General features: G+C 41.9%; 1 protein-coding gene, 1 non-coding gene and 1 pseudogene across 2 annotated transcripts; 1 reads left to right on the top strand and 2 right to left on the bottom strand.

The window, feature by feature from the left end:
• Positions 1-6,755: 6,755 nt before the first annotated feature.
• LOC101599753 lies at positions 6,756-11,198 on the bottom strand (annotated as a pseudogene).
• A 10,481-nt stretch (positions 11,199-21,679) lies between these two features.
• Ugcg (UDP-glucose ceramide glucosyltransferase) lies at positions 21,680-63,227 on the bottom strand. The gene is made up of 9 exons (XM_004657010.2): positions 63,076-63,227; positions 42,403-42,544; positions 35,590-35,692; positions 32,994-33,095; positions 30,230-30,342; positions 27,866-28,044; positions 25,276-25,362; positions 24,611-24,800; positions 21,680-24,185 (listed from the first exon to the last, which is right to left on the bottom strand). Exons 1-9 carry the CDS (start codon positions 63,171-63,173, stop codon positions 24,015-24,017), a joined length of 1,185 nt encoding a protein of 394 aa, XP_004657067.1. The 5' UTR covers positions 63,174-63,227; the 3' UTR covers positions 21,680-24,014.
• Positions 63,228-104,359: 41,132 nt separating this feature from the next.
• Positions 104,360-104,466, top strand: LOC123458089. Its single transcript, XR_006635388.1, has one exon. It is a non-coding gene; the product is annotated as a U6 spliceosomal RNA (small nuclear RNA).
• Positions 104,467-121,453: the final 16,987 nt, after the last annotated feature.

The following is a 121,453-nucleotide window of genomic DNA, read 5'->3' as shown; positions in this document are numbered from 1 at the left end:
TGAACACTAGACAATCTAGATAGGTCAAGCTATGATCTCCTTTATCAGGCAGAAAACTAAGAATATTGTCCCTGAGCTGTTTACCTCACATGATTGTATTTCACTTGCTCAGGAAGTTGGCCTAGGAGGGAGGAATAAATGCACCACCTCACTTGCCAGTAGATGACCATTCTTTGAGAAAGTACCCATGGGGTTCAGGAATAGAATAGGGTGACTTGCTTTAAGGTGCTGAAGTAAACTGAAGACAGGATGATACCCTACCTGGGTTGTTGGCCTCCTCCCAGGCCCATGATGTGATCCACAATGGTGCTCCATTCCTCACTTTCCTCTGTGACTACCAGTCACTCTGGCTACTTACTGGTTTTACTGGTCTTCCTGGTTTTTTTTTTTCCTGAAAGACTTACCAATTCAGATCTGTCCATTGCCGATGTCATCACTGTTGCATTCCTTGATCAAAATGTTCCTTGAGCCCGGCGTGGTGGCACATGCCTTTAATCCTAGCACTTGGGAGGCAGAGATAGGAGGATCACCATGAGTTTGAGGCCACCCTGAGACTCCATAGTGAATTCCAGGTCAGCCTGGGCTAGAGTGAGACCCTACCTTGAAAAACAAAACAAGCCTGGCATGGTGGCACATGCCTTTAATCCCAGCACTTGGGAGGCAGAGGTAGGAGGATCTCCATGAGTTCGAGGCCACCCTGAGACTACATAGCGAATTCCAGGATAGCCTGGGCTAGAGTGAGACCCTACCTCGAAAAACAAAAAAAAAAACAAAAAAGAAAAGAAAAACAAAACAAAACAAAAAGTTCCTTGATTAGTTATGAGGATCTTTGAACCATCAGATGGCCTAGTCATGGATATGAGGATCGAAGACAATCTAATGGGTCATTAGAGGTGTTAGTGAAAGATGCTAACCTATTTGTAACCCTTGCTTATAGGATTCACATGTTTGGGCTACAGAAGAAACACTCCTGCTGGTTCAGTACAAACACTTCAGCCCAAACTTTCATGGTTTGTCTCCTAATTCTTGCCGTCACCAGTAATTTCACCTATCTTTAAGGCTGGCTGCCTCAAGGTGGCCATGAGTCAGGACAGTATAACTTTCTCCTGTGAATATCAGCCCATTTTCTTCTTAAATTGTAAAATAAGTTCCTTGATCAAAGCCATTGGAATGCATGTGTGACCCCTTAAAGAAGCACAGAGGGTAGGGAGAGAGTAAAAGCCAGAAAGAAGGTCTCTTCCAGGGAACACTATCCTTTATAGTGGAGGATGTCTGTTGTCAATCATCTGCTTTCTGGTAGCTGATGGTCCCCTGTCCTGGATCATCCTCTCAGAAGCTCAGAAGCTCAGAAGGTAGGGAAGTGAGTGTTCAATCATGGCAACAGCTCCATCAGCCTCCTAAGAGGAATCATGAATTCCTAAGTTATGTAAAACTTCTCTCCTCTCTACCATGATGGTGAGGAGACAGGCAGTCCTCCACTTTCATATTTTGATAGCTTTTCAACAAACCAGACTTTTGTGTCATCAATTTACTGATTATTCCAACTCAAAAATCTGACCAAACTATTAGCCATTTTCCATGAAACTGTCCTGTACTTTTTCCATGAGTCTGTATACTGCAGTTGGCATCTGAGTTCATCTCTCTTTATAGGCAAAGCAGGTTCTACAATATTCCATGTCTGCCTACTGAGAGAGTTCCCTTTCCCACTATCTGTCAGGGCCATCATTATGGGAGCCTAGAATCTTTAGTGTTCCATTTCCTTCCAGCACCAGCACAATATACAGTGTGGCCCACTTTCGGCTGACTACTTATAAGGCGCTCCACAGGAGAGCATAGGCATGTATCAACACAGGAGGCAATGTGACGGAGTAAGCACACCAAGGTGCTACGGTGAATGCTTATGCAGTTTGCTTGTAACTCCTGGACGCTTTTATGGGATGCTACGATAATGGTTAAGCTTGATTATCATCTAGACTGGATTTGCAATCACTTAGGAGGCACAATTTTGGGTATGTCTTTGAAGGTATTTCCAAGAGGTTTAGCTGAAGAGGGAAGTCACACTCTAAATGTAATCGGATCCATCCCACAGGCTGGAATCTTAGAATAAAAAGGGAAAAAGAAAAAAGCCAGGTGAGTGCTAGCTTCCCCTTCTCTGCTTCCTGAATCATGAGATGTGAGCAAGCTTCCTTCCTCCGTGTTTCCACTACCATGATGGACTATGCATTCTCTTAAACCATAAGCCCAAAGAAATGATTCCTCTTCTGTGCTGTTTCCTGTCAGGTATCTGGTCACAAGTAAGATAAGTAACTAATGCCCTTCCCAGATGTGATTAACTTTATGGCTTAGTAGACAAGTAATGTCTGGTTCATAAAGGACAGTCCACTGCTTTTTTGTAACTATAGGCAAAATTTCAATTTCTATTCACCAGCAGTAAGTGAAAACTGCTTCTCAAAAGACCAGTTGTTTGCTGACTTTCCTCCAAAACCCCCAGGACTCAGCTGAGGGTTTCAGGGCCCCTCACCAGGGTGATTTTACACATTCTGAATCTGCGCGCGTGCACACACACACACACACACACGTTACACCACTGGTTCTGCATAAGTCCTGACTGCCAAGTGCTACAATCAGCTGTGGAATTTCTTCTTCCTTTGTGTCCTACTGTGGCCAAAGGGTAGTGGGGAGAAAGAAGCATCAAGATACACATATGAAAGAAACCAATGACTGAGGAGAAAAGCAACCTGGAACTCCCCACCCAGGACTACATGTGAAGGACAGAGCATGAGCAGTGCCCGGTGCGGGAGGAGTCACCGTGTAAATGATCCACACAGAGCCACAATGCTGGTGACCTGGCGCCCTGTGCGTCTAACCTTTCCCCGCTCTCCGGCCCATTTCCTTGCTCCGAGTGCTCTCTTTCTTAGTAAGTGACACGTGTTTCTACCACTATCCATGTCCCCCATCCAGTTCTTTGCTCCAAGACACAATAACCTGGAAATTCCAGAACGTGACTTCTGGACTCCAATATCCATCCAGATCTCCTGTCCTGAAAGTTTTGAGGTGATTAGTAAAATGGTCAAAACACCATATTTAAATGTAGTATACATTGTTTCCAACATCTGAGAAGGTCTACCAACAATATACTTTAGTGATAGAGATGGTAAGGTATTTCTTCCTTTGATGATGAAAACTCAACCCTTGAGAGAATCTTACTTGATCAGCAGATAGCCCCCTATAATTTCAGGAAACACATATCTACTTCTTCAAGCACATGTGTGTTGTCACTACGTGTATAAAGCATCCTGGATTCCCAGTCCTATTAGCTTGTTGTCAACACTGTCCTGGGCCAGCATCACATGCTGTGGAATAGGGAGAAAGACAAGTATGACCTAAGACATGGTTCAGCGCCAGAAGTGATAGCGTGTCCTGCCAGGAAAGTATAGTTCTGTCTGCAACTGGGAGTATGTTGCAGCCAATCCTGTCTTCTTATTTGACTAGACAAAACAATTACCACCATCATGGTTGAACACCAAATGCAATTTCCCCCAGTAAAAGGTCACATCTGGAGTAGCAGATACAATTTGAGTCACTAACTAATAAAGCTTGTATTAGGCTTGTATATTCTTTCTAGATCTGACAGCAATACAAACCAGAGTTCTAAAGTGATGCAAGAGGAGCCATAAGCCCAGCCCCTCCTAGCCATCTGTGCATTTCTGAGTCTCTTCCGGGAAGGCGGTGGCATTGCTTTTGGCTCACTCTCATGGAGGAAGGAGAGGTCTGAAACCACAGCCAGTGGTTGCATGTGGCCGGCTACTGAGCACTCAAAATCTGTTTATATTGTAAGTATAAAATACACACATATGGACTATGTAGAAATGAGCGCGTTGATTAGCTTTCTTCTGAATACATGTTGAAATGATACTATTTTGATTATGCCATGTTAATGTACTGTTATAATTAGTTTCTCTGCCAGGCGTGGTGGCTCATGCCTTTAATCCCAGCACTGGGAGGCAGAGGTAGGAGGATCACAGTGAGTTCAAGGCCACCCTGAGAATACAGAGTGAATTCCAGGTCAGCCTGAGCTAGAGTGAGACCCTATCTCGAAAAACCAAATATGTATGTGTGTGTGTGTGTGTATATATATATATATATATATATATATATATATATATATATATATATATATATTTCTCATGTTTCTTTTTCCTTTAAAAAATATGGCTATGGTTAGAGTAAATAGCTTCCCACCCATGATGAGGTAAGTAGCCCTAATTTAACTCAGTTGGTTAAAAAAAAAAAGGCATGAAAGAAAGATGGAGGAGAAGGGTATCAGTGAGAGAGGATAAAAGAAGGTGATGGGGGAATAAGATCAAAATACATTGTATGCATTTGTAAAAGTGTCAAAAATAAACAATTTTCCTCAATAAAAGTTTTTTTTAATACCTATTTGTTTATTTGACTGAGACAGAAGGGGCCCACCAGGGCCTCCTGCTGCTAGAAATGACCTTCAGACACATGCACTGCCTTTGCCTCTGGCTTTATGTGTATACTGAGAAATTATAAGCAAATGTCTTTAACCACTGAGCCATCTCTCTAGACCAAGTCTAATCTTTATTTACAGTTCTTTTTCCCTGGCCAAGTCCTCATTGTCCCACATATATTGTCTTTGATGATCAGAATGAGCAAAGGCATTAAAATTCTTTCATTTGTCTTAGCCTGCTTCTTGATTTAACCTTAGAGAATGTGCTGAGTTATAAGTTTTCTTGTTAAGTCTAGAGATCATCCAAGAAGGTGAGAATGTAGGTTACGGAAAGATGTGGCTTTCTCTTAGAAGGCAACTAATTCCCTCTAACAACTGTAAACTCTGTTGGAATAGGAGGAAAGGCTTTATTTGTGGCCTCAATGAGATTTGAGTACTCCAAGTCACATAAATTCCCCCCAAATTGATGCATGAGATCTATTTCTTTCTGATCAATGCCATACTTTTACAATAGGCCTGATGAAATTATACATTCAACTAAGATTTTAGCTCCATGTGCTAGAGGGTAGAGCTTTGAGTGTTAGGGAGGAGCAGGGAAAGTTAGGCTGGTGACAAGTTCAAGAGGGAGCAGGAGATCGGAACAGGAAGATCAAGTCTATAAGACTGACAGCCAGTCATACACAGCAAGGGCCGATGGGAGGGTGACCTCCCAAGGTCAAGTGAAAATAGAAAATCAGGCAGAATAGGCTGTGGTCCAGGCATGGACTTTTCTTAGGTGCTACCTGCTGGGACTTTGGGAGGTCAGATCCTCCCAAGGGAGGCCTAGGGTTGGTATGAAACAAGCAAGAGCTCCTACTGCAGTAAGTGTCAGAGCTTCCTTCCAGTCTGACTCAGTCAGTGACAGTGTTTTTTTTTATTTTATTTTATTTTATTTTATTTTATTTTATTTTATTTTATTTTATTTTATTTTATTTTATTTTATTTTTAAGACATTTGAAGTCACAGGGATGGGGATAAACAGAATTACTCCTTCTGATTAGATACCAGCCATTCTACTGGCCACTCTACCTTTGGGCTCATTCTTCGAATTCATTCTCCACAAAGCAGCCATGGAAATCAAACACAAAAACTTCAATGACTCCCAACTGCCTGTAAGTTAAAGACCAAATTCCTAAACTGGACTTTCAGGATTCAGTGTCTGCTGGCCCTGCCCATCTCTCTGTCCTCACCTCTTTGTCCCCTTCACTCCCCACACCCCATTCTCTGCTCAGTATCTTTCCAGTGACACTGACTCATAAGACAGCAGTCACAATGGGGAGAAGTTCTACTAGAAAATGCAGGGCCTTCCGTAGAGGTTGGATCCTGAGAAGGGGAAGGGTTCTGTTTGTCTTTCCTCTTACTAGGGGAGAAATTGTTCCTGTGTCCAGCTGAGCATTTGGGTGGGTTTCATAGCTACACAGTAGCTGTGTTTGCAATCTGTAGCTCTGTGGTTAATTCTTCCTGTTAAAATAAGAAGCACAGAAGTAGGATTATGGTTGAGGAAGGTGGGGGAAGAGAGAGAGAGGAACTACTGCCGGTAAAAAGACTTCAGTAAACCTCAGCAGAAAGACAGATAAACGATTATCAGAACAGCTGTGTGTGAAGTGCCATTGAAGTAGTTTTTTGTGATTTTTTTTGTTTGTTTGTTTGTTTGCTTGTTTTTGAGGTAGGGTCTTGCTCTAGCTCAGGCTGGCCTGGAACTATGTAGGCTCAGGGCGGCCTCGAACTCATGGCGACCCACCAACTTCTACTTCCTGAGTGCTGGGATTAAAGGCATGAGCCACCACTCCCAGCCCTGAAGTAGTTCTTGCCCAGTGCAGAAAGGTGCTGGGGCCCTTCCCTCCCAACCCATAATGCATTATGTATGTTCTGACTACTAATTTACACGTAGAAACTGAGTTACTTCAATGACTGTTTTAAGAGAACTCTGTACATTATATAAGTCTTCAGCGGGCTTTTTTTTTGTAAAGTTTATAAACATTTGGAATTTTATTTAAAAAAAAAAATCACAACCATCAGAGGCCCTCTTGGTTCTCCACAATGATACTGAGCATGCTCACAAGGGGTTCCCATTGTTAAAGTCTTAAACAACCATCTTTAAAAGAAGAAGAAGAAAAAAAAACTCAGCATACTACCATTTAACTTGTCTTAATGTTTCTTCACAAATGGTGAAAAATACTCAAGTACAGACAAGGAATAATCATAATGTTGTGGCCAACATTATAAATATGGAATTATAAATTTAAAACATTTTCTGATTTAAAAAATAAATCTGGTAGTCAATGCAGCTCTGCGGGGTCTCGGTGCTCCTGTGCTCGCCTTTATCCATTTTCCCAGGTCCTCCACGTCCGCCTCTTCTTCCTCCCATCTGTTCCATCAAAGGCCCAGGGGGCCCCCTGGACCACCTCATCTTCCGCCACCAAAGCCACCTCGGTCCATGCCATGGCCACCTCGGAACATTCCACCAGCACCTCCACAGTCCATGAGGCCACCTCGTCCTCCTCCATGCCACCAGGGCCACCTCTTTCACAATCACTGCCCAGAGGCGGGAAGGGTGGCGGGAGGAAGCCCTCAGGCTTGGGGGCCTTACACTGGTTGCATTCTGTTCTGCAGCGGCGTTCTGGTTTCCATAGCCCGGATTTGGACACTGCCAGTCTTCAGCTCTGTGCTGGACATTTCTTCCTCCAGAGGGGTTTCCTCAGGAACCCCGGGGCCTTCTTGGGGGAAAGCCACCTCTGTCTCCTCCACGACCTCCCATGCGACCCATGGGCCCCCCAGGACCTCCTGGGCTACCTGGACCTCCACGAAGTGGTGGTGGCATTCCTCTGCCCTCACACCTCGCATGCTATTCATTGGAGGCTTCTTCCGCGCAAGAGAGACTTTAAGTTTGCTTCCTTGAAAATCTTTCCCATTAAACCACTGCACAGCAGCCTTGGCAGTTGGTGGATCTTCATAGGACACCGTGGCATCACCTTTGGGCTTTCCTTTTTCCCTATCCAGGTAGATGTGGATCATGGGTTGTCCAGTTCTCTTGTTCATCATAACAACACCACACTGCTTAAAGAAGTCAGCCAGATCATCAAGAGTCACATTGTCATTTAATCCTTGTACATAAATTGCACTCTGTCAGAGTCTTCATCAGGATCTAATGGGAGGCCTAGATCAAGATCTGGCCCTTCATCCATGGGTCCACCAGGCTTACTGAATCCACCTTGCTCTCCAGCGCCCATTCCACCGCGTCCTCCTCCCCGCCACCTCTGCTCATGCCTCCACGATCAAATCCCCCTCTTCCCCTGCCCGGGTTATCAGGGCCACTCATGCTCCGGTTCTCTCCTGGTCCGGAAAATCCTCTAGCCTCCTGCCCATACACACCCATGCTACTGGGGTGGACCTGTCAGAATGAACTCTGCTGCCCTTAGCTGCTGCTCTGTTGGCTATATTGACTTGGAGCCTGGCCGTAGGATCCAGTCTGAGGGGGTAACTAGTGCGAGGCTGCTGCCGGTAGCTGCTTTGTTGACCATAGCTACTCTGTTGTCCATAGCTGCTTGGTTGCCCATAGGTGTTCTGCTGAGAGTAACTGCTCTGATCGTAACTAGTTGGCTGTGAAGGAATAGCTGGTAGAAGGATATGACGGAGGTGCAGTGACTGGCTGCATGGGGTAGCTCCCAGGTACCTGGGGATAACTGTAGTTACTCTGTCCATACCCTAGGCTGGGCTGGTTATAGCCCCCTGTGCTAGACTGAGGTTGACTAGTCTCAGCAGGCTTGTTACCATCCTGTGGTTTTGCAGGTGTGGTGGCTCTTGGCTGCTGCCCATAGGCTGGGTAAGCAGGCTGAGTACCATATGCAGACTGAGCTGCATAGGCTGTCCACCTCCTTGCATGGTATGATTTTTAAATATTTTTTAAATTTTTTATTTATTTATTTGAGAGTGACAGGCAGAGAGAGGGAGAGAGAATAGGCGCGCCAGGGCCTCCAGCCACTGCAAATGAACTCCAGACGCATGCGCTATCTTGTGCATCTGGCTACTGTGGGTCCTGGTGAATCGAGCCTCGAACCAGGGTCCTTAGGCTTCACAGGCAAGCGCTTAACTAAGAGCCATCTCTCCAGCCCTGTTTTGTTTTTGTTTTTCTAGGCAGGGTCTCACTCTAGCTCAGGCTACCCTGGAATTCACTATGTAGACTCAGGGTGGCCTCAAACTCACAGTGATCCTCCTACCTCTACCTCCCAGGTACTGGGATTAAAGGCATGTGCCACCACACCCAGGCTAGTCTTCAGTTTTAACTTGGACAGAATTTATTCTAGTTAAGCCATAACTGTTGATGTGTAAACTTGGTTTGATCAAAGAATCTTTTTTTTTAACCAAAACAAACTAAAAGACCCTCAACAAAGCTTGAAACCGTCATATCCACTTCTCTATTTTCTTCTTTCCTTTCTCTACTTCTAGATCTTGAGATAAATTTATAATCTTGGCTATCAAAAATTTCCCCCATAATATCTCAACTGATTGAACCTTCTTATTCTATGTCATCTAACATTTATATTGATTACTATAAGGCTCACAACTCACCACATTTAGAGAATGGGCACACCAGAGCCTCTAGCCACTGCACATGAATTACAGATGCATACACCACCATGTGCATCTGGCTTACATGGTACTGGAGAATTAAACCTGGGTCCTTAGGCTTCTCAGGCAAGCATCTTAACCATGAAGCCATCTCTCCAGCCCCACATTTTTTTTTAATCTTCCTTTCTGGTTAGGATTTTTGAGCTTATTTTCTCAGGTGCTTTCTTGACTAATTTCCTAAAACAGAGTAAATGGATAGTATACTTTCTGTCCCCAAATGCCTTCCTTTTGCCCTTCTAGAATAACTTTTTCTCTGCAAGTAAGACTTTTAGCACTAGAGATATGGTTTCGTTTGTAGAGTACTTGCCTAGCATGTGTAAAGGCCTGCCCTGGGTTCAATTCCCACCACCATGTAAACCAGGCAGTCAGTCTTCCTAAGGTGGAGGCAGGGGCATCAGAAGTTTAATGTCATCCTTGGGTGTTTTTCAAACTGGGCATGGTGGTGCATGCCTTTAATCCCAACACTTGGGAGACAGAGGTAGGAGGATCACTGTGAGTTCGAGGCCACCCTGAGACTACATAGTGAATCCCAGGTCAGCCTGGGCTAGAGTGAAACCTTACCTCAAAAAACAAAACAACATAAAAGTGTTTTTCAGATCATAATTTATTTTTCCTCAATAGCCTATAAACATCATTGCTAATAGCCTACTGATAAGCTAATGATCTTTTTTGGAGCGTAACTTGTTCTTTCTGATGAATGAATGACAAATTCACTCTTAGAAATTAAAAAAAAAAATTACCAAGACTGAGGTATACAAGTGGGTAATCCCAGCTACACGGGAAGTTAAGGCAGGAAGATAACAAGTTCAAGGTCAGCCTAGGCTTAAAATAAAAGTAAAAAAAAAAAAAAACACTGGAGGACTAGAGAGATGGCTCAGCAGTTAAAGGTGCTTGCTTGCAAAGCCTAGAGGCCTGGGTTCTATTCCCCAGTACCACATAAAGCCAGATGCACATGTTCCACATATATCCAGAGTTTGTTTCCAGCAGTAAGAGACCCTGGCAAGCCCACTCTCTCTCTCTCAAATATAAAAATAAAAATACTTTTGTAAAGGACTGGGGATAAAGCTTAATGGTTTAGCACCTGTACTCAGTCCCCAGTAACACACACACGCGCGCGCACATGCACACACAAAGCTAAGAAGTTTAAATAGACCTTTCTTTGTATGAGATTTTTCTTTACACTAAAACCACCTGCAGCTAAACCAACTATTTCTTTAATGTTCTTGCTATTCTTTTCATTCCAGAAATCCTAATATTAATCCACCTAGTGGATCATCTAGTGTCTAGTATGTGTAGATTTCTCCTAGTATTTCGTGTTTCCTTTCCTATGGGTTGTGGGGACACTGCCAAAGACTAAGTTTGTTCTCAGAAGCACTGATCATGCTCTTTAATTTTACAGTGCTTCTAAATTTAGACAATCATGCTTCTTCATTCCATAATTTCATTTCTTATGCTCAATTGTGTCTCCTTCAAAGTCCTCATTGTGTTTACCCCTCATTATGCTGGAAGTTCACCCTTGTTTCTCCCATTAATTCCACTTGTATGTTAGCCACATCCGCTGGTCATGAAATTTAGTCTCCTGAGGATTACATGTTCACTTTGTAATCTTTTGTCTCCATCTCGCTCTCCCTCTTCCTCCTCCTCCTTCTTTGGCCAGCTGCTGGACTCCCTTAAGCAGTGGAAGTGCTAGGCTGACTGCGACCAGAATACGAGCCAGCTGCAGCGATCAGATGGGGATCCAGGACTTCTCTGTTGAGGTTTTGGGGGGGTGGGGTAGGTGTCTGCTTTCAGATGCAAGGATACTAGTTTTTTTTCTTGTTGTTGTTGTTGCTAGTTCCACTGGCATCCAGGGAACCAACCAGATTTTCTAGAGCTAGACACAGCAAGGGGTGAGGCAGCTGGCCTTGGACCCTTATCCCCAGAGGCTGTGCAAAGAGCTCTGGGCAGAGTTGTTACTCTGAATTTGGTGGTTCCACTGTCCCAACTGTATGGCCCCGTGACTATCCCTGTGTAGTCCTACTGACATAAAGGTTGTCATGTTCCCAGAATTCCCCATGGCCCGCCAGTGTAAGCACTGCTGGCCTGAATCTGTGTGGGACTGTGTAGGATTTTATCTTCATTCCTTAGTTTTGCCATCTCTTTAAATACAGCAATGGGACTTTCCCCTGCATTCCCAGCCCATTGGGCTAACCCATGAAAACAAATCAAAAATGCCAAATTCCAGTCATCTTAAGGACAAAACTGAAGGTTGCAGTACCTAAGAAGAAATATTTCTGTGACCCTTTTAATTTTTCCTCTGCCTCTGCTTCCCCCATCTAGTACCACTTGTTGGCCAGTCCACAACTGCTACTCTATATGGCACGGCTTGCAGATCCCTGTGTGTTATGGGAACCTCTGGTGACTACATTTTTCCTGGACCACTTCACTTAGAGGCCAGCACAATACCATCCTAAGCTCTGAGCCTCGATTCTCTAGTTCCCTGTCTTTCCTCCTGTGTAGTAATATAACCCACACTGGACTTGAAGTTGCCATCCTCCTGCCTCAGCTTCCGGAGTGCTGGGATTATGTGCACCATCATGCCACTAGCTCACTGTTGTAAATGTGTATGAAATCCATCCTCCTGGTGATCCACCTCCACTGAGACGCTCTGAGACACTGAGGCCAGAATTGCCTGGGTTTCATTCTTAGGAAAGCCTACAGAGGTACAGATCCTTGTCGTCACTGCATGGGAAGGCACTGCTATTGGTATTCAAAATAATTATTCTCACATAGTTAGAAAACCATCAAACCTACAAAGTCAGGCAAAAAAAAAAAAAACTTTTCCCCCCTTTCACGTGACTAGTGCTAGAAAGAACTAGTTACCTCATGTTCAGTGCTGTGTCTGGAGAGAACACCTGAACATGGCCCTTCAGTGATAAAGAGCCAGTTGCTCATTAAGTGATTAACAGTTGGAAACATTCGAGCTAGGTAAATTCCTTGTGTGTAACCCTGGCATCCGAATCCAGGTGGAGTGCGCCATGATCCATTGCGGTTGCCTTCAGACATCATTTAGCTGTGTACAAACACAGAGCTGAACAGTGAGGTCTTGAAGCTTCTTTCCAGGCTTTGCAGGTCAATCCATTGGCACTACAATTCCGGAAAATATTTGAGACTGATGAGAACACTATTGATAATGGTTCAAACAAGTCATATTGATGTTCTGCTTGGACACTAGAATAACTCACTTTGAAGCGGCAAGTGTTGGGGATCAGTTCCCCTAGAAAAGATCAGGTAACCCCACTCATTCAGGTTGTAGACAGCTCTTTCTCAAGCTTTAAAGGAAAAAGGGCTACTGCCTACAGGGTAATCAAGCTTTCATTTTTAGTTAGTGACAAGGGCCTAGTACCACAGACCAGTATCACAGCAACAGGAAACTTCTCTAGAGAACATGACTTTCCATATGCATTATCTTTTTTTCAATAATTTTTATATAATTTATTTATTTATATTATTTTATCTTTTTGTTTTTTTGAGGTAGGGTCTCACTCTAGCCCAGGCTGACCTGGAATTCACTATGGAATCTCAGGGTGGCCTCAAACTCACGGCAATCCTTCTACCTCTGCCTCCCGAGTGCTGGGATTAAAGGAGTGCACTACCATGCCCGGCTTATATAATTTATTTTTATTTGAGAGAGAAAGAGGGAGAGAGAGAGAGGCAGATATATGTATAGAGAGTATGGGCATGCCAGGGCCTTCAGCCACTGTAAACGAACTCCAGAAGCATAAGTCACCTTGTGCATCTGGCTTATGTGGGACCTGGGTAATTGAACCTGGGTCCTTTAGCTGTGCAGGCAAGTGCTTTATCCACTAAGCCATCCCGCCAGCCCCCTTATGCACCATCTTTAATCTTCACAGCAACCCTGAGCTGGTGACACTGCCATCTACTGAGGTCCGCAGTTTGTCCAGGAAGCCAATAGTGATGCTGGAAAATGAGCTCAGGTCAGGTCAGTGTGCAGTCCGTACTCTTCACTGTTATTCGCTGCAGGGTAATATTAGTGATGCAGAACTGCTTGTCTTTATTTGTTCGCTAATTCATTCAGTCAAAAGGACTTCGTGTCAGGTTCTAAGTTTAGGTGCTTGGAACGGAAAATTAAGTAACTCACTGATCCTCTCACGACATTCTCAATCTAAGATGAACACAACAATGAGAGGGGTAATTAAAAATAATGAGTGTGTGAAGTGCGAGGCAGAAGCAAAGGGTGACGATGTGGAGGTGCAGACACTGGGTCTGCCCTCCTGAGGATGTTGGCAAAACCCTCAGGCAGGAGCTGGCATTCTGAGCTGAGTGTCAGGGGCAGAGCAGGGGTTAGTCAGAGGACCTGGTAGACACAGTGGACAAAGCATCATGCTTACCGAGATCAAAAGCAGGAAGAGCCAGGAAACTGCCCAAGAGGAACATTTAGAGTGGGTTAAGGAATGTGTAAGATTGAAGGAGTATGGCAGGACTTAACCTAAAATTGCCTTGTGATCATGGGAAAAGCTTAGCCACAGGCATGGGAGGAACGACCTGCCTGTGATTCTGTTCTCATTCAGACTGTAAGAGGTCTACCGTCGGTCACAACAGGGTTGCCAACTTCTACCCAGACACATCTGTGACCAGAAAAGAAAACATTCTAAGAGAATTATCAAAATACCACATGCATCTCTAAAGTAAACTGACTTTTGAAATGTAGAAAATATAAACTCATTATTATCAATCAGATATCATGGAAATTGTAGATGTATCAGGCCCAAATAAATTCTTTCAAATTTATGCAAATAAATTCGTTCAAACATTTAAGGAACAGAGAATAGCTAAGGGATTTTTTTTTCTATAACAAAGAAAACTGAAAATTGACCCAACTGACATTGCACACTTAGTATAATCAAGCTCTGGTGTATAGAAAATAGATCAGAAAATACTAGTAAAGAAAGTTCAGACGTACTGAAAATAATGGTACCAGAAACCAAGCACGCTTTATTTCAGAGCTACAAATAAAGTGAAAATAGTTACTTGGCAGGTGGAAGTGGTTTCTATGAAAAAAAAAAAAAAGAAAGAAAGAAAGAAAAGAAAAGAAAAGAAGTGAGGGAAATCACATTTGGGAAGACTGATCTTTGATCTGGACAACTTTGCATTACTTTCACAAATGCTGATTGATAATTTTCATGCCCTTCTTGTCTTGGGGAAATGTGACCCTAAATATAAAGGACTTGGGAGAGTGAAGGGTACTGTTTGGCCACATAGTTTGTTTTTATGGTTAAAATGAAAAAGATGTGGAATAAGCAATAAATCAGTTAGGAACTGGGGAGACCGAGCAGCAGGTAAGAGGCCTGCTGTGCCAGCATGAAGGCTTAAGGGGGCCTAAGACTGCCCCAGTTTGATTCCTCAGCACCTACATAAAAAAAACTGGGTGTGGCCATGCATACTTGTAACCCCAGTTCTGGGACTCAAGGCCAATCAGTCTGATTGGAAACATCAACTCCAGGTTCAGTGAGAGACTCTGCCTCAAGGAGCCAGTGGATTAACAAAAAGACATCTGATGTTCTCTTCTGGCCTCTTCATTTGTGTAAATAGGACACACACATCATACTATAGACACACATACACCAATAAAACAAAAATGAGCTGAGCAAAAAAAAATATTTTTTTTTTTTTTTTGGTTTTTCAAGGTAGGGTCTCACTGTAGCCCAGGCTGACCTGGAATTCACTATGTAGTCTCAGGGTGGACTCGAACTCATGGCAATCCTCCTATCTCTGCCTCCCGAGTGCTGGGATTAAAGGTGTGTGCCACCACGCCCGGCTATCTTGGTTTTTTTGAGGTAAAGTTTCACTCTACGCCAAGCTGACCTGGAATTCACTATGTAGTCACATGGTAGCCTTGAACTCATAATGATCCTCCTACCTCTGCCTCCAGAGTGCTGGGATTAAAGGCGTGTGCCATCACACTGGCTAGAAAATAATTTTTTTATTAAGAGGATGGTATTGTATATATGTAAGTAGAGCAAATTAATGGGGGAGAAAGGCCTAAGTGAGGACAGGGGAAGAAATTGAGTAAAGGAAAGGTGGAGGGAGGACTAATCACAATCTAAGAGGATATAAATAAGTCATATGGAAACCTACTTTTTTGGACATTGGCACACCCAGAAGCCATAGATGGTTACTAGAAAATTTTCAGTGCCAGGGATGGGATACCTTCCAGTGACTTGTTGGCCAGGGAGGTTGCTGATGCCCCCAACATTCTAGGCCATTGCTGAGGTCCTTGGTTTCCCACCAGGAATAGATGGTAAGACCCTATTGCTGGAGACTCCACATACTTGGACTGTAAGGTCACTGAGAAGTCCTGCTGGATCTGAGTTGATAACCTCCTCCATGTAGAACAGCTGGCAGAAAGCTGGAAAAATCTATGCTGCATGAGTTCCATGGGAGAGAGAGAAAACACTAGTGGAGATACTCAACAGTGGACACTGCAAGCCTTATATTTGGCCAGCCAGGCCAAATGAGTCAATGGGTGCAATAGTGGATGTCTGTTATGGGGGAAACCAACCAACTGCTCTCTAATTGGACTGGAGGCCCACTCCATGGGTGGGAATACATGCCTAATACTGAAAACCTATGGCAGAGGAAGTCATGAGCCCTAGGGGTATAACGTCTGCTGGTGTCTGGCTAAATGTATATACTATACTTCCCAAACTGCCCAGTAAGGGCTTCTCTTAATGTTCATATCCATATATTAATGCTACTCTCACTTTTGGTTAGAGAACCTTTTCTTTTCAGATGGCAATGACCTTGGGATGACTCCAAAGGCAACATGGTGCTGAGAAGTGACAGAGGAGTACTCAGCACTGCAATATCTCTATCACACTTTCCAAGGCTCAGGGTCCATTGTGGAAGAGGTGGCAGAGAGAATGTAAGAGTCAAAGGAAGGATAGGGCTCCTTACAATATGCTCCTCCAGACACAAAATGGCCTGGATATCCATGACCTCACAGTGCCTGACACTACCTACACAAGACCATCATAACAGGAGGAAAAGATGATGACATCAAAGTAAAAGAGAGACTGATTGAGAGGGGAAAGAGGTATGATGGAGAGTGGAGTTGCAAAGGGGAAAGTGAGGGGGGAGGGGAGTTACTATGATTTGTTGTTTATAATTATGGACAGACTCCATACAGACTGACAATATATTATGAGCATAATCTTCTCCAACCAACCTCCCTTTTCCCTCCCCCCCCCCACTGAATTTCTTCTTAGCAACCAGTCTCTCTCCTATTTTGATATCATCATCTCCCCTCTTATTACATATGTATTGTGTAGGTAGCATTAACCATTGTGAGATCATGAATATGAGGCAAGTTTGTGTCTGGAAGACAGTGAGGCCAGCACTTCTCCCCTTCTTTTGGCTCTTACATTCTTTCTGCCTCCTCTTCCGTGATGGTCCCTGAGCTTTGGAGGGTGTGATAGAGATGTTTCACTTAGTGCTGAACACCCCACTCTTTTCTGCACTTTGATGAGCTCTGAGAGAATTTTTTTCAGGAACCACTTATGTCATCATTTACATAAGATTAAAAAGCATGGAAGATCTGGGTTGACCCCCTCCCCCCACCTCAGACTTTCTATGTATGCCTCCACCCCATGAATGGGAGAATTACAAACATGCACTACCACATCTGGTTTATGGGGTGCTGGCAATGGGGCTCAGGGCTTTATACTTACTAGGCAAGTACTCTATCACCTGAACTACATCTCCAGGCCTTGTGGTTTTGTTTTATGAGACAAAGCTTTGTTGTGTAGACCAGGCTGGCTTTGAACTATTTGGCCTTGAACTATGTACCCTTGAGTTTGAGCTCTTCCTGCTTCATCCTTCCTGGTACTGGGATTACAGCAGTACATGTCCACCATTTTTGGCAAGAAGTAGAAGTAATTTCAATTATGTATGTGAAAATTAAGTCTTACCAGCCATTTAAAAATCGATTGATTTAAACAATGAGATCAGAAAGAAGTCAGAGGTTAAGCTTTAGGTTAATGTAGAGTCAAAGCAGGAAATAAAACAAGCAGCATAAACAAAAATGAGCAAAAAAGAGTAAAACAAAGGCTGGAGCCAGGTGTGGCGATGCACGCCTTTAATCCCAGCACACAAGAGGCAAAGGTAGGAGGATCATTGTGAGTTCAAGGCCACCCTGAGACTACGTAGTGAATTCCAGGTCAGCCTGGTCTAGAGTGAGACCCCACCTCGAAAAACCAAAGTGGGAAAAGGCAAGAAGCAGTGTTACTCCCACATGGATCCCTCACTCCCACTGACACAGTGAGACAACTCACTGCAGGCTGAGATCCAGCCATGCTGGGGTACTGCAAGGACTGCGCCTGCTCCAGAGTTCACTAGACGTGTCCGTCCTGCACTCCTCTTCAATCTCTTCACAAGGCACCTGTAGAAGCACTTCTTTTATTATTATCATTAACAGTAAGAACTGTCACCATGTGTTTTTATTTTTATTTTTTATTTACTTGACAGAGAGAGAGAGGGATAGAGGGAGGGGAGAGAGAGAGAAAGAGAAAAAATGGGTACGCCTGGGCCTCCAGCCACTGCAAACGAACTCCACACACATGCGCCACCTTGTGCATCTGGCTAATGTGGGTCCTGGGGAATCAAACCTGGGTCCTTTGGCTTTACAGGCAAACACCCTAACCGCTTAGCCATCCCTCCAGCCCTGTCACCATGTTTTATATAGCTCACTTAATGATCCCACAGTAGGAGAGGACTTCAATAGCCATCATTCTGTATGGCAATAAATTCAGACTCAAAAGGATTAAGGAAGCTGGCCAAAATTCCACAGCTACCAAGAAGTGCAGACTAACCCCAGGGTTGGCAGCCTGACTTGCTGAATGGGTTTCTCTCTTGGGGATCTCCAAGTAGGTCCCCATGATTCTGTGCTTAGCTGTCATCTGTCTATATTCCAGTTATCACCTTCATCATCTATAGTCATCAGCTCTATGGAAATGACTCCCAAGTATTTTTTCCAATTTCACCTCCATCTTTTTCTTTCTTTCGTCTTTATTTTATAAAATGACTTTTTAATTACTTTAATGTTTAAAAAATGGAAAATAAGAAATATATGGTGGATGATATTGTTTTGTAACATATTTCTTTTTATGGACAACTTCCATATTTGTAAACAATATCCCATGGTTAACTCCCTCCCTCTCCCCACTTTCCCTTTTAAAACTCCACCCTCCATCATATCCCTCCCCCTCTCAATCAATCTCTCTTTTATTTTGATGTCATCATCTTTTACCCCAATTATGATGGTCTTCTGTAGGTAAGCAGTGTCAGGCACTGTGAGGTCATGGATATTCCGACCATTTTGTGACTGGAGGAGCATGTTGTCAGGAGGCCTACCCTTCCTTTGGCTCTTACGTTCTTTCTGCCACCTCTTCTGCAATGGGCCCAGAGCCTTGGAAGGTGTGATAGACATATTGCAGTGCTGAGCACTCCTCTGTCACTGCCATCTGAAAAGGGAAGCTTCTCTAACCAAAAGTGAGAGTAGCATTCATGTGTGGGTATTGAACATTAAGAGTAGTGCTTACTAGGCAGTTTGGTGAGCATAGTACATACATTTGACCAGACAGCAGCAGCTGTTACACCCCTAGGGCTCATGATTACCCCTGTTGCAGGTTTTCAGTATCAGGGATATATTCCCTCCCATGGAGCGGGCTTCCAGTCCAATTAGAGAGCAGTTGGTTTCTCCCATAACAGACATACCACTATTGCACCTGTTGGCTCACTTGGCCTGGCTGGCCAAAGATTAGGCTTGCAGTGTCCACTGTTGAGCATCTCCACTGATGATTTCTCTCTCCCATTGAACTGCATGCAGTATGGCTTTTTCCAGCTTCCTGTCAGCTGGTCTACATGGAGGTTTTCAGCTCAGCTCCAGCAGGATTTCTGTGACCTTGCAGCCCAAGTACATGGAGTTTTCACCAACAGGGTCTTACCATCTGTTCCTGGTGAGAAACCAAAGGTCTCGGAAATGGCCTATAACGTTTTGGGGACATCAGTGACTGCCCCCCCCCCCACCTCCAACAAATCACTGGAAGGTATCCCATTCTTGGCACTGAAAATTTCCTAGTAACCATCTATGGCTCCTGAGTGTTCCATTATCCAAAACAATAGGTTTCCATATGACTTTATATCCTGTTAGATTTTGATTAGCCTTCCCTTAGGCCTTTTCACCCCCATTAATCTGTTCTTCTACTTAACACATATATAATACCATCCTATTAAGTCCCCCCCTCCCTTTCTATTCCCTTTTTATCTCTTTTCTAGCTTACTGGTCTAAGCTACTGAGTTTTCTTCCCACTCACACAGAAATTCAATTATTTGTAGCTAGGAACCACATATGAAAGAGAACATGTGACATTTGGCTTTCTGGGCCTTGGTTACCTCACTTAGTATAATACTTCCCAGATCCATCCATTTTCCTGCAAATTTCATAACCTCCTTTAACTTTACCACTGAGTAGAATTCCATTGTGTAAATGTGCCATATTGTCATTATCCATGCATCAGTTGAGGGTCATCTAGGCTGGGCTGGTTCCATTTCTAGCTATTGTGAATAGAGTGGCAACAAACATGGTTGAGCAAGCATCTCTAAGGTAGTGAGATGAGTTCTTCCTGTTTCTTTCTTCTTTTTTAAAATTATTTTATTTATTTGGGGGGGGAGCTAGACAGAGAGAAAACAGCACACCAGTCTCTCCAGCCACTGCAAATGAACGTCAGATGCATGCTTATATGGGTCCTGAGGAATCAAATCCGGGTCCTTTGGTTTTGCAGGTAAGCACCTTAACCTCTAAGCCATTTTGCCCCACCTTTTTCTTTTAGATAGAATATTGTTATGTAGCCTAGGTTGGACTCAAATACTTGCCTCTGCTTCCCAATGCTGGGAATATAGGCATGTGCCACCATGTGCATAACACATCACTTCTAACTATTCCTTTCTCATGTTCCAGCTGCAAAAGTCTTCTAGACTTTAATATCTTGCTTCATAGGGGAGGGTGATACAGAGATCCTCAGTACTTACAGAAACAAACAATATCCCTAACCTGAGCAAATTAGGTAATAGTTCATGTTATTAGTGTGGTTTTAAAGACTAATAGGCTTTAAAGTACCACATGAAATGAACCCAGATACCTAGATCAGCCAACATCTCATAGAAAGGGTAAAGACTTAGCACATTTTGGTTCTCATACAGCTTGCTCTGTATTTTAATTCCCAAAAGTTCTTTTAGAAGACCAAATTCAGGGGTTGGAGAGATGGCTCAGCAGTTAAAGGTGCTTGCTTACAAAGCTTGACATCCCAGGTTTGATTCCCCAGAATTCTGCATAAAGCCAGATGCACAAAGTGGCACATAAGTCTGGAGTTCATTTGTGGTGGCAACAGTCTCTGGGATGCGCATACGCTCTCAAGCAAGTAAGTAAATAAAATATAAGAGAACCAAATTCAAACTTGCAGAACAAGAATGTATGCTACCATAAAGCTAGTTTGAGGCAAAATGTTTGATAGATATTACGGATAGAGACTAGAAAATTTGTTTTATTAGGAAATGCTACAATAGATGTCAATTTTTATAGAAATTATTAACTAAATGCATGTCTAAATTATTAACTAAATACCTGTTTGCAAGGATAACTGCTAACCACTTTGTTGTTTCCTCCTCAACAAAACTGAAGTTGTCTATAAACTTGAAACAAGTATCAGCTCAAGAACCAAATCCTGCTAATACTTCAGAAGGTATTTGCTGTTTTCATTCATGAGAACACCCTCCTGTGGTATGCACTAATCTGTCAGCAAGATACAAGTGTCTCACCTTCAACCAGCATTAGTAACTCACCCTCTTGTTCAGCAGGCACTAATGCCTCACACTGGAGATTAGGATTCAATGCAAATTTTAGGGGCACCTTCCTTTTTCCATAGGATTTGCATTCCAGTACAAGCTCCTCTGCTCATGGACATGGCTTCTGACAAGAGGGTCCTGCTCTGGACAGTGTGGGAGCTCCAGTGCATTCGCTACCTCTCCCACGTGGCCTGAAGCTGTAATACCACACAAGGCCTTCCACGGATTGCTTTTCCACTGGAGTGGTAAAATCAAAAAGACCTGAGTTCTGGCAGCAAGCTGAGGGGAGAGTACCAAAAGGAACACTGAGTCTTTGCTGAACGTGATCAAGGGCCAGTAATTCTGGCAGCACAGCTTCAAGCAGAGCTCAGGCCCCACCCTGGATGATTAACCTAAATCTCTGAACGCAGGCAGGGCTCAGGCATCTGTGCTTTTAAGAAAGTTCCCCAGCTGATTCTAACATGCACCCAGTGCAGAAAATCTGACTCCAAACCAGCGTGTAGCCCCAGTAAGAGGAAGAACAGAGAATGAATGAGCACTGCACCTCTACTGACACATGTGATGGCTGAACATGTTAGATTACTTACAAAACTAACACAAAAACAAAGTCAGTAAGCAGAAACACTACTGCACATGTTTTGATTGTATTCAAATTTTATTTTTTGAACAAAAAACTTAAGACAATGATTTTTAAATAAAACGGTATATTCTAGACACTTAATTGTTTGTTTTAAAGACAGTTTATTACAAATTTGGACTCCTACAGTTCTGCTATGATGCTTTCTTTAACATTTTTACCATTTTATTTTTACTCCAAACTTGCTAAACAAAGAATCACTCACTGTCTGCTTGCGTGAAGTTTCACTTTAAGGAAGTACTTCACAACCACATAAAACACACACACAGAACAGTCATTTATTACATATTTACAGAACACAAGAAGTCTGTCCAGCCATTTTGGTTTTGTTATTTCTTTGCCCATACTGAGATCAGCAAAAAAAGCTAAATAATAAGCAAGATTTCACTTCAGCAGTGCAAAGGATGGCATCAACCAAACTTCATTAAACTAACCAACAAATTACAGACATGGTCAGCAAAATTAACTCACAAAAAAGTGATTGAAAAAAAAATAAACACATAGTGGGTCACAACTAGACTGGTTTTCACTGTGCAACTTTCCTTAGGGAACATTATCACCCATTTCACAGAAAGAAAGGAATATGCATCCAAGCCTTTGTTCATAAAGAAAATGCCCTTCAAACAAATTCATCATAAGGCAAGAGAGGAAGAGGAAGAGAGAAAGGAAGTCGTTTGGCCCAGAAAAAAACTTAAAATAAAACATGTATACATAGTATATTGCCATTTAAACCATGTATAGTCACTAGACAAATGAATTGGCTCAGTAAGGTGAAAAGTATTCTCTATAGGTAGGTAGTTATTGCTAATATGCTACACTTTGTGTGCTGACATGGAAACGATAGAGACAAAGGGTCTGAAAGCCACCGCACTGCCAGCATTAGCAGCAGACACTGTATGGACAACATGCCGCCCAGTTCTGAAGGAAGAAAGAAAAATACCTCTACAAAGAAAAGAGGGAAAGAAAGGCTTATGCACTGTCCCTTACATTTTTGCTTCTTGTTAAAAGTCCAGTTCACCACAAGTTAAGCACAACCTGACAAGCAAGTTTGGCTGCATGATGAGGAGAGAAGAGTGAAATAGAGCATGCACTTATAGCCAGTGCTGATCTAGTCTATTCTGTCATACAAACTGGAATACAAAAATCCAATTTAAATAAGACTAGACTACTACAGTAAAAAAAAAAAAAAAATACATATACACAGTAGACTGAGATTGATACTTACTGATTTTTTTAAGAGTAAAACTTATCCTATCCCCTCTTAATACTCTACTGCAATTTATTTATTGATGGCTAGAATATTTACTTACTTAAAAAAGATATTAAATACCTGTATCATGAAATTACATTCTTATTAACAATAAGACATACTGTGTAAGAAAATAGCTCATGTGTGAAATGTGTCTGAAATGCATTTTTCCTTACAACTATCAAAACATCCACTCACACTAAAACAAAATCATCCCCAATCCCCCCCTGAAAAAAAGTTAAGGAAAGATGGGGTAAGCTGGGCAAGGAGCAGGGAAGGAAAGATTTAGCTATACCAATTACAGCACAGTGATTAACAATGGTTCAAGACAGAACCAACAACAGTTGGTCAAGAAGTTGCCTTCAATTCATGGTTATAATTAAAAACCAAACTCAGCCACTTTTGGTTCATTGGAGTGAGACCAAAAAATATCTCACAGATTCATATAAATACTAGACTCCAGCTCTTTTATTATTATTTTTAAAGTTTTTCCATTTGTTTTTGCAAGGCCTAGCTACCATCTTACAATGTATATTTGCTCTGCAACAACTACAAGAGGTAGGCATAAAGCATGAAGAGGTTTCTCCGTCAGTACCTCACTGTGGGTCACTCACCCCTTCTCCATGGAAGGCCACAACCTTTTATTCTTTGCCAGACTCTCAAAAAGCTGCAGTTAACCCACTGTACATGTTCTAGAAGAGTGTACTCACAAGTAAGAAACTTTCCCGACTGAAGGATACTGTCATAGTGTTTGTTGCAGAGCATTCATATATATGTGTATATATATATTTATTTGTTTAAAAAATAAACAAACAATAACAACAAAATAACAAACCCAGGTTCCTAGAACCAAGTCTCTTGATTTTCTACTTCCACAAAATAAAGTGTACTATTTGGCCAAGACTACAGATGTATTTTGCTTTGTTTTTCCTTTTCACAGATGCACGTGCCATGCAAAATAAATTAAAGAACAATTACCAAAACATACATGTGATAAAACTACTGAAGGTAGATCTTTAAAAGCATTTATACAAACATAATTTATAATACTTCTTTTTCCTTTATATACAGTCGCAGAGCTGCAGTCATACATCCAGGATCTCCTCTGCTGTGCCTCCACAGCGCAACCTGTAGCGACCAGTTCTCCAGCTTATAGTAGGGTCCCATAACGCCGACAAAAAAATGTATATTGTCATGGATTCGCGGATGAACCAAGCGACAGCATAATCAAGTTTTGAAAAACACAGTGTGCCACCCTAGGAATTGAGGGGGGGGGGGAAGGCAGTTAATACGTGAAATTCCTGGATTTCACTCTTCTAGACACACCACTTAGAGCAACCCTTCCACAGGTGAGGGACTGCCATGCAGTACCATCAAAGAAAAAGCTGCTAGTACAAGCAGCATTAATGTAACTGCCACCTCAATGCAGCCTTCAGTCTGGATACATGCTTGTTTGTCTAACATCAGTTTTCTAGAGCTTTAATAAAAGTGACTATATAACCAACGGAAAGTTGCAAATCATGTTAAGTTTATGTCAACATTCTGTTAGGAAAAGTGGTATTTAAGGTGATATCAATTGAAGCTGAAAAATGGCTCAAATAGTTTTTCTTCAACCTTATCTAAATGAAAAGTTTTGGTTCCACCAAATGTCTGCTGACCTTTTTGGTGCCTATCCACATACCTGGACACCCCTGAGTTGAATGTAGTCAAATATAAACCATGCCAGGCAATGACACATGAAAAACACCATTATATCCCATCGAAATACATGGTGGGCTGCCCATCCGATAATTAAACTGGCAACAAAGCATTCTGAAATTGGCTCACAGATTATTGTAGCAGGAAGCATGTTAATTCGTAATTTGGTCCACCTGGAAAGATAAAAAAGATTTTTAAAAGACAATAATTTGGCAACAAGATTGACCAGTTTACCCCCGACCAAATGATCAACTTTGTAATTTAATCTAGATGGGCCCTCCTCTTTCAAGAGTTCTTTGTAAAATTTTCTTTTAATTTTATTTTTATGAATTCTCTATTTTATTTAGCATAATGAATAGCCCAAATTCTGAGAAGTACAGACCATAAATTTATTCAAAATGTAAAAGTTAAAAAAGAGACCATTATAAAAAATCAGTGTCAATGCCTTTCCTTGAATATTTCAGTATTATACAGCAAGGAAAATATATTTAGGTTTTCAATTTAAATCCAGAACATGAATTCTATTTTCTGGAAACAGATCAAATAAAATTTGACCATCAGCTATATATTTAAAATCATGTTCTACCATTAACAGTCACATAAACACACCCTTCTCATTTAAACAAAGTATAAAAACAGTTGGTTTACCTGATCATCCTGGATTGAAACTGAGAAATTGAGTATGAACCAGAGTTTTGCATGGCAACTTGAGTGGACATTGCAAACCTCCAACCTCTGAAAAGAAAGATAATTAATGAATATCTATGCTAATAAACACACTCAGGCCTGGCTGGATATGCATTCATTAATCACTATACAAGTACAGCAACTGCGGGTATTCAGGGTGAGCCTAGTCCTTAAAGTAATGAACTAATGCTGTGGATGCTTCTGAGAAATCATGTCAGCCTGAGAGTAGCCCCTATAAGCTAAAAGGAACCATAGCTTGTTTATGTCACACGCAGGGGCCAACATTTTGACACTGCAATATGCCACCTTTAAATCTATCCAGGGATACATATGGACATACCTACTCATGCTACTCAATGGAGAGGGCTCTACATTTAACAATTTTGTCTCCAGTCAGTATGACCCTTTTTGCCCCAAAAGGGTGTGTGTGTGTGTATGCACACACCTGTGTTCAACAAGAAAGCTAAGGTAGCACTCTACCTTATGAAAGACTTTAGTCGACCAAGAACCTCACAAATACCTTTAAGCAAGAGCCTTAAAAAATGATTTTGTTGTTTGTTTTTCAAGGTAGGGTCTCACTCTAGTCCAGGCTGACCTGAAATACAGTATGTAGTCTCAGAGTAGCCTTGAATTCATGGCAATCCTCTTACCTCTGCCTCCCGAGTTCTGGGATTAAAGGTGTGCACCACCATGCCACCACACCTGGCTATGCTTCATATTTTAACACTTTTTTTTTAAAGAGATACTATGCATGTGTGAGAGAGAACTGGTGCCAGGGCCTCAGCCACTGCAATCAAACTCCAGATGTTTGCACCACCATGTGGGCATGTGTGAACTTGCACTTGCCTCATTTTGGGTGTCTTGCTTATATGGGATCTGGAGAGAGATCAAACATGGGCCATCAGGCTTCACAGGCAAGTGCCATACCCACTGAGCCATCTCTCCAGACCAAAACCTCATTTTTTTTTTGATTTTTCGAGGTAGGGTCTCACTCTAGCCCAGGCTGACCTGGAATTCACTATGGAGTCTCAGGGTGGCCTCGAACTCATGGCAATCCTCCTACCTCTGCCTCCCGAGTGCTGGGATTAAAGGCGTGCGCCACCACGCCCAGCTCAAAACTTCATTTTTAGTAAGAGATCATATAAGGCATTGATTACCTTTAAATCCAAGTGTTTTGTCATACAAATCATTAGGAACCAATTTGATAAGAAATTTCAAAGTCTTAAATAATAGTTTAAAAAAATTCTACCTTGGGGCTAAGGAGCTGGCACAGAGGTTAATGGCACTTGATTACAAAGCTTGCTGGTCAGTGTTCAATTTCCCAATACCTAGGTAAAGCCAGATGTGCCAAGTGCTGCATGCATCTGGAGTTCATTTGCAGTTGCCAGAACCCCTGGTATTTCCATACTCAACTCTCCTCTCTGTTCATAAAAATTCTGAGATCTGGAGAGGTGACTTAGCAGTTAAGGCACTTACCTGCAAAGGCAAAGGACCCAGGCTCAATTCCCCAGGACCCACATAACCTAGACGCACAAGGTGGCACATGTGTCTGGAGTTTGTTTGCAGCACCTAGAGGCCCTGTTGCACCCATCTCCCCCCACCCTGTTCTCTGCTTCTCTTTCTCTCTCAAAATAAATTAAAAACAAACTACAAAAAAAATAAAATAAAATTATGGGCTCAGTGGTTAAAGGCACTTGCTTTCAAAGCCTGCTAGCTGAGGTTCTATCCCCAGTACCCATGTAAAACCAGATGCACAAAGTGGTGCATGTGTCTGGAGTCTGTTTGCAACATCAAGAGGGCCTGGCATGCCCACACTCACTCTCTCTGCTCAAAAATAAGTAAACAAATTCCAAACATTTTACCTACTAGCTTATGCTATACTAGTAGCTTTAATTCTTCTAAAACAATAGAAATTTATACTGACATTTATGGAAATGCGTGCTCACAGAAACTACCTGCTAGCCCACATTAAACTGTATAAAATTTGAATTAATATTTTGAATAAGGCATTGAATATTTAATGTGAACTACTTAGCCCAAATTAATAAATTTTGCTGGGTATGGTGGTGCATGCCTTTAATTTTAGCACTTGGGAGGCAGAGGTAAAAGGATCACTGTGAGCTCAAGGCCAGCCCGGAACTACAAAGCGAGTTCAGCCTGGGCTAGAATGAGACCCTTTCTCAAAAAAAAACAAAGCAAAACAAAACAAAAAATTACTAAATTTTGTACTATGGTAAGAAAAATCAAAAGGCTATAATGTGTGTTTGACCAAGAATAATACAACGAGCTGGAGAGATGGCTTAGCAGTTAAGGTATTTGCCTGAAAAGCCAGAGGATCCTCGTTTGACTCTCCAGGATCCACATAAGCCAGATGCACAAGGTGGCACATGCATCTGGAGTTCGTTTGTGGTGGCAGGAGGCCCATTCTCTCTCTACCTCTCTCTCTCAAATAAATAAATAAAACACAAAAATTTTTTTTTTGAAAAAATAATACATCAACACAAAGTTAGGTACAAAAAGTACTATGGATTAATCAATACGGTTTTCTTACCGGTCTGCTATTGCTTTAGCCATAAAGTAATCTTCAGCAATGTATTGAGCAAAAGCTATAAGACCTCCTGCTTGATCCAACACATCCTTCCTCATTAAACAAGACATTCCTGTCACACACTTGAAACCAGTCACATTGGCAGAGATGTAGGATCTTGGATGTGAAGTTCCAAAGTATACCTGCCACCCGCAAGCACAGACATACGATTAGTTTATATTACAAGTGTGATGTTCAAACACTTCCTAATGACTTTTGTCAAATATGATTATTGAAGGAATTCTTACATCAGCTACCTGAAAAAGTACACAATTGCCATTACTATTAAAGCATGCAGTTAATTTCTTAGGTTGACTACTCTTGTTATCATCGTTACAAAAAAAATATTTGTAGAGGAAAACCATAATTCTAGTCTCACATAAATACTATCTTCTCTAATAAGATTCAAAGTCTTACCCAAATAAAACTAATTTGGATACAAAATAAGAGGGAAAATATTAATTGGCACATAAAGTACCAACAAAAATTTAATGTATCCTGATTTTAAGATGTTTATGTAAGATGTTTATGTTTATGCTGTATGTGTGCGTATATATATGGATGTATGTATATACTAGCATGTATGCACATATAAACAGATCTCTTTTAGGTATGTCAATGTTTAGGAACATTCTAGTTCTATTCTTATTTTATTATTTATTTATTTATTTTTGTTTTTATGAGGTGGGGTCTCACTCTAGCTCAGGCTGACCTGGAATTCACTATCTAGTCTCAGAGTGGCCTCCAACTCATAGTAATCCTACTACCTCAGCTTCCTGAGGGTTAGGATTAAAGGTGTGATCCACCACACCCAGTGGATCATTCTATTTCTTAATGACTTCTCTGGCAATGTTTTATTGTTAGCTGCTTTCTGTCCCTTGAAGTCAGTGAGATTCTTTCCTCAGTTGTTTTTTCAATATACTATTAGGAAATAAGATAGATACTAAAAGCCTATCTTCCATATATTACTGTCCTTTCTCTAAATATACTTTGAAGTCATGAGATGCACAAGCTGATAAATTAATGGTAAAAGAAAGTCATCACTCTACTTATCAGCTATAGCTACAAAGCCTTGTTAGTTATTTATGCCTCTCATAAGCAGGCTCTTCCAACTAGTGAAATACAGAGCAATGGTCTTTCTCAGGATGAAGAACACAGATTTTTTTTTTTTTGTATACTTTTATTTACTTATTTGAAAGCGACAGAGAGAAAGAAAGAGGCAGAGAGAGAGAGAGAGAGAGAGAGAGAGAGAGAGAGGGAGAGGGAGAGGGAGAGGGAGAGGGAGAGGGAGAGGGAGAGGGAGAGGGAGAGGGAGAGAAGAGAGAATGGGCATGCCAGGGCCTCTGGCCACTGCAACGAACTCCAGATGCATGCGCCCCCTTGTGCATCTGGCTAACGTGGGTCCTGGAGAATTGAGCCTTGAACCGAGGTCCTTAGGCTTCACAGGCAAGCACTTAACCGCTAAACCATCTCTCCAGCCCAGAACACAGATTTTCATGAGACAACTAAGAATAGGATTCCTGCCACCCACCTACACTCAGACTCCATACTTTAGTAATGATGTCTGTGTGACTGAAATAAACTCAACTTCTAAGACCAGAAGCCTAAATCTTAACTGCTTAGGCAGTTTTTAAGTGAAGTCCTACGGCTAAGTAGGGCTAGCTGCCTTTACATGAGTACTGGGGAATCAAATCTGGGCCATTAGGCTTTGCAAAGCAAATGCCTTAACTGCTGAGCCATCTCTCCAGCTCCCAAATTTGAAAAGAAAAACAAAGGGATTTTGTAAGGACTTATATGAATAGCATTTTTAGTATAACTGAAAGACTTCACAATAGGTAAGGGTTTTTTTTTTCCAGTTTGAAAGAACATTATTATGTTCTTTTATGTAAGTCAGTATCTAAGATGAACTTCTCGTACTGAAGTGAGGATCGTGTGGAGAAAGAATACATTGTATAGAGCCAGGTGTGGTGGCGCACGCCTTTAATCCCAGCACTCAGGAGGCAGAGGTGGGAGGACTGCCATGAGTTGGAGGCCACAGTAAATTCTAGGTCAGCCTAGGCTAGAGTGAAACCCTACCTCAAAGACCCCCCCCCCAAAAAAAAAAAGAAAACCTGCCACTTCCTATGAAGAGCTATTCAGGGTGCCATCGGTTCAGCAGAAGTGACCCCAGGGACCAAGAAAACAGCTGCTCTCTGATAAGGGATTATGGTTCATAGCAGGCTCCCAGATGCATTTATTAACACAGTTAACTCCCAAGGAGCCAATCCCAATTCTCAGGACAATTGCAAGCTTCTAGGAGACCCGACTATCTCCACACATGATACTTACCTGTTCTAATGTGGCAGCAAAGCCCTGTCTGTCTGCTACATAAGGCAGCCCATGAACCAGGCCTACTTTTTCTGTCATTTGATTGACCATGTCAGTTAGTGTGTCTGGAATTACTAAAATTAAAAAGAAAAAAGAAAGGTGAGGGGACAGGGAGAGAAAATTACTTTTTAGTAAGACTTCTACTTATGCAAAACATACTTTATAGATTGTTATTGAATAATAATCAAAATAAACATTTGGATATAACGAGTTCAATCACTTTTCTGAGAAACAAAATTTCAAGGCATACTTTATGATAAGCTGACTTATGCTATACAATAGTGGCCCAGCATGGACTCCATAGGTTCCAGATGCAGCTTTTTGGCCCCATCTGAATGTTTGGAAAAACATTCTTACATTCTTCTATGTAAATTAATAGTCTCGAAGGAACCTCTAGAGCTGAAAGTGAGAACCTCAGGGAGAAAGTACACAATGTTCAGTTGGGGGTAGGCCATCAGCTGCGTTCATTCATTTCCCAGTGTGATCATCTCAGCAGGTAGTTACACCAGGGATCTAAGAACTTCCTCCCTAATGAAAACAGCTGCTCTCACCTTGGATACCCTGCACCTGAGCCTCCAAACTGGAAAAGGGACAATGTGTCCTACCGGAAAGGTTCAGGCCAAAGGTCAAAGGACCTCAGGCCTTGCTTCTCTACTCTTCAACCCTAGGAAGTGAGTGCACTGCCTCAGGAGGAACATGTGCCTCATCCCATTCACCAGCAAGAGGGATGGGGTGAGACCATACAAGCATGACAACCAAAAGTAACTTAGGACAGCAAACGTGGAGAATGAACATCCTACCTAGCGGTGAGCTGACAACTTTTAATGCTCCTCATTATGTTGTAGGAATACTACGAAGTGATTTCTCAATTGCCACTTTAGACTAACAGAAAATTAAAGCTCACTGTCCTATCTTCAAATAGCAAACATATCATTTTACATGACTCCATTTTTAAAAATATTTTTTCTAGTCTTTAAGAACTAAGCCTATGGAATAAAACAAAGTTGTACTGGTACCATAAATATTTACAGTCTAGCTGAGTCTGGTGGTGAAATGAAAGACTGCAATCCCAGTTACGTAAGAGTGTGGATCAAGAGGATCAAGTCCAACTCCTCCCAGGGCTAGAGTGAGCAAATGTGAGGGGGTGTGGGGGGGGGGATGGGAGGCTGTGACAATAGCCTAGTGGTTGAGCATTTGTTTCCTGTGTGTAAGGCCCTGCATGTAATCCCTAGTTCCTCAACACAAAACAAATCCAAAATAAAGCTTCTGCACACCTTTAATCCCAGCACTCCTTGGGAGGCTGAGGTAGAAGGATAGCTGTGAGTTTGAAGCCATGAAGTAAAGTTCCCTACCAGCCTGAGCTAGCTTGAGAACCAACCCCCCCCCAAAATAAAATAAAAAATAAATAAACCTTCACAACCTAGGTAGTGGTTATCAACCAGGGATGATAATTCTCCACAGTTGACACTTGGAAAAGTCTGGAGACTTTCTGGTTCTTCCATCTGAGAAAAGGGGCAGGGCACTAGTGGTATCCAGGCATGTATTTCTACAGGACAGCCTCGAAGACAAAGGTTTAACAGGTTTAAGTGTCCATGGTGTTGAGGCTGAGGAACTTACAGTAAGTAGAATACACAAGATACTATAGGGATCTTGCTGGGAAGGGTGGTGCAAATCTTTAATTCCAGTACTCAGGAGGGCTGCTGTGTGTTTGAGGCCAGCCTGGGCTACAGAGTAAGTTCTAGGTCAGCCTGGACTAGAGTAAGACCCTACCTCAGGGCAGAGCGGGGAGTAAGAAACTTATTTAAATGTTTAAAACTGTAGGTTATGGGTGGAGAGATGGCTTAGCAGTTAGGTGCTTGCCTATGAAGCCTAAGGACGCCGGTTTGAGGCTCAATTCCCCAGGACCCACATAAGCCAGATACAGAAGGGGGCGCATGCATCTGGAGTTTGTTTGCAGTGGCTGGAAGCCCTGGAGCACCCATTCTCCCTATCTATCTGCCTCTTTCTCTCTCTGTCACTCTCAAATAGATAATCTATCTGCCTCTTTCTCTCTTGGTCACTCTTAAATAAATAAAAATAAACAAAAATTAAAATATAAACAAATAAAAAAATCTGTAGGTTATAATTTCAGTATAGGAAAGACTTCTTGAACAAAGTGTATTACATACAACTGGAATCTCAGCACTCAGGAGGCAGAGGCCTCTAGAAGGACTGCCACAGGTTTAAGACCAGGTTGGTATACAAGCTGCAGGCCAGCAAGGGCTATATAGTGAAACCTTTTTCTCAGCCCCTTATCCCCAACAAAAAAATAACAAGAAAAGAGGCTTCTTGCTAAAATCATCTAAACAAAAAGACAAGTAAGTCTTCTAAAAGATGTATTTATTTTAGGAAACATGCTACTGGTGCCTAGCCTTTTGGGTGACATAGTGTTTTCTACTAGCCCAACAAATTGAAGAAAAAGTTAGTTGTCAAACAAACAAGAAAAATTGTATACAACAAAGGCTACAGATGGAATAATGGATTGTGACTTTTTTTGGCATTTTCTATTTAAATGAAAACATTGTAATAATACATTTATTAGTTAGGCTTATATAAAAAGACAAAATTTTAATGAGAGTTAACATTATCATGAAATAAGAAGTAAATTATTTTAGAAGATAAAAAAGATTGTTGTTTTTGGCATTTTATCATCACATGAAGTTTTGTAAAATATGAAAAATCTCACCTCTTATTCCACTGTCACATATCCATATAAGATCATATTTTGCAACTTCATATCCTGGCATCAAATTATTAATTTTAGGATTAATTCCAACCTTTTTGCCACCTAAAAACATAAGGTACAACAGTCAACTATTTATGTAATGTAGACAATACTTTCTACCACAAGATACATGTAGAGTGAGAATTGCAAAATTCTTTAGTATTTAATAATTTAAGCATAGATCTTTCCGATTTTTCAAAAACCATTTATTTATTTGAGAGTGTGTGAGTATGGGCATACAAAGGTCTCTTACCACTGCAAACAAACTCTAGATGCAGGCACATCTTTGTGCATGTAGCTTTATGTGAGTACTGGGGAACTGAACCTGAGCCATCAAGGTTTGTAAGCTTTGTTTCAATTTTTTACATTCATGATATATGGAGAAAAATATTCTCAAAAGGAGAATTATAGGCCTTGAGAAATGGCTCAAGGTTAAGGGGCTTGAATGCAAGCCTAATGTTAGACCCACATTTGATTCTCCAGTGCTCATGTAAAGCCAGATGCAAAGAGGCCCATGCATCTGGAGTTTGTGGTGGCTAGGGGCCCTGGCATGCACATTCATTCTCTCTCTTTCTTGGTCTCTAACTCTCTCTCCTGGAAAATAAATATAGGGGCTGGAGAAATTGCTCAGTGGTTAAAGTGCTTGCCTTAGGAAGCCTACAGAACCAGGGTCGACTCCCCAGAACCCACATAAATCAGACACATAAGGTGATGCATATGCACAGATGGTACACATGCTGGAGTAGTTGGAAGCCCTGGTGTGCCAGTTCTCTCTCTCTCTCTCAAAGAAATAAATAATAATAATTTTAAAAACTTTTTTAAAAAAGGAGGATTACATTTATCTTTGAAAACTCAGTTTCTGTTTTCGATTTCCTAAGTTCTTGGATGAGTATTCTGAATGAACGTTTAATGACAATGGCACAACATAATGCTATAACAATGTTATAAATGCTATTTGAAAAAGGCTGAGCAGGCTGGGCATGGTGACACATGCCTTGAATCCCAAAACTAGGGAGGCAGAGGTAGGAGGATCACTGTGAGTTCGAGGCCACCCTGAGACTCTGTAGTGAGTTCCAGGCCAGCCTGGGCTAGTGAAACCCTACCTTGAAAAACCAAAAAAAAAAAAAAAAAGCTGAGCAGATTTCTCACTAAATATGCAGCAATATATGTTAACTTAGCTTGAGCTAGCTATTCTACAACATATACATATTTCAAAATATCCTACTGTACAATACTATAAATACATATGAATTTTATCAATTTTTAAAAGCTATAGGACGTGTTTTCAAAGCCATAGCAGTTATAATAGCATATAGAAATTGACTTGGGGTAAAAGAGAGTTCACATCAGACCTGTTTGAAACAATTATGGGAAATATTCTATAAGTCTTTATTGTTGTTTTTGTTTTTTTTTTTTTTTTGATTTTTCGAGGTAGGGTCTCACTCTAGCCCAGGCTGACCTGGAATTCACTAAGGAGTCTCAGGGTGGCCTTGAACTCATGGTGATCCTCCTACCTCTGCCTCCCGAGTGCTGGGATTAAAGGCGTGTGCCACCACGCCTGGCTTTCTATAAGTCTTTAGAATGAACCTGCACACCTGCAAAAAATACTTTTTGCAATGTGATAAAAGTAAATTACTGTTTGCTTCCAATCAGGCAATGATATGTAGAAAGGCCACACATTAAAAAATATTGTAAGAGGCCTAGGGAGATGGCTTAAAGCACTTGCTTGTGAAGCTGGCCAGCCCAGGTTTGATTCTTCAGCACCCACGTAAAAGCCAGATGCCCAGTAGTGTAGCAAATGTCTATTGTTTGTTTGGAGCAGCAAGCACCCTGAGATGCCCATTCTCTTTCTCTCTCTCTCTCTCTCTCTATCTATCTATCTATCTCAATAAAATAAACATTAAGAGAAACAAAAAGAACACTCAGATCTGATTACTGAGTGAAATACAATTTTTATGTGTCATTTGATAATCAAAGATACATTAAAAACCTCAGTTAAATAATTTTCCTTGAATAGAAACATCTTTTCACATCAGAAAACATACTTAGAGCAAACATACTTATATACTTTTGAAAAAATATATTTTTAAATTTGAGAGAGTGAGAAAGAATGAGAATAAGCATGGGTGTGCCAGGACCTTTTGCTACTGCAAACAAACTCCAAATGCATGTGCCACTTAGTGTGTTTGACCTTACATGAGAACTGAAGAATCGAAACAGGGTTTACAGACTTTGTAAGCAATTGCCTTTAACTGCTGAGCCACTCCCCAGCCCCATGCATATATAATTTTTGTTTGTTTCTCAAGGTAGAGTCTCACTTTAGTTCAGGCTGACCTGGAATTCACTGCGTAGTCCCAGGGAGAACTTGAACTCGTGGTGATACTCTACCTCTGCCTCCCAAGTACCAGGATTAAAGGCATTGTGCACCACCACGCCTGGCTATGCTTATATAATTTTAATGGGTGCCTAATATCCTAATGTATAGTTAACTGTAGAAAAGATTACTGATACTTAATACTGCCAGAGCAAAATGGTTAGTATGGACTTTGTTACTTACCTATAAATAATCTAGCATCAACATTAGGGTATTTTCCAAGCAACTTCTTACACACATCAATAGCTGGATCATCATGATCTTGTACACAAAGTAGGACTTCATACTAGACAGGGAAGATAAATTAACTTGTAAAAAATTAATTAATTACTATTAGTACTTACAGATTAATCAAAATGCCTAAGAGAAACACATAATTGTATACATAAAGTGTAAAAGTAAAGTATTCAAAATGGATGCAAACACTTACGATGATAAGCACTGCAGAGAGGAAAGCGGGGGACTCTTCAGGCAGGGGGCCTGTTTACTATCATCAGAAAGACATTGGCAGAGCCTGAGGATGAAGTTTGCCATCCCCACACAGGCAAGGTCTAGTGGGTACCCAGATCTCAAGACTGACAGTGGTGGTTAACACTTAGGATTTACTAAATGCATGTAAGGTCCAAGGTGTCCAAGAGGAAAAAGCAACAGCCAAGACACGAAATCAGCACTGCATCTATGCACTAGTCTGTTAGTTCACGAGGATGCTGCTATTGGCTACAAATAAATCCCATTGACAGAAACATAAAGAACAAAATGGGACTAATTTGGTTTTTGTTTCTTTGCTGTATTCTTTTCTGAAATAAAAGACTGTGGCATAAACACTTACTGTCTTGAAAAACACGCTGGCCTTATAAGCACAAAAATACCCAATATTTTATTTTGCTCAGTACTATGTTTAGTCACATCTTACCACTTGAACGGCTGTGTCAAAATTACCCTAGGACATTTATTTTAAAAAGAGGATTAGGCCCTATTCTTAGACTTCTGAATCACAATCTCTGGGGGGGATTCTGATAGTCAGGTTTAGATAGTCTTCAGCTGAAATGCTAAGGTACCATTTAGCAAGCTACTAAATATTTAAAGTGTTTGCTTTCACATGCAATGATGCTACTCTATTATTTTGTGGGATAAGTATTCTAAGTAGTAATCTTTTTCAGAAGTGGTAATATATTTTTGCTGACTCAAAGACAAATTTCCTTCCAAATCCTCTTTATAAAACCAGTTGAACATTTTTAAGCACAGACAGGAAGTTTATTATGTCCAGAAAAATGACAAAACTATTATGCTAAAATAAAATAAAATAAAATAAAATAAAAGTAGGGCTAGGGAAATGGCCCAGTCAGTAAAAGTACTTGCCTTCAAAGAATGAGGACCTGAGTTTGATCCCCAAAGCCTATTTTAAAAAATAAAGAAAGAAAAGGAAAGCCAGGTATGATGATACATACTTGGAATCCCAGTGAAAAGGAGGGCAGAGACAGATGAATCCCTGGGGCCTGATGGCCAATCTAGTCTAACCTCACTGGCAAGTTCTAGGCCATCAAGAGTCCTCTGGCCCTTATAAACATATACACACACATGAACATGACCCTTCCTACAGAAATATGCACATATAAATAGTAAAAGTTAGAGGAAAAGGAGCTAAGAATTTAACATTTTAAGTGATCAATATGCAGGAAATGATCCAAGCAATGGGAAGGCCTATTTTATTTATTTTTATTGATACTCATACAGAAGTAAAAAATGGAAATAAAATATTTACAGTGCCTTATATCTTATCTCACCAAAAACTGCAATAAAGAAATTTGTGGCTGAGCACTAACATCAATAAAGGTTTATTTAGTCTATAAGGCAATACATTATTTCCAAATGAAAAAGTTCTTCAGTGATTAAGTTGATGATTAAAAATAACATATATTCTCCTCATATTTGCTATTTCTCATTATAAATTCTATCCCAAATTGCCACTCAAGAAGGATCAAAGATAGCTCTATAGTTAGCTGGTCTCCACAGACCAGAGTACAAAGGGTGCCATTCTTAACACACTCCTTCCAAAATGTTGAGTCTACGTTATACAGTGTCAGCAGTCTGTCTGTTCTCACTCTCAAAATGCTTAACTGAGCCACCAGAAGGCAGTGACCAACAGGCATGGCAGCACATGCCTTTAATCCCAGCACTCAGAGGCAGAGTAACAGGCTCTCTGTGAGTTTGAGGCCAGCCTAGGAACCAGAGTGAGACCCAGGTCAGCCTGGGCTAGTTAGACCCCTGGGAGTAGGGGCTGCTGACCTTAACAATGCCGATTTGAAAGGTTAGGAGACCTTCTACAGGGCAAGAATAATGAATGGCTTTTCTCCTCTAATAGATACTCAGCCAGCTTTACCTGAAAGAATTCCTTGTCTGTTTACAAACATTAGTTCCTAATAAATGGGATTTCAGGTATGAATGAATACAAGAAAATGTTTCTAAGGAATACAATTCAACAACAAATTAATAAAAAAAAAAAAAAAAACTAAATGTGGGTTGGAGAGATGGCTCAGTGGTTAAGGAGCTTGCCTGTGAAGCCTATGGACCCATGTTTGATTCTCTCTCTAGATCCCACATAAACCAGACACACAAAGGTGAGGCAAGCACAAGGTTGCACATGCCTACTAGGTGGCACAAGCATCTGGAGTTCAATTTCAGTGGCTAAGGCCCTGGTGTGCCAATTCTCTCTCTCACTAAAATTAAAAAAAAAACAAACAAACAGTAATTATAGGGAAATCTCCAGTGAAGATATTCAACAGTGGACACTGAAAGCCTTACATTTGGCTAGCCAGGCCAAATGAACCAACAGGTGCAATAGTGGCACATCTGTTATGGGGGAAACCAACCACACTCTAATTGGACTGGAGGCCTGCTTCACTGGAGGGAATAGATCACTGATACTGAAAACCTACAACAGGGGTAGTCACGAGCCCTAGGGGTATAACATCTATAACTGTCTGGTTAAATATATATACTATGCTCAGCAAACTGCCCATTAAGCACTTCTCTTGACATTCATACCCATATGTTAACGCTACTCTCATTTTTGGTAGAGAACCTTCACTTTCAGATGGCAGTGACCCTGGGATGACTCAGAACTCATCATGGTGCTGGGAAGAAGTGACAGAGGAATGCTTAGCACTGCAATACCTCCCAAGGCTCAGGGTCCATTGCGGAAGAGGCGCTAGAAAGAATGTAAGAGCCAAAGGAAGGGCAGGACTCCTTACAACGTGCTCCTCCAGACACAAAATGACCTGTATATCCATGACTTTACAGTGCCTGACACTACCTACACCAATATCATTATAATAGGAGGTAAAAGATGATGACATCAAAATAAAAGAGAGACTGATCGAGAGGGGAAGAGGATATGATGGAGAATAGTTTCAAAGGGAAAGTGGAGGGAGGGAAGGCATTACCATGGGATATTGTTTACAATCATGGAAGTTGTTAATAAAAAGTAAATAAATTAAAATAAAAAACAAAAAAACCCTTAATTATGCCTTTTTCCACAGCGAGATAAAATTTTGTAAAATACAGCAGTGAAAAACATACTCACCAGGTGTGGTGGCACACACCTTTAATCCCAGCACTGTAGAGGCAGAGGCAGAGGCAGGAGGATTGCCATGAGTTTGAGGCCAGCCTGAGACTACATAGTGAATACTAGGTCAGCCTGAGCTAGAGTGAAACACTACCACAAAAAAAGAAAAAGTACTCAATGGGGGGAAAAAAATCAATAAACTGGTAAATTGGTCCACACCAAAAATTTATGACAAAGATATGGTGTTAAGTACAGGTAGTTATCAATAAGAGAGGTATAGAGTTCACCTTTATTCAAGTTCATTCATTATTCATTATGCCCCTTAAACATAATTCTGAAATAAAAAGCAAACCCTTTAATTAGCAGAGGTCAAAGGAAGCTTAATTCACATTACCCAACACATGTGCAGACCCTGAAAACATTTTATTTGCTATGAATCTTTGTATAAAATAGTTAAATTCCTCCAAATGCAAGGCAATAACAAAATACAAGTTATTAAATGGGTTGAAGGCTTTCTTGGTTAACACAAAAGAACAACTTCTTAGGTATTTTTATATTCTCTAAAAGAATACACACACACACTTTCAAAAATACACCTTTAAAATATTAAAATATTTCAAGGAAGCATTACTGTATAAATCTTTAAGAGATAATAAATTCTATTACACATAAGCTGCACAGTTTTGATATGGATAACTAAACTATAGCTAGGGAGAAAATAACCCTCACTAAACCTTAAGTAAGATTGCTAGGCAAATAGCTAAGCAGAGTAACTTTTTTTCCTTCCCTGTTCAAAGAGCAAAAATGACTAAAAGACTGAGAACAAGATAGGTACTAATAACAGGAAAAAATTCCTAAACTAAGAATATTCAGCCCTTTGTATATGTAAGAACTTAATACCTGAAACTGCAATAATGATGTTCCCTTTTGCATTTATGAATAAATTTAAATATAGAAGAGATTTAAATGTACTAGTGTTAGAAAAATCTCACTGATTCAGCTCAACACACACCAGTAATACTAACTTTTATCTGTAGTATGGAGGACAAAATATCTGTTTAAATAGAATTTTGGGGGATGGCTCTGGGGATTGAAGCCAGAGCCTTGTGCATGCTGAGCATACATTACCACTGAGTTACACCCCAAGTCCTGATATAAATTTTACTATATAAACTATATTGGCATATCAAATAGAAATATCTTGAGCCATTATTCATAAGTAAGTTCTTTACATACATTTATGGAAAAATTTATGATACTGTTTGGATTACAACAGAATATAAATTCTAGACAGACTGTACTTAATACACTAATGCCTACAACAGTTGCTGGCACAAAGCAGGTGAGGGGTGAGTTTAAATTGATATATTTGCTATGGGTAGCTTCTTAATGAAAGAAAGATGACAGGAAGTAAGTGTCAGAAAATTTCTGATTTCATATATATGGTTTGTTTGTTTTTTGAGGTATGGTTACTATAGCCCAGGCTAACCTGGAATTCACTATGTAGTCTCAGGCTGGCCTTGAACAATCCTCCTACCTCTGCCTCCTAAGTACTGGGATTAAAGGCATGTGCCACCACGCCCAGCTGTTTGTTTTTTTCAGGTAGGGTCTTGCTGTAGCCCAGGCTGACCTGGAATTAGTCTCAGGGTGGCCTCAAACTTGTCTATCCTCCTACCACTGCCTCCCAAATGCTAGGCTAGAATGAGACCCTACCTAGAGAAAAAAAAACTTTAAAAAATAACTCAATGATAATCATGTCCCGTACTGAGGCTACCACATTTGTGCCTTCTCTGTTTTCAATGGTGCCATCAAGAAAAATAAGGCTAAGGGCTGGAGAAATGGCTTAGCGGTTAAGGCATTTGCCTGTGAAACTGAAGGTCCCAGGTTCAATTCTCCAGGACCCCACGTAAGCCAGATGCACAAGGGGCACATGCTTCTGGGGTTTGTTTGCAGTGGCTAGAGGCCCTGATGTGCCCATTCTTTCCCTGTCTCTCTCCTCTCTCTCTCCTTGCAAATAAATAAAATTAAAAAAAAAAAAAAGAAAAAGAAGGCTAAAAGGAAATAAAGCACGTGAAAACCAGTCACCGTGAAACATGTTTTGTGTGTTCCACCTTCTTCTGAGTAGATGGGCTACCATGTCCTAACAACATAGGAGAGAAGAATCTCCGAGTGGTAAAAATTACCTATGAAAAAATTAAGGCAACAAAGTAAAAGCTCAGGCAAATGAGTAGAGACCACCAGGGAAACTACTGAAAAGCAAGCAGGTTATCTATTATCTGGAGGTGGCCTTTCATAAGCAGTGTCTCAATTGGTGAGTTCTAAAAGCTGCAGAAAAGCTAAATACAAAAATCAAGGAACATTATACTAAGAAAAAACTTTAAAAAGAATATGTCTTCCGAAGGAAACTTGAAGTTCTCCAAACAAGGCAGTATAGAGTTTATGAAGGTACAGTGAGTGACAAGAGCAACACAATGAGAGGGGTTAAGATTCACAGTAATGAAGCAATTACTGATTTGTAACCAATTCTTTGTGAAGTCAGTTTCTTAAAAAAAAATTATTTATTGGAGAGAGAGAGAGAGAGGCAGACAGAGGGAGAGCAAGTATGGGCATGCTTGCCTCTAAGAACTCCAGAAACATGCGCATATGGTTTTATGTGGGTACTGGGGTACTGAATCCATTTCAGCAGGCTTTGCAATCAAGTGAGAAGAGCCAGTTTCTGAAGGGGATTCTCTGTTTAGTTCTGGCTGTCTTGCAGCACACAAAGTCAGACCACTGAACACTGTTTCCCATATGCTCTTTCTCTTTTTCACATATGGTTCTCATGGATTTGTATATTCAATCTTCTAGCACTTGACAATGTCTGAGTTCCAGGATGTTTATTTGGGGATTTGTACTTCAGATGGACACTAGTGATTAAGGAGAGACTTTATAGCCCTTTCCCAGCTCCATGGCTGTTCTGTGACTCATTACTACTAAAGCTTAAATGTTTTTGAAAGATTTTATTTATTCATTCATTAGAGGCAGAGAGAATGGGAGAGAGTGAGTGAGAATGGGTACACCAGGGCCTCTAGCCACTGCAAACAAACTTTAGACACATGCGCCACCATGTGCATCTGAGTTATGTGGGACATGGAGAATCTAACCAGAATCCTCTGGCTTTTCAGGCAAATACCTTTAATTGCTAAGCCATCTCTCCAGCTTCTTCTTGTTTTTTAAGGCAACATCTTATTCTAACCCAGGTTGGCCTTGAACTCACTCCTACCCCAGTCTTCCATGTACTGATGCCTGGCTTTAAAACTTGAGAGGTTGTTATCATGGTGAATTTTCAATACTTTTACCATATACAGTGTTGAAATTCTCAAGTGTTTATAAGGAGGAAAATGTAACCCCATGATCTGACTCATTGCTCATGAGAACCGCCCTATACTTACTTTGGGATAATCCAGTTCAAAGAATGTTTCCAAGTTGTTGATTAGGTTTGGATCCACCCCTTTCAGAGGCTTCAGGAGAGAGACACCTGGGAGCTTGCTATATGGCTGTTTGTCTGTTGCCTTCTTGTTGAGGTGTAATCGGCTGAAAAGCAAACAACATGCAAATTATTTTTAGAGAATACATTAGTGCCCAATCAAAACAAAGCCAAACTATTGAAATCACTAAATTCTATGTTGAGATTTTTGAAAGCTGACATCTTTCTTAAAAAGAAACCTGACAGCCAGGCATGGTGGCATATGCCTTTAATCCCAGCACTTGAGAGACAGAAGGAGGAGGATCGCTGTGAGCTCATTTGTGAGTTCGAGGCCACCCTGACACTACACATAGTGAATTCAGGTCAGCGTAGGCAAGAGTGACCCCCCCCCCCAAAAAAAAGGAACCCTGAGGGCTGGAGAGGTGGTTCCATGGTTAAGACACTTGTTTGCAAAGCCTAACAACCCATGTTTGATTCCCCAGTACCCCCATAAAGGCAGATGCTTCTGGAGTTAGTTTGCAGTGGCAGGAGGCCGTAGCATGCCCATCGCCCCCTTCTTTCTTTCTTTCCCTCCCTCCTAGTAAGTAATTTTTTTTTTTTTTAAAGGAGACCTGATGAGCTGGAGAGATGGCTTAGCAGTTAAGCGCTTGCCTGGGAGCCTAAGGGCCCTGGTTCGAATCTTGATTCCCCAGGACCCACATAAGCCAGATGCACAAGGTGGCTAGAGGTACTGGCACGCCCAGTCTCTCTCTATTTGCCTCTCTCTCTCTGTCACTCTCAAATAAATAAAAAAGGGAGACCTAAAAATGAAGAATGCAGATAGAATCAAATAAGCTTTCAATTTAGGAAAACCGGAACTAAGTAGAATAGCTGTTTCAATGAAGATGAGAATGTAGATGTACTCTTCCTGTTATTACTTGTTGCAATGCCTAACAATCATTCTGGAGGCATTCAACAAATACCTGACAAAGAAACAGACACATGACAGCATTTGCCCACATTACTGTCTTTCCTCTCAAGCTGCTTAAGTGGCCTAATAAGTATAAAAATAGGTAAAAATCCCTGTCTGTGTCACAGAAATATGGAAGCATAATAAGTAAGTTTTGAGAAAATTTTTTTGAGGTAAACCCAACAGACCAGCCTTTTTTAATGTAAGAGAGTGAGAGCGAGACAGCGAGAGAAAGAGAGAGAGCGCGCAAGAGAGAATTGGCACACCAGGGCCTCCACCACTGCAGTCGAACTCCTGATGTGTGCGCATGTGCAATCCTGTGTGCTTGCATCATATCATGCATCTGGCTTACATGGGACCTGGACAGTCAAACATGGATCCTTAGGCTTTGCAGGCAAGCACCTTGACCACTAAGCCTTCTCTCCAGCCTGAGAATTTTTTTTTTAAAGACAGCTTTTCTTTTCTTTTTAATTATTTGCAAGGAGAGGGGGAGAGAGAATGGGTCTCCTGCCAGTGCAAACAAACTCCAGACGCATGTACCAGTTTGTCCATCTGGCTTTATGTGGGTACTGGGGAATTGAACCCAGGCCTTAATTGCTGAGTCATCACTCCAGCCCAAGTTTTTAAAAATTTCTATAATAAACAGCTCAGATTCGTATAACGTTAAAGAAGCACCTAACAGCCTTCAGAGAAGCAAGAAAACAGTATAAGTAGAATGCCTAATATCTATAAGCTCAGCATGGCAAGGGTAGAGAAGGAAGAGACTGAAGGAAAGGAAGAAACTTCAATGATCAGACAAGTATCTATCAATGACAATGGACGGCACACTAACACTACCAGTTCAAAGAGAAGTTGGCCCAGGTTCTTGCCACTGGTTCATGCCAAGGGTGCTACAGCTCCTAATGAGGAAAGCCCTGCCAATAAGAGAAGAGAGAATGTGCCCCAGTTAACATCAGACTGTCAAAAGAAGAGAAGCATTCAGCAGGGTGCAGAGGGGTCGAAGGGACCACACTCAAGCCTGCTTTCTTCTTGTGAGCACACTGTAGATCCCAAGCAGTCAGCAGTAATTAGATTCTGGAACAATCATGGGTCCACCTGCAAGCAAGATGTTCTGAGACACATGTTTTCTCAAATTTTAACATCTCTGAATTCAATGGCATCTCAGACTACTGCCAGCCAGGTGGCAGTCCTGTGAAAACTAACCAAGGAGACCTACTGGCAACCAAAAAGGACATCTTCAATTTAAAGAACTGTGAGCGATGAATGACTTTTATCTGTTTGTTTGTTTGGTTTGGTTTCTCCAGGTAAGGTCACTCTAGCCCAGGCTGACCTGGAATTCACTATGTAGTCTCAGAGTGGCCTTGAACTCATGGCAATCCTCCTGATCTGCTGAGTGCTGCTACCAAAGGCATGTGCCACCATGCCCGGCTGATGAATGACTTTGGAAAGTATACCACTACCACGTGTGACCAGTTGGCTAACACTCTCTGCTAATGAAAGCAGGGTGTGCTATGACAAACACCTAATGTTTCAGGAATGGCAACAGAACCTTTACAGAAGAAAACATTACTGATAATAGAAAAATGAAAATCAGTAAAAAGCTTTAAAAAGGAGTGGTATTAATTTCTGGGCCACAACACCAAATGCCAGCAGATAATGGAACTATCGACAGCACTGATTCTCAGTGGACTGGCCTACCAGCAATGAAAAGGCCTTCAGAGAAAGCTTCTAAACTTAGAGTGATTTGCCATTGCCCAACACCCAAGCATGTGACCAATTTATTTTTACTGCCCTTTGCCAAAACACCAGCCCATAGCAGATTGGAAAACTTAAAAGAACTAATCCTGTGCCACAGATGTTTGATCTACAGAGTTTGCCTACGGGGTACACTTAAGCAAATTTTAACATACACACACACACACACACACACACACTCTCTCTCTCTCTCTCTCTCTCTCTCTCTCTCTCTCTCTCTCTCTCTCTTTCCCATTTCTAACAAAATAACAGATCAGATGTCTGGAGACACCCACTCAGTACAGGACATATGGATTTCTGGGGTTAAAAAAAAAAAAGACTGTGTAGCACACATTTAACTGCCTGAACCAATAACATGTTCACATGGCTGAAATTACTAAAAAAAGAAGAAGAAGAAGAGGCACTGTCACCCCTGACTCCATCTTTCCCATCCCAACCATTACTTCCTCTGACACATATACAGAGGATATGTGTATATACCTATGTATTATATATAGTTCATTCCTCCTTTATAATTCAAGTATACATAAAAAGCTTATTCTAGGGCTGGAGAGATGGCTTAGTGGTTAAGCGCTTGCCTGTGAAGCCTAAGGACCCCGGTTCGAGGTTCAACTCCCTAGGACCCATGTTAGCCAGATGCACAAGGGTGCGCATGCATCTGGAGTTCGTTTGCAGTGGCTGGAGGTCCTGGCGCACCCATTCTCTCTCTGCCGCTCTCAAATAAAAACAAACAAAAAAGCTTATTTTAAAATGATAGAACTTTTATTTTTATTTATTTCAGAGACAGAAGTAGAGAAAGAGAAAGTGAGATAATAGGCACACTGGGGCCTTCGGCAACTGCACATAATCTCCAGATGTGTGTCACCTTGTGCAACTGGTGGACATGGGTCCTGGGTCTCTGACTTTGCAGGCAAGTGTCTTAACCACTAAGCCATCTCTCCATCCCTAGAACTTTTAGAGAAAAATAATTTTCAAGCCTCCAAAGTCATAATAAGAAGGAGAAATCGCCTCAGTGAGTGCTGGAGCTTTGCCTGCCTTGGGACCACCTCATGGATCCAGGTGGTCTGGAGATAGAAACAACCCTGATATCAGAAAGAAGAAATCTGTCTGGGAGCCTTGTTTAAAAGGCTGGAATCCCTAAAAGGGAAGGCAGAAAACTCCTGGTCCTCAGTGGAATCTAGAGATAATAATTATCTCTGATTCAGTCCAGTGAGGGCCACAAGGAACAAAAGGAAAAAAAATCTTCCTGGAAACAGTATGCGTTAGGTCACAGGATGTAAACCCAAGAGAAGGAAGGAGAGACACCATCAATTCTGACCAGGAATAGAAGAGAGGATCCCACTGGTGTGCACAAATGAAAGTTATGCTCATTTGACATTAGAAACTCAGTAGACAGCAAGACCAAAGATGGCATATACCCAGTGTAAGAGAGGGCTGGAAGCTAGACTGGAGGAAACTACCAAGAATGAGTAACAGTGAGAAGGAAAGTAATGAAAGAATATGAGATGTGAACAATCTAGGATCTCAGTATTTTTAAAAAAATGGTCTGGAGAGGCAGCTTAGTTGGTACAGAGCTTGCCTCAGAAGCAACCTGAATCCAATCCCCAGAACCCACATAAAATGCCAAGTTGGCACCTGACTATACCCAGCACTGGGGAGACAGACAGAATCAGACCCCAAGAGCTCACCAACCGTGATTTACCTAATTGGTGAGCTCCATGCCAATGAGACTCTCTCAAAAAAAGGTAGATAAACTGTCCTAAAGATGACACCCGAGGTTGTCCTCTGGCCTCCTCATGCACCCCCCCCACACACACACGGACATGCATCAAAAACACACCACTCTCATGCAAAACAAAGTATTAGGCAATATTCCTAGACAAAATGGGTTTAATGATAAAATTTTTCATACATGTTTATCAGGCTCTTTGATCATATTCATTTCCTTATTATCCTCTCTTGTCCATACCCCCTCTTGCTTATTACTGTTTACCTTCCTCTTTCAAAACAGCCCCCTTTCTGCTTTTAATTATCTTTATTTATTTATTTATTTATTTTTGGTTTTTCATCTCACTCTAGCCCAGGCTGAACTGGAATTCAGTATGTAGTCTCAGGGTGGCCTCAAACTCATGGCAATCCTCCTGCCTTGGCCTCCTGAGTGCTGGGATTAAAGACATGTGCCACCATGCCTCGCTCTGATTTATTCTTTTTAGTCTGGATTCTATATTTGAGAGAAAATATGATGTGATGACTGTTGAGTCTTTGTTAACCTGATGAGCTCCAGTTTCATCTATATTCCTGCAATGACATAATTTCATTCTTTATGGCTGACTAAAATTTCACTGCATATATATGTAAACATGTGTAAGAAGATCTTATTTTCTTTATCTATTCATCTGTTGAACACCTAGGCAGACCCCATAACTTGGCTACTGCAAACGGTTACCTCAATAAATATCTGCATATCTGCTGCCTCCTGCTTTGATTCCTTCTGGTAAAAACCAAGGAGAGATATAATGGTTAATCTCAATTGCCATCTTGATTGGATTTAGACTCACCATGGATCTCTGGGCATGTCTGTAAGGGAGTTTCTAGATTAGTCTGATTGAGTGGGAAAACCCCATTCTAACCATGGAATGGACAGCACCATTCCATGGGCTGAGATTCTAGACTAAATAAAAGTAAGCACCAGCATTCGTCTCCGCTTTCTGCCTAAGGATATGATGTGACCAACTGCATAAAGCTCCTGAGGCCACCAGGATGGACTATATCCTCTCAAACTGAAAGCCTAATGTAACCCTTCCTCCCTTGAATTGCTTTTGGTTAGGTATTTGGTTACAGACTAGAGAAGAGTAACTAATACAAGTAGGGTAGTAAAATCATATGGTAGTTATTTTTTCTCTTTTTAAAGAAACCTCTAAATTAATGAAACCCTCGTAAGCCAGTGATTTTATTCATTTATTAGAGACAGAGAGAGACAGACAGACAATGTGTACACCAGGGCCTTCAGCTGCTGTAAACAAACTCTAGGTGCATGTGTCACCTTGTGCATCTGGCTTACATGGGTCCTGGGGAATCAAATCTGGGGTCTTTGCCTTCACAGGCAAATGCCTTAACTGCTAAGCCATCTCTCCAGCCCTAGCCAGTATTTTTTATTCTCATCTAGTGGGCCACTGCATGATTATTAAGTGCTAAGAAAGCATCTGCAAACTTTCATGTGAAGTGCTGACCAATAATTTCTAGACAAACCAGCCCACAATAACTCTACTGCTGTTGGAAAGCTTTTGGAAAAAAAATAAACAACAACAGCAGCAGCAGCAGCAGCAGCAGCAGCAGCAAGAGGGCTAGAAAGATGGCTTAGCAGTTAAGGTGCTTGCCTGCAAAGCCAAATGACCCAGGTTCAATTTCCCAGGACCCATATAAGCCAGATGCACAAGGTGGCACATGTGTCTGGAGTTCGTCTGCAGTGGCTGGATGCCCTGGTGTGCCCATTCTCTCTCGCTCTCTCTCCCCCTTGCTCCCTCCCCTCTCTCTCTCTCAAAATTAAAAAAAAAAAAATTTAAAAAGCAGCAAGAATATCCATTAAATCACCAAGCACACAAATTTAGCAAAATGCTGAGAATACAGCAGTACTGCTCATTTCTTTGTCATTCACTGATTAAACAACATATTCTGGGCTGGAGAGTTGGCTTAGCGGTTAAGCGCTTGCCTGTGAAGCCTCAGGACCCCGGTTCAAGGCTCGATTCCCTAGGACCCACGTTAGCCAGATGCACAAGGGGGTGCATGCATCTGGAGTTAGTTTGCAGTGGCTGAAGGCCCTGGCGCGCCCATTCCCCCCCCCCCACCTCTTTGTCTGTCGCTCTCAAATAAATAAATTAAAAAAAAAAACATATTCTGAGCCTCAAGTGTACTACAGACATTACCCTATGCACTAGAGATACAATGATGAACAAATTACCTATGCCAATGACTTGTGTAATGAGGGTACTTGTACAGATTCTCCTTATAAAACTCATAGATGTTGAAGAATGGGGAGACAGCTGTTAGTGAAGTGTTTGCCCTGCAAACGTAAGGACCAGAGTTTGATTCCCAGAACTCACATTAAAAAAAAAAAAAGGCCAGGTGTGGTAGTTGATGCTTGTATCCTAGCACTGGGGAGTCAAAGACAAATGGATTACTAGGACTTGCTAGGCAGCCAGTCTAGCCTTCTTGGTGAGCTTCAGGCCAAAGAAGAACTGGCCCTGCCTCAAAAAGATGATGTTATCTGGGCATGGTGGTACACACCTTTAATCCCAGCACTCGGGAGGCAGAGGCAGGAGGATCACTGTGAGTTGGAAGCTACCCTGAGACTAGAGAGTGAATTCCAGGTCAGCCTGGACTAGAGCAAGACCCTCCTCACTCAAAAAACAAAAATAAAAACAAAACGAAACAAAATATGATGTCATTCACAAAGATGGAATGGCCCCTGAGGTTGTCCTTTGGCCTCTATACATGTGCACATACAAAATTCACAGGTATCAAGAAAGTTATATTCTATGGGCTGGTGAGATGGCTCACTAGTTAAGGTAATTGCCTGCAAAGTCAAGGACCCAGGTTAAATTCCCTAGTACCCATGTAAACCAAATGCACAAGATGGTGCATACATCTGGGGTTCATCTGCAGTAGCTACAGGCCCTGGCCCACCCATTTTCTCTCCCCACCCCCCAGAAATAAATATAAATGAAAGAAAGTTATATTTGAGAGTAAGGGCACAGTAACTTTACCTGCCACACAGAGAAATAATTCTTTAGGCTATGACCAGTACACTGCAAACTAATCCACAGCTGTATTCTTTTTTTTTTTTTTTTTAGGTAGAGTCTCACTCTAGTTCAGGCTGATCTGGAATTCACTATGTAATCTCAGGGTGGTCTCAAACTCAGAGCGATCCTCCTACATCTGCCTCCCAAGTGCTGGGATTAAAGCTGTGTGTCACCGTGTTCGGCCCACAGCTGTATTGTTCATAATGGGGTCAACAGCCCATTTGCTTCATGGCTCAAAAGTGGTCACACTTAGGGGCAGGCAGAGTGAACCTGAGCCTTCAGTAGCAACACAGTACATAGGGATGCTCACAGCTTTTCTTTCTCACCCTACCTGACCCTTGGGCCAATGGCTTCCTTCCTGCCAAGGTTCTAGCACATCACCTTCTTATTCCAGGTTGACAGGGAATCCAGTTCTCTCTATTAGAAGCATGTGACTCGTATCCTTGGCCTCTGTCTCAGCAGGTGCTGAGTGTAAAGTGACACATATGCAACTCAAGGAATTTCCCAAGTCGAAACTCCCTATAACCTGTACCCAGCTCATTAAACAAAAGCATTTCCGGAAGTCCCTGCATGTCTCAATTCCCTTATCTGGCTTCTTGGGTTTAACATTGTTAGTGAGATTCACCCATGTTGTTTCATTTCATTATAGCTTACTCATTTTCATCATTACAGCATCTCTTGTCTTCATGTACCACACATTAGCTATCTACTAAGAAGTCTGGGACTATTACGAAATAGCATGAAGCCTCATCTGCCTTTACTCAAGTAGTAAAAATCCATCTTCCCCTGCCTCCAGGACTTCCAACTTTTGAACAAAATGAAAAAATGCAGACTACACCTGCCTTCTCACGAGAAAACAAAACAAGGCAGATCAAATACAGGAAAGGGCAGCTGAAAAGTCCTGGACATTTGACAATGGAGGACAGTGATTCCTGAAATAGCCAAACAACTGAGGCAAACACCATTGCCTGACCACATCCAGGCCACGGTGCAGGGAGAAGAACTGGGGTATGCACAGCAGACCCCTGTACTGGGAGAGACACTGAGTCTGGAACAATATCCAGCACCCAGCAAAGTGAAATTCAAAATGCCTCCAATTAAGAAAAAATGCCCAGGCATGCAAAGAACTGGGAAAATAGAACAAATAATATGGAGAAAAGTCAACACGTGGAAACCAACTGAAAATATCAAGTAGGATTAGAATCAGCAGACAAGACTGACTCACGGCTTTGCACTTCCTCCTCTTCTCTAGAGCGTAATGTGGCCTTTCCTTTCTTAGTTTCAGGCACACAAGTGTATGGTCACTAGCAGCAAGATTCCATGTGTTTACAAAAGCAGGTGGCTCTCACCTGGTTACAGGTCACCTCCTATTCAAAAAGTTTCCTCGCTGCCGGGCGTGGTGGCGCACGCCTTTAATCCTAGAACTCGGGAGGCAGAGGTAGGAGGACTGTGAGTTAGAGGCCACCCTGAGACTCCATAGTGAATTCCAGGTCAGCCTGGGCTACAGTGAGACCCTACCTCGAAAAACAAAACAAAACAAAAGTTTCCTCGGCCCTGCTCTGTCAATGTGGTGTGACAGGCTATCACCAAAGCCTTCTTCAAAGACCACCACCAAGGGGCGAGGAGGAAGCAGCTAACTTTTGCTAGGTGTTCCTTCAAGACCGTCACACTCCAGGTGTGGCCACTGACCCCATGAGAAAGCCAGTGTAAGCCCACCGGCCCTCCCACACAGTAACTCCAGCTAACTCATGAGCACACAACCCTCCTGTCTGCTGTAATCACTTCCTCAGGTTCCCAGACAAGGTTGAAAAGGCAACTGGCCCCTGAGCAACTGCCAGAAAGGCCAAAAGGAAACAACTTGGATTACTTCTGTATTAACAGAAGCTAAGAGAATGAAGTACAGGTCAGTGAAGAGGCAGGGGGAAATAGTCTAAGGATCTGGAAGAAAATAGAAACAAGACACTGAGTCCAAAAGTTTAGCAGAAGCAGCACAGGATAGTGAAGAGAAAATGGGAATTCGTGGGGCTTGGCTGACAATGATGGAAGAGGCTGGGATGCGTGGGGCTGTCCTCCAGGTGAAGGCTCAATTAACTACTGGTGCCATTCATAAAATCTGGACACAATGAGAGACAACAGCAAGTTAAGGGGTGACATTCTGAACACACTACCTTTATGAAAATTTACTTTTAAGATACCAAATCTCTGAGCCCAGGGGTTAGTGGTAGGTACAAGTTACTATGTAAAATGCCCAAAGGAAAGATCATAATTTAATGGACCACCTGGAGCTTAACTTGTTTTATTAATCAACTAATTATTTATGTCTGATAGATCTTACTATGGAGCCCAGGCTGGTTTCTAGCACAAAATCGCCCTGCCTCATCCCAGGCAGAGTTTACACGTGTGACCTCTGAGCACTCTGGGTGGTGATGGGGCAGCTGATGGAGCACAGGAGTAGATAAATACAGGTTAAAAAGTAAATTAAGAGGGGGCTGATGACATGACTTAGCAGTTAAGGCACTTGCCTGCAAAGCCTAAGGATCCAGGTTCAATTCCACAGTACCCATGTAAGCGAGATGCACAAGGTGGCGTACTCGTCTGGAGTTCATTTGCAATGGCTGGAGGCCTTGGGGCATCCATTCTCATAAAATAAGTAAATGAATAAAAGTATTTCTTTTAAAGTAAATAAGAGCAGGGCATGGTGTTGCACACCTTTGATCCCAGCACTCAGGAGGCAGAGATAGGAGGATCACTGTGAGTTTGAGGTCACCCTGAGACATAGTGAATTCCAGGTCAGCCTATGCTAGAGCAAGACCCTACCTCAAAAAAAACAAAATAACACGCCTTTAATCCCAGCACTTGGGAGGCCTGTGAGTTCAAGGCCACCCTGAGACTACATAGTGATTTCAGGTTGGCCTGGGCTAGAGTGAAACAAACTCAAAATAAATGGGAAGCAAGATATGAGAACAGAAAATGATATTTTCTGAAAACAGACAGCGAGGGAAAGGGCCCAAGATGGAATAGAAGGGCTTTCCTGGAGAGTTTTATAAGAATCTTTGAGTAATGGGTTAAAAGGAAAGAGACAATAATTAATGGCATGGGGTCCTCAGTGTGAAGCAGAATTCAAGCCATCCGCCAAGAATGCAGTGGGACCTTGAGGATTCAGACAGAAGAGACAATGGGTGACAGAACTAAATATGAGTGCTGAGGCTTAGCTGAGACCTGAGACCATGAATGTGCAGCAGTATAATCCACAGGGCAGGCAGTCACCCTTGGTGTGATTCTGAAAGTCGAGAAGCCACTGGATGGATTCAGGATAACCTGGCAGACTGATCTATGAGGCCATGCAAGGTGAGGCGAGGCAAAGGGCAAGGACAACTGTGGACTCGGCACTACAAGGAGATGTGGACGAAGCCAGGGGGTGGCAGGTGTGGATGCATCAGTGGATAAACAGCTCAGAGCAGTTCACGCTCAGTCTGGGCTGCGCATCAAAATCATCTGCAGAGTTTAAAAAAAAAAAAAAAATCCTGATGCCCAGACCAATTACATTAGAACCTCCAGGATGAAACCCAGGCAGGAGGAGTTTCTCAAGGCTCCCTGTGACTCCAAAGTGCAAAGAAGAAACTAACAGACTTAGGAACACTTGGTTACTGTCAGGATCCAAGAAGCCAAGGTGGGAACTTGGAAAAGATGAGTTCATGGTGGTCTTAGTATGGGAGGCTGAAAGGCCCTTGAAGGTGCAGCACAAGTGCTGAGAGAAGGGGTGCAGGAGGGGAGTGGGCAGGACTTCATTCACTTTCCCTGGAAATGCCTGAACTGTCGATTAAGACTCAGCGAGTGCAGAAACTCCCTCTATCCGTACAGTTCACTTTTAGGGTTATTTTTAGGTTACCTCTGGCAGTCTATAGCAGAATGATTTAGGAGCTTGGGCTGGTGGCAAGCTGTTTGGGTTCTAGCCCAGTTCACTAGCAGTGTGCCCTTGGGCAAGTTATTTCTTTAAGTTTTAAGTGTACATAATAGTATTGCCTTACAGGTTACTTGTGAGGAATATACAAGATTAAATCACAAAGTAAATACTCAATGACAGCTATTAGTAACCACAACTAAAAATAAATAAAAACAGGGAGGGGGAACAAATTCTGCTGTAATTTCAAGGATGGTTTCCACCTTGTGCAACTTCTCTGAATTACCACAGCTGATCAAAGCTTTAGGGACGTATGGTTGGCGAGATGGCTTAAGAGTTAAAGGTACTTATTTTTGTAAGGCCTGTGGGCTGGGGTTCAATTCACCGACACAGATGTAAAGCCATATGCACAAGTGGAACGTGCATCTGGAGTTCATTTGCAATGGCAAGAGGCCCTGGCATGCCCATAGAGCCCCCCTCTTTTCCTCTCCTCCTCTCCCCTCATAAATAAGTAAAAGTATTTTTTAAAAAGGAATTAGAAGTGTCAAACACTGATGAGACATGCTCCAAACAAAGAATTCATACACATTCTTTAAAGCCTATGGTTAAAACAGAATTTTCAGTTGACTGGAGGAGGCTCTGTATATTCCAGACTTCTCTTAATGTCTCACCCCTTCAAGCCAGGCTTGAGAGATTAGGCTATAAGAAGCCCCCTTTGCTGGGCATGGAGGTGCATGCCTTTAATCCCAGTACTAGGGAGGTAGAGGTAGGAGGAGTTTGAGGCCACCTGGAGACTACATAGAATTCCAGGTCAGCCTGAGCTAGAGTGAGGCCCTACCTGGTGGGGGGGGAACCCCCTTCACTTGGCTGAGGAAGAGGGAGAAGGTGCCACCCTCAGAGCTGACACACAAGGCAGAGCTATTTCCACTCTGTAAAATGTACAGAGTAACTCCAGGTTACGATGTAATTCCAGTGGTACCACCTATGGAGATGTGAAGGATTCTGAGACTGAATTCTGCTGACCATTACATCCTGTGTCTAGCAGTCCTCAGAACAGAGGCTAGCCCTCAGGCTTCCCACGCCATGAGCTGAAGCATCTCCCCACAACATCTAATACCTGGACACCCACTCAGGGGTAACAGGTTCTTTGCATCAGGACCAGCAGGAGCTGTATTTTGGGATTTTAACAATATTCTTAGTTCTACTGAAGTAAAATCTCCCCAGTTTTTTCTCTTTTGGTGGGTGTGCATGATGCATGTGTTTGTGCACGTGTGAGGGTACACGTGTTCATGTGCTCAGGTGTACAAGTGGAGGTCAGAGGATGACTTCAGATGGTGATCCTTGCCTTCCACCCTATTTGAGGCAGGGTCTCTTGTTCACTACTGTATTCACCAGGTTAGTTGGCCTGCAAGCCTCAGAGAGATTCGATCGATTCTGCCTCCCTTCTTGCTATAGGCATTCCGTGACGAAGATGTTTGTATTACAGTGTCCGGCTTTTAAAGTGAGTTGTAGGGATCTGAACTCAGGTGCTGAATGCTTCATGGCAAGTGCTTTATTGACTGAGCTATCTCCCAACACCTCAAACCTTCCCTCTTAATGCAAATATGTTCATTAAATTTTCAGAAATCAGCTTTCATTACATTTTCAGTAATGCAGTGAGCACAAAGTGTGCAGGCAGTCTCACTCTAGCTCAGGCTGCACTGCGACTCAGGACTCACAGTGGTCCCCCTACTCTGCCTGGAATTAAAGGTGTGCACCACCATGCCCAAGTACAAATAGCCTTTAAGAAAAAAAAAGTTATGTGAATGGCTTTGATTTCATCTTTTTAATTTAAAAAAATATTTATTTATGAGAGTGACAGAGAGAGGCAGAAAGTTTATGGGCATGCCAGAGCCTCCTATCACTACAAGAAAACTCCACATGCATCTGGCTTTATGTGGGTACTGGGGAATCAAACCCAAGCTTTTCGGGTTTTGCAAGCAAGTGCCTTTAACCACTGAGCAATCTGTCCAGCTCTTATTTCATTTTTAATGAGTTAAGTAATCCCAAAACTTAAAAGGGCAAGTTGGGGAAGCTAGCAAACAGTAAACTTTCAATATATGTATCTTTTTTTCCTGACGAATTATTTGTGAATTAAAGCTTCAAACTGTGAGCTAGAGTCACTATTTAACAATAATGGCACTTAGGTTACGATGGCAGGGCCAGCCTCAGGCAGAAGAATGTAGATTCCACTAGAGTGCTTTCTCAGGGAAACTGAGTCCTGCTTAACGCCCAAACATTGTGAACAACAAATCATAGGCAGAAGAAAGAAGCCTTCAGGGTCTTGTTTGCTGCATTGTGAGCTAGAAGGACATCTATTCAGAGAGTACATGAGCCCCAAGTGACAGAAAAAAATGTTCAGGCTATCTGGGCTTCTGGACTCTATAGCAGTTTGGTTTGATGGTTCCAATGGCCTCTAGACTGAAGGAATGGCCTAATCACCTAGCTGATTTTCTGGTCCTAGCATCCCAGTCTCTAAAACTGTTGCTGTCTCTTCTCGTCATTTTACCTGACTGCTTCAGCCTGCCCAAGCTTCAGGTTCATCCACAAACAGTCTGACTTAATGGTTTCCTCCACTTGCAGTTTTGCATGCTAGTTTGGCTTCAGGAAGCCAGGTAGAAAGGACAGCCTTTGAGAGATAACGGGCTGAGCAAGGGTGGTAGGGAGTGGTACTTCAGGGGGTTGACAATGCCCTGAAAAGCCTTAAGCTGAGCTTAGGGGTTCCAAGAAGGATATGAATCTAAAAGGACACTGGTCACCTTGTTTAGCAGCTGCATAGTGAGCTGTCTTCATACTTCTGCAGTGTGATTTGGATGGACCAACTGATCTGACCCCAAGAAGTTCTCTTCTGTACTCCACACCCAGCTAGTTAATATTTCACATGAAATTAGGCTGACTATGCTATCAGCAGGCCCTACTTCAATGTCTATCACGGTAATTTCCAATACTTAAAGCCTTCTGTCATTGCCACTTATGACTGTATTTAGGAAGTCATCTGTGCAATCATGACCAGTGTTTCCTGACTAATGTCACTGCACTGAACACCTATCATTTCAAAATGACAACGCATCTAAATGGGCATCACCAGTGGCTCGAACATGCCTTCTGCTACAGCCTTAACTCTGCCGGGCAAGATTCCTGAGGGAATGAAAAATACCCAGTGGTGAGTTAGCTGAACAGAAAAACAAGCGATGTCCACTGGACAATGGACTCACGTAGTACAGACTATACAGGAGTCCAATATCACAGAAAATGAAGAAATGACAACAACAGTAATCAGCACCAGGGCAGAGAGCACGGGCAGAACACAGCACTTTGCTGACAGCAGCGAGGAGGAACGCTACCTACACAGGCACAGAGTGCAAAACACAGAATGCCTTCCAGCACATGGCGCTCAAATCCACTCTTCACATCCGAAGTTAAATAACGTCCCTGTCTTCTACACAATTCCCTAAAGCTATCCTTTTAAAGCTGACCTTAACCTTTATGTGACCTTGGGTCTGAAATAAGTCCCTGGGTAGAGGAAGAACAGGGACAGGCTACGTATCATTTGCAGTCATGAGCCAACTCAGGATAGTTCTAGGCTCCATGTTCCCCAAAAGATAGATCTCAGTGGAAAGATTATTTTCAGCAAGACAATGGTTGGTACCTTTGGGGGAAAATCCAAGTTTAACAGACTCTGAAGGAAAACATATCTCTGACTTAGCCTTGTTTCAATTTTAACCTTAACTGGTTAGACATAGCTAATTCCTCCATTTGATCTAATTTCATTTATGTCTACTGAAAGCATCTCAAATTCTGACCATCTACCCCAAACCACAATGACCATCAAAGAATTAGTGAATGGGTCACAACAATCCAACATCACCATTGAAGAAACAGGGAAGGGCCGGGCATGATGGTGCACACCTTTAATCCCAGCACTCAGGAGGCAGAGTTAGGAGGATTGCCATGAGTTCAAGGCCACCCTGAGACTACAGAGTGAATTCCAGGTCAGCCTGGGCTAAAGTGAGACCCTACTTCAAAAAACGAAAACAAGGGCTGGAGAGATGGCTTAGTGGTTAAGCACTTGCCTGTGAAGCCTAAGGACCCCGGTTTGAGGCTCGGTTCCCTAGGTCCCACGTTAGCCAGATGCACAAGGGGGCGCACGTGTCTGGAGTTCGTTTGCAGAGGCTGGAAGCCCTGGCGCGCCCATTCTCTCTCTCTCCCTCTATCTGTCTTTCTCTCTGTGTCTGTCGCTCTCAAATAAATAAATAAAAAATAGACAAAAAACATTTTAAAAGAAAAAACAAAAACAAAAACAACAAAATAGTAACAGGGAAGGCCATTCATTCAACAGTAATCTGGTAAATCCTGGAGGTATACTCAGAAGCTCAGCCCTCCAACACCTGGAGTAAGTCAGGAAAAGAGAATCACAATTTGGATAAGAAACACAAAATACTATGAAAGACATGACATCCCTAACCCAGCACAAAACTAAAGTCTAGATTGACTTGAATGAGAAGGAGATAGTTAAGCAGAATGTAAGGAAAGAAAAATGAGAGCAAAAGACAGGAAGGAGAGGGAGAAGAGAGGAGAGAGATCATTCTAAAGACAGTACATTGTACGTTCAGAGGAATGTGAGAGCAAGGGCCTAGGTATGCTCCGAAGGAGCTGTGTGCACCGAGACAAGGAGTCTGAATTTTTAGCCTGAAGGCAGGGGCGAATCATGGTGAGGTCTGAAGCACAGACAGTGCTACAGAGGGTAAAGGGCACACAGACAATGCAGAAGTTCCAAAAAAAGACACTTCCAAAAATGAGCTGAGCTAATGGTGCAGGGCAACTGAGAGATAAGGAAGAAACAGAACCATCTCTGGAAGAGTAAACCTGAGTTACAATGTTTATGTTGCTCCTCAAAACTATCACATTTTATCCAATTCTACATTTTCCCAGGCTCAAGTTAAATGGGCTCAAATGCTGAAATATCTCATTTATTCATCAAAAAGTAGCCCTAGAGCAATGATCTTCACTGATCAACACGTGGCCAAAGTCCAAGGGCATCCTCAGATGTAAATCCAGAAAAAAAGCTCTCAACTTTCATTCCATGACATGTAGGCAAAACTCATACCACCTAAGTATTCCCATTGCTAGCAGTTAGATTAAAAACACTAGTTTCTGACAGGTAGCTTGCCATAATTATCCTCACATAATGAATATGTAAATTACATTCAAAAGCAATGGAGCAGGTATCAAAGTTGCTACAGTAACAACATTAGAATTATCTTGAAAGGTTTTCAGGAAAAGAGGAGGTAATATTTATGGATACAAGAAATATGTCCATGCTACCAGGGGACTTCAGTCAATTAACAGAAAAGATAAATCCCAATGCTAATGGTTGGGACATTATACAGAGAGGAGGGAAAAGTGGTCATTAAGAGGAAGAGGGTGGGAAGAGGGAAAGAGGAGAAATGAATGGAGGGGAGGAGAACAAGGGGGTGGGCTGGTCTTGCTTAGATATGCCAATCATCTGGCAAGCTCCCATGGGGCTATGAGGAAAGAAAACAACCACTTTCAGACTTTCCAAAGTTTTCATGTCAGTCCCCAGCTATCAAACCAAATTCTCTCTCTCTCTCTCTCTGAAAGAAAACCAAAGTAAAACAAAACAACCCATAAAGACCACTTATCCAACACTGCCTACTTCAGACCATAATCACCAGTTATTTTTAGAAAATATAAGATCTTGGGACTATCTTTTCTTTAAAAAAAAATATTTATTTACTTATTTATTTGAGAGCGACAGACACGAGAGAGAAAGACAGATAGAGGGAGAGAGAGGGAATGGGTGTGCCAGGGCTTCCAGCCTCTGCCAACGAACTCCAGATGCGTGCGCCCCCTTGTGCATCTGGCTAACATGGGACCTGGGGAACTGAGCCTCGAACTGGGGTCCTTAGGCTTCACAGGCAAGCGCTTAACCGCTAAGCCATCTCTCCAGCCCAATTGGGACTATCTTTTCTACAAGTATCTATCATCTAAAATATGTTACAAAATGGTGAAGTCTCAATTGAACATTAATACTGAGAAGGGGAAAAGTAGTGGGAGAAGGTCTCAGCAGGACAGTTTCAAAATATTGGAAACCCTTGTTTTTCCATTTTATAGGTATTACAGGGTTTTTTGTTAGTTGTTTGCAGATTTACAGGTATTATAAGACATTTGTGAAACCAGAACAAATAACTTCACTGATCAAAAGTTGTTCATTGTTTTAATCAAAATCAGCTCTATTTTAGAAGGAGAAGGGGCTCAGGTGAAAAGGTTTGGAGGGAGGACAAAGAAAGTCATGGGAGGCATTATGATCAAAATACGGTATGTATTTGTGTGACAACTGTCCAGAAGTTTTAAAAAATACTTTATCTAATTTGTAAGAAGATAAACTATCAACTCTAGATTAAGCAGATGCCATTACACATGGCATTTAATATTTTAAAAACAGCAAGTTACATCCAGTTGTGGGTAGTGTAGGCCTTTAAGCCCAGCACTTGGGAGGCTGAGGTAGAAGATCTCCAGAAGTTCAGGCCAAGCCTGGAGCTACAGAGTGAGTACCAGGTCAGCCCGTGCTAAAGTAAGACCCTACCTTGAAATAGACCCCCCCCCAAAAAATTAAAATGCCTTAGTTTTTCTCAGCAATTTTATTACAATATTGTTATTACTTAAGCATTTCTAGCACTTAGGAGTGCACAGATCATGCTGCTTAATCTGATATCAGATATAGAGCGTGCAAGTTTTGAAAATCAGGTCCATCTCTCCCAGCTGCAAGCACAAGTTTTCAGGGGGGCAGCAGCCATCTGCTTATGTTATTTTTACTCTGCTTTATTTCAAAAAAGGACTGAAGGGATTAGAAAATATATCCATGAAATATACAAGATTTAGCAGAGTGTTTTAATAAGAAATATCAGTCCTAAAGTTCTTTAACTCTGCTTGTTAAATAAAGATTGAGATTCAACTTCAACTTTACTAAAAATACAGTAGGAAAGGGAAAGGAAAGAAAAATGCTTTGTTCTCTGCTTAAATACAGTTCACACTAAATTGGAAAATATCTTTACTTCAACTTTTAAAAAAGTGCCACCAATCATACTTTAAAAAAAAAAAAAAAAGGTCTAAGTGGAGCCAGGGGAGGGGATTGGAGGAGAGGAGCTTCCCCCTTGAAAAGTATTAGAAAAAGGATACCATAAAAAAATGAGAGATTTTGATTTAAACAAAATTAATAGATCTGGTACAAAAAAATAACAAATCCATGAACTGGCATTGGAGGCCCAAGTCCAAAAAATAAATTAGTCTATGACAAAGACAGTATTTTCAAAATAGTGGAATAATCAAATAATCATTAAATGATGGTGGAAAAAAATAATGATGGAGGGACACAAGGATAAAAGTTTAAATGCAACTAAATTTAGCTTAGCTCTCATAACAAAGGAAAATACTGGCTGCACAAACAGCAATATGCAAAAAGTTAGGAAATGTACAATAATAAAAGGAAATAGACTATTTGGGGACGAAGAAAGTGAAAGACAGGAAATACAAAAGAAAAAAAAACTACCTAAAAACATATATACCACATACTTTTGTTGATGTTGAATGTATAGGTAAAGTTCACCAACAATGCAAAAAAATTACAACATATGATTGATAAGTTACCTTCATATCAAAAAGGTGAACTAAGAAACAGACTGTAATACAAGCCAAAGATTATGACCATATTATTTACAAGTAATGTAACTAGTACATAAGTATCTGCCAAAGTGTTCAATGAAATAACTAAATGAATAAAAATCAAAATAAAAACAGTAGAGGCTGCACAGCAAGGGAAATGAAAACCATCCTACACTACCAGCAGGACTACGAAGACACAGAACATTCTTATAGGGCAAAGCTGTATCAAAGTTTAAAAGGTATACCACTGGGGGTCCAGTATTTCCTCTTTCAGAAGTGTAAACTAAGATGTATGCACAAGAGTTCATCACAGATACTGGGAATGTAGTTCAGTGATAAAACGCTTGTCTAGCTAGCATGCAGGAGGCCCTGGGTTCCATTCCCAGTACAGAGGGTGGAAGGGGGGTTGAGAGAGAGAGATAAAAACATCATCATCCCAGTGCTGTTTGATAAGGTGAGAACAATTCAAATGGTTTATCAATCACAAATAAGTATTAGCACCTCCAAAACTACAATACCACGCATAAAAATCATTCTTCATTTGTATTTTTTCAGGTTAAAAAGCCAAGCGAATTCATCTGAGTAATGTTCACAACACGTTTCTTTCATTTACATACATAGGCAGGCTTAATTTTAAAGACATTTAATCAAAACTAGCCATATTATCTCATGTTTCTCTCCATCCTTTCACCCTTTTCTATTTTATTCAGAAGCTTTATTTAGAATAGCCTTATTTGGATTAATCTTTCTTCCTTGTAGAATGTAAACTCCTCGAGGACGAGGACGGGAATTTTGTCCTTCCCTTCACTGAATCCCTAAGTCCAAGAACAGAGAGTGGTATATGGTAGGCCTCAAGAAGTGCCTGTCAAGGAAAAGATGTGGAGGGCAGGAGGAGGATACAAGTCTAAACAAGACAATAAATGAAGAACTGAACGAAAGAACACCATACAGAAGAGATAGCACACCAGCAATGCTCAAAGCTATAATGCAGGCTCGGAAGGTTAGTGGACATTTCTCAAGGTGGACAGGTGCTCCACACCTTATCTAAGCACACAGAGCTCTTCCAGGAAAAGGAAATCCACACGGAGGTCTCCAGGTAGCTGTGAGCAGCTCCGAAACGATCATCACAACAGAAATGTGGCCCGTATCGAGAAGCAAATTTGAATAAATAAACAAAACAAATACACCACACACCTTGGCCCATATGAAAGACAAAAATCACACGAACCCCAACACCATCAGACCCAGCAAGCAAGCCTTCCTCCCGCAGGGCACGTACTAGCTGGAAGCAGGATCCCTTCCCCGGGCTTGCAACTTGGTTGTGGCCGGTCTAACACTTTCCCTCCCAGGGACCCCGGCCCCTGTCGCCCCCGAGGAGACACGGGACGCGGGAACCGTTTACGGATCGGCTCTCTCCACCCACCCCCCAACGGAGCCCAAAGCACAAATGACACCACCCCCTCCATCCTCGCCCGTCCCCGAGGCCGGGGACCCCTGGCCGCGAGCACTCACGTGTAGATGATGGCCATGAAATGCATCAGCCATAGCACCAAGAAGAGGACGAACCCGAACACGGCCATTCCCTCCAGGGCCAGGTCCAGCAGCGCCATCCCCTGGCCCGCCGGCCCGGCCCGGGCCGCTCCGGCCGCCGCCACGGACAGCGCTCCCTCCGGAGGAGGAGGAGGAGGACGAGGAGGAGGACGAGGACCGGGTGGGCGCCCGGTGGCGGGGCGCGGGACGCGAAGGGGGGGAAGGTGGGGAAAGGAAGGGGCGGAGGGGCGGAGGGGGTGGGGACGGAAGGGGCGGGCAGGGCCTGCGCGTACCCGGCGGCGCGCTCTCGGCGGCGGCGCGCGCGGGGCTGGGCGCGCGCTGCGGTGTCCGGGGCTGGCTGCGCGCTCGTCGGCCCGGGACGGCCGTTGCCGCGCGCTCCGGCTCGCGTCGCCAGACCTCCCCGAGCCGAGCGTCCCGCTCTGTGGCCACAGCTCCGCACACTGAACGAAACCCGCGGCCAGCGCCCGGACTCGTCGGCGCGGCCCGGCCCCGCCCCGCGCCCGCCCCGCCCCCGCCCGCGGTGCCCGCCCCTCCGAGGGCGGCGCCCTTCCGTCCCGCGCGCCCGCTGCGTCCCCGCCGTGAGCGCGCCCCCCGGCGGCCGCGCCCGGCCGCTCAGCCGAGCCCCGGCTCTTGCGCGGGCGCCTCCAACCGCTGCAGCCCCGCCCCGCCCCGCCCAGCTCCGGACCCCGCAGAAGCCCGCGACCAACCCGGCTTCCCGCGCCCGCCTGCGCGCAGCCTCCCTGTCGGGCAGGCGCGGGGCAGCGGCTGAAGCCCTTCCAGACCTCGTACCCCGGCCCTGCGCCACCCGCCGCCCCCATTGCGGACCCCACAGTTACGTGTCCCCAGACCTCTGAGCACCCTGCGCGGGCTGGACTACACCTGATCTCAGCCTGAAGGGCAGAGAAGCTGTAACCCATAGAAAAGAAACTCTCAGACTCTGGATTGAAAGAACGGGCTGAGGATTGAAATCCCTCAAGCTTGGGCTGGCGCTACTGTAGCCTAGTAAGAGCTCGGCTACGATGTAGCGAAGTGGTGCTGGACATGTAACTGGTGCAGAGATGTGCTTTAGTGTTACCAAGTCACCGCGGATGTTGAAAGCTGTAAATACTGTATCATGCCTAAATGATAAATTGAGCTAACTTAATTACTGTTAGTATTAAAAAAAAAAAAAACAAAAACTTCAGATATCCCGGGCGTGATGGTGCACGCCTTTAATCCTACCACTCAGGAGGCTGAGGGAGAAGAATCCCTGTAAATTGGAGGCCAGCCTGGGCTACAGCGAGACCCTACCTTGAAAGACCAAAATATTTTTTTTTAGCCCTCAAATGTTGTTACCTACTAGAACATTTTAATTAGTGTACGATACTTAAAATACAATTAAGAGGTACTTGTGGCAAATAAAGTCTGGACCCAATGTCGAATATCTATCTGTAGCCTAGTTACTAGGGTCGATGAGGCAGGATGATCGCCTGCAGTTGAGCACAGGAGTTCAGGTCAGCTGGTCAAACACAGTGAGACATTGTTTTAGGAAAACACACAGTGTTTATCCTAATTTTAAATCAGTCTAGAGAGACACTAGTAGTAAATGTTTGTTTCTTTAGCCTAGATAAATTTATATTTGTTTTTTGATCGTTTTGTGTTTAAACTGTTTATTATTTCAAGTTATTTCCTTTTAAATAACACATGACCTCCCTTGAGAGATTTTAGAATTGAATTCAGTTTCAAAATGTTTATTTTCATTATTACTATTTATTATTGTTAACAGTGATTTGAGCTACCTTGATCTATGGGTTTAATGGTAAACTACAATTAAGAAAGTTTAAAGTCTGGTGGCGCAGGCCTTTAATCCCAGCACTCAGGAGGCAGAGGTAGGAGGACTGCAAAGAGTTCAAGGCTACCCTGAGACTACATAGTGAATTCCAGGTCAGCCTGAGCTAGTGAGACCCTACCCCAAAAAAAAAAACAACAAAAAAAAAGTTTTAAGTTTTGGGACCGGGCAGGGTGGTGGCCCATGCCTTTAATCCCAGCATTTCCCAGAGAGGCTGAGGTAGGAGACTCACCTGGAATTCCAGGCCAATCCAGGTTGCAAAGTAAATTCCAGATAAACCTGGACTAAGGTGAGGGTTCTCCTTAAAAAAAAAAAAAAGAAAGAAAGAAAGAAAGAAGAAGAAAGAAAAAAAATTAAGGTCTATTCTGAAAACCAATCCTGGATTTACAACTCCCCTTGTTCAGCTGGTATAAGATTGTGATATAAAACTGTGCTTAGAAGTTTAATCCCCATTGTTGAATAATTGATTTATAGAGTTATTAGTAGGATGGAATCCTAACACTGAAATAACATCACACATTTTAAAATGTTATTACTGAGCTGGGTGAGGTGGTTCATGTCCTTAATCCTAGTGCGAGGCTGAGGCAAGAGGATCACCATGAGCTCAAGGCCAGCCTCTGTAAGTTCCTCAGTAGCCTGGACTAGAGTGAGACCCTGACAAAAAAAAAAAAAAAAAAGAACAGGCTGGGAAGATGTCTCAGTGGTTAAGGTGCTTTCTTGCAAAGCCTGCCAGCCCAGGTTCAATTTCCCAGTACCCATGTAAGCCATATGCCAAAAGTGACATAAGCATCTGGTGTTCACTTGACATGCCAAAAGGCTCTGTTGTGTATACACACACACACACACACACACACACACACGTGCAAATAAAACTTTAAAACAAACTCACTATTGTGATTAATTCTAAGACCCACTTACGAAACACTTTAATACGTTTTCATGTTTCTGAAATAGGTATGCATCTCACACTCCAGTGTGTTTGACAAATAGTTGGCTGAAGTTTTTTTTCACTCTAAGCCAGGCTGACCTGACACTCACTATGTAGTATCAAGGTGGCCTTAGACCCCCCTCCTACCTCTGCCAAGCAAGTGGTGAGATAAAAGGTGTGCATCACCACACCCAGTTCTAACTTTTTTTTTTTTCTGAGGTAGGGTCTCACTCTAGCCCAGGCTGACCTAGAACTCACTATGTAGTCTCAGGGTGGCCTCGAATTCATGGTAGTCCTCCTAACTCTGCCTCCCAAGTGCTGGGATTAAAGGCATGCACCATCTCGCCTGGCTCTAACATGATTTTTTAAAACAGTCCTTGAAAAAAAATCAAATTTAAATTATAAGTAAATATAAATATCTTCTTACTTGAAATAAAAAAACGTTAGATATGGGCTGGAGAGATGGCTTAGTGGTTAAGCGCTTGACTGTGAAGCCTAAGGACCCTGGTTCGAGGCTCAATTCCCTAGGACCCACATTAGCCAGATGCACAAGGGGGTGCACACATCTGGAGTTCATTTGCAGTGGCTGGAGGCCCTGGTGCACCCATTCTCTCTATCTGCCTCTTTCTTTCTCTGTCTGTCACTCTCAAATAAATAAATAAAAATAAAAAAATTTAAAAAAACTTTAGATATATATCCATATATATGCATATATGTATGTAAAGTTAAAATGTTTTATAAATTAAATACATATAACTAGAAATTTTATAAAAATCTGAATTAGTAAAATGAAGTAGTTTTTCATAAGATCTCGTAGTTTCATACCTCATAGGCACTCAGATATTTGTAGAACACACTAGTAAACTAGTCTACATTGATAGAAGTTCTTGGAAAAAATACTCAGATTTCTCCTTTTTTTTTTTTTTTTTTTTTTTTTTGGTTTTTCGAGGTAGGGTCTCACTCTGGTCCAGGCTGACCTGGAATTAACTCTGTCATCTCAGGGTGGCCTTGAACTCATGGCAATCCTCCTACCTCTGCCTCCCTGAGTGCTGGGATTAAAGGCGTGCACCACCACGCCCGGCTCTCAGATTTCTCCTTTTATCTTAACTTTTTAATGTTTTTGTTTGTAAAAGTATATGCATTAATTACCATAACCCTTCCTTCACCTTGCAAAATTAAATCATAGAATAGGGCAAAAGTATGGCAGGCCTGGGAGTAACAGAGCACAAGGGTAGAAGGCCAGCCCCTGGTTTAAATGATGCCCAACAGCAATGAAAACAATGTTGCCAGTTTTCTTAACCACACACCAAAGACACATCACAAAATCCTTCCTCTGAGTCAGCAGTGTAATTTACATTTATTTTCTGTCTTTGTCAATATATTTTTGAATATTCCATATAAACACTTAAATACTGCAATTCAAAGTTGAGATGGTAGTTGTGGTGGTTTGAATAGATGGTCCCCAATATATTCAGTTCTTTATTGTTTGTAGTTTGTATCTGCTGGCTACCTGGCCAGAGGCAAAGTCACTGGGTGGATCTTTAGGTATGGTGGTGGGTTTCAGATTTCAATCTAAATATATGCAAAGTGTGCCTAGCTGGAGTTCCTGAAGTGTGCTGTGGCTTTTGACCTTTAGGCTTGTGCTTTTCTCTCTCTCTCTGCTTGGGCCTGTGAAGGCAGGCCAGTTTCTTCTGCCATTATGGAACTTCCTCTGGATCTGTAAGCGTCAATAAATATCCCTTTCTCCATAACTGTGCCTGGTCTGGAAGTTCATCTCAGCGAACCTGAAGCTGTCTGCTACAGTAGTGCACTCTTGTAATCCTGGTACTTGAGAGGCAGAGGCAGGAGGATAGTGAGTTGGAGGCCAGCCTATGTTTATACAGCAAAACTGTCTCAAAAAAAATTAAAATAATAATAACTCAGTTCCCTAATGTCACTGCTACTTTTACAAGTCAATAATGAAACTTCAGCCCTAGATAAACCTTTTGAAAATTAGGTAGGAAAAGCTTATTGTTATTCCTCAGATATGGAATAAATTTGAAGTTTCAAAACCTAACTTAGAATCAGTTCACCTAAACTTTGTGATGCTAGTTGCCAGAAGAAACAACGATTCTTCCCGCTTACCCTTTCTAAGTATGTTTGGAATTACAAAAATACCTTATCTCGGTATAGTTCAGATGACTCACTTACATTGCTTTGTTACCCATAAAATGGTAACTTTGTAAAGGCCTTCAGATCCTTAGATACTGAATGGCCCTGCATAGCCTTCCAGGGATACAAAGGTTCTAGGCACATCATCAGTTGAGGGCGGGATCTCCTGGATAAACTGTAGGCGGGTGCATTTGCATGTGCGGGTGTGGTCCAGGGAGTGCCTTTTATAGGTCACTAGAGTTCATGTCATCCTCAGCTGTTTTCCTGACTCCGATCCAAAGTCTCACTAAAATCTGTTTTACAGCACACTCATTTTTCTTTTATTTGATTTTATTTTTATCCCCACTTTGGTATATTGAAGCAATCATGTTCTATTTTGCTTTGTTTTTGTTTCTTTTTCTTGTTGTTTTTGGTTGTCTGTAGTCCAGGCTGGTCTCAGACTTCTGCCTCAGCCTCCCCAGTGTGGGATTGCAGTTTTGAGGCACAATACCCAGCTCTAATGTTCATTCTTTTTGGACAGGGAGTGGCAGAGGGTAGATAATGTGTGGTGTGTGTACATGTGTGAGAGAGAGGGCGGCCACAGAGTGCATGTGAAGAGGTTAGGGACAACTTGGGGTTTTGGTCCATGATTGAGACAGTTTCTTTTGCTGTTCCTTTCTCTGGTCCCCAGGCTAGCTGACTCAGAATTCCAATACTCATATTTCCACCTTTCATCGCAATTAAGGCAGGTTGGGATTACAGGTGTGTGTTACAGCTGCCAGCATTTGTTTATGTGGGTGCTGGTGCGGGGGAATCCCAACTCTGCTCAAGTACTTTATCCACTGAGTCTTCACCCCCTCCCCAAATATTCATTATTTAAAGAGGATAAATTTCAGCTAGGTGTGGTGGCCAACACCTGTAATCCCAGCATTTGGGAGATTGAGGTAGAATTGTTATGAATTCAAGGCCCAGCTCAAAAGGAGGGTTGAGGGCTGGAGAGATGGCTTAGCAGTTAAGGTGCTTGCCTACAAAGCTAGAGGACCACGGTTCAATTCTCCAGGACCCATGTAAGCCAGATGTACAAGGTGGCACATGTGTCTGGAGTTTGTTTGCAGAGGCTGGAAGCCCTGGCACACCCATTCTCTCCCTCTCCCTCTCCCTCTCTTGCTCTCTCCCTCTTGCTCTCTCTCAAATAAATAAGTAAATAAAAATATTTTTTTAAGAAAGGAGGGTTGACTCAGTGATTAAAGGCACTTGCTTGCAAAGCCTGATGGCCTAGGTTCAATTCCCCAGTAACTATGCAAAGCCAGATACAAAAGCAGCACATGCATCTTGAATTTATTTGCACTGGCAAAAGGCCCTGGCATATCTATTCACCCTATCTGACTCTCTCTGCTTGAAAATGAAATAAAAAATAATAATTTTTAGCCGGGCGTGGTGGCGCATGCCTTTAATCCCAGCACTCAGGAGGCAGAGGTAGAAGGATCACTGTGAGTTCAAGGCCACCCTGAGACACCATAGTGAATTCCAGGTCAGCTGGGGCTAGAGTGACACCCCACCTCGAAAAACCAAAAAAAAAAAAAAAAATAATAATAATAATAATTTTAAAAGAATTCCAAATATGTCCACATACATATCAACTATTTTTAAAAACATGTTAAGGTTTTTCTTTCTTTTTAGTTAGGTAGCAATGCCTCAATTCAGTTTATTTAGTAAAGTCCATAACTTCCAAATGGCCCAAGGTTTTGTGTGTGTGTGTGTGTGTGTGTGTGTGTGTGTGTGTGTGTACACAAAAGTGGTAACTTTATGAGGGAGAGATAAACAAAAAGTCATAGAACATAGCATAATGTGTGTGCCAACCAGTATTTTAAAATATTAACTTGATTTTTACAAGTTATGAAATGTATCATTGGAAGCCAAAGAGATTAACTTAATTACTCTTCTGATAAGTAAGGGAGATGGAGTTTGGACCCAGGTCTGTCATACTGCAAAATCAGCACTACTTACAGAAGTAAGTATGGTATTAAGCTCATTTAAATAATATGTAATAGATGTTTAATCATCAAAGTCCCATTTGCAAAGTCAATTTCTGTCTAGAGTTTTTTAGTTTATTTAGCAATGTTATATATAAGTCAATTTTAACATCTGAGATTTAGTAGAATACATTATAAACGACTGTATGTTTTCCTGCTACGACGCACTGGCAATTTAAACATCTTTGATCTTTAAACATTTTTTTTATCTTTCCTTATATCATTTACTTCAATTAGGTTGGATTTCATTTCTTTATTGTTGTTGTTGTTTTTGAGGCAGGTTCTCCCTGGAGAACTTGGTTGACTAGGAACTCACACGGTAGCCCCAGGTTGGCCTCAAACTCATGGTTGGCCTCCTATCTCAGCCTCCTGAGTGCTAAGACTAAAGGCGTGCACCACTATGTCTGGAGTTCACAAGGAGAGCAAGCAGTGAGCAGAGGAACTGAAGAGGAAGGTCTAATAAAGCACTATTCGTTTTTTGTTTGTATGTTTGTTTATTTTTGAGGTAGGGTCTTACTCTAGACCAGGCTGACCTGGAATTCACTATGTGGTCTCAGGGTGTCCTCAAACTCAGGATGATCCAACCCACCTCTGCCTCCCAAGTGCTGGGATTAAAGGAGTGCACCATCACTTCTGGCTATTGATTTCTATTTTAACTTTTATGATATTCCACTTCTGCTTACATCATGTTTAGCTTACTGTTTTGTTTCCAGATTTTGAAGGTGAAAATTTAACAATTTGAGGGATGTGTGTGTTTCCAGCAATAGATTTCTCTCTGCATTGTTTCGGTTGGTTGAGTTTCGTGAGTTCTAATATTCTATGGTTTTGCCTCCATTCACCTAAAACATGCAAATAAGGCACATTAAAATTCCCCAGAGGCCACATTTTTAACCTAGCATTAGTCATTTTTCTCAGATAATGTCTCCTGCCCTACTTGTAGATCTTTTGCTATTTTCCAGAGTTCTGGAGAAAGTTAATTTTGACAATGTTTGCAAATGTTCACATTGATTTTCTGAAAGAGGATTTTTCAGGCCTAATTTTCTGCCACTTGGAAGTATTCTCCTCCAGTTTGAGGTTTATTTCTGCTAGGTTTATTGACAGTTCTGTCAACAATGTTAACACACTGAAGTATGAACAAATTTTGACAAAACTGCTTAAAATAGTTAAGATGGTTTAAAATTATGAATCATCCATCAATAAGAATTAAGGACAAGTTTTTTTCTCTTTAGACATTTGAGGTTTCAAATATTTATTCAGAAAATTTGCCTAAGGATTAAAAGTGATGATAATGATTCATTACTTGCTCATGACCACCATACCGAGGGAAGAGAAACTAATTTTTTGTTTGTTTGTTTGTTTGTTTTCGAGGTAGGGTCTCACTCTAGCCCAGGCTGACCTGGAATTGGCCTCCAACTCATGGTAGGCCTATCTCTGCTTCCCTAGTGCTGGGGTTAAAGGCATGTGCCACCATGCCTGGCTTTTTGAGAAACTAATTTTTGTCCTTTGACACATACAGTGGATTCTATGTGACAGCATTAGGCAAAATTAGTAAGTGTGCTGAGGGCTGGAGAGATGGCTTAGCAGTTAAGGTGCTTGCCTGTGAAGCCTAAGGACCCAGGTTCAATTCTCCAGATCCCACGTTAGCCAGATGCATATGATGGCACATACATCTGGAGTTTGTTTGCAGTGGCTAGAGGCCCTGGCACACCCATTCTCTCTCTGTCTCTCCCTCTCTCTGACTCTAATAAATAATAAGATATTTAGAAAAACATAAATGTGCTGAGCAATTTCCCATTGTGAGTGCCCATCTCTAGAGTTGTGGTCCTTAGGGAGATGATCTCATTCCCCACAGCTAGATGCAGAGCCCCACTGGACCCATCATTAGCTCTGGTGTTCACTCCCCAGTAAGTTGTTCTTGTTATATAAGATAGATCAAATACATTCAAGCTAATCTCAGTGGTGTGACCATCTGATGGTGAGATGCATGAGGAGGAGAATTACAAATGGTCCATGTAGTCAGCCATGAACAGGATGTGGATGCCTCAGGGACACAGCAGATATTAAGGAGACAAAAAGGAGGTAAGTGGAGCTTGGTGACGCACACCTTTTACTCCCAGAGCCCTGAGAGGCTGAGGTAGGAGGATCACTTTGAGTTCAAGGCCAGCCTGGGCTGCAGAGTGAGTTCCAGGTCAGCCTGGGCTAGAGTGAGACCCTTTCTCAAGAGAGAGAGAGAAAGAGAGAAAGGAAGGAAAGAAGGAAGGGAGGGAGGGAGGGAGAATGGAAGAAGGGAAGGAAGGAAGGAAGGAAGGAAGGGAAGGAAAAGAAAGAGAGGAAATTAAGTCATTCACTCAAGACCACACAGCTAATAGTGGATTGATGCGCTGTGTTTTATGAAGTGAGAACTGAGAAAGCGTCCTATCACTGCTCTGCTTTGGAGCGGCTGTGGAATTCCATTTGGCTCCTCCGTTCTCACTACTACTGCTCTAGGCCAGAAGCTGCCGGACTTGAGCCGGAATGTTCATGAGCTGGAGATCTTGGGAAAATGAAGATTTAGTGCATGGAACCTGGAGTGGCTGAGACTGTCCATGTTTAATAAGCATCCAGGCAATGCTCAGGCTGGTGTGCAGATCCTCTACTCTGAACAGCAAGGCTTTGTCCAGCTCTGTTAACCACATGGATTCACAGCAAAGTATTCATTCACAGCGGTCTACCTCGGAAAAAAAAAAGTAGCAGTGTTTACTCATCACTACTTTTGTTTATTTCTGTCCATCCTCCATTCTTTTTTTTTTGTTTACAAGACAAAAATTTTTATGAAAATTGGTCACTGTGTATAATCCATGATGCTAAATAGTTTCACAGGACTGTCACAGAAATATTTAACAGAATAGGTGCTGAACAAAAAGTTACATATTATCATCATCTGATTCATCTTCTTCTTTCAATGATTCCTTAGCATATTTCTCTGCTTCTTCCCTTACATCTTTTGGAAAAATTTCATGTCTTCCTTTAAAACTTTTTATTGACAATTTTCATGTATGCATATAGCGTGTTTTATTATAATCCTGTCCTGTTACCTTCTCCCATTCCTCTCCCAGTCCTCCTCCCACTAAACCCATTCTTCTTTCCAGCCTATTCTTTTTTTTAATTTGATGTGTTTTTTTTTTCCTCCCCTACTATCCATAATGGAATTTTGATGGGCCCAATATTGTGCAGGTCTGGTGCAGGTAAAGACATGCTGCAAGGTTATGAATGCAACAGCCACCTCATGTCTCCAAGACAGTGCTTCATAGCACTCCTCTCCATCTTCTGACTCATACATTCTTTCTTTCCCTCTTCAGCAATGTTCCCTGAACAAAAACCTTTAATTTTGAACACAGTGTTTAGGAGTTTCTAAGTAGACTGCAGACTTAAACCACTTTTCAGCAACCTTGGCATAAATTCCTTTGACTTTCCAGTCCCCCCCCCCCTTGTCACAATACATTTTAGATGTTTCTCTCACAACTACTGTGATAGATTTAAAATCAAAAACAAAACAAAAGAAATTGGGCTGGAGAGATTGCTTAGTGGTTAAGGTGCTTGCCTGCAAAGCCTAAGGACCCAGGTTTGATTCCTCAGGACCCACATAAGCCAGATGCACATGGTGGTGCATGCATCTGGAGTTCAGCTGCAGTGGCTGGAGGCCCTGACACACCCATTCTGTCTCTCTTTCTCTCTCTCTCTCTCTCAAATAAATAAATAATAATAAATATTTAAAAATTTAAAAACACCTCATCCTTATCAAGTGTTTTCAAATCATTATTGTATAAGTAATGACTTTTTTGCATTCATTTGCATCAGTTTATGTAATAATAATTAAAAATGACAATAGCCATAATTGGCATAACCATACTTAGCATAAACATGACTGAGTTTTGGTAAATATGAAACTCACCTGGTGGAAGCAAAACCAAAGATGCTGTAGGTGTGTAGGTGTGTTTTCAGTGTGTGTTTTTAAGAGAAGGTGCAGAGAGTTAGTTAATCTTATGAGTTAGCTAAGTGGAGGTTTGGTTAGAGAAGCTATTTTGACTGAAGGTGCATGTTTGTGTGTGTGTGTGTGTGTGTTTATATATGTAGACAAACTTTCTTATTGGATATTAATGAAATTGCTATTCCGACTACCTGATTTAAGAAGAATAATTTATTCTCATTCTATATGCTCAGAGTGTTCAAACTTTTTAAAAAATTAGTTATTTATTTACTTACTTTGGAGAAAGAGAAAGAGGCAGAGAGAGAGAAGGGGTATTCCAGGGCCTCCAGCCACTGAAAACAAACTCCAGACGCATGTGCTTCCTTGTGCATCTGGCTAACGTGGGTCCTGGGAAATTGAACCAGGGTCCTTTGGCTTTGCAGACAAATGCCTTAACTGTTAAGCCAGCTCTCCAGACCATGCATATTCAAACTTTTTTCCAGGTGCACAAGTTACTTTTTTCCACAAAAAATAGTTTTAAGAGCTGAGGAGATGGCTGAGCCTATTAAGCACTTGATGTGCAAGTGTGAGAACTCTCAGCTCCCAGATATATGCTAAGCAGATAGTGGTGGCACACCTGTCATCCCGGGACTTGGGAGGTGGAGATGAGGCGAGCTGGACTAGGCACGTCAGCAAGCTCTGGATTCCAGTGAGAGCCACTGCCTCAATAAACAAAGTGGAAGAAGACACCTGACATCAACTTCCAGTCTCCATATCCAACATACACACATGTGCACACCCAGCAACCTACACATATATGTACCCACACATAGGAACACACACCCATGCAAAAGAAAAAGTCTTAGAATGCCAAAAGTAGTGCTGGCACATGCCTGGAATCTCAGCACTTGAGAAGTGGAGGTAGGAGGAACAAGAGTTCAAGGTGATCCTTGACTACATTGCAAGTTCAAAGCCAGCCTGAGCTACATTAAGACCTGTGTCAAAAAAAAACAAAAAAAACATAAGTAAATAACCTATATTTATCCCATTATAGACTGTTGTTTTGGTTTGTTAGACCTTTTGCCTATCTCTGGTAAAAGACTCCCTAATACTCTTGTCTTCATCCAAGATGAGGCCAATCATGGTACTGTAGGAAAAAACCCCCACAGGGGGTCCCCACGCTCTGCCCGGATAAGGCGACACCCCAAATCACTCACTCACGAGAAGCGGTCTTGATGCAAACTGCAAGAGGATTTTATTCCAAGCGCGCTGGGGCCCACAGTCGTACACCGCACAGGGGTAGAGGACTGCAGAGCCCCGAATGCAGGAATGGGGTAGTTTTTATAGGGTTTCTAACAAAGCCTGTGTATTAGACCAATCATTATTTAATATCAGGAGCCCCTGCAGGGTGTTAGCCAGTCAGTTTGTGCCACCCCACAGTTTCTAAGCCAATTAGTTTACTTTGCTCAAGCCCCTCATGGACCAATCACTCTCTTATGACTATGACCTTGGTGGTCAGTGTTTGCGCAGGTCCTTGGGTGGGAGTAGCAGAGTGTGGTATCAGTCTCCTGTGACCTTGGAGGTCAGCACTTGTGCAATTCCTTAGGTGGGGGTAACAGAGTATGGTATCAGCCTCCTATGACCTTGGTGGTCTGAGGCAGGCTGCTACAGCCTATGGTGCGAGTTACTAAGGCTTACAGTGTAGGCTACTAAGGCTTACAGTGTGGGCTATTAAGGCTTATGGTGCAGGCTATTTACAGAAACCAAATAAGTGGTTCACTTCATTACTCATTTCCCATCCTTGAGGGCTATCTCATGCCCTTTTACCTAGTTTTATATTAGGAGTGGGCTCTGATACAATGAGAAGAGGGATTCTTTACTTGCTTCTGACAGAGAGTAAAACCTGGAGTTTGAGGTATGCAGGTGGCCCGCTTAAGCTCCCCTTGGAGCGTGATAGTATTTCTGAGCTTCTGAATTCTTGGGCCTTTCAGTACCACTCCCTGTGCATAGAAAATGGTGCAGGAAGAACACATGATCAATGTCATTATCCGTAGGCCAATTAGATTCTTTACTCCCAATCAAAGCATCTTTCGAATGAAGAAGCTATCTTAGTATGTAAAAAGCTTCAAAATAACACCATGCTCATTATAGTAACACAAAAGAGCCAGATAATATAAAAACATCATGTTTTTTAAAAGTTTTTGACACTTTTGTACATGTATATAATATATTTTTTATGATATTCACCACTTATTAACTTCTCTCATCACCCTCCCAGTCCTGCCTACAAAACCTCGTCTTCCCACTAATCCCTTTCCTCCTTTCTTGTGTGTGTGTGTGTGTGTGTGTGTGTGTGTATTTTCCACTGAGTTTAATTAGGGTTGCTTGTATGAGCATAAGGGATTATTTACTGGAGCATAGGCTACCTAAAAGTGACTACATCATTGAAGAATATGACCTCCTTTTCCACCCTGCATCAAGCATTAACTTCCAGTAACTCCTCAGTAGGAGTAGGGTCTCATGAGCTCCTCTAAAATCTCATGCTTTCTTAAGCCTACCACATAAGGAAAAGGCTAATTGCTGCTGAGGAAGGAATAGGAAGAAAAGTATTTTAGCCCCTGTAGTAGACAGCTTCAGGTCACTGAGAAGAACTTCCAAATCAGGTAGTTATGGAGGAAGGGATATTTATTGAAGCTTACAGATCCAGGCGAAGTTCCCTTAATGGCAGAAGAAGTTAGCCTCCGCTTAAAGGACCAAGGAGAGAGAGAGAGAGAAAAGCCCCAAGCTAAAAACCCCAAAAGCCACACCACACATAAGCACACTTAGGAATTCCAGCAGAATTCGGGCACTTTACATATCTTTAGACTGGAATTCCAAATCCACTACCAGACCTTAGGGCTGGACCCCAAGATCTACCCAGTGACATCTCCTCTAGCCAGGTAGCTGGAAATCTACTGAATCTATTGGGGGACATTCATTCACACTACCACAGCCCTCCCACCCAAAGGAAGGAACAGGATGTCTTCTGTGGGTCTGGGGTTTGAACTGAAATGAAACAGAAGTCTGCTGCCTGGAGTTAAGTACAGGAAACTTTCTCATGTTCAAGATCAACCATAGCTATAAGGCTGAATTTAACTGTCGTGGGAGGATCAAGGTGGAAGTAGAAAAGAGGGGCAGGAATGTTCAAGCATTACAACCCTGAGCATAGGCGCACAGGGCCCACCTAAACCTGTAGCCAGATCAGGATAACAGAACCTCCATGGTCCTTAAAGCCTGGTGCAAACAACATGCACCAGCTACCTACTATTTATAGATGTGCATAGAGAGCTCCTTTCAGTGGGACCCATACACAAAACAGCTATTAAAAGCTGGGTGTGGACCAAATAACAAAGAAAATTTCAACACTCTATAATACTTTGTACAGAAAGAAAACAGCAACCAACTGCTGGACATGGAGACTGATGCAGTAAGACAACAGCATCAGCAATAAAATTCAACACCGATGAACTTATGACTCAGCTGATGCATGTCTCCCCAATATGAGCCTAATGGAATGGAAATGATATCCATTTCGGGGCATCCAATACTACTCTTTCTTTCTAATTTTTCTTTTTTTTTTAAATGTTTTTTTTTTAAATTTTTATTTATTTATTTATTTATTTATTTGAGAGCATCAGACACAGAGAGAAAGACAGATAGAGGGAGAGAGAGAGAATGGGCACGCCAGGGCTTCCAGCCTCTGCAAACGAACTCCAGATGCGTGCGCCCCCTTGTGCATCTGGCTAACGTGGGACCTGGGGAACCGAGCCTCGAACCGGGGTCCTTAGGCTTCACAGGCAAGCGCTTAACCACTAAGCCATCTCTCCAGCCCTTTCTAATTTTTCTATATACAGCATTTAGCATTCAGTAAGTAAATGGCAAGTTTTACCGAAGTCAGAAAAGAATTCATTACTCAAAGAAAAAGCACTCAAGAATACCAGCCACAGAGATGGCCAGATGAGACATAGAAACTATCAGATAGGGACCTGAAAGCAACTCTTATCTAGTGCTATAGTGTCTAATATAAAAGGTAGATATCAGGCATGGAACAGATAGTATATTTCATTAGAGAGACGACAACTTAGTCTATGGCCATATACTCCCCTGAATGTGCCTAATCTCATCTGATCTCAGAAACTAATTAGGGTTGGGTCTGGTTAGTACTTGGATGAGAGAGATGGAAAATTACTTATAAATAAGAGTCAAGTGGAAATGCTGAGACAATATGAAAGAAATGGAGAATTCACTCAATTTTCTCAGCAGCAAATTGGGTAGAGGTAAGGAAATAATCACAGAATATATGTCAATAGAAATTACCCAAACTGAAACAGACAGAGTAAGAGAGAGAAACAAATAGAAGAAATTACCCATAAACTATGCTGTCAAAAGTTTAATATAACTGGAGTACCAGAACAATAGAAGGTAAGGCAAGATAAGCATTTGGAAAGATAGTGACTGAAAAAATTGTAAAATTAATGAAATATAATAAGACATAGGCCCACAAAATCCAGAAAAACCACAACCAGATCAAAACTAAAATAAGTTGCACATAAGAATATACTTCTGCCGGGCGTGGTGGCACATGCCTTTAATCTCAACACTCAGGAGGCAGAGGTAGGAGGATCACCATGAGTTCAAGGCCACCCTGAGATTCCATAGTGAATTCCAGGTCATCCTGGGCTAGAGTGAGACCCTACCTCGAAAAACCAAAAAATAAAAAATAAAATTATATATACACATTTTAAATTATTTATAAGTTTTATAAGTTTTTATAAGTTCAGGATCAGCCTGGATGGCATAATGAGATCCTGTCTCAAAATAAAAAATAAAAAAATGGCCTGAGGATATAGTTTAGTGGTAGTTGCCTAGCATATGCAAAGCCCTGAGTTCAATCCCAATACTTTAAAGAAAGAAATAAACTTGTGAACACAGACTTGATAGTCAAGCTTCTGAATGAAAAGGTTAATAAGGGAATGTTGAAAGTAATCAAAAGGGAGAAATTGCATTCATAATGTAAAAAATAATTGAAAGAAATTAAATTTCTGGGCCTGGTGGCACACGCCTTTAATCCAAGCACTTGGGAGGTAGAGGTAGGAGGATTGCTGTAAGTTTGACGCCACCCTGAGACTACATACTGAATTCCAGGTCAACCTAGGCTAGAGTGAGACACTACCTTGAATAACAAAAAACAACAACAACAAAAAAAAAAGAAATTAAATTGAATTAGAAAGAATTATAGCATTTTTTTTTTCATTGAAAACCATGCATACCAGAAGACAATGGATCAGCATGGTCAAAGAAATAAAAGAAAGGATCCTATAAGTCTTCTACAATTAGCCAAAATAAAATATTTTTTAAAATTCTTTCAAAAATAAGGCAAACCAAAGACTTTTCTCAAACATAAGATGAAAGGATTTATTTAGATTTATTGTCAGAAGTCTTACATGTAAAGAAATGTTAAAGGAAATTCATCAAGCTGGAGTATGAAAGCTAATGAAAATGTGGAGCTACAACAAGAAACGAATTCCATAAGTAAGAAAAATTAGATGGTTCAACAATTAAAGGTGCTTGCTTGCAAAGCCTGGGTGTGACACCCTAGTGCCCATGGAAAGCCAGATATAAAAGTTGCTCATGCACCTAGAGTTCGTTTACAGTAGTAGAGGTCCTGGAATGCCCTCTCTCTCTCTCTATCAAATAAATATCTTTTTTAAAAGAAACATTGTGGTAAATATAAAAGCCTTTTAAAATTTTCATCTTTTTTATTGACAACTTCCATAATTATAGACATTAAACCATGATAATTCCCTCCCTTCCCCTCCTTTCCCCTTTACAAATCCACCCTCCATCAATTAGTCTCTTTTATTTTGATGTCATCATCTCTCCCTCTTACTCTGAGGGTCTTGTGGTGTAGGTAGTACCAGGCACTGTGAGATCATGGATATCTAGGCCATTTTGTGTCTGGAGGAGCACATTGAAAGGAGTCCTACCCTTCCTTTGGCTCTTACATTCTTTTTGCCACCTCTTCCGCAATGGGTCATGAGCCTTGGAAGGTGTGACAGAGATGTCTCAGTGCTGAGCACCCATGTAAACAGCTGAGCATGACTATGCATGCCTGTGAACCCAGTCCTGTGAGTAGCAGAGAGTAGAGAATTGTGGGGGCTCCCTGTTCAGCCAGGCTGACTGTAAACTAAACCTGCAGGTTTAGTGAAAGACCTTCTGTCAAGGAAACATGATGATAGAAGACATCTGACATTCTCTTCTGGCCTCCCCACATGTGCACATAGGGTGCATATCTTTGCACACACACAGGCATATACCACATGCACACCATATGACACATACCCTCTCTTCCCAAACACATCCAAAAGAAAACCCAGTAACAATAAGCATAAAATGTAGAGACTTAGAGTTTAGAAAGCTTCCATAACCCTTTTTCTGTTGTTTTTTTTTTCCTTCTTTTTTGCTGTGCTGAAGATAAACCTAGGGCATGTGTATAGTAGTCAAACACTCTATTAGCCCTTCCATAAAAATTTTGATCAATATGGTAAAGGTTAAGTATGAGCTATTTCTACCTAAAGGAAGCTTGCATGTTTGTTAGGAAACAGGAAACAGGAGCTGTGTGACTAAAATGTGGTACTATCTGAGCTTCTGGGAGTAAAAGCCAGATGGACTTTGGAGGGTGATGTGGAGTTTCTGAGAAGGGTTAGGTGGGGAGTGATTAGATGACTTTGGGGTATTAAATCACCTGGCTATGGTAGGAAGACCAGACTTAAAAGAGTTTGGTGGGAGGCAGGACCACCACATAGTTTGCCCCTGAGTGGCAGACAAGGGATGATAACATCATAACTTTGGAGATGTGACAGTGGAGATGGAGATAAACTGAAAAAAATCTAAAAATATTTAGGAGCCTCCATCAAAAGGGACAGAAAGATCATACGTGTGTGTGACAGCGGGAAGAGTCAGAGATGACATCCAGGTTTCTGGATTGAGCAATGAATAATGCCATCACTGACCCCAGTTGAAGTCACAGCCCTTAAGAAAGAGAGAAGAACAGTTTCTTAGGGTATATGAGCCTAATAATTTTTGAGATCCTCACTCCTGATAGGATAATTAGCCTTCCCCACTTCTGCTGCCTCAGTCCCACACTCAAGAAAAGTGAGATAATCAAGCCAACTATTGATGTTGTTTAGAGGCAGGTCTCAGCCTGGCCCAGGCTGACTTGGAACCACTCTGTAGCCCAGGTTGGCCTCAGACTGACAGAAATACTCCTAATTCAGCCTCCAGAGTGCTGGGATTATAGGCATGAGCCACCATGCTGGCAAACCCAACTTCTTTTTTTTTAATTTTTGAGAGAGAGACAGATAGAGAAAGAGGGAGGACGGGAGGGAAAGAGAGAGAGAGAAAGAATGGGCACACCAGGGCCTTTTAGCCACTGTGAATGAACTCCAGATGTGTGTGCCTCCCTGTGTGCATGTGTGACAGTGCATGCTTGCATCACTGTGTCTGGCTACATAGGACCTGGAGATCTGAACATGCATTCTTAGGCTTCGAAGGCAAGCACCTTAATTGCTAAACTATCTCTCCCAGCCCCTAGCTTTTTTTTTTTTTTTTTTTGAGAATGGGTGAGTAAGGGCTCAACATGGCATCTTGTTGCTACATGCATCAGCTTGTACATCTGACTTCACGTGGGTGCTGGGGAATCAAATCCAGGTCAATGGGGTTTGCAAGCAAGTGCCTTTAACCACTGAACCATCTCTCCAGTACCCCCTTTTTTGCCTTCCTCTATCATCCATGACTACATGCTGATGGGCCCAATGTTATGCAGGCCTTGTGCAGATAATACAGCTGCTGTGAGGTCATGAATGCAGTGGCCACCTCATGTCCAGACAGCTGTATTACAAAGCACTCTCCCACATCCTCTGGCTTTTACTTCTTTCCACCACATCTTCTGCAGTGTTTCCTGAGCCTAGATAACTGCCAGAGTAATCCAGAGTTTCTCCTTCCAAAGTTCTAGAACATTATAAACAAATACATTTCTGTATTTTGAAGCCACTCTTAAAACAACAGGGGCTTTTTGGTTAAATGTTCTCAGATTAATACTAATCCATGCATTTCAAATTGCTGGCTTGAAACTATAGCAATAAGACCAATTCTCATTGCTGGAGACTTGTAACATCATCTTTAATAGTACTTTAGTGTAAGATGGGCAATCAAAGATGAGATGGACAGGAATAAAGATTCTTCCAATGAAAACTATGATTCGTTCTTTCCAGAATATTCATTAGAGGCTGAAGATGACTATTTGGCATATGTTAGGAGAGGGTCTAGAACAGGATTCTGAGGGCTGGGGACATTGCTCAGTGGTAGAGTCTTTACCCAGTATTCACAAGACCCTGAGTTCATTCCCAGTACTGTTAAAAATGATACAATTTTGAAACCCAGTTTATAGAAAATACTATGGCATTTGATGAAGTAATATGGATAGACCAGTTTACTCCTCAGGAGTGGTTATATGGCTTGTACAGGAGTCTTATATCTTGACCATAACAAGAGAAATGGGAAACTTACACACTGAATAACCACATGGATTAATTTTTCCACATACATGAGTTTATTTAAATATCACATCTAGAAATGTGGATATTATTTGAGACATTTTATAAATAAATAACCAGAGAGAGTGCTGGGCGTGGTGGTACATGCCTTTAATCCCAGCACTCAGGATGCAGAGGTAGGTGGATTGCCATGAGTTCGAGGCCACTCTGAGACTACACAGTGAATTCCAGGTCAGCCTGGACCAAAGTGAGACCCTACCTCAAAAACAAAACAAAACAAAACAAAAAACAGAAAGGCTGAAAATGTGTGAATGGCTTGCTCAGTCTTAGTTTAAGTAGTAGAGGCATGATTTAACTCTCTGTGAGATCCAGAGCCCTTATTCTTGCCAGTATCCATCATTCCACACAACAACATAAGTACATTCTCAAAGGTCCCAAAACTGTGTCCCTGTCGTTGCCTAAAGATGATTGATTGATTGATTGATTTATAAAGATGTATTTCCTTTGGCATAATATGCCCTGACCTATTCATTTTCAGACAGTCAGGAAACTAGAGATTCATTGTTTTCAATCCATCTCCCCACCATCTTGTTTTCAAATCAAGGAATCTTATTCACAAGGTGACAGTGACTCCTTAATGCTTCCCTCAAGCCTCCCTGACTGGTTTAAGCCTGTTCTTCTGGTGCCAACAAAATGCTGATGACTCAAATTACTATCGTGAATCTCTCATCATCCAGGCAGAGAGAGCGGATGGTCTGTCTTGGCCACACCCAGGTTTTCTTCTTCCCAGAGTTTCTGTCACTTACCAAATATTCCTTCAAGCCTTCTCCTCCTCCCATGCTCTCTACTCAAGTGAATGTCGGCAACATCCATACTGTGACCAGCATCCTCTGAATCAGTCTGAACACTTCCCTCCCCTCAGCCACCCGGTACCAGAAGCTGCCAGGCCCTCTTCTTACCTTCTCTGTGTCAAATTCAGCCATCTCCCATTTGAGGCCGTCATCTCTCACTAAGATGACTGCGAATTTTCCTCCTCACTGACTACATAATTAACAGGTAGTGTACTTATAACACCTCCCCTTTTCATTTTTATTGTAGAACTTACATATAAGAAAGTGCCCTGGGCTGGAGAGATGGTTTAGTGGTTAAGCGCTTGCCTGTGAAGCCTAAGGACCCCGGTTCGAGGCTCGGTTCCCCAGGTCCCACGTTAGCCAGATGCACAGGGGGGCGCACGCGTCTGGAGTTCGTTTGCACAGGCTGGAAGCCCTGGCGCGCCCATTCTCTCTCTCTCCCTCTCTCTGTCTTTCTCTCTGTGTCTGTCGCTCTCAAATTAAAAAAAAAAAAAAAAATTAAAAAAAAAGAAAGTGCCCAAATGGCTTGATATGCTTTTAAATATGTATGCCAGAGAAAATATAGAACATTTCCAGCACTTCATAAATCTCTTTCATGCCCCCATTTGATTTATACCCCACCCACAAGGTAACAACTTTTTTTTTTTTCGAGGTAGAGTCTCACTCGAGACCAGACTGACCTGGAATTCACTATGGAGTCTCAGGGTGGCCTTGAACTCACAGCAATCCTCCTATCTCTGCCTCCCAAGTGCTGGGATTAAAGGTGTGCGCCACCATATCCGGCTCGTAACATTTTTTTTTTAAACTATGGCCATGATAAATTAATTTGGCTAATTTAAAAAATTCATATGATGACCCAAGTCCTTTTGACTGAGGCCCCCCAAAAATTCATATAAGTGTTGGGGAGATAGGTCAGTTGGTAACGACATTTGTTCTGTAAGCCTGGCGACTAGAGTTCAGATCTTACTACTCATGGAAAGCCGCACACGCGTCTGGGCAGTGCAGTCAGAAGAATCCAGAAGCTCTGCAAGCCAGCTAATCTGCCCTTCCATAACAAAACAACAACAGCAAAACCACTGTCTCAAGCAAGATGAAAGGAGAGGACCACCACACACACATGGTGGCACATGCATGCCCTTACACACATTTGTACACATGTACACACATACAAATGTTTTTAAATTTCATAAAAGTGGCTTCATATGTTATACTCTCTCACATGTAATCTCACTCTCTCTTTTCAGTGCTGAGGATCAAATCCAGGACCCTGCACATGCTAAGCCAGCTCTCTACCACAGAGCTATAGCCCCAGTCCCAATAAATTCTCTTTTACATGTGATCTTTTCATGCAATGTTATGCTTTGATATTTACCCAGTATGTAGCATATATAAGTAGCACATTTTTTTTATTGCTGTGTAATATTTTTTCTCTACATACATCTCAATATATTTTTACTATTAATGTTTTTAGATATTATAAATACAACTATTGTATCTATATCTATATAGGGCTTTTGACTGACACGTGTATTCTTTTTTTTTTTTTCAAGGTAGGTTTTACTCTAGCCCAGGATGACCTGTAATTCATTATATAGTCTCAGGGTGGCCTTGAACTCATGGCAATCCTCCTATCTCCCAAGTGTTGTTGTTGTTTTTTTTTTCCCCCAGGTAGGGTCTCACTCTGTTCCAGGCTTACCTGGAACTTAATTTTTTTGTCCTAGAGACAATTTTTTCTTTTTTTATTTAATTTTTTTAAATTAACAACTACCATGATTGTAGACAATATCCCATGGTAATGCCCTCCCTCCACCTACTTTCCCCTTTGAAACTCCATTCTCTATCATATCCCTGTCCCCTCTATAATTGGAAATTAAAGCCTCCTGGAGGTGGTGTATTGTTGGGGGTGGGCTTATGGGTATTATAGCCAGTTTCCCCTTGCCAGTGTTTGGCATACTCTCCTGTTGCTATGGTCCAACTTAGGCATCCTCCGCTCATGCCACTATGGAGCTTCTTTTCAAGTCTATAAGCCAAAATAAACCTTTTTTCCTACAAGCTGCTCTTGGTTGGGTGATTTCTGCCAGCAGCGCCAACCTGTCTGCAACAGTAATGTTGGTACTGAGGAGAGGTGTCATTTTCTGCTGGACACCTGATGGTTTGGCTTTGGCCTTTTGGAGCTGATTTTCAAGAGGAATGTGGAAGGATTTGAAACCTTCACCTAAGAGATGACTTGCAGTGCTGTAAGTATACCTTGATGCACTATTCTGGTCAAACTCAGACCTGAATGCAGTAAGAACTATGGATTGTGAGGTTTGGCTTATGAGGGTGAGAAAGAGCTTTGCCTGGACTGGACTAGAAGCAGTTTATGTGAGAGGCTTGCTGTTATGCCCATGTCCTGAGAATTTATACAGGGTTGCATTGTTTAGAAATGGGCTGGTGTGAACAGAGGGATATGGCACAGAAATGAACTCTTTGGGCCAAAACTGCTGCCTGTTCACCTGCAATTGTGTGAGATATTAAAACCATTGAGATGGGCCAGCTGACCTGCATTGGGATAACAGAAAGAATGCAGTCTTTTGAAGGGGACTCAATGCTGAAGGAGTGTCCTGTTCTTCAGTCTGCTTTATTCCCCCCCACTGGATTAAGAAATTGGCACCCTACCTGGTATTATGGAGTATAAGAAATGCAGAAAAGAGAGGGTCATTGAGTTTGCAACATGGTCTTATATTTTGGAAATGACAATGGGCAGTGTGAAGCAGGATTGCCTACATGGATACCTGATAGAGCTGTGAGGATAAACCGTGAATTGCAGTGGAGACCCAGTGGAGAAGGCAGGACCATGAGATGGCCCAGGCTGACCTGGAATTCACTATGTGGTCTCAGGGTGGCCTTGAACTAATGGTGATCCTACTACTTCTGCCTCCCGAGTGCTGGGATTAAAGGTGTGCGCCACCACACCCAGCTCTATATTGGTTTTTTGATGAATGACAAAAGTGTTACACAAAAAATTCAGAACTAGATCTTACATCTTATTTTAGTAAACAAATCTTAACTAGTGGAATGAGAAAAGATTTTGGCAAAATACTCATGTCTCTAAGAATTCAGTTTTTGCAACTTTCAACACAGGAAACACCACTGGAATAACTTGGGAGCTTTGAAAAAATACCTACACTACCTTTTTATTAAAAAATTAAATAAGAACTAGAGAGATGGCATTTGCTTGCAAAGCCAAAGGACCTCAGTTCAATTCCCCAGGACCCATGCAAACAAGATGCCCAAGGTGGCACATGCATCTGGAGTTTGTTTATAGTGGCTGGAGGTCCTGGTGTGCCCATTTTTTCTCTCTCTCTCTTTCTCTCTGTCTGTCTGCCTCTCTCTCTCAAACAAATAAATAAAAATATTTTAAAAATTTAATAAATAAAAGTTAAAATATACCTATGCCTAGAGACCCATTTTTTTTTTTTTTTGACTTTCTGATTCAGGTTGGAATGGGTCTTTTTGATACTTGCTCAAAAATGAAGCATTATAGGCTACCATGGGAAAGTGATATATTTACCACAAACAAGGATAGAATGCTACAAAAACACAGCATCTGTTATAGATCACACTGAACTATCATCTCCCATGGGAAACCTCCTCTGACATGAAAGCAGATGGAAAGAGGACAACCATTTATGTAGCTAATATTGCAAACATTTGCTTTTAAACTCTGTTATCAAAATGAGACTTTTGAGCTGGAGAGATGGCTGAACAGTTAAGGCACTTGCCTATGAAGCCTAAGGACCCAAGTTTGATTCCCCTGTACCCACGTAAGCCAGATGCACAAGGTGGCGTATGCGTCTGGAATTTGTTTACAATGGCTAGAGGCCCTGGCATGCCCATTCCCTCTTTCTCTCTCTCTCCATCTTTCTCTGTCTCTCTTTCTCTGAAATAAATAAATAAATAATAAATATGAGAATTTTGACTACTTAGCTGAAATCTTTGTTTTGTTTTGTTTTTTGAGGTAGGGTCTCACTCTAGCCCAGGCTGGCCTGGAATTCACTATGTAGTCTCAGGGCGGCCTTGAACTCATGGCAATCCTTCTACCTTTGCCTCCTGAGGGCTGGGATTAAAGGGGTGCACCACCATTCCCAGCTCTGAAATCTTGAACTTGATATAGATTCTAAATTAAAAAAAATTTTTTTTTGTTATTTTTATTTATTTGAGAGCGACACACAGAGAAAGAAGGAGAGAGAGAGAAAGAATGGGCATGCTAGGGCTTCCAGCCACTGCAAATGAACTCCAGACGCATGCGCCCCCTTGTGTATCTGGCTAACATGGGTCCTGGGGAATGGAGCCTTGAACCGGGGTCCTTAGGCTTTACAGACAAGCGCTTAACCACTAAGCCATCTCTCCAGCCCTAGATTCTAAATTTTTGACTGTGATATTTGTAAAATGTGTCAGTCAAGTAAGAGCGTTAGGTATGGATCTCAGAGAATTGAGCCTCTAAGTATTTAGATTGAAGAATGTTGAAGCATGGTTGGTAGCAATCCAAGCTATTATTTATATAATATAACATATAATATATATAAATATAATATATAATATATATTAATATATAATATAATATATATAAATATAATATATAATATATATATTAAAACTTTTTATTGATAATCTATCTATCTATCTATCTATCTACACACACATACATACAATATACCATAATCATGATTCCCTCCTATCACCCTTCCTCACCCATCCTCCTTTTACTGAATCCTTTCTTCCTTCCAACTAGTTCCTATTTGATTTTGATGTCATCATTTTTCCCCTCCATTTATGCAGGTGAATCCAAGCTATTCTTTCTTCCAGTTGTACTTTTATTTATTTATTTTTTTTAATTTATTTATTTGAGAGTGACAGACACAGAGAGAAAGACAGATAGAGGGAGAGAGAGAGAATGGGCGCGCCAGGGCTTCCAGCCTGTGCAAACGAACTCCAGACGCGTGCACCCCCTTGTGCATCTGGCTAACGTGGGACCTGGGGAACCGAGCCTCGAACTGGGGTCCTTAGGCTTCACAGGCAAGCGCTTAACTGCTAAGCCATCTCTCCAGCCCCAGTTGTACTTTTAGATATCAATGGAATGTGCTGGCAAGATTCTCCTCTATTTCTTCATGGTCCCATAAGGACCCTCTTAATAGGATTGATAGCAAAGTCTGGTTATGATCTTCAGCATGGAAAAAGAAAAAGCCACTAGGAAATTCTTATTTTACATCTTTTTTTTTCTTTCTTTCTTTCTTTTTTTTTTTTTTTTTTTTGGTTTTTCGAGGTAGGGTCTCACTTTGGCTCAGGCTGACCTGGAATTCACTATGTAGTCTCAGGGTGGCCTCGAACTCACGGCGATCCTCCTACCTCTGCCTCCCGAGTGCTGGGATTAAAGGCGTGCGCCACCACGCCCGGCTTCTTTCTTTTTTTTTTTTCTATTGCTCCTCATTTGCTGGCTCAGGAGATTCCTTCTCTCGTTATTTTCTTCGCATGCAACTTAGTCTCATAGTTTAGTTTCTCCTAGGTCTCACTTTTCCCTCTGCTGTCACGAGCAACCATTGTCTCTCGTTTTACTGTCTTCAGGTGTTTTGTGTTTTTTTTGCGGCAGAGTCTCACTATAGCCCATTGCAAACTGATGCTTTAGCCCAGGCTAATGGTGATGCTTGTACCTCAGCCTCCCAAGTGCTGGGATTAAAGACATGAGCCACTACCCTGGCTTACAATTTCCTCCTTTTCTCTTTGACTAAGGATGCATGGTTGGTCCTCAAAGCCTAACCACTAGTTAATAAATATCCTCTTAGGTACCAGAATTTTGTTTTTGTTTTTGACAGGGTCTCATGCATCCCAGGCTAGTCTAAAGCTCACTATGCATCCAAGGCTGGCTTTGAACTCCTCTTGATCCACCCATCTCTACTTCCCATGTGAAGGGATTATAGGCATTTACCATGACATCTGGCCCATTAGGTACCAGCTTTTCCTTTAACAGTTTAAAAGTATTCTCCTTTCCTTCTTTAGCGATTGAAGTTCTACTTAACTGTCTATTTTCTTCACCTTGCTGTAAATCTCTGCTGAGTTACAGGTAGGCCTCAGACAGGGAGGCCTTGCCTCCCTTTTTCTGAGCAAGAGTAGTTTAGCAACCTCTCGCCCATCCTCCACTGTGAACTGGGCCAAGAAGAGCAGAAAAGGAAGGGAGTCAGGAAAAGGATGTTAAGAGAGGCAGCTAGGGGAAGTTGTTGCTTATGGCTTGGGAAAGCAAAATGAAACAAAACAGAGACAGGAAGTGTGAGGCTCTAGTGTTCCTTAATGTATGGGGCCCCTTTCTTCACTCTCACACTTTCCTTAGACAGTATTTGTGGCATCAAGACCTGGAATCTGTGCTGCTAGAAAAGTTATAACCAGGTTCTTACTTGAATTAAAATTTGGTATTTGTTCATCATGCTTGTTTTGTATTACATTTTTACAACAGCCTTTTTAATGATACAATTCACATACATAAAGCCTATCCTTTAAAGTACACAATTCCAGGCTGGCGAGATGGCTCAACAGCTGAAGGTGCTTGCTTACAAAGCCTTTTGGCCTGGGGTTCTATTCCCCAGTACCCATGTAATGCCAGACACTAAAGTGGCACATGTCTGGTAATTTGTTTGCAGGACCCTGGCACACACACACACACACACACACACACACACACACACACAAATAAATGTGTGTTTTAAAAGGACATAAAGTATGTGTTTCAGTGGCTTTTTAGTTCATTTATTTATATGGTTGTACATATATCCATTACAGATATATATATATATATATATATATATATATATATATATATATATGCATATATATATATACACACATATGTATATACATATATACATATATATATATGTATATATGTATATATATAATTTATTTACAACAAGAAAGACATAAAGAGAAGAGAGACACAGAGAGAATGGACATGCCAAGGCCTCTAGCCACTGCAAATGAACTCCAGATGTATGTGCCCCTTGTGTATCTGGCTTACATGGATCCTGGGGAATCAAACCTGGGTCCTTTGGCTTTGCAGGCAAATGCCTTAACCAGTAAGCTATCTCTCCAGCCCACAACTATATTTTTAAAGCATGTTTATTTCCCAAAGTCATATTTTCATTTGAAAAGTTACATTCAATATTATTTATTTTTTCTTTTTCTTTTATATTTTATTTTATTTTATTTGAGAGAGAGAGAGAAAGAGGCAGATAGAGAGAGAGAAAATGGGCATCCAGGGCCTTCAGCCACTGCAAACGAACTCCAGACATATGGACCACACTGTGCATTTGGCTTACGTAGGTATTGGGGAATTGAACCTAGGCCCTTAGGCTTCACAGGCAAACACCTTAAGTGCAAAACCATCTCTCTAGCCCTCAATATTATTTATTTTAACTATTAAATTATTTGGACACTTTTTAAATCCAAAAGAGGAGCTCGAGGCATGGTTCAGTGGTTAAAAGCCTCAGGAAAGCACCCTACTCATTTGGTCCTGCTAGGCTCCTCTACCAATAAAATTGGGGTGTTTTCTGCCATCAGTGACTGCACTGGACAAAAGTAGCTGCTACAGCAGGTAAAGATGAACATACTTCTAGGTGAAAGAAATACAATTCATATTCACTGTCTCCTCTGGGTGGGCTATGCCTTCATTATGTATATGTCATTTAATTTTATAGCTTAATAAAGTAGTCAGTGTTACACTGTTTTAAAAACACAGATGCGAAAGCTGGGTGTGGTGGCGCACGCCTTTAATCCCAGCACTCTGGAGGGAGAGGTAGGAGGATTGCTGTGAGTTCGAGGCCACCCTGAGACTCCATAGTGAATTCCAGGTGAGCCTGGGCTAGAGTGAGACTCTACATCAAAAAACCAAAAAGAAAAAGAAAAAAAATCGAGACCCAAAGATTTTAAGTAATCTGTCATGGGTAACAAAGCAATGCTGGAGCCTAGATTTAAGGAAAGATCAATTTGTTTCCTAAATTATGTGTTCTTTTCCAGTGTTTTACTTTAAAAAAAATTCTATTTATTTATTTGAAAGAGAGAAAGAGGCAGAGAGAATGGTCATGCCAGGGGCTCCAGTCACTGTGAATGAACTCCAGTCGCATGCACCCCCTTGCGCATCTGGCTTATGTGAGTCCCATAGAATTGAACCAGGATCCTTTGGCTTTGCAGGCAAACGCCTTAACCACTAAGCTATCTCTCCAGCCCTTGTTTTATTTTTTTAGCAGTAAGAATAACCCTGGGATCAAAGAAAGCAGAAGGGAAGTAACAGATAAAATTTAATGGCCTAGAAAATTATCTCTAAATTACTTAGCTAGTTCTGAAGGTCAATGCATGAAATAAGAATAGTACGCAGGAGGTGGAGGCAAGAGCATCAGGAGTTCAATGTCACACTGGGCTACATAGAAAGTTTGAAGCCATTCTGGGCTACCTGAGACCAAGCCTCAAAATAACTAACCAACCAACTAACTAACTAACTAACTAACGAAGGGCAAATTGGGGAAGCAAGAACTGTGAGATATCCTAATCCTATTTTTCTTTTTAAAAAATATTTTTTTATTTATTTACAAGCAGAGATAGAGAGAAGAGAGACAGGCAGAGAGAATGAGAATAATAATGAGCATACCAGGGCCTCCAGCCACTGCAAAGAAACTCCAGATATATACCTCGCTTTGTACATCTGTCTTGACGTGGGTACTGGGGAGTTGAACCCAGACAGTTAGGCTTTTCAGGCAAGTGCCTTAACCACTGAGATATCTTTCCAGCCCTAGTTACTATTTTTTCTTGGGCTATAACTTCATAATTTTGTAAGAACAGTCTTTTCCTAGGATACATATTGTCATCATATTTTTTTTTTCTGAGCCATCTGGTTTTGTATGTGTGTGTGCACATGCATGTGGAGACCAGAGAACAACCTTGAATGTCCTCCTCAGATACTGCTAACCTTAAAAAAAGCTTCATTGACTATATATATATATATCATGTACCACTTTGTGCATCTGGCTCTACATGGGTACTGGGGAATCAACACTGAGTCATTAGGCTTTGCAGGCAAGCACCTTAACCTTTGAGCCATCTCTCAAGCCCAAGCACAAGTATTTAGAGGGCAGTTTTATGAGCATAATACATGCATTCAGCCAGATAACAGTAGTACTTCCTCAACCCCCTAAGGCTTAGGATCTCTCCCAGCCATAGCTTTTGATTAATTTTTCAATGCCAGGCAGGAATTCTCTCACATGCAATGGGTCTCAAATCCAATCAGAGAGCAGTTGGTTTTCTCTATAACAGACAAGTCATCAGTTGGTATGTTTGGCCTAAGCGGCCAGCCATGAATCTTGCAGGATCCACTGCTAGTTAAAACCATTGGTGATTTTCTCCCCTAGTAGGCTGCATAGCTCTTTCCAGCAGCATAGCAATTAGTCAACAGGGAGGAGGTGTCAGCTCAGTTCCAGCTTGATTTTTCAACTTTGTTTTTAGAGACAAAGACTCTCATTGGCTGAGAGCTCACTCAATAAGCTGGCTGGCCACTGAGTTCCAGGGATCCTCCTGTCTCTGCCTCCCCGTGCTGGGATTACAAGCATGCAGCACCTCATGGACCTGGAATGTTTATGTGGGTTTTGGAGATTGAACTCAAGTCCTCATGCTTGCATAGCAAGCACTTTCCCAACTGAACGATCTCCCCAGCTCCACTACAATATTTATGAATGTGTATGCAAAAGTCATGGCTGCTCATCTTTTAGTTTTTATTGAAACTGAAGTCCCTTCCCCACTCCCAGTCAAAGGTGCTGATCCCATTACAGTTACTGTTCTTTCCTCCATTACTGTATTTAGGACTTCCCCTGTGCTCCACATTACCTGGTAGTAGGTCACTGCCTTTGTCTAATTAACTCCACAAAGAATGCTTGTTCAATTCAGATGCTATCTTCAAGATTGGACAAGCTTAGATATAAAACAACCAAATAACAGAAGGTTCTGGGCAAATCCCAGCACTCAGAAGGCAGAGGTGGGAGGATTGCCATGAGTTTGAGGCCACCCTGAGACAGTGCTTGAGCACACACACACACACACTTTCTCTTACACTTTGTCCATATATAAGTATATGGCCTGTCCAGATACAAATAACTTCTCACAAACAGATCCTATCTATAAATAAACACAAATATCTCAATGGTGCATCCCTCCATTTGCTCACTTCCGTACACACCTATACACATACCAGTTCTCATTTCCCTAAGTATCCTGTCCTCATGTATAGATTTATCCCTATCACTTTATGCCTTACACATAGCTATTGCTAACAATCTCTCTCTCTCTCTCTCACACACACACACACACACACACACACAAGCACACTCACACTCAATTCATTTACATACCAAAAGCTGGGAAAATAGCTCCATCAGTAAAATGCTTGCTTCCCAAGATTGAAGACCTAATTTTCATTCACAGTGCCCACACAAAATGTCAGGCATGATGGTGTGCATTTGTCATCCCAGGGCTGGGGAGGTGGAGACAGGAGGATCCCGGGAGCTTAGTGACTACCTAGTCTAGCCTAATTGGTAAGCTCCAGGCCAACTGTGGTGGTTTGATTCAGGTGTCCCCCATAAACTTAGATGTTCTGAATGCTAGGTTCCCCAGCTGATGGAGATTTGGGAATTTAGGCTTCATGGAGGCAGTGTATTGTTGGGGGTAGGCTTATGGGTGTTATAGCCAGTTTCCCTGTGCCAGTGTTTGGCACACTCTCCTGTTACTATGGTCCACCTTATGTTGGCCAGGGAGTGATGTCAACTCTCTGCTCATGTTGTCATTTTCCCTGCCATCGTGGGGCTTCTCCCTCGAGCCTGTAAGCCAAAATAAACCTCTTTTTTTTCCCACAAGCTGCTCTTGATTGGGTGATTTCTACCAGCAAGGCAGATCTGACTGCAACACCAACCAAAGACCCTATTTGAAAGGAGATGGAAGTCCCTCCTGAGGAATAACACATGAAGTTGTCCTCTGGCCTCCACATGCATGCACACATATACATGCACACAAATACACATACACACATAAAAGTACATACTGTGCACCATACCTACCTTCACCTTTATGGTAACCCTGACCACATGTACGTACATCCACATTCATGCTAACTTTCTACCGACCATTCTTATTCCTGCACACTGGTACATCCAGATGCTCTTACACATGGATATATATACACACACACAACCACAACTCAGCTTTTACACCTGCCACAGGACATGCTGAGTAATCCTAAAGTTCCCATCTTAGCCCTATGGCCTACATCTGTTACCTCCACTTCCTTTCATTTCTCTAGTTCAGCTCCCCTAACACATGCATTGCTAAAAAATGCACAATAACTCTGCCCCAGGTATTTCACTCTTCTCTACATATGAAAATACATTAAAAAAGAGGGATGGGTATTGGCTCAGTGGTTAAGGCACCTGCCTGAGAAGCCTAAGGAGACCCATGTTTAGTTCCCTAGTACCCACGTAAGCCAGATGCGCAAGGTGACACATGCATGTGGAGTTTGTTTGCAGTGGCTGGAGGCCCTAGTGCACCTATTCAGTCACTCTCTCTATTGGCCTCCCTCTCTCTGTCTCTCAAATAAATAAAATATAAAACTTAAAATTTTTAAATTAAAAATATGTTAAAAGAAGGGTAAGTCTGAGAGAGCCTCAGGTTATTGTGGAGAATGATGATGCTAATCCCACCCATAAGCTTTTCATTCCCGTTGAAGAACTAGCTTGGGCTTCTTCTGGTAACTGTTTTTGGGTAACACTTAACAACATTTCCCCCATAGCCACTTGCCACATTTAAGTTGTTACATCATGCCCTTTTGTAAAGGCCAAGAAAACCTTGGTCACACACAGAATAAACTGGAAAACTAAGGCCTTATTATTTTCCACTATTGGGAACCATTGACTTGGTTATCGGTAAGGTATGATAGCAAAGGAAGTCAGTGCATCGGTAATACATGCACACATCTGCTCTATGCCTGAGGATTTGGAAGAACATGACTCAATAGCATGAAATGTTGCTTTTATTTGTGTGTACATGTATGTATATGTGTGGGTACATGCATATATTGAGGTGTATGTGCTATAGTGTACATGTAGAGGACAATCTAGGGGTGTTTATCCTCTCCTTCTACTATTATTTGTATATTTTTTGTTTGGTTGGTTTTTTCTTTTTAAACATATTTCATTTATTTATTTATTTGGGACAAAGAAAGGCACAGAGAGAGAGAGAGAGTAAGAGAGAGAGAGAATGGGCATGCCAGGGCCTCCAGCCACTGCAAATGAACACCAGATGCATGTGCCCCCTTGTGCATCAGGTTTATGTGGGTCCTGGAGAATCGAACCAGGATCCTTTGGCTTTGCAGGCAAACACCTAAAAACTAAGCCATCTCTCCAGACCTATTTGTACATTTTTATTGACAACTTTAATACATGGACATAACTTGTAATTAGATAATATTCCCATGACATTACCTCCTTTCCCTGCTTCCCCACCTCCAAGTAGTCTTTCCTCTGTGTTCATGTATCATTCCTTTTGTTCTCCTCCCTTCATGTCCAAATGTGGATGGGCTCAGAACTGTGCAGGTCTTGTGCGGGAAGCGGCAGCCATGGTAGGGTCATGAATGTACCAGAGGGTTCATGTCGGGAGGACAGTGGCCCAAAGTACTCCTTCCCACATTGTAGCTCTTAGTATTTTTTCCACCCCTTCTTCCCCTGCAATGTTCCCTAACCCTTGGAGGATGTGATAGAAATCTCCTTTAGTGATGAACTCTGAACAGCCTCTTATTTTCTGCTTTGATGAGTTTTGAGTCTCCTCATATAGATTAGCTCGTTTTCCCCTTGTGTGCCAGATTCTCCTGGATCCATGTCCCATTGCTGCAGGAATATTGAGATTACTGATATGTGTGCCACTTTGTGGCCTTTTATGTGGGTGCTAGGGAGGATTGGATTCAGATCAGCAGGATTATAAACAAAAGCACTAACCATGGAACCATCTCCTCAGATCCCACATAGCTTTTAAAATGAAAGAAATAACATGCATATGCTTCCTTGAATCTTAGGTTTAGGAGTGGTCTAGCAATGAATTCTCACTGTTCCTACTTTAGAAATTCAGTCTGCGGCAGCAGGCTCCTCCTGCTGATTGCCAGGAATAGAAAGAGCTTGATCTGTTAACACCCCCACTGACCTCTGAAGCTGGAGAGGTTATTGACCCTAGTCCTTTTCTCTGAAACAAAATAGAACTCCCTGGTCCATTGATCCCAACAAATAGCCTGTAGGGAATTTTATTATTTAGCTCATTTCATCATTCAGCAAATATTTATTGAACTTCACTGAGTGCCAAGTACTATAGCGGCTACTATGGATATAATGAGCAAAAAGGAAAAAAAAAGCCAAACAGGCCAGGTATGGTGGCACACGCCATTAACCCCAGCAGTCTGGAAGAGGAGGCAGAGTTAGGAGGATCGCAGCAAGTTCAAGGCCACCCTGAGACTACATGTGAATTCTACATCAGCCTGGGCTATAGTGAGACCCTACTTTGAAAAACCAAAATAAATAAGTAAATAAATAAAATAAAACCAGACACTGTTGCAAAATTTAGTAGCTGTAAATTGTACTTGCATGACTCCTCTGTACTTGGCATTAAATGATGAAAGAAAACTTGAGTAAATGGGAAGAATTACTAATGTGAATTGGGGAAGACACATGATTGTTCAATAAACTCACTGCTAGTCACTTCTGTTCTCTTGTTATACTGGGAACTAGAGCAGAAGCAATAACTGAGCATACAGGATTTAACACTAGGTCAAGAGACAGTCTCAGCCTCAGAAAAAACTGAAGCGATGCCAACAGATGCCAAGGAGGTTATAGGGCAGGCATCTCCTGGGTGTTTGAGGCCCCTGTGAGGCTGAGTTTCCAAGATAAAGTACAGAACACTTCAATTATATCTGAATGTTTTAGCATAAACATGCACCATAGACTATTTGGAACACACACTAAAATATATCTATTGTTTATCCAAGTTTCATATGCCCTGTTTAGCTAAATATGGCAAACTTCTATGATATCAGAAACAGATAAGAAAATCAGCATTCTCTATTTGTATAAATAGCCTGGCAAACAGATAGAAAGCAAATGGAATTGCACTGAAGAAGATGAAATCTCAGATCTCAGTGGGTTGAGAGAGGCAGGAGGAAGTTAGGGAGAGGATGCTGACAAAAGCAGATATAAGTAGAACTAATGACCTTGGTTCATTCCTGGCATGGGTCCCACGCAACTGAGCCTATTGTTTAGTTTTGTTAGCAAACCAAAACCCATCTCAGATCATGTGTAATCTTGCTCAACCAACCTGAGCAGTTAAAAATGAGGCTGGACACCACGGCTCAGGGGATTTTGCTTTGCATAAGAGAGGGTGGAAAGATTATAAGAGCCACAGGGTGGGGGGAAATATCCGGACACATTACCCCCTTACACAAAATGACTGACTGCTGCTCCCACAACTTATAACTCACAACCCCATAGTTAATACCAGCAATCCCACTGAGGAAGGCCCTAAGTGGAATGGGAGCAGAGAGGAGGGAAATGATGGTACCAACACATGATGTGCCCCTACAGAGTTTATACTTAAAGAAAGGAAAAAAGAAAGAAAGAAATGGGGCAGCTGGATATGGTGGCGCATGCCTTTAATCCCAGCACTTGGGAGGCAGAGGTAGGAGGATCACCATGAATTCAAGGCTACCCTGAGACTACATAGTGAATTCTAGGTCAGCCTGGGCTAGAGTGAAACCCTACCTCGAAAAACAAAACAACAAAAAATGGGGGTGGGTGGCTAGAGAGCTGGCTCAGCAGTTAAAGTCACTAGCTCGCAAAGCCTGATGGCCTGGGTTTGAGCCTCCAGTACCTATGTAAAGTGAGATGCACCAAGTGGTGCATGCATCTGCAGTGGCAGAAGGCCACTCTCTCACTCTCTCTCTCTCTCTCTCTCTCTCTCTGCCTCTTTTTCTCTGTCTCTCTCCCTCAAATCCAATACATAAATAAATACATTTTTAAAAGTTGAAGTTATACCTCATTTTATATAAGAGAATCAGAATCTGTGTCCCCTCTTGACCATCTTGACTAATTGGAGAGATTCATCTGTAATCAGAAATCTTATTCATGCTAGCTATGAGTGAGGCCAATATTGTCTTCTACTCCCTTTTTGAAAACTCAAACTGCTCTAAGAAGAAAGGACTATTCCCAACATTCAGTACTGGCTACATAATGTGTGGGGCTCAGTGCAAAATAAAAAGGCCAGGCCCCTTGTTCAACAGATGTTAAGAATTTCAAGAAAGAGTCGGGCATAGTGGCGCATGCCTTTAATCCCACCACTCGGGCAGCAGAGGTAGGAGGATCACTGTGAGTTCAAGGCCACCCTGAGACTACATAGTGAATTCCAGGTCAGCCTGGACTAGAGTGAGACTCTACCTCAAAAAACCAAACAAAGAAAAAGAAAAAGAAAAAAAAAAACTTTACGAAAGCTCTATTGTACAACATGGTAGTTAACAACAATGTGTTGTACACTTACAAAGGGCTGAGAAATATTTTTTAATGTTTTGTTTTTATTTATTTATTTTACAGAGAGAGAGAGAGAGAATGAGCACACCAGGGCCTCTAGCTATGCAAATGAACTCCAGATGCATGTGCCACCTTGTGCATCTGGGTAATTTAGGTCCTGGGGAATCAAACCTTGGTCCTTTGGTTTTGCAGGCAAATGCCTTAACTGCTAAGTCATCCCTCCAGCCCAGGGCTGGGGGATTTTAACATAAAAAATAAGCATGTGAGGTACTAAATATGTCAACTGGATTTAGGCATTCCACATTATATATCAAATCATCATGGGCTGGCCTGGAGTGATAGCTCTGTGGATAAAACTGCTTGGTGTGCAAGCATGAGAACCTGAGTTTCATCCCCAGTACCCACATAAAATGCTTGGGCATGAAGGCACATGCCTGTAATTTCCACACCAGGAAGACAGAGACAAGCTAGCCAGTCTAGCCTAATTGATGAGCTCAATGAGAGACGGTCTCAAAAAGAGGTGGATGAGCCGGGCGTCGTGGCGCACGCCTTTAATGCCAGCACTCGGGAGGCAGAGGTGGGAGGATGTCCATGAGTTCAAGGCCACCCTGAGACTCCATAGTGAATTCCAGGTCATCCTGGGCTACAGTGAGACCCTACCTTGAAAAACCAAAAAAAAAAAAAAAAAAGTGGATGGCATTCCTGGAGATGATATCCAAGGTTGTCCTCTGGCCTCCACATGCACATGCACACATGTCAGGCACTGCCAGGCACAGGCTAGAGCCTTCAGGAGACAGGCCTGAGCTTCTAGGCACAGCTAAGGACCCCCGGGCTATAGGAAGCCACTCCTTCTCCAAGCCTGGCACACCTGAACTTAGGCTTTGCCCATAGCCCTGTGACCTTTGGCCAGTTGCCCAGGAAACTCCTTATCAGCCAGAAGTCTTCACACAGCCCACCCCCCTGTGACCCTTTTCCCACCACTAAGTAGATCACCTGACTCTCTCCCTGTGTGCTGCACCTGACTCTCTCCATACGTGCTGGAATGAACGTCCCTAGGCATTGACCAACAACCTTTGAACCCACCAATCCCCTCAGGACCCACTTCCCGCTTCCAGCTGCTTATAAACCTATTTCCCTATTGAATAAATGGAATCACTCTCTGAGGTTATCTCCTGCGTGTACATCCCATTCATGCTCACGGCCACTCAAGACCCACAGTTGCCGGGATGCCTTGGGGGACCTGTGGCCCCAAGGATCCAGGGACCCACACACACATGTCTATTGATACACATCTGGACATGCATACACACACACACTACACATGTGCAACAAACAACCTTCTACAGACCCATCCTGTTGTACACCATAAATTTAGGTAAGTTTTATTTATCAGAGACAATAAATTTCAAAGGAAAGTTCTCAGGGACATTGAACTAAGCATGGGGTCCTTCTCAGCACAGGGTCCTGTGCACCTGCTATTCCTGTCCCTATCTTATTACTATTATTATTTATTTATTTTTTTGCAAGGTAGGGTCTCACTCTAGCCTAGGCTGACCTGAAATTCACTATGTAGTCTCTTAAAAAAAAATCTCTACGGACTCGTTGAGATGGGGAGGGGATATGATGGAGAATGGAATTTCAAAGGGAAAAGTGGGGGGAGGGAGGTTATTACCATGGGATATATATATTTTTAATTTATTTATTTTCAAGAACAGAGAGATGGAGAGAAGACACACACACACACACACACACACACACACAGAGAGAGAGAGAGAGAGAGAGAGAGAGAGAGAGAGAGAGAGAGAATGGGCACACGGGGCTTCTAGCCACTGCAAATGAATTCCAGACGCATGTGCCTCTTGTGCATCTGGCTTACATGGGTCCTGGGAAAACAAACTGGGGCCCTTTGGCTTTGCAGGCAAGTGCCTTAAAACCTAACCATTTCTCCAGCCCGGGATATTTTTTATAATCATGGAAAATGTTAATAAAAATTGTGGGGAAAAAAAGTCTCTCAGTCCTTTGTAAGTGTATAACACAATGTTGTTAACTGCAATGTTGTACAGTACAGCTCTTGAGCTTTCTTTCTTTCTTTCTTTTCTTTTGTTTTTTCAAGGTAGAGTCTCACTCTAGTCCAGGCTGACCTGGAATTCACTATGTAGTCTCAGGTGGCCTTGAACTCATGGTGATCCTCCTATCTCTGCCTCCCAAGTGCTGGGATTAAAGGCGTGTGCCACCATCTGATTCATAATGAGGATGGCAAGAGAAGTCTGTGTCCTTAGAGGCAGAAATGACTAGGGGAGTTCAGGAGGTAGAAGGAGCTAGACAGAGAGCAGGAACTCTGAACAGAGATGGCAGTCTATTGACACTGTTGCTATATTCTTCTAGATATCTTCTCTACCCACGGTGACCTTGGAATAGGTGAAGACTTGTAACAGGTAACAGATATACCTATTTGTTTCTTTCCTTTCATCTGAAGTAGTTTGTGAACCTTCCTCTAGTTTTGTTACCATTTTTCCTTCCCTCCCTATCTACCTCTCCTCGTCTATCTTATCATGGAAACTCATATCTCTGATATGGCATAAGAATAACCAGCACAATATAACAATTACTTCCTTTGATTTGGACCCTATTTTTTTTTTTTCTCAAGGTAGGGTCTCACTCTGGTCCAGGCTGACCTGGAATTAACTCTGTAGTCTCAGGGTGGCCTTGAACTCAAGGCGATTCTTCTACCTCTGCCTCCCGAGTGCTGGGATTAAAGGCGTGTGCCACCACGCCTGGCCTGGACCCTATTTTTTTTTAATGTTATTTATTTGCAAGGAGAGAGAGAGGGAGATCAAAGCTGTAGAGAGAATGGGCATGCCAGGGCTTCCATCTGCTGCAAACAGACTTCAAATGCATGTGCCACTGTACGTCTGGCTTTATATGGGCACTGGGGAATCAAACTGGGGTTCTTAAGCTTTGCAGGCAAGCATCTTAACCGCTGAGCCACCTCTCTAGCCCCTGGACCCTATTTTTTAAAACAAATTTCATTTTTATTTATTTCTTTGAAAAAGAAAGAGACAATGGGGAGAGAGAGAGACAGAGAGAGAATGAGAATGGGCATGCCAGGGCCTCTAGCCACTGGAAATGAACTCCAAATACATGCTCCACCTTATGTATCTGGCTTACATGCGTCCTGGGGAATTGAATCTGGGTACTTTGGTTTTGCAGGCAAGTGCTTTAACTGCTAAGCCATCTCTCTAGCCCATGAACCTTGTTTTCAAAAATATTTTATTTTATTTATTAGAGAAGGAGAAAGAGACAGATAAGAGAGAGACAGAGAGAGAGAGAGAGAGAGAGCACCAGGGCCTCTAGCCACTGCAAAAAAAACAAAACAAAACTCCAGAAGTATGCACCACCTTGTGCTTCTGGCTTTTGTGGGTACTGGGGAATCAAACCTGGGCTTTTAGTTGTCACAGGTAAGCACCTTAACCACTAGGCCATCTCTCTAGCCCTGGACTCTATTTTTAACTCACATCTTAATAATAGTAATTTTAGCACCTACTTTATGCTGTGACCTATATTATGTTAACATGCCATTAAAAACCATCAATCTAGTTCATATAGGACTTGGATTTCTACAAATGCATTGGTCTATATACCTGCCCACTTTTAATTTTATCTTGATTTCATGGTAGCATTCCACCCAGTTGAAATCATTTTGAAAATTGATTCTGTCATGTTAGGTATCCTTACTGGTTTTGAGTCACTGTAGATTTGGAAATTCTGCCACTCATGTCTTCATACACATTCATGTTAAAAATGCCAAACAGGGAAGATTGTCATTCATCTGCAAGTGCTTGTGGAGGATCCAGTCTGTCAGATGAATGACAAACAGACAATAGCCCTGTCATCTAAGGTGTGGTTCTGGCAAGTATAGGAATATGTGAAAAATCAAAAAAGAAGTCCAGACATTCTTTGTGATCAACCTGGAAAATCATTTGAAATTGCTTTTATGGAATTAGTATGACAGCAGAAAAATTTAAATACCCAGGGAGATAATGGTAGTCATAAGACATAAATTAAGAAAGAAAAGGGCTGAAGAAATAGCTCAGAGGTTAAGGCACTTGCCTGCAAAGTCTAATGACATGAGTTCGATTCCCCAGTACCCATGTAAAACCAGATGCACAGTGATGCAAGCATCTGGAGTTTGTTTTCAGCAGCTAGGGGCCCTTGCATGCCCATTTCCCCTCTAGCTCTCTGTCTCTCCTCTCTCTCTCTATATCTCTTTCTCTGCTTGCAAGTATATAAATATAAAAGAAAAAATAAGGACACAAAAGAAGAAGAGGGACTGGAGAGATGGCTTAGTGGTTAAGGCACTTGCCTATGAAGCCTAAGGACCCATGTTTGACTCTCCAGATCCCACATAAGCCAGACACATGAGGTGACGCAAGCATGCAAGGTCGCATATGTGCATAAGGTGGCGCATGTTCAATTGCAATGGCATGCTAATTCTCTCTCTCTCTCATCAAAAAAAAAAGGAAGAGGACAGGGAGAGAGGAAGGAAGATCAAAAGATGGTAGAGATCAAGAGAGACAGAGGGAGAAGACTGGCATTGACATCAGTTCTAAAGGTCATATAACCTTGTTTTAAGATTTATTACCTCCTGTCCCTGAATGCAAGATAAAGCTAACAAGCAATCCTTGAACAGCCTTTCTTATGAATATGATAATTGGATTAGGATCCACATCAAATAAAAGCCAATCTTTCCCAGGCCTGCTGGTCAGAGCTGATGTGGAACTTTGATGAGGTTTGGTGTCTACTTCACATAACTGGTCATGCTCTCTTATCTTAAGGAAAAAAAGAAGGAACTTACTTCCAATGTGAATGAATTACTGCTAGGAAAATTATCTGAGAATAAAAAAGAAATAATTCCTATGAATAGCCATTGCCTGCAGCAAACTGCAGGACTAACTATTAAAAAGAAAGTCAAACAGAGGAACAATTTCCTCTGGGTTTTCTCTTCCTGAATTTGTTACTAATATACTAAGTGACACAGAATCAGATTTTATTCTCCACAGCTTTCCAAGGATTCTAAGAGGGTTAAAATTAAAGGCTAGTTTCATCTCACTTAAATGTCATCATCAGATTCAGTGGCCATAACTCTCACATCTGTTTTCACACAGTGTCTTCCAGGCATGCCATTCATTTATAGTTCTATTGTGCGCTCTTAGTTCCCCATGACACTGTGTATTATGTCTCTTCTGTTTTGATCCTTATTTATTTGTCCTTGGCTGCTTGGTTAATTCTACTCAGTTGTTAAAGAATGAATTCAAGTGCTCGCTTCGGCAGCACATATACTAAAATTGGAACGATACAGAGAAGATTAGCATGGCCCCTGCGCAAGGATGACACGCAAATTCGTGAAGCGTTCCATATTTTTAAAAAAAAAAAAAAAAAAAAGAATGAATTCAAGTATCACCTCAACAGAACTATATTCTGATCACTCAGTTGAGCTATTATGTTTGAGGAAACCTTCAAGTTTCTTATAACAAGTTTCTATAACATTAAAGACATAGATTTTATAACTCTGTAGATTTGGTAATTCTTACCAGATTAGATGAAAATGTTCAACTGAAGCACACTTCATAATAATATTTATAACTAAACTGTATAATGAAAAATACAGAGTGTGTTAAGTATGGTAGTTTAAAGCAACATAAGATAATTAAAAATATATAATGAAGCTGTTGAACTGGTCAAATAATTATTAATGAAAGAAGTAAAATTCAATTTTATCAGAGGAGATTTAGAATGTGATCAACATCCCCAAAGTCTTTTCAAAAACATTCTACCCATGAGTGTCTGCCTCATCATACCATAATCATGGCTTACACTTCGTGAAGCATTTATGGAAGTCATTTTGACTCCAGAGAAATATAGGGAGCCTTCGAAAACTAAATCTGACTATATTTTTGATTTAAGTGGTTCCTCAATTATATAAAAACATAGACATTCCTAATAAGAACTCAGTCTGCCCTTTCTCTGCAGACATAAGACTAAAGAATTCTATTCTGGATTCAGTTATAATATCTATGTCTTCAATGTTACAGAAATACTGCTAACAAGTAAATGTGTTTATATGCTCTCCTAGACTTGAAGCTTCAGAGAAAATCTGAAGGAAAAGAAACACCTAGGGGTACCCCCATCCTAGATAATGCCTACATACTTTTGATGTAACAGAGTAAGAAATTGGAACTCTGAAGAAAATCGGATGAATCTCACTCCTAAAGGTACATGTACATCTTCCGACTTTCTTGACATTTCTACTGGCATGCCCATTAAACCTTGCAAGTCAAGTTTCAGTTTCTAATTCTCATTCTTTTTTAAAAAAAATTTTTTTTTGTTCATTTTTTATTTATCTATTTGAGAGCGACAGACACAGAGAGAAAGACAGATAGAGGGAGAGAGAGAGAATGGGCGCGCCAGGGCTTCCAGCCTCTGCAAACGAACTCCAGACGCGTGCGCCCCCTTGTGCATCTGGCTAACGTGGGAGCTGGGGAACTGAGCCTCGAACCGGGGTCCTTAGGCTTCACAGGCAAGCGCTTAACCGCTAAGCCATCTCTCCAGCCCTCTAATTCTCATTCTTAAAAATGACTTCCCTGCCTGCTGGGCATTGTGGCTCATTCCTTTAGTCCCAGCACTCAGGAGGCAGAGACAGGAGGATCTCCCTGAGTTTGAGGCCACTCAAAGACTACATAGTGAATTCCAGGTCTGCTTGGGCTACAGTTAGATCCCACCTTGAAAAACAAAACAAAAATCAGGGCTGGAGAGATGGCTTAGTGGTTAAACACTTGCCTTTGAAGCCTAAGGACCCCAGTTCGAGGCTCAATTCTCCAGGACCCATGTTAGCCAGATGCACGAGGGGGCGCATGGGTTTGGAGTTCGTTTGCAGTGGTTGGAGGCCCTGGCGCGTCCACTCTCTCTCTCTCTCCCTCCCTCCCTCTCTCTCTCTCTGCCTCTTTCTCTCTCTGTCGCTTTCAAATAAATAAAAATGAACAAAAAATTTTTTAAAAATCAAATAAATGACTTCAGTTTTCTGGTCTGCTGTCTTCTTTTACTGGCGCACCTGAAGAAGTGCTCCAAGATGACATTTCCCAGGGGCGGGGAGACCTTGTGAAGGAGGATTTATCTGCGGCAGAAGCTTCAGCGGTACAAGCAGAGAGGGAGGCATTAGTGGTATCAGAAAGTCAGGCACTGGGCCCATGAAGATGTGTGTGGGGATAAAAGACGGAGTACAAGTAGCTTTAGCTAACTAAGCCTTAGATCAGAGAAATGAGGGAAGGGTTTGAACACACCAAGGGAATTGTATACATGCTGGTGATGAAGAGTATACACTTAAGGTAATTGCTCTCATTCTTTTTAATTTCTCCTGTTAGGTACTAAGTGGCACTGTTTTGTAATAAGTAGGGTGGGACACAGAAGGAGGGGGTTTGAAGTGAATAGAAAAGTTTGAAATGAACCCCATGGGGCATTAGGAGACAGAAAGACCAGGGATATATGCCTAATGGAAGGTCCACTATTTTCATATTTTTCCTAATAGATTAAATAAAAAGCTAAGGGGATAAAAGAATAATTTTTTTGTTGTTTTTTGAGGTAGGATCTCACTCTAGCTCAGGCTGACCTGGAATTCACTATGGAGTCTCAGGGTGGCCTTGAACTTACTGCAATCCTCCTACCTCTGCCTCCTAAGTGCTTGGATGCCACCACGCCCAGCTTAAAAGAATAAATTTTCTTTTAGTCATCAATGTGAAGAGCTAGGAGTTTAAGCCATATGGGTGGTGGTGGGGAGGGGGGAGACAAGAATAGACTAGGGGAAAATTGGGGGGAAAGGCTGGAATATTTTGTTAAATTAACAAATCATGTCTAGAAGGTTGGAGCCAGAGGAAAGTCTACAGTTAAAACTTTTGGAAGTAGAGATCACAGGGTTGAGAAGATCAAGTAGTTGTTGGACATAACATCCACCTGGACATTGTGATTGCTCCTGGTGATTGTAAGACTGGAGTAAACTAGGGGCTAAGCGGAAGTGTTGGGGAGGAAGGGTAGCCAGTCAGGGAAAGGAGATATGGCCTGAACAGGGGAAAGCTGCTTATGGACATAGGAGTCAGTGGTCTACAGGGGACAATGGGATGTAAGAAGAATGCTTACCTCTTTTTGGATGGAGGAAGAGGCTGGAGATATAGAGGACTCTAGTTATCATGGCTTTGATGGTTCAGAAGTAAGAGTGAGAGGAAAGCGGGAAGTTGGCTGTGGGAGTGGGAGTGTGTGGACCACTTCCTCCAGACAATTTTTCCTATTCCATCCATCTTGTATTACTCATCCTCTACACTTTCAAAAGGTACCATCTTGGGCTGGAAAGATGGTTTAGCAGTTAAGACACTTGTCTGCACAGCCTAAGGACCCATGTTAGACTCTCCAGATCCCATGTAAGCCAGACACACAAGGTGATGCAAACGCATAAGGTTGCACATGCGTACTAGGTGGCCCATGCTCTGGAGTTCAATTTCAGTGGCTGGAGGCCCTGTCAAGCCAGTTCTCTATCTTTCTTTTTTGCTCTCTTACAGTAAAAAAAAAAACAAAAACAAAAAACTATCATCTTCAAATATGTAAAGGGTATCCCTCGGTATTCTGATTGCCCAAGTCATTGCTGAGCACTGTCTGTAAAGCATCCTCCTAGCTCCTGGTAAGTCCTGCACTCCCAGCACTCCTTCAGACTCCAAAAGCCCCAGCTGGTCCAGCAAGTTGAAAAGGATCAACATGGCCAAGAAGCCTCTAATCATTACACATCCTGACTTTTGCATTTTGTTCTTTCTGGGGTATGACAGGGAACCCAAAAGCTGGGGGAATCCTTGCCAACAGGTTCCCTTCTGTCGTCTCTGAGAACTTGGGTCTTTAGCACTGAAAATGACTGTTTTCTTAGCACTTGTGAAAAACATCTGGGTCTTGTAGAGCACATATCTTCAGTCATTTCTCTCTGCTATCCCCCAAGAACAATTATGTCAAACTTTTCATTCCTTCCATGCCCCACCTTGCCTCTTTTTTTTTTTCTTTTTCAAAAATGGTATGGCTTCTAATATCTCACGGAGAAAATATATAGTGTTAGGGAGTCATTATCTCAAGTCTTTGTCACTCATCTCCAGCATGCAAAATTGATATTTTAAAATTATTTATGTATTTATTTGAGAGCAACAGACAGACACAGAGAGAAAGAGGCAGAGGGAGAGACAGACAGACAGACAGAGGAGAGAATGGGTGCACCAGGGCCTCCAGCCACTGCAAACAAACTCCACATACATGTGCCACCTTGTGCATCTGGCTTACATGGGTACTGGAGAATCGAGCCTTGAACTGGGGTCCTTAGGCCTCACAGGCAAGCGCTTAGCTGCTAAGCCATCTCTCCAGCCCCAAAATTGATGTTTTAAAACCATTTCTTCCTTCTTCTGGTTTAAAGCTAACCTAAAGCTAAAACCACCTGTACTCTGAGTTTTATGTTTATGGTTTCTGCATGAGGTCAGGGCCAGGGCAGTGATTTGTATTTTCTCTTAAGATATTCGTTAAACCAGGCACTCCAAATACTAGGGGAGATTACTGGTCACTGACTCAAATTACAAAGAGCATCCACAGTGGCACACTGAGGTAAAGACCGTGGTCTAGAAGTTATAGGGATATAGGTTGAGTCATGGTCACCAAGCCAATAATGCAAGGATAGCTGCTTATCAGGAATTCACATCCTTTCTGACTTTCCTGTGCTCTGGTATCCACTGGTCAGGAAGAGGGACCTGGATGTTCTTCTCTGATCTGACAGGAGATTAATAGGCAGAATGCCAACCTTTGCACTAATTATCTGCTACCTGTGGTCTCCTCCCACTTGGAATGGATGCTCAAGTTCCTAGAATGAGGAGCTAAATGTCACTCAGAAATGGATTACTAAAGGTGCTGGCTTCTCTCCATCTATCCTGTCCTACTGTAGCTCACTGGGTCATTTCAGTTTTGTTCCTAGGAAGTGACATTGTGTGGAAAACAGCTCGTTACCATTATTGGTAATAATGAAAACTTCTGTTGTAGCAGATCATATATATATGTAATATATATATATGTTCATTTTGTATATATACATATATTCATTTTGTGCTTTTATATATATATATATAGTATATATATATACATATATATATACATACATATATATATATATTTAATCTTCATAACAAACAACCAGATGGATGCCATGTTTTAGACAAGGAGATTGATACTCGTGTATTGAATATCAAAAAGCTAATAAATAGAAGAGCCTCTCTGTGTTTGGAGACCTTGCTCTTAGCCAATGTATCACACAATAACTTCCTTGTCTTATGCAGATAAGGGCAATGTGTAGTTGCTACAGGTTATACTGCAGCAGTCCTCAGATGTGATGATGTACTTGGCATTTGGGGTGACAATCAGCTTATCAGAGGGCACTGAGGTTGAAAAAGAGATTTCTCAATGCCATTTGCATGGACCCACTAGGTACGGATTCATTCAAGGTACACATGCAGGATTATCACGTCTAGTAGAATATACACACATGTGGGATTAATCACATCCAGCACAACTTGGGAGAGAAAATGTTTTTCTCATTCTGAGACATCGCTTCCAATGAAACTCAGAATGAAAAACGTTAAGGGTGAAATGTTTCAAGCCACAGTCAGCCTAGTACGTGCTTGCTTCATGCCTGAGCTTGTGCCACTAGTCAGTCCATCCACTCTGGGATACAAAATTATCATTGTTTCCACTGACATATGTGCACACTACCCACTGGCAGCAGGTAAGGGAGGGAGCAGGAAGAAGGGAAGCACGAGCAGCAGGATCAGCCCGGTCTTGCACTGTGTGTTTTTTATGTGGGATCTCATTTAATCCTTGCAGCCACTCTATGACATAAGCATGATTATCTCTTCTTTACAGATTAGGAAACCAATAATCAGTCAGATTACTACAAAGGGGGTGGAACTGGGACTTCAAAGTTCCTGGTCTTTTACTGTGGCATCCTGGATACCCAGGTACAGGTGGGAGGGATAGCAACTTCCACAAGGGCTTAAGGAACAAAAGGAGATGCTATAAGTAAAGTGAGTACAGTAATGCTTGGTGTGCCGGGGCCAATCATATCCTTGATAAACCTGGCTTGACTGAACAAGGAGCAGCTCATAGGACTTGTTGCCCTAGTGGCTCAGCCATGATCTCTCCAGGCTACAGTGGGCTATAAGGCAGGGCCTGCTGTCAAATCTGTTTTGTGTTTCCAACCTCTAAACACCAAATGGATATGCTCACAGCTTCACAGAGAAGTCCAGTCTTCCTATTATACAGGTCAAGAGAATGAAGCCCAGGGAAACATGAGGATTATTCAAGAGAAGACTAAGGTTAGGGTCAAAGTCTTAACTATTACCTGGATCTCATTTAGGAAGGTTTTTTAGATGACAAGGATGAACCCGAGCATTGAGTTTTTTGTTCTTTTAGTTTCTTGAGGTAGGCTTACCCCAGGCTGACCCAGAATTCACTATGTAGTTTCAGGGTAGCCTTGAACTCACGGTGATCCACCTACCTTTGCCTCTTGAGTGCTGGGATTAAAGGTATGTGCCACCATACCCAGCTACATTGAGGATTTTTATGCCTCATCTCCTGAAATCTTTAGTGTTCACTTCAGGTGCATTTTTCTTGAGATTCTAATGACAGTTTTCCCTTGAAAATATCAGTGAGGATGAAGAACATATATTTACATTTAGGAGGTGTTTGGGAGGTGAAAATCCATATGACTCATGTGAGGAGTGATTGGTGAAACAAAATTTTAAAAATCCATTATGAAGCTCAATCTCTCACTAGAAATGTTTCAGGATCTTCAACTGTATGTACAGAGAAAACTTGGCACTATACATTTTAAAAGAGGGGACATACCATGGATGCTAATGTCCAGTCTCTACCTTCCCTTGCCTCTCTGTAGTGTGCCCTCACTATAGCTTATAAATGCCCTGACCTTTGCACCAGAGAATCACAGTCATAGAACATGATTATGCTTGCTAGAATACGCAATTCCTCTGAGGAATGAGAAAATGGTTTCTGTCCTCTAGGCCCCTAGATTCATGGCTCAGTGAGCAGAGTATGTGCTAAACTTCTGCCTAGCCTCACCCCTTGGTATGACCCAAGTTGTACAATACTGGACATGGGCCCTTACTATTCCTTCTACAGAAAGCACAGGTAAAACAGGGGACCACTTCCATCTCTCACTGTGGTGGTTTGAATGGACATTCCCCAATAGATTCAGGAGTGTTTTTAAAGCTTCTTGGATGTCCAGCTACCTGGCTGGAGGAGATGTCACTGTGGGTGGATCCTAGGGTCTAGCCTTAAGATGTGGGGGTGGACCCAGAATTCCAATCTGAAGATGTGTGAAGTGCTTGAGTTCTGCCTCTCTGGATTCCTGGAGTGTGCTTGCTTGCGTTAGTGGTCATTTTTCTCTCTATGTGGATCTGTGAAAGCGAGCCAGCTTCTTCTGCCATTATGGAACTTCCCTTATATCTGTACGTTTCAATAAATCCCTTCCTCCATAACTGTGTTTTGTTTGGAAGCTTATCCCAGCAATATGAAGCTGTCTACTACACTCACTGTGAGTGCTCATAGAAATCCATGAACCAAATCAGGTACAGGCGAGGGCGTTACTTGAGCAGATGCAACTCTGATGCGCGTTGCTTAGGTTCAATTAGCATTTGTTCTACTTGCTCCTATGAAAGAGTCTGATTAAAAACTCACCTTTTCTCCTGATGTTAAAGTCTTTCATACTTTCTTAAATTTAAAGGTGGCATAGGATTTTTCATACCTTGTTGTTGGAGTAGTGTCTGGCCACAGAGGTGAAAAAGTATTTGGTGAGTGAAGGGAAGAAGAAAGAGAGAGGAAAAGAGGAGCAGGCTAGAAAACCCTCTGTGACAAAGATCATGTCTATGTGATGAAGTATGGATTCCACAGTCAGCCCTGGGCCAGGTCACATTCGGACAGATGACACATGATTAATGAGTCTGGATGGTATGCCTACGTACCACAGTGATTTCCATATGCCTCAGCCCACTGCTCCACTGCAATAGCCAGATAATGCTTCGGTGGATGTGCCTGGCATCTAGGAGATAAGAGCACATCATTTAATAATATGTTTTTTGTACATGATTGCTTTGACTAGTGAGCAAAATGCAGGTTCTTCCCTATACTCAGGTCACTCAACCACAGCACCCACTGTGAATTCCTAAAGTTGGGACTACCAATCTGATGATAGGGCATCTGGGAAGCTAGAAGATATGCTGAGGGCAGAGACTATAGCAAGAGGAGGCCCTGCCAAAGACAGCCCCTGGTCATCATGGAAGTTTGCGGTGGTATAGTTGAAATGCCATCCTGGGGAAGTCAGGGTGTTGACTCCACAGAGCTCTGCTGATTTTTGCTTGTGGAGTGATGAAATGAGCTTGTTGCTCATCTCATTGTTATTATTACCATCATTATCAAAACCGCCAACACCAGTAAGTATTTATTGTATGTCATCCCTATATAGTTTCCCATAAGACCTTTGGTTTAAAGGTCTGAAAGGCCTGACCTTCTTAAAAATCCTTACAGAGAAAGCCTTAAAAGGAATCAATTTAAAATTTAGGGGGGCTGTAGAGACGACTCAGTGGTTAAAGGCACAGGCTTGCAACATCTGCCAGCCCAGGGTTCAATTTCGAAATCACCCATATTAAGCTTGGTGCAAAAGTGCTGCAAGCATTTAACATTCTATTTGTAGTGGCAACAGACCTTGGCACAACCACACACACACACACACACACACACACACACACACACACACATGCTTGAGTGTGCACATGTGCAAACAAATAATTTAAAAAGATTTAGTGACTAAAGCAATGGCTTTGAATAAAAAAAATAAAGTCCCTCTTAGTTCTGTCAGGCTACGGAGCTCCTTCCAAGTAGCCTTTACTCTACCTGGGAGACATTATCTGAAGGGAGGATCAGAGTTCTAGCTAAACAATGAAAACCCTCATTAAAATCCTTGTCAGGAAAAGCCAGGCACGGGTGGTGCAGGCCTTTAATCACAGCACTCAGGAGGCAGTAGGAAGATCACTGTGGGTTTGAAGCCACCCTGGGACCATATAGTGAATTCCAGGTCAGCCTGGGCTAGAGTGAGATGCTACCTCAAAGAAACAAAAACAAAACAAGGTCTGGGGAGATGGCTCAGTGGTTAAAGCACTTGCCTGTGAAGCCTAAGAACCCAGGTTCAATTTCCCAGTATCCATGTAAGCCAGATGCACAAGGTGACGCGTGTGTCTGGAGTGTGTTTGCAGTGGCTAGAGGCCCTGGCCCATTCTCTCTCTTCCTCCGTCTCTAATAAATAATAAATAAATAAATAATAAAATCTTTAAAAGAAACTCTCAAATAAATAAAATATTAAAACAAAGCCAAAAAAAAATTTGTCAGGACACCCATATGTTCTGGCCAGGCTTTTTTCCTGCTCAAGAATAAACCCTACCGATTGTTAATTGCTGCCCCCAGCAGGAAAGTTGGAATTCAGATATGCCACTCAAGTTGGAAGGATCTCAATGCCATTGACTTTGATCTTACTTGATATGAGAATCTGGGGTTGCCATTGAGAATGGTAGAGCCACAATTCCAATGCAAAAGCTAAACCAAACAAACAAACAAAAAAGTCCCAGAAGCCCCACAAGATGCAGCTCCTCTGACCATGCACACCTTGTGGCTCCAGCCTGTGCTCCCAGCAGTTTAGCTAAGGCTGCACGTGTTCTTCCTCATGAGAAAGTGAAGACCAGTCCAGGCCTACAGAGCAAGTCCTTTTGGCCACCACCGCTATATTTTCATTAGTACGACCATGTAGATAATGTCTCATGCTGGGCTAGTTAGGATATTAAGATTACATTTTCTTCTTCAGTGTACTTAAGCTATATAAACGAAATTGTCACCGGGCATGGAAGCACATGCCTTTAATCCCAGCACCTGGGAGGCAGAGGTAGGAGGATCGCCATGAGTTCGAGGCCACCCTGAGACTACATAGTGAATTCCAGGTCAGCCTGGGCCAGAGTGAGACCCTACCTCAAAAAACCAAACAACACCAAAAAGTTTGTCACTAAGCTTATAGTCAATGGCATCTATGTTCTTATAGTATCTTCAATTAAAATTATGTCACATTTCAGTTGTTTGCTCTGATTCATATTTGCCTTATGTCAATTAGTTCTACTCCAGCTTTTTACAGGTTAATATTCTGATACGTCCTTTCTCATTGATTAGGTCCTAACCTTTCTGAGTAGTTTTGCTCTATATGCGCCTTTTATACATAGGGCTCAATTTTTAAATTCAACTTGGTAATTTTTATCTCTTTATTGTGAGTTGAATTTATTTACATATTTAAGTATTTTATGTTTATTTATTTATTTTGGTTTTTTTATTTTTCGAGGTAGGGTCTCACTCTGGCCCAGGCTGACCTGGAATTCACTACGTCATCTCAGGGTGGCCTCAAGCTCATGGCGGTCCTCCTGCCTCTGCCTCCTGAATGCTGGGATTAAAGGCATGCATCATCACGCCCAGCTTATGTTTATTTATTCATGTGCGTGCGTGCGTGCGTGAGAGAGAGAGAGAGAGAGAGAGAGAGATAAAGAGAGAGAGAGAACATGGGCATGCCAGGACCTCTAGCCAGTGCTAATGAACTCCAGACACATGTGCCACCATGTGCATCTGGTTTACACAGGTTCTGGGAAATCGAACCTGGGTTCTTAGGCTGCATAGGCAAGAGCTTAACCACTGAGCAATCTCTCCAGCCCTATTTATATATTTTGTGATTGACATGCTCTAGCTTGATTCAGCCATCTTAATTTGTGTTTTCTCTTTTTGTTTTTTTCCTCTTTCAGATGATACAATTTCTGACTTTTCCTATCAATTAATTAAATAAATGTAGATAATGCTATTCTTGAACTTTTATTTGCATCACAGATTATAAAGTTTTAAAGTAAAATTTGTAATATTTCAGTGTTCCTATGATACTTCTAACTCAAGCACAAATCTTAGAATGCTTCAAAGGCTTATTGAATATCAGTCCCATCCTATTGTTATTTAAAGCTATACTTTTTATTTAAAAAAAAGTTATTTGAGAGAGACATGGAAAGAAGAAAAGAAAGCAAATGATTATGGGCTTCTTGCCACTGCAAATGAACTCCAGATGTATGTGTCACTTTGTGTAGCTGGCTTTACATGAGCACTGGAAAATTGACCCCCAGGCTGTCAGGCTATGCAAGCAAGGGTCTTAACTTACTGAGCCATTTCTCTAGCCCTAGAGCTACACTTTTCAGTCAGCTTAAAAGTACTTGTAGGAGCTGGGAGTGTCGGTAGAGTATTTGCTTAGCACGCATAAAGCTCTGGGTTTGATCCCAGCACCACATAAATCAAGCCAGGCTAGGCTGCATGAGATCCTGTTTCAAAAACTAAAACTGAAAATTTAAAACTACTTGGGGCTGGGAAGAATTTTTCTTTTTTGTAAAGTGCTTGCTACATAAATATGACTTGACAGTCCCCAGACAGTCAGCGTGTCTAGTGCCAGAAGGTGCTAGTGCTACATGGGCGACTGGGGGAAACGTCCAAGCAACTCATGGTCTAACCTGCTTTGCAGCAAATAACCTGATGTGATGCCCACACAAGTGCAATAGTGGCATACAGCCATGGTGGGGAACCAACTGCTCTTGTTTTGGCTAACTGATCCCCTCAGTGGTACAAGACCCATAGCTGGAGCTGGGAAACAAGTCAGAACCATATCCAAACATAAGCCACTCTCCAATATCAAGCTACCATTAATCATGGGCTACAAGAGGGCCTACACCTATTAAACTCTCTATTAAAAAAGTAAGGGTTGGGCTGGAGAGATGGCTTAGCGGTTAAGTGCTTGCCTGTGAAGCCTAAGGACCCCGGTTCGAGCCTCGGTTCCCCAGGTCCCAGGTTAGCCAGATGCACAAGGGGGCGCACACGTCTGGAGTTCGTTTGCCGAGGCTGGAAGCCCTGGCGCGCCCATTGTCTCTCTCTCCCTCTATCTGTCTTTCTGTCTGTGTCTGTTGCTCTCAAATAAATAAATAATTAATTTTTAAAAAAAGTAAGGGTTATCTCATTTGTCCTGGTGCTAACTTACTCTCCATTGGAGAATCTGCTTCTCTTTTTCAGATAGATGCAGATCCTAAGGAGAGAGCCACCCCATCTTACTTCAAAAGGGCCCCAGCTGAAACTAAGGAAAATTGGCGAAACAAGCAAGGGTGCTGTTTTCCTGATGAACCAGATACCAGCACAAGGGGGAAGGAGACCAACACAGAGAAAAATCAACTCCTACCAAATCAGAGAGCCAGAGCCTCAGAGGCCCCAACACCTCATCACTGAAGCAGACCAAAAATGAACCCAACATGGCTCAGGGAAATTTTGCAGAAGAGGGGGTGGAAAGAATGTCAGAGCCACATGCTGGGTCCTGATATGCAGAGACATTTATCGTACCAATAACTGTGGGCTAACTCCACAATGCATGACCTCAATAGTACCTCAATAAGGAGGGGCCAATGGGGAGGAGGGGAGGACATGGATGAGCCTAATAATGGTACCAAACTGCCTGTATTTGCTGAATACAAAACTAATAAAAATAAATAAATAAATAAATATGACTTGAGGGTTGTGAGAAGGCTTAATGGTTAAGGCACTTGCCTACAAAGCCTAAGGACACAGGTTCAATTCCCCAGAACCCATGTAAGCCAGATACACAAGGTGGCCCATGTATCTGGAATTTGTTTTCAGCAGCTAGAGGCCCTGGTGCACCCATTCTCTCTTTCTATCTACTTCTTCCTCTCTCTCAAATAAATAACTTTAAAAAAATGACTTGAGTTTGAAACCCCAGAACTACCTGTGTGGAAAATGGATATGAATGACAGTGATACCTGTAACTTCAGTGCGGAGTTGGGGGCAGACATGAGGACTCCTAGGCTTGTTGGCTAGCTATTCTGCTGAATCAGTGAGCTTTAGATTCAGCAAGAGACCTGGTCTTGATGACAGTGATTAAGGAACACACCTAATGTTTACTTCTGGTCCCCACACTTACACACATACAAGTTCACATGTACCCATACATACATAAACATGCATATACACACATGCATATTATACAAAAAAAGTTTTCTTTTCCTTTTTTTTTTTTTTTTTTTTTTTTTTTTTAGGTGGGGTCCAGGCTGATCTCGAACTTGCACTGTAGCCCCAGACTGGCCTTGAACTCACAGTGATCCTACTACCTCTGCCTCCTGAGTGATGAGATTAAAGGTATGTGCCACCACACCCATCTTCAAAAATTTTTTTCAATTAAAAGTGCTCATAACTGGGCTGCAGAGATCCCTTAGTGGTTAAGCACTTGCCTGTGAAGCCTAAGGACCCTGGTTCGAGGCTCGATTCCCCAGGACCCATGTTAGACAGATGCACAAAGGGACATACTCATTTGGAGTTCGTTTGCAGAGGCTGGAGGCCCTGGCACGCCCATTCTCTCTCTGTGTCTCTATCTGCCTCTTCCTCTCTCTTTGTCACTCTCAAATAAATAAATAAATAAAAACAAATAAATTTTTTTAAAAGTGCTCATAACTTAGGGTGGTTTTTAAAACAGAAAACAAATTTAGAGCAGGTGTGGTGGCGCATACCTTTAATCACAGCCCTTGGGAGGCAGAGGTAGGAGTCACTATGAGTTCAAGGCCACCCTGAGACTACATAGTGAATTCCAGGTCAGCCTAAGCTTAAGTGAGACCCTACCTAGAACCCCACCCCCCAAAATAAATAAATAAAAAGAAAGAAATTTAATAATATAATCTATTCATTATTTTTAAAAATACATAATTGTACATCTTCATGGGATGCAGTGTGATAATTTTATTATTTGTTATATTTATGTAATATATATATATATATTTTTTTTTTTTCGAGGTAGGGTCTCACTCTAGCCCAGGCTGTCCTGGAATTCACTATGGAGTCCCAGGGTGGCCTTGAAGTCAAGGCGGTCCTCCTACCTCTGCCTCTGCCTCCTGGGTGCTGGGATTAAAGGCATGCACCACCACTCCTGGCACATGTTGCTAATAGTTTTTAATAGTTCTTTTAAGATAATCGTACAGAAGAGAATGCCTCCTATTTGTTTTAATTTTACTTTTGTGCATCTAGCTTCATATAGGTCTGGTAAACGGAACCTGGGCTGGCAGGCATTGGAAGCAAGTACCTTTAAACTGCTCATCCCCTAGTTGCCATCCTATGACCCTGATATTGGCCTCCTTAAGCCTGTCACTCACTAGAAGCTATGGTCCCAACCATAGGAGCACCTCATTTTTGTTCTCTCTTCACATTGCTGTACAGGACCCTACCACTATGAGTGGTGTGCTTAGCTCCAGTTTCCTGTCTCATACGTAATATTTTCAGTGCGTTTCACCCTACACAACAAAACTTTCAGCTGCTCCAGCTTCTGCTCTTTTCACTGTTTTGAGTTTCTATCCCTTTGTCAATTTGGGATGTTTATCTGACCCTTTTCTGGTTTTTCCCCCTTTGTACTTAACTTTTATAATTACTATGTATGGGAGACAAGTGGGTTTTCATTGTGTAATTGCACTATGTACCATCTTCACTTGAAAGTCTGTTTGCTTTGTATTTGTGATTTTATTCTATATTTCTTAGCACATTTCTTTGAATTTTTAATGGCATTACTTTCTTATTCATTTGTATTTGCCTTTTTCTCAGCTTCCAATTTTCAGACTTTATATGGACAGACACAATCTGAAAGATATCCTAGAGACATTTAAAATCAGAAGTAGTGAGCAGTTCCTTAGGTGTCTCAGAGTCTATTGCACATCTGGCTCAAGTGTTATTGCATGTGTATAGCATAAGATTACATGGAAGGCTGGCATATGCCTTTCTATAGGGAGCAGTCAAGGTTTTGCATAAGATCTACAGAGTTTGGATAGATTTGTTTTAGGGAAAGGATGAAACAATTGAATGTTTTTTTGTTTCTAACCTGAATTTAGTTTGCTATTCCTGGTCAGTTTGTCTCTGACTTTTCCATGCCCTTTGCCACATCAGATGACTGGAAGGCTGTGATACAGCTCAGATGCAAAACATCTGCATGTCTAGTATACCAGGCAGTACCAGTCTGCTTTACCTGGTACTGGATTGATGAAATATCTTTTTTCTTTTCTTTTCTTTTCTTTTTTTTCTGGTTTTTTGAGGGAGGGTCTCATTCTAGTTCAGGCTGACCTGGAACTCTGTAGTCTCAGGGTGGCCTCAAACTCACTATAATCCTCCTACCTCTGCCTCCTGAGTGCTGGGATTAAAGACATGCGCTACCATGCCTGGCTCTGATGAAAATATCTTTGATGAGAGGGAATGAAGAGCAAAAAGTGTTCCTACTTTCATCTCACATTTGTTAAATAAGGCATCATCTTCCTGCCTGCCAAGTGCCTATAAGAGACAGACAAAAAAGCGAGGCCATCTTATATCATATGAGGTAAGTTTCTAGGCATATACAAATTGCTTTAAGATTACCTCTTGCCTTCATGCTTATAAGCAATTCTTTATGAGAGAGAGAGAGACAGAGAATTGGCAGGCTAGGGCATCTAGCTACTGTAATCAGACTCCAGATAGGTGCACCACCTTGTGCACATATGTGACCTTATGTGCATGCATCACCTTGAACATCTGGCTTACGTGTGTTCTGGGAAGTCGAACCTGTGTCCTTAGTCTTCACAGACAATCACCTTAACCATTAAGCCATCTCTCCAGCCCTTATAGGGCAATCTTTAAAGTCATTAATTCTGATTCCTGTATGAAGTCACAGTCACATGATATACTAGAGGGATAGAAGTCAGGGTTTGGACACTGGGTCTCTCACTGGCCTTGAGCTCAGCAAGTAGGCAAGAGTGGCTAGGCAGTGAACCCCAAGAATTCACCTGTCTCTGCCTCCTCAGTGCTGGAATTATAACTATGTGCTATCATGCTGGCTTTCTTCAATCTGAGGACTGAGGGAGCGCACATGTCTGGAGTTCAGTTGCAGTGGCTGGAGGCCCTGGCATGCCAACTGCCCCTCTCGTTCTCTCACATAAAATAAATAAACAAATAAAAATAAATCACAAGACATTGTGATCCAGGGGGGTCATTGATTCTAGTCTTCATTCTGGCACTTTACCAGCTTTGGATTTAGCTCAGTCACGTACCTCTTTCTGTGTGCATGTTCCTCCCTTCATTTAAAGTCAGGTTAATTGTAAGGAACAGCCTCAGTTTCAGTTGATTGTTCGCTACTACAATTAACAATCCTTTTAGTATTAAGACTTATCAACATAAATACCTCTACTTTTTATTGGTGATGGGCAGAACAACAAATATTGCATATCTGAAATTGTTGGTCAAAGGAGAATATGTAAGTAGGGAGTGCTCTTTTGTTTGTTTGTTTTTAGCTTTTAGTTTGTTCGAGGTAGGGACTCGCTCTAGCCCAGGCTGACCTGGAACTCACTCTAGTCCCAAGCTGGCCTTGAACTCACAGTGATCCTCCTACTTCTGCCTCTAAAGTGCTGGAGATTAAAGGTGTGAACCACCATTCCAGGCAAGAGTGTTCTATTTTAATGAGTCCTTGTTCACAAGAAATCAATCAATCTTTTCTTTTTTCTTCCTTCCCTCCTTCTTTCTTTCTTTCTTTCTTTCTTTCTTTCTTTCTTTCTTTCTTTCTTTCTTTCTTTCTTTCTCAAGAAACATATGTTTCTGATGATGCATTTCAGGCAGTTAAGATACTGCTCTGTGAATGCTCTTCTAAGAAAAGAAAAATTTAAATCTCAGGACTCATAAATCAAACACAAATTAACTGTTATATACATCACAATACTCAGTCTTTGTCAGCCTATTAGGTCTTCTTTGATTCTGATGAATTGTATTAGACTCCTTTTCCCCCAAACTTCCCAGTTTTATAGAAAATAAGAACAGAAATGGGAATTGATTTCTCCCAAGCCAAAAAGGGTGTACAATGTTCTCAAACTGAATGGCATTCATGGGAACAACTCATGTTACTTAATGTCAGAATGACTACTCAGTGACCTTCAGACAATCACCAAGCACTTCACAGTGTTCAACACAAGAGGAAAAGGACAATTATGTGCCAGTAATCTAGTGGTATTTGTATACCTAACCTAAAGTGCTTCTGCAACAACCCTAAAAGTATTTTTTATTTGAATAAACTTAATACTAGGGAAGTTTAAGAAGCTTCTTTTTCATGACTACATAGCTCTAAAGTGACAAAATCAGGACTCACACTCAGGTCTATAGGACTCCAA

The sequence above is a fragment of the Jaculus jaculus genome, chromosome 1, assembly GCF_020740685.1.
Source record: "Jaculus jaculus isolate mJacJac1 chromosome 1, mJacJac1.mat.Y.cur, whole genome shotgun sequence".
In the NCBI taxonomy this organism is placed as follows: domain Eukaryota; kingdom Metazoa; phylum Chordata; class Mammalia; order Rodentia; family Dipodidae; genus Jaculus; species Jaculus jaculus.
The sequence above is the reverse complement of the archived record's forward strand: the minus strand, read 5'-3'. Positions and strand labels throughout refer to the sequence as shown.

Coding starts and splice junctions, on each gene's coding strand:
- Ugcg (XM_004657010.2), bottom strand. CDS start 63,173: ATGGCGCTGCTGGACCTGGCCCTGGAGGGAATGGCCGTGTTCGGGTTC. Junction 30,343..32,993: donor ATGTGACAGTGGAATAAGAG/GTGAGATTTTTC, acceptor TTTTAATTTTAG/TAATTCCAGACACACTAACT. Junction 25,363..27,865: donor GCTAAAGCAATAGCAGACCG/GTAAGAAAACCG, acceptor CTTTCTTTTCAG/AGGTTGGAGGTTTGCAATGT.